The sequence below is a fragment of the Salarias fasciatus genome, chromosome 22 (genome assembly GCF_902148845.1).
Source record: "Salarias fasciatus chromosome 22, fSalaFa1.1, whole genome shotgun sequence".
Classification (NCBI taxonomy): Eukaryota; Metazoa; Chordata; class Actinopteri; order Blenniiformes; family Blenniidae; genus Salarias; species Salarias fasciatus.
The window spans coordinates 24176492-24293228 of NC_043765.1; the positions used below are offsets into that span (position 1 = coordinate 24176492).

General features: G+C 44.9%; 4 protein-coding genes across 6 annotated transcripts in view; 3 read left to right on the forward strand and 1 right to left on the reverse strand.

Moving 5' to 3' along the window:
- Nucleotides 1-1114, forward strand: part of parp10 (poly(ADP-ribose) polymerase family member 10) — an 8535-nt gene extending 7421 nt beyond the window's left edge. Inside the window, exons 9-11 of the mRNA XM_030121203.1 lie at nucleotides 100-233; nucleotides 325-499; nucleotides 585-1114. Coding sequence (XP_029977063.1) covers nucleotides 100-233; nucleotides 325-499; nucleotides 585-880 — 605 coding nt within the window. The 3' untranslated portion in view covers nucleotides 881-1114. The remainder of the gene's footprint in view (nucleotides 1-99; nucleotides 234-324; nucleotides 500-584) is intronic.
- Nucleotides 1115-10170: 9056 nt separating this feature from the next.
- cpsf1 (cleavage and polyadenylation specific factor 1) lies at nucleotides 10171-21134 on the forward strand. Of its 3 annotated transcripts, none has more exons than XM_030120840.1 (37): nucleotides 10171-10307; nucleotides 11161-11321; nucleotides 11398-11425; nucleotides 11510-11643; nucleotides 12310-12390; nucleotides 12603-12754; nucleotides 12846-12992; nucleotides 13086-13225; nucleotides 13522-13632; nucleotides 13718-13811; nucleotides 13907-13994; nucleotides 14137-14274; nucleotides 14345-14396; nucleotides 14485-14558; nucleotides 14652-14726; nucleotides 15683-15763; nucleotides 16008-16103; nucleotides 16184-16438; nucleotides 16817-16958; nucleotides 17028-17206; nucleotides 17280-17419; nucleotides 17500-17680; nucleotides 17763-17969; nucleotides 18043-18132; nucleotides 18197-18343; nucleotides 18424-18576; nucleotides 18767-18883; nucleotides 18959-19049; nucleotides 19131-19215; nucleotides 19371-19512; nucleotides 19594-19746; nucleotides 19847-20023; nucleotides 20115-20181; nucleotides 20259-20462; nucleotides 20558-20687; nucleotides 20789-20927; nucleotides 21008-21055. In XM_030120840.1, exons 2-37 carry the CDS (start codon nucleotides 11178-11180, stop codon nucleotides 21053-21055), a joined length of 4482 nt encoding a protein of 1493 aa, XP_029976700.1. In that variant the 5' UTR covers nucleotides 10171-10307; nucleotides 11161-11177. The 3 variants fall into 3 exon arrangements, with proteins under 3 accessions (XP_029976700.1, XP_029976701.1, XP_029976699.1); XM_030120841.1 differs by lacking the exon at nucleotides 10171-10307 and adding an exon at nucleotides 10483-10501; XM_030120839.1 differs by lacking the exon at nucleotides 10171-10307 and having other exon boundaries at nucleotides 11178-11321; nucleotides 21008-21134.
- Nucleotides 21135-21483: 349 nt separating this feature from the next.
- On the reverse strand, nucleotides 21484-26819 carry adck5 (aarF domain containing kinase 5). The gene is made up of 15 exons (XM_030082177.1): nucleotides 26685-26819; nucleotides 26192-26289; nucleotides 25942-26091; nucleotides 24854-24929; nucleotides 24312-24512; nucleotides 24088-24228; nucleotides 23896-24009; nucleotides 23649-23780; nucleotides 23470-23553; nucleotides 23299-23380; nucleotides 23123-23201; nucleotides 22948-23039; nucleotides 22623-22875; nucleotides 22389-22505; nucleotides 21484-22316 (listed from the first exon to the last, which is right to left on the reverse strand). The coding sequence occupies exons 1-15, from the start codon at nucleotides 26706-26708 to the stop codon at nucleotides 22214-22216; spliced, it is 1746 nt and encodes a 581-aa protein (XP_029938037.1). The 5' UTR covers nucleotides 26709-26819; the 3' UTR covers nucleotides 21484-22213.
- A 1504-nt stretch (nucleotides 26820-28323) lies between these two features.
- ctdp1 (CTD (carboxy-terminal domain, RNA polymerase II, polypeptide A) phosphatase, subunit 1) lies at nucleotides 28324-92214 on the forward strand. The gene is made up of 13 exons (XM_030121110.1): nucleotides 28324-28812; nucleotides 30307-30390; nucleotides 31924-32017; nucleotides 32751-32879; nucleotides 33086-33236; nucleotides 34995-35085; nucleotides 36217-36383; nucleotides 40290-41309; nucleotides 43189-43330; nucleotides 43425-43631; nucleotides 46952-47105; nucleotides 61115-61320; nucleotides 91721-92214. The coding sequence occupies exons 1-13, from the start codon at nucleotides 28409-28411 to the stop codon at nucleotides 91896-91898; spliced, it is 3027 nt and encodes a 1008-aa protein (XP_029976970.1). The 5' UTR covers nucleotides 28324-28408; the 3' UTR covers nucleotides 91899-92214.
- Nucleotides 92215-116737: the final 24523 nt, after the last annotated feature.

The window sequence follows — 116737 nt, forward strand, 5'->3', positions numbered from 1 at the left end:
ATTGAAACCTCAACGATAACAAACCAGAATGGATCTGTCAGATTTTTATCATAGCTTTCTGTCTCATTTTCAAACCAAAACCGACTCCTGGGTCCACAGAAGAAGAGTACTCTCTGCTGTCAGACCTGCCCGAAGCGAGCAAAGTGGACGTGGACTCCGATGAGTTTCAGGACGTGGTGAAGGAATTCTACAAGACCATCCACGAATTCCACAGCAAAATTCGAATCATACAGGTAAAAAGAGAGGAAGATCATTGTTCCTTAAAAACACTGGCCTCCTATGCATGTCAGCTCACAATACGCTGGGTGTGTGTATTGTCCTCAGGTGGAGAAGATCCAGAACCGCCTGCTGTACAATCAGTACAAGCTGAAAAAGGCCAGCATATCACAGCGCGCCACCTACCCGGAGATCGAGCGGACTCTTTACCACGGCACGAGTGAGACCAGCGTGAAGGAAATTTGCATTCATGGCTTCAACAGAAGCTTCTGTGGAAAGAACGGTACGTTCATTTTAACCATATATAAAGAAAAGAAGAGTTAAAGTATCTCCAACTGTGAATTCACATTGTCCTCTCTGTCTCGCAGCCACCGTCTACGGTCAGGGCGTCTACTTCGCCGTCAACTCGTCGCTGTCCGTGCAGGATACGTACTCTCCCCCCAACGCCGACGGGTACAAGTACGTGTTCGTGTGCAAGGTTCTGACGGGAGACTACACCAAAGGCTGCAGCTCCATGAAGACGACCCCCCTGAAGGAGACGGGCGACATCCCGCTGCGGTACGACAGCGTGACCGACAACATCAGCAAGCCGTCCATGTTCGTCATCTTCAACGACACGCAGGCCTTTCCCGAGTACGTCATCACGTGCCAGAAGATCCGCTGACGGGCTCCTTATCGGACATGCTTTAGTTGTTCACCAGAGAACATTTTGCCTTAAATAGAAAAGTATGTTTGTTTGTTTGAGGGCTGCGGTTTTTTTGTTTTGTCGACGTGTTCCTCATTTGAGTTGAGGAAAAAAATCATGTTTTTCCTGTTGGGGCAAAATACAGCTTCGTTTTAAGATAAAAATTTTGTCTTCATAGATTTAATAAAGCTTTCCAGGGCTCCAGTGTGTCGACAGCAGTTTCACCTCGTGTCCAAAATGATCTTCGGGATGATTTTTGGTTTGGATTTGCATGTTTTCCCTCGTGTGTGTCTTTCTTTGGACACTCCAGTTCCACCAAAAATCTAGAAAGATGCCTTTGAGGTTATTGGGTAAATCTAAATGACCTGGGTTTTCAAGTGAAAATGGAAAACTTTTGTTGTGTTTTTGGAATCTGTTTACGCGACAGCGGTGCTCAGAGTGACTGAAAGCGTACGAAGTGTTGGAAAACACTCCGATTTCATCTCCGTGGAAAAAAACAAGGGAAAAAAATCCAATTTTGTGAAAGCACTCCAGTTCTGATTCCATAGAAATGCAGGCGAGCGCACTTTTTCTGAAATGCTGCTGATGCTCATTCGCACCTCTGCCCTTGTAAACATCTATTATCCACATGCTCAAACAGATGGACATAAACTAACAGCACCCACTAGTGGCCCGGCATGCTCACTACATCGCTTTCAGCATTTCTAAAGTCATTTTCAAAACGTCTGCTTTCACGTCTGTGAAGGTTTTTGCTTCAGATCATTCTCTCACATGCGTTAACCCAAATCAGATTCTCGGGAATGGTGTTGCTGACGTTTGTTTTGACTTTAGCTTTGTCTTGACCATTTATGTCTTCTTTTTAAATCTTTTCTGGAACAAAAGAGTAATGAGACCCATGTTTCATAAAAATCTTTGTCCACCATCAAATCGATTTTCTTTTATTCCCACTACATACATATGTACTTTTCTCTTTATCGGAAATATGAAGTCTTGCACGTCCAACAGATTAACTGTGGATTTCCACAACAGAACCCACTTAATCCAGCTTCACAGTACTGACAAGCAATCGTATGATGAATTTTGAATTTTCTCTTTAGTCCTTTACAATGAATGTCTGAACGTAGTCCGATAAGGTTCATTAGGCCTTTTTTTGTATTCATGGTTTGGATTCATATACACAGGCCAGAGGTTATTTTGCCACATGTCAAGGTAGGCAAAATAACTTCTGGCCTGTGTATATGAATCCAAACCATGAATGTCTGCATGTGTTCATTGAATTTATGCACCTCTTTTGCTTGTTTTTTTTTTTGTTCCGACCCTGTGATTGTAAATCTTTGGGGATTTGTTTATTAATGTCGCAGCTTGTACAGCCTGTAGCCTTTTGTTATTAATGTTTTTTTTTTTTAATTTTGGTTTGATTAAAAAAACTATAAAGGTCATCCACTTTTATGTTGTCGGCCTAATAATTTTCAGAAAAAAAATAATGTGACCCAACTATTTTGCTCAGAGATGGATGAATGGATGAATGTGGACTCCAGCGACCGGGCCGTGGACCAATACCGGTCCGTGGGTGTTTTGGTACTAGGCTGCAAAAAGAGAGCAAAATATTATATTTTGAATTTATGTCTGTTAGCATTGAATTTTATTTTGAAGAACCCTTCAAATTAAAGCTATATACATTTTACACACTAATTGGATTTCAACATCACACACATTTCTGTACATGGAAATAAAGCCTTCCTACTTTCTCTTTAATGAGCATCTGCCCTTGTGAGCATGTGTTTGCATCCAAAAAATGCAAAAAGAGCAAAAAGTCATTTAGATTTGTGAAAAAAAATTAATATTTATCTTAAATTTATTGACCCATCCATGGAACCACAAACTTAGAAAAGAAAATTTACTACAGGACCCCCTCGGAAAGGGGGCCAAGGCAGACCACCAGTGTTGACCTCTGGAGGTCAGCCACAGGGGTGACCACTGCGCCACTGGGCCCCCGTCAGCGAAGCAGTGAGGTGGACCGCCGTCTCTTCCAACGCCGTTGACCTCTTTGGCATAACTGTGTGGTAAACCCTCACCGCTGCCGACGCTCCGACCACCCGGGGCAGCTGTGCGGTGAACGTTCACCGCCACAGACGTCGCCATCGTGATCAACCTCGGTGCAGCCGTGTGGCTCATTCTCGCCGCTGCAGTCCGCTGGTCAGCTGCTGGTCAGCTGCTGGTCAGCCTGTCCTTCCTGAACGGCAGCACCACCAGCCTGGTGCCGCAAACCAGCATGACGGCGCAGCGGTTCTCCGGGTCCACCCGCACGACAGGGATGTGCACATCCCGGACAAATCCGTCCTGAAAACAGGGAAACAGCTGCTCGTTGACTGTCCATCAAACAGAGAGCTTTGGCGCTGTTTACACGGCGTTTTCCACTTACACGACTGAAGGCGCAACTTTTGGAAAAAGCTCCAATGCAGTGGAAAACGGGAAAACTAAAGTTTGCGTTTCATTGCAAAAACAACCAACAGGTGGAGTAGCATAGGGAGTAGACACGTCCTGACCAGCTCCTCCATATAGTTTGTTAAAATAAGTTTGCAAACTACTCTCTCGCTCTCAAAAGCCCAGCCTTGGTTAATAAGAGCCTCGGGATGACAGGGAAAGGCAGATCTCGCCAGGAGCGGGCTGAGAGGGGCCGCCAGATGAGGAATACTGACAAAGCTCTGATGCTAACCCATTACCACATAATGGCGGTGAAGACCCGGAGGAGGAGGAACTGTCCCTCACCTCCGTGATGAGACTGACTGAATCCTCCCAAAAGGAGTCCCGAGCTTCCATCGGTACTTTCCAGTCCACGCTTGATTCATACGCCTCTCGCCTCACGGATGTTGAATCGTCATTCCAAGATATTGATGGCAGGGTCGCTGAGCTGGAGGCGAAATATGAGGCGCTGAGCAAAAGCAACGCGATGCTGGTGTCTGAGGCCGAGGACTTGGAGTCCAGAAGCAGGCGATCCAACCTGAGGGTCCTGGGAGTCCCCGAAAACACCGAGGGACCTCAGCCAACCTCTTTCATGTCAATCTTTTTTTCTGAGCTACTGGGCATGGATAACTCCGGACCTCTCCTGTTGCTGGATATAGCCCACCGCTCACTGGGCCCCAAGCCCGAACCAGGAGCCCCGACACGCCCGATGATTGTTAAAGTCCATCACTTCCAGGTTAAACAACGGATCCTCCTGCTTGCGAGAGAGAAAGCTCCGCTGATGTACCGCGGACAGCAAGTGCACATCTTCACCGTCGCTAAACGGAGAGCTGCATTCAGGAGCATTCAGCAGAAGCTCCGAGGTCAGATACAGCCTCCTGTTTCCCGTGCGTTTGCAGCTCACATTCAATGGCGAGAAGCATATATTCAACACCCCAGGCACCGCAGAAAATTTTTACTTTGCTTAAAATGTTATCCCACTCGTTTAGTTCTGGCCATCTCCCGAATACCATGATGGATACCAATATTTCGTTGATTTTGAAGAAGGGTAGACCGTCAGAGGACTGTTCCTCATACAGACCAATTGCTTTGCAATTTTGATGTAGATAGGAAACTTATCGCAAAAATTCTAGCAAGAAGTTTAGAGCAGATCCTCCCAGATCTCATTTCTATGGATCAGTCTGGTTTTATACAAGGACATAATTCCTGCAGCAATATTAGAAGACTGTTGAATATCATTCAATTCAGCACTAATTTGGAAACCAAAGCTGTCGTAGTCTCCCTTGATGCCGAGAAGGCTTTCGACAGAGTTGAATGGCCATATTTACTGAACGTCCTCTAAATTTAATCTAGGAGACGACTTCATCAAATGGATCTCTCTATTATATGATTCCTCTCTTGCATCCGTGATTTCGAATGGTTGGAAATCCCCTTCATTTCCAGCTGTGCGTGGCACACACCAGGGGTGTCCGATCTCCCCTTTTTTGTCCACGCTCGCTATTGAGCCCCTGGCAGAGGTAATAAGAAATGATCCTCAGGTAGCTGGCATCATTATAGGTCCCCAGAAACACACTATTTCTCTCTACGTGGATGACGTTCTGCTTTTTTTAAGATCCTCTGTTATCAGAATTGTTGCAATTATTGGAATCTTCAGACAGTTTTTGGGCTACAAGATTAATTATTCAAAGTCAGAAGCTATGGCCCTAACTCTCCACACCTCCTGGTCTTCCTTTAGTACAGCCCCCTTTCGATGATCACCTTCTGGGTTCAGTTATCTTGTCATATACATAACTCCCTCCCTCTCAGATCTTTACAAGGCCAATTTTGTATCTTTAATCCATAAAATTAAGGAGGACCTGGTTCGCTGGTCCAGTCTTCCATTATCTCTTATAGGCAGGGTAAACCTTTTTAAGATGAATGTATTGCCCCATCTGCTTTATGTGTTCCAAATGGTTCCAGCTCTTCTGACCAGAAAGTCTTTCTCTGTCCTAAATAGCTCATTATCGTCCTTTTTGTGGAGGAACAAACGTTACAGGCTAAAACTACAAAAGCTGCAACTTCACTTAGGAGAAGGAGGGCTATCTCTGCCAAATATTAATATTAAGGCCTCCTGCTATTTCATAAAATCTGGCATCCATTTTTGAGTTACATTGGTGTAGAGAGTGCACAGACTCTACAGATGGGCCTCTATGGACTTATCTGGACTGATATCCCCAAAGGGAACAATACTTAAGTTGTAAATCAACCAAACTTTTGTATCTGTAATACCTGGATATCTGTTTATATGCTGATGTACAATGCTCAGCTTTTAATATTGTACGTTTTTGTTTTGCTTTCACCGTGTGGGACTGCTTTTGTTTATTTGTTTGTTTGTACAATTTGAAAATGAAAAAAAAAAAAAAAAAACAAACAAACAAAGAAACAACCAACAGCGCCTACTAGTGGTCCGGCTCTGTGTAGTATTTGTCAAGATTTTTCTTCTTGGATTGATGAAGTGGGGCTGAATGGTTACATTGTGGTTAGTACTCTCCCCATCACCATGAGAAGGTCATGGGTTCAAGCCCTGGCTGGGACCTTTCTGCCTTCAGTGTGTCCTGTGATGGACTGGAGACCATCACAGGACAACCAACTTTTTTTTTTTTTCACGACAACCTCAATTATCACATTTTCTATGCTTGAATGATCTCAGGTGAATGTGGAATGAGTAAAAAGTCAAAATAAAAAAAGGTTTTTTTTCGGATGTGTCTCTTAAACAACCTTTAAACAAAGACAACAAAACATCTCCGTATATATTGTTGACTCTTTTATTTTTCATTTTGCTCAATCTTTTCTTACTCTTTCTTCTTTTCTTTTGTTTTTTTTTCCTTCTGGTGGCTTCAAAGAGGCTTCTCCATGCCTCGTAGTTTTGCTGAGTGACTCTTTCTGTTGCAGCTGGTGAAGCGAGCTTTTATCCAGCCCTTTTGTCCAGCCCTTTCTGTTCAGAAACCTTTTGAGTTTTTATCCTGCTGAGAGACTTGTGTTTTTGCACCCCCCGCTGAGAGTTTTGAGTTTTTGGATCCCCTGACAGACTTGACTTTTTGTTTCCTTTCCTGCCTGTCTCTGACCCGTCCTTCCTGCTAAGAGCGCAGCACCTGTTCCTGCATCCGTCTGTTCCCCGTCTGCTCCTGAGTCTGTCTAATTGTCGACTTACTTCTACTGATCTTCCTCCTCCTCCTCTTTCTGCTTCCTCCTCCTCCTGCGCCTTTTTTTGCGCTGTTCTTCTCCTCCTGCTTCTCCTCTTTCTACTGGCAAGCTCTGTTCTTCTCCTCCTGCTTCTCCTCCTTCTACTGGCAAGCTCTGCTTCAGCTTGAAAATGTCATCTTTGTACTGTGTTTCTTTGAGATCCCAGTCCATCTGCCTGTTTCGGAGTTCCTCTTTTGCACTTTCATAGAGGCTCTGTAAATTCTTTCTCAGGAGCTCTTCTTTTCTAAGACTGTGACATTGTCTGAATGTCGACAGCAGCTTTCTTTTCAGCGTGGCCACCTCAACGTTCAGACTGGCATTTAGCTCATTTGTGGAATCTATCTCTGTTTGCAGTTTTACAGTCTCTGTCTTCAGTTGGCCTTCTTTCTGGTTCCAGCTGGAGCGCAGGTTTAGGAGTTCCTCCTGACAGCTTTGGTGAAGGCGTTCCAGTTCCTCTTTCAGAGCTTTGTGCTTCTGCTGAGCTTCTGTCAGACTTTCATTTTCTCTGTCTCTTACCTGCAGCTCCTCCTTCAGTAGAGACACCTCGTCTGTCAGGTTGCCGCTTTGCGCATTCAGATGCACTATTTCTTCTTCTTGCTTAGAAATTTGAACTTTGTAGTGTAATTCCTGTTCATCCCAACTTACCTGCTTGTTTTTGAGCTCCTCCTTACATGTTTCATAAAGCCCTTCAAATTTCACTCTCAGGGCCTTCTCCAGCTCCGGAGCTTCTTGCAGACGCTGGTTTTCTCCTTCTGCCGTCTTTAGCTCCTCCTTCAGCTGGGCCACCTCACTGTTCAGACTGCTGTTCTGCTCATTGGCAGAATCTCTCTCCATTTCCAGCAGTAGAATTTGGCTTGTAAATTCAAGTTTTCTGTCTTCCCAGCTGGACTGCAGGCACTGGAGTTCCTCCACAGAGCTTTGATGCAGTCCTTCAAACTTCTCCTTCAGGTTCCTTTCCTTCTCCAGAGCGTCTTGCAGACTTTCATTTTTCACTCTCAGGGCCTTCTCCAGCTCCCGAGCTTTCTGCAGAAGCTGTTTCTCTCCTTCTGCCGTCTTTAGCTCCTCCTTCAGCTGGGCCACCTCACTGTTCAGACAGCTGTTCTGCTCATTGGCAGAATCTCTCTCCATTTCCAGCAGTAGAATTTGGCTTGTAAATTCAAGTTTTCTGTCTTCCCAGCTGGACTGCAGGCACTGGAGTTCCTCCACAGAGCTTTGATGCAGTCCTTCAAACTTCTCCTTCAGGTTCCTTTCCTTCTCCAGAGCTTCTTGCAGACTTTCATTTTTCTTTTCCGTTGTCTGTAGCTCTTTCTTCAGCCGGAATACCTCTCTCATCAGACTGGCGTTTTGTTCAGTCAGACCCGACATTTGATCAAGTCTTTGGACTCTGTTTTTCAGGGCCATTTCACCAATCAGCTTGTCGTTAAGCGCAGTAGCAGCGTCTCTCTCCTCTCGTAGTTTGAGGATAGTTGCTTGCAATTTCTCCCCTCGTAGTTTGAGGATTGCTGCTTGAAATTCTGACTTGATCAGGTCAAAGTTGGGCTGTTGTTGGTGGAGTTCATCCTCACAACCCTGATGCCTTCTTTCACAGCGCTCTTTCTGGGTCTCTCTTTCCAGTAGCTGGAGTTTGGTATCTTGTAAATTGTCCTGCAGTTGCAGGCCCTCCTTTGTTTGCACACATTGTGTTCCACGGCAGTCTGCCTGAGTTTCAAATGCAGCCATCATTTCCATTCCAATGTCGTCAGCCAAAACCTTGAATTCTGGATTAAAGTCAATCGGTTAAAAGCTCTGCTCAGCAAAGTTAAATCAGTCCGGGTGTTTGTCTGAAGTAATTCAGAATCAAATCAAGCCAAACCAACTCGTCTCACGAACTAAACCTCTAACCGCCTGCTCTCTGTCAGTGAATTAAGATCTGAAAGGACAAGCAGCTGCAGAGAAACCTGATGACATCATCATGCTTTATGATGTCATCAGGTTCTCTCTGAGGCTGCGTGTGGGTTGCCTAGGAGACACACCTAACAACCTAACATGTTCATTGTATTTTATTGGGTGACTTTTTACTCATTAAACCATAGTTCCACATTCACCTGAGATCATTCCAGCATACAAAACCCTGTGTGTTTACATGGGACTGTGTATAAATCTGAATAAAGCCGAATTCTGTCACGGTGCGTGGGACAGAGAATCATTCGCAGAAAGCAACCAGACGCAGGGATCGAGTTAAAGTTTATTTTACAGACGCTGACTGAATTAGTCCGAGAGTCGAGTCTGAGAGTCGAATCGAGTCTGAGAGTCGAATCGAGTCTGAGAGTCGAATCAAGTCCGATGGACTGTAGGCGAGCGGCGGAGGGTCGGAGTGACAAATTCCACTCTAAAATGACCATGTAAACATCAGAAAACTTTATTCAGAATTAAATTCAATTCTGTATAGACCGGCAGGTTTATTTTCCTTTGGAAGTGGAATTATATGCTAATTAGACTGTGCAATGCCTTCACACGAAACTCCACACTGTATCTCCACTATTCTCAAGAACGCCATCACCAAAGCTGCCGATGTCTTACGCCAGAAGATGAGGAAGAGATGTCCTGTCTCTTAAAAACCGATGAGAGTTTGCTGATTATTCTGCGCATGCTCCGCCGTGATGACGCGTTTTCCAAGACGGTGGCTTGCAAATCACGTTTTGGAAATGATTTATTTAACGGCAGTTTTAGAAGAATTGGATATAATGAAACAAGTGGATCGAGGGACGCTTAAAAACGCAGACATTCTCAAAGCTTTAGCATCAAAGTTAATCGAGAAGTAAAGACGAAATAACGATGTTTCCTTCCGGAAGATGTCAGTACGTCACGGCCACCCTGTCCCATCAGAACGCTTCGCAGACCCCGGCGTGAGAGGGGATTTAATCCCTGGTTTTTCCCATGACAACATAAAGCTCATTAATATGATTCAAAATTACTTAACTCAGAACAAAACTAATCGCGAATTGAAAACACCATGTCACCACTGTGATAATTTGGGTTTTCATGAAAAAAATGGTCCTGTTATGGTTCCAGTCCATCACAGGAAACTCAAGAACACACACACTGAACACAGAAAAGCGACGGCCTGGACTTGAACCCATGACCTTCTCATTGTGAGGTGAGAGGGTCCCCACAACTTTATCATTCAGCCAAGAGGATAACTCTTTGCAAATGCTACATATAGAATAGAACATAATATCAATATAATATAATATTTTTTACAAATAAAAATGTGTACAACATATCAATAAATGCACAATGAAAGGTTGAAACTGAGACTGTGATGCATATTTTGTTCAAAAATGCTATTCTTGTCTTAGCTTTTCTTATTAATGGAATTCATATGCAGATCCTTCTGGAAAACAATCATATGAATTATTTCCTCTTGCTTCAAATGAAATAAAAGAGTTTAACACTGGATAATATTTGTAATCTATTCACTGCTCTCTTGAGCAAAACTGCCCGTCTCCAGCAACCTGTTGGATATGTAATTCCACTCCTTACCTGAAGGAGCAGTGTTAATATGAAGAAGGAGACGCTGGTGCTGAGTAGAAGAAGACTATCAGCACAAACCACAACATAGCGAGAATTTAGCTTAGCTGCCAGCAACACTAAAGTTAATTTCTCAGACAGCATGACGCCGTTGAGGTGAACATAGCGAGATAAAACACAGCTACATACTCAGATAGGCTCCCGGACGTGGGTACGTGGACAGGTTTGATTCATTCTTCATTGGAGTCGCGTGCCGTGCTGCAGCCGCTAGCGTGTGCTAAGCTAACAGTCTAGCCCGGCTTCACCGTGCTAGCTGTTAGCAATTAGCTCTCATCCTCTCGCATCTATAGTAACATTCATTTCTGTTAATATATTCTGATAAGCGTGATGCTATCCTCAACTGAGGTAAATTATCAACACATTGTAGTTGAATTACAGCTGTTCGTAGCCCACAGGAGAATTCATGCAAAGGTTGTAAAGTAATTTTTAATGTAGAAACGTCGTTGCTATCAAACTGGCCTCACAGCCAGTCAGAATGTGTTTGTAATGATGTACATAATACAACAGCTGTGTGTGAAGATTTTTGGACATTTCACTGTATTTTACGTCAGAAGTTTTCATTAAAATGGACTTTTCGTGGAGATTGTAGTCATTTTCAGTTGGATTTGTTTCTGTCGTATCTATAACAGAGGTGTCAAACATAATTTACTTCAGGGGCCACATAAACCTCTAGTTCACCTTGAGTGAGCAGGGGCCGGTAAATAAAATTGTCATAATAATATCATTTAACATTAAACTTAAACTATTTGTTGTTTTTGTGGTGCATAGTATATGTGATGAAAACATCTGTCTTTTCACAGAGCCATAATATTGCTGCTTAAAATTACACCAGTCTCAGCATGAAGACAATATTTCTGATGCAGGAAAACTTCTCATGTATTGTTATAGTTTTGTTTGGTGATTTGATGATCCAGTTTTGGCCCGTGGGTCACCCTTAATGCCCTTGATAGTGACACCTTTAACACATGCTGCATTTCAGAGAACTTGCGTTTTCTTCCCCTCAGGAAGCTTCCCCGCCGCGATGTACGCCGTGTACCGACAGGCCCACACTCCCACCGCAGTGGAGTTCTCTGTCTACTGCAACTTCATCTCCAGCAAGGAGAAGAACCTGGTGGTGGCGGGAACGTCTCAGCTCTTCGTCTACAGGATCATCCACGATGTGGAGGTGAGCGCCGTTTTCTCCCTGAACCCGGCAGAGGAGGGTTTCTGTGAAGCGTCTGACGTGTGTGTTGTTGTTTCAGAGCACGTCAAAGGCGGACAAGTCATCCGGTGTGTTGTCTCTTCTTACATTAACAAACTGTTTTTGTGTTGTTGGAATAAGCTGTGTCTTACTGAGATGACTTTATCGTGCAGACTCCAAAGCCCGGAAAGAGAAGCTGGAGCAGGTGGCGTCCTTCTCCCTGTTTGGAAACGTCATGTCCATGGCCAGCGTGCAGCTCGTGGGAGCCAGCAGGGATGCACTGCTGCTCAGCTTTAAGGACGCAAAGGTAGGAACAGAACCATCTCAGTTTATGGTATAACACTGAAAAGACGATGTAAAAGTTTACTCTGAATTCAAATAAAGGTTGTAGTAATGAAGATTTGCATTTAAAGATTATAAAGCTGGTTATTGTACTAGAGATAGACTTGGATTGAAAAATGATTCATCCAGGAACCCTTTCATTAAAAGCTTAAAAAACTGAACCCATGAGAAGTGACAGCATGATGAAGCATATTAAAAAAAACGGCAAGTGATCATATGAACTAGTAATGCGTTCACTGTCTGACTTCTTATAAATGAGGAAAACATCAGAGACATGACTTGATCCTCTGGTGAGATTATTGTGCAGTCTGGAGAAAGGCTGTCGTCTGCCAGCAAAAAAATTGAGTAACAGTATTTGTGATAGAAAGTAATTTCATGAGACAGCAGCAAGAAGGAAAAAAATTCTCCTGACTTGCAATTTCCATCCGTTTCTGTCGTATCAGCTAAGAGTGAAACCAGTAACTGAAAGGTTTTTATCTGCAAATCTCCTCAAATATCCCCAAGATCTCATTTCCAAGTCTGAAGCTGTGAATTTGGATTCATGTAGATCATAGACTGCCTGAACTGAATGTTTCCCGTCATGTGAAGGTCTGTTCTGGAGTTTGTTGATGTGTGTTTCTTGTGTGTCCAGCTGTCCGTGGTGGAGTACGACCCCGGCACCCACGACCTGAAGACGCTGTCCCTTCATTACTTCGAGGAGCCCGAGCTCAGAGTAAGAGAAACGCATCAGCTTTTAAAAATGTGCAGAAGATCTGTCGTTAGCATGCCGGACCACTGCTGGTTGGTTGTTTTTGCAATGAAACGCAAACTTTAGTTTTCCCCCTTTTCCACTGCTTCGGAACTTTTTCCAAAAGTTCCATGCAAACGGCGCCTAAGCTCTCTGTGTGAGCGCTGGTTAACGAGCGGCTGTTTCCGTGTTTTCAGGACGGATTCGTGCAGAACGTGCACATCCCCATCGTGCGGGTGGACCCGGAGAACCGCTGCGCCGTCATGCTGGTCTACGGCACCAAGCTGGTGGTGCTGCCCTTCAGGAAGGACACGCTGACCGATGAGCAGGAGGGCGGCGTTGGAGAAGGGTACGGAGCCAGATCCCGAGTCTTCAGCTTCCATTCGAGCCTGGATTGAACATCTCGTCATCCTCCTCCTCCTCCTCCTCCTCCTCCACAGGCCCAAGTCCAGCTTCCTGCCCAGCTACATCATCGACGTCCGCGAGCTGGACGAGAAGCTGCTGAACATCATCGACATGAAGTTCCTGCACGGCTACTATGAGCCCACACTGCTCATCCTGTTCGAGCCCAACCAGACGTGGCCGGGGTCAGCGCCTCCACATCTCCCTTCCTGAGCTTTCCCTTCGTTCAGTCTGGGTTTTTTTTTTTTTCCTCAAGCCTCCTGGACCCTCTCTTGCAGGCGTGTAGCCGTTCGTCAGGACACCTGCAGCATCGTGGCCATCTCCCTCAACATCATGCAGAAGGTCCACCCCGTCATCTGGTCCCTCAGCAACCTGCCCTTCGACTGCACGCAGGTCATGGCTGTTCCCAAACCCATCGGTGAGCATCGGATAGAGAAGAGTCTCCTCGCCGTCAGTCAGCTCTCCATTCTGTCTTCTGAGACAACCTCATCCAGCTAAAACCCCGTTTCCAAAACAACACTTCAAATGAAAACTCTTGGTTTTTTTGCATTTTCGATTAACAAAAGTTTCACATTTGCAAGACAACATTTTGAAAATGTCCTTTTACACAGAAACGTGGAAAAAGATGTGGTTAATCAGTGGTCTACCTTGCTTTGTCGTGGAAACGGACCCTCAAAACATCATGCGTTTTCACTGGGATCGCTGTGCCTCCAGGTGGCGTCGTGGTGTTCGCAGTCAACTCCCTGCTATACCTGAACCAGAGCGTCCCGCCGTACGGCGTCTCCCTCAACTCGCAGACCACCGGGACCACGGCCTTCCCCCTGCGTGAGTCCCCCGATGCCCCGCCGCCCCTCCGTCTTTTACCACCCGTCTTACTTCTCCCTCCCCCACTCCATCATTCGTAACACAGGCGTCCAGGACGAGGTGAAGATCACCCTCGACTGCTCGCAGTCCGACTTCATCGCCTACGACAAGATGGTGATCTCCCTGAAAGGAGGAGAGATGTGAGTCGACCTTCCTTCATCGGAGGGTTCGAGCCAACATGGCCGCTCCCGGTGGGTAACCAGCCTGTTGTGTGTCGTCCCCCCCCCCCCTGCAGCTACGTGCTGACCCTGATCACGGACGGCATGAGGAGCGTGCGAGCGTTTCACTTCGACAAGGCGGCCGCCAGCGTCCTGACCACCTGCGTAAGTCCCGCCCGTTTCCATGGCGACGGCAGGAGACGTCAGACCGGCTGATGAGTAGCAAACCGATGATCAGAATATCCTTCAGATGGTTCCTAAAGGGTTTTAACCCTGACTGATCTTCCTCCCTTCCTCCTCCTCTCAGATGGTGACCATGGAGCCTGGTTACCTCTTCCTGGGCTCCCGCCTGGGAAACTCTCTGCTCCTCAAGTACACGGAGAAGCCTCAGGAGACGCAGGCGGATGAAGACAAAGACAAGCAGGAGAAGGAGAAAGACAAGCAGGTGAGCTCCGACTCCTGGACGTCCTGCTATTTCCTGATTCAGCCTTTAAAAGTTTCCTGCTTCCTTCCAGGAGGAGCCGCCCAACAAGAAGAAGAGAGTGGAAACGTCCAGCAACTGGACCGGTACGTTCACTCCGATACCCTGTGCGTGTGGCTGTGTATGTTTGTGTGTGTGTTTTGCTCCTCACGGCTCGCTTCTACTCTTTTCAAGACGAGGTGGACGAGATCGAGGTGTACGGGAGCGAGGCCCAGTCAGGCACTCAGCTGGCCACCTACTCCTTCGAGGTAAAAGTCGGCTGTTCTGTACAGTTGACGCACGTGTCTGCGTGGATGTTCTTCTCCTCTTCGGGTTCTCCAGTGTTTCCTGTTATGTTTCAGGTGTGTGACAGCGTGCTGAACATCGGACCGTGTGCCAACGCCTCCATGGGCGAACCGGCCTTCCTGTCCGAGGAGGTACCCAACATTACAGCGGGTCGTTGGAGTTCACGAGAATCTGAGAGAATGAACTTTTTCCAACCGTCCAAGTTTTCACAATCTCACCACTTAATTCGTGGGGAAATAAAGGGAAATTATTTGGATTTGGAGAAAAAAATAATAGACTATTTCTGCATTTTAATGATTAATTGATATTTTAAAATTCTTTTTTATTCAATATTGAAGCAATCCAATTGTGAAAATTGATCATTTTTTATTAAACCTTTCAGCACTTTTAAGTTGATTTGCTTGGGAAGGAATTTTAATGTTAAAAACCTTTACGTATTTTAGAATACATTCTCTATTAAACAAAAATTCTGCAGCATTTTCATACTTTTTTTTTGCTTAAATACTCTGATTATTTGTAAAAATAAATTTTGGGGGATTTTGCAGCATTTTAGAGGATTTATCAGTTGTGGCTGTGGAGTATGATTCATATTTTTCACCTAATTTTTATAGAACAATTATAATTTTTCTGTGTCAAAAATCCAAATCTTTCATATTTTTAAAGACCTTTTTTCATCAAACTTTTTAAAACATTCAGTAGATATTTACTTTTGAGGGAAAATAATTCATGAATTAAAATTTTTGCTTGAATTTTGCAGTATTTGAGGATTTGGGCTGCGGTGCGCAGAATAAGTTTTACAAGAATTTGAATTCATTTTTTGTGGAATACAGTCATAATCATTCATATTTTGAATTACTGCCTCCTCGAAGTGAGTCATCTGATCACTCACTGTGATATTTTGTGACAAAAATACTTTTGTTAATGAGCTTTGAAGCTTTCCGACGAGCTGTTGGGAATCCAAAACATCAAAAGCCACATTTTATTTAAGTTTATTTTTCAAGTTATCCAGACCCGATCGGTGATATTGTTGTGCTCTGAAGTGTGAAACATGGTGTGTGTGTGTGTGTGTGTGTTTGTGGTGGTTCAGTTTCAGAGCAGCCCGGAGCCGGACCTGGAGGTGGTGGTGTGTTCGGGCTACGGGAAGAACGGCGCTCTGTCCGTGCTGCAGGTGAAATCTTTTACCGTCTTTGAACGCACCGTCCCGACAGCCTGCGGTGGCGAGGGCCGTCTGCCGCAGGGTCCGGAGACGGTGCCACAGTGAAGTCTGGGTCTACCATGGGCTGCCTCAGAGGTCCACGGAGTGGTCTGTAAACACCCCAGACACAGATCCTCGAACACATCTGGCCGGTCCCGTTGTGTGTGTTTTTGTTTTGCTTCTGTTTGCGCCGCGTTTCATCTCCGTTCGTTCTCAGAGGAGCATCCGACCGCAAGTCGTCACCACGTTCGAGCTGCCGGGCTGCCACGACATGTGGACCGTCATCTCGGCAGAAGTCAAGGAAGACAAAAAGGTATCCGCTCTTTCAGTCCGTCAAGTCAATACATTAACCGTTCAAGTTCTCGTGGTGAGATCAGCGTTCGGTTTCTGCAGGCCGCCAAGGGAGAGCAGTCCGAGGACGGGGGAGACGCCGAGACCGGAGAGGACGGAGATGAGGCCGACAAGGAGAAGGACAAGGACAAGGAGGAGGAGACGGAGAAGGAGAAGAAAGACAAGGAGGAGGCGGAGGAGGAAGAGAGGGGGGAGGAGGAGGAGGAGAAGAAGACGAAGGAGAAGGCGGAGCCTCCCCTGGAGGACGACGCCAAGAAGCACGGCTTCCTCATTCTGAGCCGAGAGGATTCCACCATGGTGAACACTCCGGAAACACAGTCGCTCCTCCGCTGTCCCGATCAGCGGACGCTTTTAATCCAGACCTTCAGAATGAAACCGAAACGGTTCCACGTCAACATTTCAAGTGAAATCACATTTTTGTGAAATGAAAAAAACATATTAAACTCTATGAAAATATATCCCCATCAAATTAAACCATCTGAAAAAAATATATATATTGACAACTGCCCATAATGTAACAGTCTCTTAACATCATGCAGTCCTCCATATTGCCAAGCACTTCACTGCAGCCAGACCGCTTCCATTCTGATTTCCTTTCATCAAGTTTTGACCCCAAACTGTTGAGTTTTTTTCTATACTTCCTGGTCTCAGCTCCTTTTCTCGATGTTTTTCTAGATCCTGCAGACGGGCCAGGAGATCATGGAGTTGGACACCAGCGGTTTCGCCACTCAGGGACCCACGGTGTTCGCTGGGAACATCGGAGACAACAAGTACATCATCCAGGTCTCGCCCATGGGCCTGCGACTCCTGGAAGGAGGTGAGACTCGAACTTCTTTTAAACTGCTGCTGTCGCGAGTGGAAGGTCTGAATGAAAGTCTCCTTCCAGTGAAGCAGCTCCACTTCATCCCCGTGGACCTGGGATCCCCCATAGTGCACTGCTCCGTAGCCGACCCTTACGTGGTCATCATGACCGCGGAGGGCGTGGTCACCATGTTTGCGCTGAAGACCGACTCGTACATGGGGAAGACGCACCGCCTGGCTCTGCAGAAGCCCCAGATTCCCACGGTGAGTCCCGCCCGATGAGACGAGTCGCCGTTAGCTCCTGAACATCGCAGTGTTTGACTCGGACGTTCCGCAGCAATCCCGTGTGATCACGCTGTGCGCGTACCGAGACGTTAGCGGGATGTTCACCACCGAGAACAAAGTCAGCTGCTCCGTGAGAGAGGACGCCGTCATCCGGAGCCACTCCGAGGCCGAGACCATCATCCAGGACCTCAGGTTAGTGCTGGGTCCCCCCTCCGTCGCTCCGTTAAGTCTTTCTTCCTCTTTTCCGATCTGTGACTGAATGTTGCACGCAGCAACACGGTGGATGACGAGGAGGAGATGCTGTACGGAGACTCCAACGCCGGCACGGCGGCCTCGCGAGAGGAGATGAACCGCGGCTCGGCGGCGGCGGCGCTCTTCGGCGGTGAGGGAGGCGGGGCCAAAGCGGAACCCAGCCACTGGTGCATGATCATCAGGGAGAACGGCGTCATGGAGGTACCGTTAGAACAGGAAGCCCGCGGGGGTTTTCACCTTAAAGTACCTTCTGAAAAAGAGTGTCGTCCTCGGTTTCCCGCAGATCTACCAGCTGCCCGACTGGCGCTTGGTGTTCCTGGTGAAGAACTTCCCGGTGGGCCAGCGGGTGCTGGTGGACAGCTCCTCGGGACAGTCCGCCGCTCAGGGGGAGGCCAAGAAGGAAGAGGTGACTCGTCAAGGAGAGATGCCGCTGGTCAAGGAAGTGTCTCTGGTCTCTCTGGGGAACAACCACAGCCGGCCGTACCTACTGGTCAGTTCGGACTCTTGAGTCCCGATGGTTCTCGCTGAGATCAAGCCTCCCTGAACGTGCTTTTCTTTCCCAGGTGCACGTGGAGCAGGAGCTCCTGATTTACGAGGCGTTCCCCTACGACCAGCAGCAGCCACAGAACAACCTGAAAGTCCGATTTAAAAAGGTACGATCTGATGATCCGACGGCTTCTGGAGCCGTCCGCCTCATCCGCTTGCGTTCCGCTTCAGGTGCCTCACAACATCAACTTCCGAGAGAAGAAGTCCAAGTTGAAGAAGGACAAGAGGGCGGAGAGCGGCGCCTCGGAGGAGAACCCCACAACCAAGAGCCGCATCGCCCGCTTCAGATACTTCGAGGACATCTCCGGATACTCGGGGGTAAAACCTGAGTCCCCGTCGCTGTGAAACCTGCTCCGACGCTTTGAGTCTCCCTGACCTGAGTGCGTTCTGGTCCCCAGGTGTTCATCTGCGGCCCGTCGCCCCACTGGATGCTGGTCACCTCCCGGGGAGCCATGAGGCTTCACCCCATGACCATCGACGGCTCCATCGAGTCCTTCTCCCCCTTCCACAACATCAACTGCCCCAAAGGGTTCCTCTACTTCAACAAGCAGGTGCAGCAAAGGCTCAGATCAGCTCCAACTCTCCGCAGGCCTTGAAACCAAATTCAGCTGAGCTGTTTTTCCACTGTGTTGGGTTTATTTTAGCTTTATTAGCTGTTGAAGCCGAGACGACCCATAATGCTGTTTCATACTGAAGAACAGTTCCTGAACTCTTCCTCTGTTCTCGGCGTTTCTGCCTCAGGGTGAGTTGAGGATCAGCGTCCTGCCCACCTACCTCTCCTACGACGCGCCGTGGCCCGTCAGGAAGATCCCGCTGAGGTGCACCGTGCACTACGTCACCTACCACGTAGAATCCAAGGCAAGGTCTCACCCCCCCCCCCCCCCCCCAGTCCACGAGAGCGACTGAAGGGTGACCCTCTCCCTCCTCTCTCAGGTGTACGCCATCTGCACCAGTGTGAAGGAGCTGTGCACGCGGATTCCCAGGATGACCGGGGAGGAGAAGGAGTTTGAAACCATCGAGAGAGGTCAGAGGTCAACCCCGTGATGCGTTCGCTGAGTTTATTCCCCCTGTTTTCTGTTATTTTTTAACTTGCCTCTCCCCGCAGACGATCGTTACATCAACCCTCAGCAGGAGAAGTTCTCCATCCAGCTCATCTCTCCTGTGAGCTGGGAGGCCATCCCCAACGCCCGGTAACACACACACACACACACACACACACGTAGGATTAACATTCTATGCAGACTCATTGGCGGCCATGTTGGATGAGGACCCGCCTCTCCTGTTTTTCGCACTCTTCCTTTCTGAACTCTTCCGCGTGCGCTCGGTGTGGCGCTCCCCCCGTCAGGATCGACCTGGAGGAGTGGGAGCACGTGACCTGCATGAAAACGGTGGCGCTCAGGAGCCAGGAGACGGTGTCCGGCCTGAAGGGCTACGTGGCCGCCGGCACCTGCCTGATGCAGGGCGAGGAGGTCACCTGCAGGGGGCGGGTAAGAGGGCGGGGCTGCCACGTGAGAGGGTGGGGGCCTTCTCCGTCACCTCCGGCGCTCACGCTTCCTCCTTGCGCTCAGATCGTGATCCTGGACGTGATCGAGGTGGTGCCGGAGCCCGGACAGCCCCTCACCAAGAACAAGTTCAAAGTCCTGTACGAGAAGGAGCAGAAAGGCCCCGTGACGGCGCTGTGCCACTGCAACGGATACCTGGTGTCTGCCATCGGACAGAAGGTCAATACACACACACACACACACACACGCGGGCGTCAGCTTGCCGACTGTCTCGTTCTGAGCGTCTTCCCTCCGTCCTTCCCGCCGCCGCCGCCTGCAGATCTTCCTCTGGGTGCTGAAGGACAACGACCTGACGGGCATGGCCTTCATCGACACGCAGCTCTACATCCACCAGATGTTCAGCATCAAGAACTTCATCCTGGCGGCCGACCTGATGAAGAGCATCTCGCTGCTGCGCTACCAGGAGGAGAGCAAGACGCTGTCTCTGGTCAGCAGGGTGAGGACAGCAGAAGAAGACGAGACGCTGGGATTCACTCTGGCCTGGAGTTTCTCGTCTCCCAGGCTGAGATTTAACTCTGTTTCCGCAGGACGCCAAGCCGCTAGAGGTTTACAGCATCGAGTTCATGGTGGACAACAACCAGCTGGGATTCTTAGGTACCGACTGTCACAGATCTCTCCTCGGAACAGACTCACAGATTCAGGTTCTCATCAGTCCATCTCCTCCTCCTCAGTGTCGGACCGAGACAAGAACCTCTACGTCTACATGTATCTCCCCGAGGCCAAGGAGAGCTTCGGGGGGATGCGGCTGCTGCGGCGGGCCGACTTCAACGTGGGGGCCAACATCAACACCTTCTGGAGGATGCCGTGCAGAGGAGCGCTGGACAGCGGCAGCAAGAAGGCCCTGACCTGGGACAACAAGCACATCACCTGGTTCGGTGAGACGCCGCCGCTTTGCACAGACGTTGGAGTGGAAAAGATTTACTTTTTCTTTTTTTGTTCAAATCAAATGTTCTGAATGTGGTTTCCGTAGCGACCCTGGACGGCGGGATGGGCCTCCTCCTGCCCATGCAGGAGAAGACGTACCGCCGCCTGCTGATGCTGCAGAACGCCCTCACCACCATGCTGCCTCACCACGCCGGACTCAACCCCAAAGCCTTCAGGTGAGGCTCCGCCCACGCACACACACACACACACACACACACACACACACACACACACCCGACACTGCGCCCAGTCTCACACCTCCGACGTTTGGCTCCAGGATGCTGCACAGCGACCGGCGCAGCCTGCAGAACGCCGTGAGGAACATCCTGGACGGAGAGCTGCTCAACAAGTACCTGTACCTGAGCACCATGGAGCGCAGCGAGCTGGCCAAGAAGATCGGGACCACTCAGGACATCGTGAGTCCACGTCCCACACACCGCCACACCCCCCTGCAGTGGCTCCGCCTCCTCTAACCCCGTCCCGCCTCCCTCCGCAGATCCTGGACGACCTGCTGGACATCGACCGGGTAACGGCTCACTTCTGAGCTCCAACATTCCCTCCAAAGAAATAGATTCCCCACTTTGTTTTCTTAGCTCGTTTTCTATAAAAGCTGTAAAACACGACGACGTCTGCGTGAGTCTGGATTTGTTCAGGTGGAGAAGATTTTATGGTCGTCTCTCACTTCTTTCTTCTTCCCGGTTTGAGATCAATCAGACGTGTTAGTCCAGGGGTCTGCAACCTTTTCGGCCTAAAGCTACACTGACACGAACTCATGAACCACACACACTCGTGCAGAAAAAAATGATGTTAAAAAGATGCGCAGTGACCCCCGTTTCCATGCAGACCTAATGCTTTGAAGAAGTCTCACCGGCTGTGGTAAATTTTCACTATCAGGTGGAAACGCTGTCGGGCGAATGAGGCTTAAAACATGTAAAATGTGAATAAAAACCAGACACACCGATTGCAGTTCATTTAACGGTCACATTTAATTTAAAACAGGACAAAACGGCAACAATGAAATCCCCATTTGAACAATGTGGACCATTAGTGGTTTTTGTTCTTTGAAGAAGCCTCGCCGTGCAGCATTATGTAATCAAATTCATTTAGACAGTTTGGAATAACTTGTCAATATGCAGGTGATGTTCTTATATATACATATACATATATATATTTTTAACTTCCATGACATTGTCTCTCACAGGGCTTGTTTTACATACAATTCTTTGCATTTTCATGCTAAAACATGAAGATTGTATGATTAAATGCACATTTATAATCTGGTTTCATTTCCTCGAGGATAAAAATTATTTGGCTGGTTAGGATTTGGACATGAGCTAAAAACAGAGCAACATAGTGCTCGTCCAATGAGGGAGTTTTAATTCTCACTCATTATTATAAAAACATGAACGGCAACATTTATTATATAATGCACCAAATTATATTAAATTATATTTTCTTAAAAAACTAAGTTCAACACCCACGTTTAGTAATAACTGGCAATATGTAAGAAGTTGTTACTAAAGTGTGGTGTTATTACACCATGAGGTGGACTTTCTTACATTACTACATATTGCGGGGCGACAAGCCTTCACACCCAAAAACTAAAAACCTGAAAGGAAACGGCCCTTCAAATCTCGCATGTCTTTCTGGAAAGTCTGTTTGACCCGGTCCGCTGCTGGACCGCGTCCCGATTCCTCGGCCGCTATCTGAGGTACTCGTAGAGGTCTGCGTCCAGAGACAGGAGGCCCAGGTAGCCGAGCAGCCGCAGGCAGGCCCGGGTCAGACTCATCACGGCCATCTCCGACCTGGAGGGGTCAAAAGGGGAGTCAGGTTTTTCTCCCTCCGTCTCGGGATGTCGATGTGTGACGTTGGCTCACCTCAGAGCCACTTCGAACTTGAGGCTCTCCCAGGCGGTTCTCCCCCAGCGGAACACCCAGAACCGGGGCAGGAGGCCCGCCTTCTCCGCCTGGATCTTCCCCCAGCCGCGCACCGCGCTGCACAAACCGAGAAACCTCATGAAAAAGTATTCTCTAGCCGTGCCGAATCAATCTGGAAATCACAATTCACTTGATCTGCTGGGTAGGATTGCCGCGGCTCTCCCCACCTCTCACCTCTTGGCCATGACGAAGTATCGGTCCACCGGCGCCCCCAGCGTGATGTTGATGCTCCGCACCGTGTTGATGTTCCTGAAGACCAGCAGCATGGGCCGCGGCATGGACTTGATGACGCGCATGATGCTGTCGAAGCGCTCCACCGCCATCTGCCGCATGTACTTGGTCTCCTCGCGGCTCAGGATGTTGGACAGGCCCAGCCGCCGCATGTCGATGGGCCGCTGCAGCAGCATCTCGCAGAACAGGAAGTACTCTGCGGGCGGGGAGATCCGGCTCAAACTCCCCGTCCCGTCTCGGGTCGGGACTGACTCTGGAGTGCGGTTACCTTTGACCCCGAGAGAGCGGGAGTGCTTCTTCATGCCCGCGTCGTCCCTCAGGACGATGGACCTCCAGAGTTTGCAGAGCGCCTCCCGGTCGCTGCGAGTCAAAGGTCAGTCAGGATTCATTCGTTCTTCCTTTGAGATTTGTTTCTAACCGAATGGACCCGTCGCGGCTCTTACTGCTGGCTGAGGTATTCGTACAAGCCGTGGTCCAACAGCACCAGCTCTGCCTTGTTATCAGGACCTCGTCTGACCAGGACTGTCAACAGACAAGAGACAAGCATGCGATGGCATTTTGTGGTCTTTCTCTTTTTTGGACACACTTCCAACCGGACGCATCGAAGACAAACACGTACCGTTTCCAGGATGAGGATCAGCGTGAATAAAACCCGTGTAAAATATCTGTTCGGCGAACGTCCGGATCAGCTTATCTGCGGTCTGAAGAACAAATGTCTGAGGTGAGCTTCTCATTCCACGAGCCGCTCTGATTTAAACGTGACGCTCGGGCTCAGAGTGTCTCGACTCACGTCTTTCAGACTGAGTCCTTGCCGTTTTATTTCCTCCACGTTGTTGATTTTGCAGCCGTTGCAGAACTCCGCTGTCAGAACTCTCTTTTAGAGACCCGAAAGGAAAAAAAAAAAAAATACAATGAAGTCAACGGGACGTTAGGACTGAAGGGCTGTTTGTTTTTGCGGACGGCGCTCACTTTGCTAGTGTGTTTCCAGAACACTTTTGGTACGACGACGAATTTGAAGTTCTTCAGCTCCTCTGCACACCTCTCCGAGTTCCTGGCCTCGTTCTCGAAGTCCAGCTCCTGAGCCAACGTGCCTTTAAGATCCTGGAGGATCACAATAAAAGGAGGCAAAAGTTTCAGCGTCACACTTCACGTCAAAACTCGGAGCACAAATACAGACATGGAAACAGGACGACGACTGTTTTTTGCGCTTGCTGACCTGAAGGACCCATCGGAATCCAAAACTGGGGTGCATGAACTTAATAATGTCCAGCAGGATCTCCAATGTTTTGACGTCGCCGTCGAAGCGATCCCTGAGGTCGATGTACTGCACCTGCGGTGAGCCAGAGGATCTCAGGAGACGGTTTCAAATAAACGGGCAGCGTCCGACTGGCTGGAAGGCGGCGCCCACCTTCACTGCCACGGGAGTCCCGTCGAACAGCTCCGCCTTGTGGACCTGCGCCAGGCTGGCGGCGGCGATGGGCTCGTAGTCGAATGTTTTGAAAAGCTGCTCTGGGGTTTTCTCAAAGTCTTCCTGGAAGAGAGCGTCGACCTGTTCCGGACACGAGGGGGGGCAAACACAGATTTCCAGCCGGGCTCCGAGGGGCCGAGGCGTGTTTGTGCGGCGCTCCTCACCTCCCTGTACCTCCTGTTCAAGGCTCTGTCCTCCAGCACCTGCAGGGTGTGGATGTACTCGGGGGGCAGCAGGTGGTTAAAGGAGCACAGGCCTTGGCCGAGTTTGATGTACAGGCCTCCGTTCCTGATGGCGCCCTCCACCATGAGCTCCGCCGCCCTCTGGTGGCAGGCGGAGAGCTTCCCGCAGTAGGATGGGCTGCTCTGGCAGGGGAGGGGGAGGAAGAGGAGGAGGACACAGGTGAGATTTCATGTTCCCTCACTTTTATTTGCACTCGTTTGTTCCCCTGCACTTGTTCTGTGTTCCCTCTCTGTTTCCTCACATTCCCACACCCAACTTGTGTGTTCTCCTGCACTGTCTTCGTCGCACGCTTAACATCAATTGCTGGCATCCCACCCGTCTGGTTCGAAGATTTAACACAAACTGTTTTGTACTCTGTTAACTCACAGACGACTTGTGGTCAGAAGCTTTCGCCGTAAACAAAGCGAACCGCAGCCCGGCTCTGTCGTGCAGGAGCGTGACGCGGAGATCAGGTTGAACTAACCTCGTCCAGACCGCGGACAGACACGTTGGTGGTCCACCAGTAATCCAGAGAGATGAGGATTCCCACAGAGAGGGACCTGAGGGGGACAGAAGGGTCACTCAGTGGGACGGCCAAAGGTCGGAAGTCCAGGAGCAGGGAATAAGGCCCGGGGCAGGTTCATTTGTAAAAGAGGGTAATTTTCAGGTGAAAGAATTACAACTCATCAGCCTACTACTTTTGCCCAACTACTTTTTCCTGCTGAAGCCTGAACCTGCTTCACCTCACACTCCTGCAGGAGGAAGATGGCTATCAGTGTCTCTTTGCAACAAGCGGCGCCCAGACCTTGAGCTTCTCTTTCCCGTTCAGAACGTCCAGTGCAGAGCTGGGAGGCGGCGCCGGGATCAGTCAAAGCAGGAAGGCCTGCGCGTTCCCTCCATGTTTTCAGGTCTCCTGCATGTCGGCTTTTTGTGGCTAACGGCATCTCACAGAGAGTGGACGACAACAACGCAGTAGCTACGCTGTGTTGCCTCAGAAGTCATGTTTAATTAGTCATTCCTGAATGAAGACTGATCCTCTGATGGGCCTCTTAAGGTCTGCAGGCCGTATGTTTGACACCACTGGGCTACAGCCAATTTTTACCTCTGCTTTTTCTGGTTTTAGTCCACATAAAAGATATAAAAGAAGGCCTGGAAACTAAAGTTGGCATGCCAAGGTGTGATGGAGATCAGAGTGAACTCGATTTTGTTTAGATATGAAAGTAAAAAAAACAACAAAAGAGTCGACTTGGTTCAGGACTCAAAGAAGGATTCTGGATAAAAGAATATTTCACTTAAGGAAATCAAGGAAATTCAGGAGTTGGTTTCCATCAGTAACTTCCAGAACAACACTGCCTCTAGACAACAAGCTACATCTGAAGTCAGTTCTGCTTCTTTGAGTGAAGCAGAAACATGTGATAAAGCAGCGCCGCCCGCCAGAATGAACAAACGCCATTAACCTGCAGTGGATGAGGTGTTCCCACTGTGTCACTGTGTCAACACAGTGGGAACACACAACACAGTAATCGTTATGTTAATCTGTCAGTGAACAAACAGGACTGACTTCCCTCTAACCTGCAGAAGCGACCGAATCCCTCCAGCACGATCCTCATCTTCCTCCTCTCCCGGGCGTCCGACACGGCGTACCGGACGCCCGCCGCCACGGGGACGCCCACAGAGAGGCCAACCAGTGTCTTCCACAGCAGACCTCTGCGTTTCCCATCTCTGGAGGACAGAGCAACACAGGCGAAGGAGAAGAGGGGTGGGGGTTATAATCTAATGTGGAGGCTGATCTGTGAGCGTGGTCCAGGTTCTGGTCGGTCACCTGAGCGAGCTGAAGGGTCTGGTGGTCTGCAGGGTCCAAACAGGGTGGGGGGACCTTGACCTCCTCAGCAGGGCCAGGTGACGGTTGCATAATCTGAGCTGGAGACAAAAAATAATCAGATGAGAAAGTATGACACAGTGTTTGGGGTGTTGTCCGGATCAAGGTCAACAGCATCAGCCCGGTGGGACTTTGTTTTTCCACCTTTATCTCCTCCACAGAGTGATTTATTGATGGCAGGAGGGATCAGGGACGTGAGCACATTAAAATCAAACACACCCCAGAATCATTCAGCACTACAAAACAACCAAAAACACTTGGAATCATCACTTCAAGGGTTCAAATCCCGACATGTCATCATTCTGCAGACTTTAAAACTCTGACAGGAAAACGGCTTTAGCCCCTTTAACTCCTGAGCGTCGCGGCTAGCAGCTAACTGTTTAGCTAGCCCCCCTCTCTCTCTGTCGTAAAGTAGGGATGAAGTAGTTTTATTCACCGCTCTGAGCGTCTCTCCCGTCATGTTCAGCCGCAGCTTTCCCAGCAGCTCCGCTCTCAAGGAGCTCTTCACCTCCTCACGGCGACTTTTGCTCCTCCGAGGCTCATTCCGACACCAGTCGGCAGCCTGTCAATCATCTGACCCGACGCAGCGCCGAGGGTCGCCAAGCCCCGCCCACCTACTTCCGGTTTACCTTACGAGCGCTTCGGAATAAAGGTTTATTTTTGTAATAACAAAATAATAAACTAAAGTTTAGAAATTAAAAAAAAAATTAATTAATGCTTCGATTTCTTTTTTTTTCAAACTTTTAATGCTCAAAAACTAAGATTTTCTAAGTTACACATTTCCCTTTATTCTATTAATTTTAATATTATTCTCAAAATGAAAAAGTGCATTTAACATGTCTGGTATGTGTGGATACCATTATGAAAGTCATGCTGTTGGAAAAGTTCAGACAGAAACTGTAGGATTCTGCCATATCTTAAGTTATTACATATAATACTATAATGTTGGACTATATATAATACTATATTTTTAAGCCAATTCAAGCAGTTTAACGTTATTATCACCAGTTTGATTAGTTTTGATCATTTAGTTGATTTTCCAAATTTTAATTAGATAGGATTCTCACACTCAGGACTCGGACTCGGACTCTTATAAGCAGAACTCTGGCCTGACAGACTCAGACCTTAAGATTCAGGGCTTAAAGACTCAGACCTTACAGATCCCGGACTCTGGGATGCAGACCCAGACTAGCCTGGCATACCAGACTGTCTCTCCATGATCAGAGATAAATGTGGAAACAGTCTGGGACCGTGCGGTTTGAATCTGAATTCTGTCCGGCAAACTTCTCCGGGCCAATCATAGCCCACGAGAGGCGGGAGTTAGCAATGGGTCACATTATACCTCCCACAAAACAATCATGATGGCGGCCGCAACACAGCTAAGTTTTACTACGGCTCTGTCTGAAGTTATGAACGAACTGAATGTGTCGCTGAAACCACAGCAAGAATCTGCTCTGAAGACTTTTCTTTTTAAAGGCCAAATTCCGCCAGACGCGAAAGTGCCGCGTTGCGTCCCAGAAGTGCTAGCGCGCCACGGCACTTGTGATTCGCTTCAGGTCTACTTTCTGCGCTGCCGCTTCTAAACTTCAGGAACAAGACCGGAGCGGCGCTGCGCTTTCGCGTCCGGTGGAATTTGGGGGTACCCTCCCCACTGGTAGATTTTTACGAAAAAAACAGCAAGAATCGTTCACCGAAGAGTTGTCACAACTACATGCCATGATCCCATGTTTTGGACTACAAAACGACTACAACGGAGCGCTGCGTACGTCGCATTGTGTTTGCGTCACAGCCTTGTTTCTTGGATTGGTTCTCTCTCCGCTCAATAGTCCCGCCTCTCGTTGCCAGTTTGAAATGCTGCCCCAGTGGTGCGGTGCCAGACTGTCTTTATATGTGTGTAACACATAAATAAAGTCAGTCTGGCAGGCCAGGCTGGACTCAGACTGGTCCCGAACCACCCTCCTCCGGCCTGGTGGTCCCTCGCTTCCTCCGGGGCTCTTACTCTGAAGTGGGCCACTCGACGCCAGTCCGCGGCTCCGCCGGAAGCCGCGCTCCCCAGCTCGCACCACCTTCCTGTTTACGGGCGGGAAGAGCGAACGGAGCGTACCGAGGACCGAGGCTGCAGCTCCGCGGTGACTCTCCTGCTCTCTTTCAGGGGCTTTCATGACACACGGCCCGGGGGCCAGCGGGGACCAGTCTGACAACCAGCGGGGTGTTGCTGAGCGGCGTGCGGGGCAGATGGAGGATCCTCCCGCAGGATCCGGCGGGGGCTGCGGTGCAACAGCAGCGGGAGCAGCGGGAGACGCAGCGGGGGCAGCCGGGGAGGGCCCCTCCGTGCAGGTGTCGGAGGTCCGCTGGCCCAGCGGGGCTCAGCCGCTGCGGCTGCTGGAGTGGAGGGTGAAGCCCGGCTCTCTGGTGAACGTGGACTCGGTGCTGGCGCTCTGCGCCCCGGTGGCTCCGGACAGGGCTCCGGAGGCTGCCCGGCTGCCGGAGAAGAAGCTCAAATCGGACCGCTCCGGAGTGGTGAAGGAGCTCTGCTGCCAGCCCGGCCAGGTCATCCCTCCCGGGTGAGTCTCACTCCTCTGCGCGGGTTCCTGCGCCTCTCGGGCAGCGTGTTCAACTCCGGCGCTCCGGTGCGTCAGCTAGCCGTGGAGCTAACGCGGCTAAGCTAACCTTAGCTTGTCTGTTAGCCACCATGCTACCCGAACTGTCATAATAATACAACTTCCGGTCAGATACGACGACTAAAAACGTGTTTTGGCCGCAACCAGTTTAAAAATAGAAACAAATGGAGTGTATTTAATGTTTTTAGATGTGTGTCATGCAAATTGCGGAGCTATTTTGTTTGATAAAGCGCAGACATCAAAACAGAAGCAGGCATTGTTTTTATTTTGAAGTTCAGCACTTTCTGCGTTATTGACAGGTTGGAGAAAGGCTTAAAAGCTCACGACGTTAAAAAACACTGCTATTATTTTGAGTTTATGTCACACATTAGTGACCTTTATAAGAATATACACTAATATATCTAATATCTTGTACCTTTTGAGACCAAAAACATCCAAATTTCTTGTTTATTGACAGTAACACGTGAATAAAAATGACCAAGTTTCCACGTTTTATATTTTGCTGCTGATAAAACAGTGTTTTTTTCAGCAGTTCACGGAGTAGTTTCCCACACTCTTCTGGATCCAACTATCCTGCAATAGGTTATTGTAATTTTGACTTAGTTGTATTATGTTTTGTTAGTTTAAGCCTGAGAAGAGGATGCAACATTTGAAATCAGAAATCGGTTAAATAGGCATGCATCTTGAATATTTTTGCATTTGATGCAATCTCAAATAATAAAATAGTCTGTCACGTCCATCCGCATTAAACAGAAAATTTCTCCAACCTGCACTTCTTTAGGAACTCTCTCTTGGTCTCTCTGATCGCTCGCAGTTCACTTTGTCGACCAGTTTTTGTCTGCAGACTGTTAGACACCTTGTCTCTTTCTGTAATCTACATTTTTTTAAACTCAAAAATCCCAGAGGAAGCTTTTTAGATTCTGTTGTTAAAACATCACCTTGACTGATAAGAGAAATAGTTGGAACTGTTGTTTTATTACAATGTTAGAAGTGGTTTTTATCCCCTGAGAAGTTGGTTTTGTTTAATTCGTCTGATTATTTTTGTTGGAAATTGGGAAACAATGAGAGAAATGACTGATTATTTGTATAAACTCAGTGATGTGAAAACACCACGGCTGTCAACATGATGCACGTTACAGACGGTAGTGCAGGTCTTTAACTTCTCTTAACTTTGGTGTAATTACATTAAAAAGTTTGTGTACAGCTCTGAAATAGGTGTTTTTCTCTTGTTTCCACCTCTTTCTGAAAAGAGAAAGAAGAGGGGAAAAAAAGTTAATGTTATCAGAATCACAATAAGAGACAATAAATGGATTTATCCTAAAGGATTTCCTTTTGCAGAGGAAGGTACCTTGTAAGCAGAGTGCTTTTGTTGTTGTTGTTTTTTTAATAAATCTGCAGATTTGTGCGTTTCCACTCATATTTCTGTTCTTTTTCCAGCGGTTTGATCGCCCGAGTGGAAGGATGCAGCCACCCCATCGTGATGAAGGGTCTGTGTGCGGAGTGCGGACAGGATCTCACCCAGTGAGTCGCTTCTGGCACCAAACTTCATCAACTTCATTCAGTCAAGGCCTCGTGTTTTTAAAATACTTCCAATGGGGGGAACTTATTGAAAATGTTCTGTCTCCGTGGAAACGGGACAATTTTTTCAAAAACATTCTGACTCCATCTCTGTATGAACAGTGTAAAGCACAACTTTTCTTCAATGTGTCGACTTGTCTGTGTAAAATGGCTTTTTCCAAATGATGTCGCGAAAATGTGAATGAAAATGGAAAAAATTATTAGTTTTCACATCAAAATGAAAGTAGAGTAAATGGGACAATTATTCTACTAAATCACAAATATTTGGAGGGGAATTTATTTGAAGTAAAATGAAATATAAATGCCGATGTGGGAAAGCATTTATAATCAATTAGGGATTTTCTGCAAAAACATTTTATTTTTTTAAAGAGCGAGTATCATACAAAACTTTCTCTTTTCTATTTGTTTTTTACTAAATTCAAAAGATTTTGCCCCCCAAAATATTACATTTTACACACATGACTCCGTTTTCAACAGCTGAATTACAAGGATGCATCAAAAGCAGCTTTCACATAAGATGAGATGTTCTCTTGACTTTAAGATTTCTCTCTTTGAGTCATACTTGATCTTTTTATTGATATTTAGTCACATGTTTTAAAGACATTTCATCTGAATATCAGTTATTTTATAACCATAAACTGCAAGTTTTGAGTCCTTGAACGCCTCTGTTGACTTTTAAACGGTAAAAAAAAACAAAACAAAAGATAAATCAGTTTTTCTCCTCATTTAAAGTGACTTTTAATCCTCTCATGTTGCTTTTTCCCACAGAATTGGCTTGATCTAATTAAAATTCTGGATTCTGTGGGATTGTACCCTTAATAATTTAACTGAAGGTGTTTCATCTTGTGCTGAATGAATGGAATTGTTCATGATTTCATGAGTTTCAAAGAAAAGTGGATTTAAAAAAAGTGTGTTTCCATCTCTGAAAACAAGGTGGAGGAATCAGTTCCCTATGTGGCCACCAGGGTGCAGCAGAGATCGCAGAGATACTTTAAACTGCATTTTCCTCACTTTAACTGCACATAATATAGTGTTTTAGCCACTGATATTTTGATATGCATGAATATGTTTGGCAATATGTAAAAGAAGGAAAAAATTAAAAAGTTACATGTTTACATTTCTAAAAAGAAAAATATATACGGTCATTGGGTCAGATCATTAATCTGTGCCAATATGGTTTATCTTCTTTCTTTTTACATGTTTAAACTAATTATTTGTAATTTAATCCATTAGAAAATGTATTATGAGCAGGTGACATTGACTGTTTGGCTCTTCATGGTCTGTTTTTCTGCCTCCGAGCTCCATGCAAACATCCTTCCTGCTCATCAGAGTTTGCATGGGGAAGCTTTGCATTATCTTCAAGGACCTGAGAGGCCCAACACCCAAACCTACACACCTACACACCTACACACGCACACATGCACACGACGGCCACTCATTTTTCTCTGTCTTCTCTTCAAATCAAATCCTTCTCAGGCTGCAGAGCTCCAACGGGAAGCAGCAGAGTCCCATCTCCACGGCAACCGTCTCCATGGTGCACAGCGTCCCCGAGTTGATGGTCAGCTCCGAGGTGAGAGGGTGTGTGAGTGTGTGTGCGCGCGCGCATGATCGTGCTAGTGAGACAAAGTGTGTGTGAGCGAGTGAGACAGAGTGTGTGTGTGTGTGTGTGTGTGTGTGTGTGTGTGTGTGTGTGTGTGTGTGTGTGTGTGTGTGTGTGTGTGCGTGCGAATGCGTGCGTGTGTGCGTGCGTGCGTGTGTGAGCTGAGGAGACAGAATGTGTTATAATCTAAAGAACAGACGAGTCCAGAGAGGCAGGTAGCGTTAGCATCAGTCAGCTAGCCTGTCGTAGTGAGCTGTCATTTATTTTCATAACTGATGTGAATTTCAGTGAAACTACGTTTTCTTTTAATTCATTTGATTCATCTGTATCGTGTTCCATCATTCCCTCGTTAGCCACTGTTCTCCTGATGAAACGATTAAAGCTAGTGAACAACACCGCCACCTAGTGGCCAAGTAGGAACCAAACCCAGTAGAGCTGGATGCTGCTACTTCCCTTTAGAGGAAGAACTTCTTCATGTCTGCCTGTAATTTCAAATCTGGACCCAACAACATGACGTGGCGTTCCTCAGGGTTTGAACCTGGACCCACTTCTGTTTCAAATCTTGGTGCTAAATCTGGTTAAAACTTTTTTTTTTTTGTTTTTTTTTTGTTTTTTTTTTGTGAGATCATGGGGTTCTGGTGGTACTTGTTGGCTTTCTGGCTCCCAGAGGTTTTTCTTCATGCTGCGCTCACTCTGTCCTCAGCAAGCGGAGCAGCTGGGCCGGGAAGACCAGCAGAGGCTGCACCGCAACAAGAAGCTGGTCCTCATGGTGGACCTGGACCAGACGTTGATCCACACCACGGAGCAGCACTGCCAGCGCATGTCCAACAAGGTGATGCTCCTCACGGCGCCACAACTCGGCTTCAGGATCAGTTCTATCATCAGTAATATCCTGGAAGAGTCCAGCTGTGACCACAAGGTGTCACTGTATGACAATAGAAAACTGCAACAATATCTCAAAAAAAGAATAAATGATAAATATTTTTCGGAGTTTTTTTCTGGATCTTTATTTTCCTTTCTTTCTTTTCGACCCTTCAGGGAATCTTCCACTTCCAGCTAGGCCGAGGGGAGCCGATGCTCCACACGAGGCTCCGCCCACACTGCAAGGAGTTCCTGGAGAAGATCGCCAAACTGTACGAGCTGCACGTCTTCACCTTCGGCAGCCGCCTCTACGCTCACACCATCGCAGGTAACGGACACCCGGTAGGGGAAAAAAATAACTAAAACCACAAGAAATGGGGGAAAAACTGCTAAAACAGCTTTAAAAGAAAACCCTAAAATAGTGAGAATTTCTAAAAAAACAAAAAAACAAAACACAAAACTGGTTAAAAATGGTGGAATTCATTAATAAATTTCAAAATTGTCTGAAAAATACTGATTAGGAGATTGAAAACTTGAAAATTTGTTTAAATAAACAGCTGAAATTTCTTAAGTTGTAACTGAAGTTTTATAAATATAACAAAAGACAGTTATATGGAAACCTAAAAACATAAAGTGCAAGCAACAAAATACAATCAAAGCAGAAACAGAGTCTCAGATTAGGTTAAAAACCACAAAGCTCTTGTGACCTCAGTTTTTTTTTTGTAGGTTTTTCTTTTTTTCTTCATTTTAAGTCTCAATGCTGATTCTCACTTCCTCGCTGTTGCACGTTCCGCCTGCGTCCACTAGAGGGAAGCGTCTGCTCAGCGTCGGCTCCCAGCCTCCTCCGGCTTCAATCCTCACGCCTCAATTTCGTGTTCCTGTGTGAAACTTTGGCCTGACCCCCTCCCCCTCCGAAGCCCCCTCCACCTCCACATGTTGTTCCTTGCTTGTTCGGTTTTTAGTATTCATGCTGCCATCTCTCACAGAGGTGTGTGTGTGTGTTTGTGTGTGTGTATGCCCCGCTCCACGCCTGCTCCGCTGCCACATGATGAATGTTTAATGCTTTTTCAATTGGATTTCACTGCTGACCCTGGTGAGGAGGGAGGGGAGGAGAGGAGGGGGGGCTAAGACTGTCATCAGAATTTAAAAAGAGGAATAAAGATGAATCGAAGCAGCCAATACTGGAATAATTCAATTCGAACTGATATTGTAGTGAGAGATTCAATCTGTTATATAGATGTTGCATCAAAACATCCTTTACATTCAGATGAAATGTAAATCCATAGAAATTGGCTTTTTTTAATTTCTGAGTTAATTATCTCGTAATAACTAGAAATGGTTCGATGAAAAAAATGAAAAATTGGCTCATTATTTTCTGAAAACACATGAATATGGTTTTAAGTAGATTTTTGTAACTTGAATAGGTGAAGTGGATGATTCAGTCATCATAGGATGCATGTTAATATCTATGATTTTGACATTTTGTTATTATCTGTTTGCTTTAACCATGTGTTTACGTGATGTTTTTAGATTAAAAACTGAAGACTTTTGTCACTTTTTCGTTGTCGACAGCTTTTTGATAGCGACTCAAAAATGTGGAAGGTTTAGGGAAAATGGTCCAGCTCATGGAAACGGAGGGAAAAAGCAACTTTTTGAAAATGCTCCAACTCAGTCTCCATGGAAACGAGGGAAAAACGAACTTTTGAAAATGCCTTCTTCTCTGTTTTTTTTTTTTTTTCAATGCCAAAGCGATGCTTTTTTACATGAAACAATGACGTTTAAGCCACACCTAAATATTATCCACATTCATTTAATGACTATTTAGCAGTAATTTTCACCTGATAATTGATGTTTATTATTTATCCACACTGGATTTGTTCTCTGGATTTTCACCATTATGTAACAAGATCTCATATCACTGCATTTAAAGTGACTAAAACTGTGATGTTGTTCTGTTTTGATTAGAAAGCTATAGAAAGTTCTTTGACTGAATTAGAAAAGATTCATAAAACATGCAGAAAAAGCCTTGGAAGCTGAATTAAATCTCAAATATGCATCTTTCTCTCTCTTTTTTTTCCCCTTTTAGGCTTTCTGGATCCTGAAAAGAAGCTTTTCTCCCACAGAATCCTGTCCCGAGACGAATGCATCGATCCGTCCTCCAAGACGGGGAATCTGAGGTAGGAAGCTGAAGGAGGGGCCGATGACTTTTTAAATCAGTGGATCCATCAGTTGATCTGACCGCATGGTGCGTTCGAGTGTCCTGGGACATTGGGACTTTGTGGTGTTCTCAGTGCGGTAATGATTGAAGATATGTTCTTCCTTTGGAACCACATGCGGCTCTTCAGCTCCTCTGTAGCGGCTCCCTGTGGCGTCCAGAAGAGGTTTTTCTAAAAGAACATTTATCATTTTTAACTTGTTTACATTCCAGACCAACTTTTAAAAAAAAAAAAAGTCTAATCTGCCAAATAACAGCTTAGTAAGATAAACCGGCCGGAGTAGCACAAACGGATAAAAGCAGTAAAAATCATTAAAACTACTTAAAGAAATAATACAGGAAAAATGGTCAAATTACAGTGATTAGATTTGCGAGTACAGCGTTTTAGTCTGGAAAGTTAAAAAAAAAAAAAAAAAACCAGAAAAATAAGAAAAAGAAAAATGGCTCGGACGGGAAATGAATAATGGGAATATAATAAAAAAAACTGTTAAAGAGGCTAAAATAGTCAATACATAAAAAATGGGTAAAGCAGAGAAATCCTTTAAAAACTCTATATATGGCCACAAAAGTAGAAAAGCTAATAAAACGTATCAGTTATATCCAGATCAACAAGACTTCAGGGATTCAGCCTCGGTTTTAGTGTGTAGAGTAGTTTGGTGGGAAAACCTGGAAGAGGCTCGTTTGCTCATAAAGTTTGCAGACTCCTGATTTACATTGTTTCTTTTTTGGTGACAGTTTCAGTCACTCGGTCATTATCATCTTTATACTTACTGGGAAGAAGAGCTACATTAATGCCGTTCTGTCATTAGCATGGCAGCGAGTTCCAGCATCACAAAATCCTCTTTCTTCACCTCCGTCTCATCGCGTCATGTCAAATTTGCATCGGGACACTGAAAATTCCCAGTTTACCGACATCCAGATGTATTTTTCCCTCTTTGATAAGAGGGAAAGTTACTGCTTCAGTGACTCAGAGACACAAAGGTTCAGTTTGCTGCACGAATCCATGAGAAGTCAGGCCGGCGCCGACTCACCCGTCCGTGCAAGACGGCGCCGCAGACAGACGGGCGTGATTGACGTCTGGTTCCGCCGGCAGGAACCTCTTCCCCTGCGGCGACTCGATGGTGTGCATCATCGACGACCGGGAGGACGTGTGGAAGTTCGCTCCCAACCTCATCACTGTGAAGAAGTACATCTACTTCCAGGGCACCGGGGACATCAACGCTCCGCCTGGCTCCCGGGAAGCTCAGATGGCCAAGAAAGGTACGGTCCGCCCAACGTGCACGCGCACGCGCGCACGCTGGGGGTTGGCATGAATTTAGACGCTTGTGTTTACTCTTAGTTTTTACTTGAATTGATAACAGCCTGATATTTTCAGCAGAACCAGCATTCATCAAATCCAGAATCTCATCATGCGGAAATCGTGCACTTTTCTCGGAGTTACATAACATCTACAATAATTTTATTAACCAAATTCTTCGCTTTAGTTGCCATTAGTTTGATCGTTTTCAGGGAATAAACTTTGACAGCGTAACTTTTAATCGGGTGAAATCAGTCCCAGCCCGGCAGGTGGCTCCGGAGAAATTAATGACATTTTATTTCTGCTCATTCTTTTCACTGAAAAGAAACCAGACGTTCCCCTCATGGATTCCTGTCACACTGACTCACCATGAGAAATCAAACACACTGACTGAAGTGTTGTCTGAATTATCAGATGTGTTGTAAGGTTAGTCTTTTTGTTTTCCAGTCATTTCAGTGAATTTGTGAGGATGGCGGTCAGGACGCAGCCATTCCGGTATGAGGTTCGATTCCAGTGCCAAGCACGGCCTTCACGTATCGCTCGCTCCGTATTTTCATAGCAAAAATAGAAAAGAAAAAAAAATTCCAAGCTATGTAGAGCCAGATAGCTCCGCTCCAGAGCGTCTGTTGCAGGACCCCCACCCTCCACCCTCCCCTTCCATTCACACCCACTCTCAGGCTGTCACATCAATTATCTGACGGCTCCTGCTCGGACTGATCCTGTGTTCCAGAGGCATCCGGGCTCGGCGGCGCCTCACACGGGGTTCAGCAGTTCACAGACTGCACAGAGACTCCGTTATGTAAGTCCGACAGAAGCTTCCTCTGCAGTCGGAGCAGGTGGAGGTGGAGGTGGGGGGGGGGCTCGCAGCGGCTTTGTTACTCTTAACAACTCCTCGCCGATTTTAATGCCGCGTGTCAAATTAAAGCCCGAAGCACATTCGCTTTAATGGAGACACAATTGCTTCTTTTCAAGTTGGTGTTAACCAAAGCAGCGCTCCCACAGTTTTACAGTCAAGTAGTTTAATTCCACATTTATCTAGATAAAGTCCACCCGCCTTCACCTTTAGCGTGTGCAGTATTTTAGTGAATCAGCAGTTTCCTTTCCAGCAGCTGATCTGTTTTAACGTGTCGGTTTGAAGATAGATTGTGAAATAAGGAGATTTCAGCAGAATTGTTGAAGCAGAAACAAAGGAGCCACTTTCCTCATAAAAACCAGACACTGAGTGGGCCTATACGCAGTAGGAAAAACACAGTTTAAAGAACTTTGAATGTGTAAATTGTACTATTGTGTGTCTGCGTTCTTGTCTGTGTTACAGAACTACAGCACCACCTACTGGCCTGGCATGAAAAGTACAGCGCGTTTCTGTCATTTCCATTTGTGGTAGTGATAATGGTTCTCGAAAAGTTGTCAATCGAAATGTCTTTTCCAGTGGAGTAATGTGTGGAGATTATGTTAGAAAGTGGTATTTACTACTGGTGCTTACAGATGCCGACTCGGACAACTCATCCCAGCTGACCGTGTCAACATTTCACAACTTTTGGAGCCAGTAGGAACTTGTTTCACTGAGAAGTGTCCAAATACATGAGTGAATATGCTTTGCTTGTTGACAAAAACAAACCAGCCTTGTGCCTGTTGAGCCACCTAGCTTATTTGATTAGCGAACGGCGTTGATAGTGTTCAGTGTTCGTCAGGTAGGCTAGCTTCAGGATGCTCTTCGCTGCTGGCGTTATACTGTATTGATCTTACGCAAGAGACGTTGCCTTACCTTGGAACAAATGTTGACATAGCGTTGAGTTTGCTGCGTGTTGTGCCTCACGGCTTCATCCACCTGGAGACATTTATTTGGGTTTTTTTTTTTCCTGGGAGATGGACTGAAGTAAACCCTGTTGCTTACCCTTTTGTTATCTCTCGGTCGTTTCGCAATTTGTTCTTCATAAATTACTTAAATAGCCTTGAAAACAACAAAAATGTGGCCAGCTTTAATGGTTCTCCTCAGGCTTTTATGCCAAGAATGTCCAAGTCTGTTTTCTGGACAGTTGGTAGTTGAATTCTTTTGGTTTGTGTGCATTCGGGGTCGTGGCAGAGCACAAGCTCAAATATATCCCATCATCTCTGGGATGTTTGACTGGCGTTCCCTTCAGGCTTAACAAGAATGTTGCTGGTAGACATTAAAACTGTCCTTTAAAGGGGGCGTATTCCGTGTTTTTTAGCCCTTTAGTATCAATCTACAGCACACTCAAGCAACAGCTTTGCCCAAAGTTGGATGGTGAAAGCTGCATGTGTCAAAAGCAACTTAAATCAAATGTTCCTCTGCATCAGGCCGCCTCAAACCACTGGAAATGGGTCCCTGTCTCTTTAAGAAGCTCCTCAGAGCGTCCATCTCCATGCGCATTCTCCGAGAGTGGAGGGGGGCGGGGGAGCGCGAGCTGTGCAGGAGGAGCTGTGCAGACTACGTCAGAGCTGGGGCGGAGCAGTGCATTATGGGCGGAGCTGTGCAGCACCGAGCGTTTCAGCGCTCAACATGGCTGCCGGGGGGAGATTCAGGGGTTGCTCAAATATGTGTGAATGGCTCAGGAAACAACTCCGTGTGTCTTTTTAATGGGGAAATGACACTATAGCATTATACAAAGCTCAAAAAGGTGGATTTTGCATAATGCCCCTCCTTTAATTTACCTGTGTTTCTTAAACGCTCTCTGTAAGTAAAAACACACCTGATCAGCCTCTCGTCCTGCTTAGGTTTAATACAATTTACTTATCTCTTCCCCCTGAACTCCCACTTGTCGGTTTTCTGTTGATATTAAATGAGATAAGATGCACTGGATAAGACACACGACTCGGTGTGACCTGGTTTGAGAAGAGTGACGTTGATGAGCTGAAATGTGACGTTTCCTGCTCGCTTATCAGCCACACAGTGAGGCTAAATAGTTCTGCTCTAGTTTAGAGTTTGGCACACACAGTTTAATTTGCTGCATTCGGATGTCTCGAGGCCAGCTCCTGCATAACCCTGCCTCCTCAGATTATTTCACTGAAGTCTCTCGTCCTGCTGGAAGTACAGAACCATCATCGAACAAACGTGGATGTATCTTATTAAGAGTTTAGATTCTTGCGTATTTTCATTCAAATAAGGGGATTTTTTAAAAACTTTTTCAACATCCGTGCAGTTGACTGTCAAATTCTGTATCGCTGACATCTTGTCGTTTTTATTCTATTTTATTTGAAGCTCAAACTGAGTACTTCTCGCTGGTGTGACTCGGCAAACCCCGAGCAATCTGATTTGCCTCTGAGGAAGATGCATCTCTCGCAACAATTTGCCAACAGGGGCATCCAGAAGAAGCTCTTCCTGTGATAAAATCTGGGTTATTCCCCTGTGTACTGGTGCAAAATGTTGGAAAGGTTATGACTGAGCGGTTCATAATTGCCCGGTTCGACCTTCCGGAATGCATTAATCTGAAGCACTTGCTGAAACTGGCAATAACCACCTAATGAGGTTAGATGATTCCAAATGATGCATGTACTCTGAAAGAGATTTTCAAAATGAAGTGTGAAACAAGTGGCAAACGCACGAGGATAGACGCTCCTGTCAGAGTGTGGCTCGATTTTGAGTGGCAGTTGTTGGAATTGGATCATGAAAGTCATATGGGATGGATACAGAACTGTGACTCCAGTGAAAATGTAAACCAGTATTTTTTTTTTACAATTATCGGTGATTGACTAATGGAGAAAGCTACCGCCCAGTATACATTGGTAGCCATTGTGTTTTTAGTGCCTCCAAACACTGTTTCCTTTACAAATGCAACCCAAATTTTGTGTCTCTTGAAATCATTTGTCGTGTAAATGGTCGACAGCTTGACTCTCGTGTCTTTCTCCAGGGGGGAGTCCCTCAAGTCGACTGACAGAAAGTCCGGAACACGTAGGAACGCCTGGTGCCGATGAGCAAAACAACGGCCTCAGGAAAAAGTTGAAGGACCAGAATGTTTCTGGAAAGGAAGAACCCACAACACCTCAACCCTCTCAGGAAGTACCGTCCCACGATCGGACTCACCCCGCTGCGGTTGCGGATCACGAGTCGGGACAAGGCTCTCAGACGGAGGTGGACTCCGGGGTGGGCTCGATGGAAACTCAGGTGAATAGTGAGACTAATGTTGCGGAGGAGGAGAGCAACAGGACACGAGAGGTACAGAAAGATACCAGGTCGTCACGGATCCACGCCTCCAATAATCTAGACTTTGACCTTTCCAGTGACAGCGACAATGACTCCGTGGTAGGAAAGCCTCCCTCGTCAGACAGCGACAGTGACAGCAGGTCGGGTCAGGCGAAGCAGTCTGGGAAGGACGGGGTCACTCAGGAACCCGCTGACCCCAGCAAGGAAAGCGAAGGAGACGGCAAAATCCGCTCTGAAGCCGAGCCTTCAGGAGTGGTTCTCCCCGACCCCGAGCTGGGTAACGGCTGCTCCGATAAGAGGGAGCCCGAAACGGAGTCCCAGAACAGCGAGCAGTCGGGCGTCACCACGGGCGAGGAGCTGCTGGATCAGAGTATGGAAGACGAAGAGGACGAGGAGGACGAACCCGACCACGACCAGGACGATCACCTGATCTACTTGGAGGAGGTGCTGGAAAGGATCCACGCCGAGTACTACGCCCGCTACGAGTCCTTCTTGAAGAAGCAGGCCTCGGAAACGCCGGACATCCGCAGGATCGTCCCCGAGCTGAAGGGAAAGACACTGGAGAGCACGATAATCGTGTTCAGTGGCCTGTACCCAACGAACTACCCCATGGAAAGCACCCGGGAGTACTACCACGCCAAAGCTCTGGGCGCCAAGATCGGCAAGAACCTGCTTCTGAGTCCCCAGGACCCCAACCGGACAACGCACCTGATCGCAGCCAGGGCTGGTAGGTAGACACAAACCCACGCTGTTAAAGTTTTGTGAAAGTCGTGTGCTCGGACCATTTATAATTGATGGATTTCATCATGAGCTAATGATGCAAGAATTCACAAAGGCTCACGCTAGTCTCGTTTAAATGTCAGTGAACGCTGTCTTCACTCTTAATGTGCCTCAGAACTTTGTAATTCTGTCCTGTTGTGTGCTGTGGTTCTGTTCCAGCTGTGATGCTGCAGACGCTGAGGCAGGATGTGTACGTTTTCTCAACATATGCTGACTTCCTTGCACTGTCAAGTTACGCCCCTGGTTAACTGGGGATTTAGTGTGTGTGTCCATGTGTTCGTTTTATGATGGACTGATGTGCAACCTGCCATTTTTCCATTTTTAGCCGGGCTCAGTTCCAGCTGCTTGCTCGTGTCCAAAATATTTATTTGTATGCATTATGTCCACAAATTACGGTTAGCCGAGGATGAGGAAACGAACTACTGACTCCAGTTTTGATTAACCGCTTACGCAGTGCTTTCAAGTGAATACAGAAAACTTACTTTGTGTTTTCAAGTTTGTATTACAGAAACAAAACACCGACGAGCAGTGACCCAGTGTGGTAAATGCATCGTTTTCAGCGATTCTGTCATTTCCATGTAAACCGACATCGTTCTCGAAACATTGTCATGTAAACGTGGAAACCTAAAAACGTCCTAAGACCCTCTTCACTCAAGAATAATCAGCTAAACAGTTTTGTTTCTTTATTAGCAGCAAGATACTGACATCTAATGCAGATTTCCTTGCTAAATACAGTAGGTGGTGGTTTATTTTGTCAAATAGCCGGTGGGATCAAACCGTAGCGATGCAGAGAAATACATATTACCTTTTCAAAGATTCACACCTCGGCTGCCACCGGCCCGACAAACCATCTGAAAACAAACACAGGAAGTAGCGCCGTTGCCGTGGGAGCGAGCCGGTCCCGCTGAGAGCAGCACTTGGCAATCACTCGCCCTGCGAACCACCACGAGAGAGAGAGAGATATCAGCCAGAGATGGAATCAGGGCAACATTCACAGCATGTCACTCAGTCTGGAAAGAACCGCCAAACATGTCTCCTGTGCTGTCTGAATGGCAAACAGGTAATGGATCGTTCAGTTGTGCCTGTATTTACAATGTAAATAAATGAATTAATTAAATTAATCCGAGTTATATAAACATAGACTGTATTTCCAAAAAAATAAATAAATAAAAAAAGTCTAGCCTGCTTATTATTCAAAGACGTTTCCCCTCAAGCTATATATAAATTTGACTCCCCTGTTTCCTAAGATAATGCACACTTCAATTTAAGGAAAATACTTATTTGGAGACCTTAAAGTCTCCCTTAAAAGAGTCTAATCCACTCCTAAATTCAAACTACAATGGAATAATCACATCTTACTGTGTTTTATTATTCTAATTTGTCCGTGGCGAACTGTATGTTTTGCACCAGTACGGCTGGAAAAGTTCCCAAACGCAGAAAGTTGTCGGGTCAGAACGGAGAAAATGAGATTCTTAGTCATGCATGTCGAGGGCCACCCCGGGTTAATGAGTTTCCCTCGCTCAAAGACGCCGGCGATGTTTCTCCCTCTGACTTGAGTCGTGCTGTTCGAGCAGAGACTCTTTGATCTGCTGACTGTTCCAGACGCAACAAAAACCCGAAGCTTATTGGCAGACGGCTGAAAGTGACGATACGGCGACGGCCCGAGACAGATCGTCCTCGTTATCCTTGCTAATAGTATCGAACGGGGTGATTGTGTTCCGCCTGAATGAAAAGCCGAGTCGTCGATCGACGGGGACGCTCGGTGTTTCCTGAAAGCCGTTCTGATCCAGACTTGATCTTTTGACTCTGTCGTCCGGGTCGCTCAGGCACCGAGAAGGTCCGGCAAGCTCAAGGCTGCAAGCACCTCCATGTGGTCAACCCCGACTGGCTGTGGAGCTGCCTGGAGCGCTGGGAGCGGGTGGAGGAGGAGCTGTACCCCCTGAAGGAGGATTTCTCCAAGACGCCCAGGTGAGCCAGGATCCAATCGCCCGGTAGCTGTATCTGTATCGGTATCGGTATCGGTGCGTTCTCGGTTTTTATACCCCTGTTCCTTGCTTCGTAGGAGCAACAGTCCAGCAGCTCTTCCCGACCATAAAGAGTCGCTGCAGAAGCACATATTCCACCCGGCTCCCATCCACCCGAGGCCCCCGGCGCCAGAGGTGCGGACCTACGACCCCGTGACGGGGAAGCTGATCCGGAGAGGTCCTCAGACGCCGCGGACCCCGCCGTTCTCCCTCCTCTCCGATCCCAGGGAGCAGTCGTCTCTCAGGTACTCCCATTTAGCCGGATTGATGGACTCAAAGTCTGGCTCGCTATCAAGAGGTGAAACAGTCACAGGTCGGGTCATAAACAACCGAAGCACGCCCAGGAAAAAATCCTCCGCTGGACGGATTGGGCATTATCTTCCAGCTTCACGTGGAGCCAGGAGAGAGAAATCCAATTCTGGGGCTTGTCAATACTCCATGTTTCATGTTTACAGCGCCTCAGGGATATTTATGTCATCTGGCATCAGCAGAGCGCTCATGAATGAATAACTGATTATGAGTCAGCTCACTGAGTCCATTAAAGAGACGCAGCCTTCCGACGGTACATGTCTGCGCGCCGTATGTACCGCCCGCCATAAATGCATCGCTTCCACTCAGTTTGCGCTCGACGACATCCCGGTTGTGACGATGGCTCACGCTTATCTCTGCATGAGAGCTCCGCGTCAAAAGACGCCTCAGTGCAGAGAAAACCCTGCTGTCCTCTGTCAACATGTCGTCCAAGTCCGACCGAACTGCAGGACGCTGTTTTCCCGGAATGTCTGGAAAATTGACCAATCATGGTGGTCCAGCTGGAACGCTGTCAAACCAAGACGTTAACAACAACGACACAGCTGTTTCTATTTATTGATAATTGTCTAAATTATTGTGTGTTCACCTGTTGTCATCCAACTTTACAGTTTTTTTTTTTTTTTGCTGAACATCAAAAACTAGTGTGTTAGTAAAATCATCAGCTATAAATCATTATAAGTAAAAAAAAAGTTGTTTTATTTTGAACTTTACGCTTAAATAGTGAAAGTTTATCACAATGTATCAAAACAGCTTGAAATGTGCCTTTTGATCTGGAAAATTAATCTTTTATCGCATCTCAACGGTCCTACATTGTTTTTTTTTCAGTTTACATAATCAGTTTATTTTATTGTATTTCAAGAGCGCTCATCCCAATATTACCAGACACAAGTCTCTTTCTAGCGTTAATCTTTGTTAAATTATCGCTTTGTATTCATTCATTGTTAAAATACACATTATGTGAAATAAAACAAATATTTATCAGGATAAAACGGCAAACGTTTGATGTTACATCAAGACTTATGACCGTTTTGAAACGTATCTTAATATTTAGTGAGTACATACTAAACGTTAAACGTTTAAAGTAAAATCAATAAAATGTCACATAGCTTCATTCTATAACATGAAACACCAACACATCGCATTTTAGTGTAATTATATAATTTACACCTCAAAAATATTCCATCTATCTACAATAATAAAATTCATATTTAAATAACTTTTAGCACTTTTTATGGTAAACAATAGTTATTGTCTAATTATTCTGAACGTTCCAAAAAGTTTGAGACATGTTTTCACAATATTTCTTCTCATTTTACTTTACAATAAACTAAAATCAAATAGCTGAAGAGTCGCGTGAAATCGGAGTCGATAAAATCCTTTACAGTAACTCAGCCGTGAAGAAAAGTGCAATAATTACTGGTATATGTTCCGGTGAAGTGGATAAAATTCAAACTAACCTTAGATCAAAATTCAGTTGTCGTGTCTCAAAAATATCTGAAATACAGGTTTCATACCCATAACTATCGTCACCATGGAGACCATAGATCCAGAAGCCTGTTTTCCTTCGCTGTTTATATTTGACGTTATCCATTAATGCAACACCTGAAATCCCTCCAAAGCTTCATGCTCTGAAATGTGATTTCAAAGCATGAAGCTTCATAAAAAAAAAATAAGAAGGAACTGGGGATTAAAAAGTTAGAGGCAAGTTATTGATATTCCTGCGACGCCAGGCGACTCGTAAAAGGTCTCAAATGTATGGATTGGACCTCGGGGCCTCATTTCTATCTGAGCTGTCTGTAAACTGAACGGAGCAGCTGCCTGGACGGACGCTGCGCTCTGCAGATTCCCCCCAGAGGAGACATGAGGCAGAGGGAACGTAAAAAAAAAAAAAAACCCACCCCGGGTTTTATCCTGCGGATTGATGGCGTCCAATGGGCCAAGACGCAAGGCCGTGACCTTTATGGCGTTCATTTTTCTGTCCCGGGAAGGTTACCTGGAGACCTCGCTCTTCCTGGGAGTCACCTCGCCGGGCTTCTGTCGCTCAGGGATGCTAACGACGTGGCGAGACGCCGCCGTGTGTTTTTCTACCCGCCGACAGGAAGCCGACCGCCTGTCAAAAACACTTTTAACTCCGAGTAGCCCAAAAACACAAGCTCAAGACGGATCCGGCGACGCGCAGCGATTAGTCCCAGCCGGAAAATTGGCCCATTTCACCCACAGATTAGAGTTTTCCTCAGACTTGGATAAAGTTTGGTGGAAGCATCAAAGGAGATCTGTTCAATTAATCTCCGCCAAGAGGAAGCAGCTTTTTGGATTTACTACTGAGAGAACATGAACTTCCCATTGCTCCACTCTGAACCTGCACACTTATTTCTATCAACAGTGTCAAACCTGTTGTTTCCCTCTGTTGGATTTATGTGTCTGGAAAAAAAAAACCACTGATAACAGTCTAGAAACCAGAAGAAGACGGACACAGTGCATCTGATTGTTCTAAAAACTGAATAAAAATCTGTTTGAAGCAGCAGTGAGGTGAAGAAATACAAAGAGGAACAATTGGTTTTGAGGATTAAAAGGATGATGAATAGAGAGATTTTAGCTGAAATTTCAGAATCAAGGTGAAAAATTCGAAAAATAATGTTTTAAGAGTTGAGTATTGGTGTAGAATTGGAGAGAAAAGTGTTGAAGTCCAGAATAAAACCTGTAAGTCAACCATAAAATCTGAAAGTTGAGTATGAAGCCGAAAATATAAAAATAAAGCTAACTATCATGAATAAAGTGGAAAAGTGGAGCGTAAAGCAAAGAAGTCAAGGATCGTCAGAATACAGTTTATGAAATCTATTAAATAATATCTAGAATAAAGTAACATCAACTCCAAGAATAAAGTCTAAAGGTCAAGCATGAAGTGTATAATCCACGAATAAAATCTAAAACATCGGGCGATAAGGCATATGATCCAAGAATACGTTGCAAGTCTAAATTCAGAGAATAACTCATAAAATCCAACAGCAACACATAAAGGTCAGAAGTGGGGCCTGAAATTAAAGTAAAATATTATTTTAAACACGAGAATGAAGTGAAAATGTAGGAAACAGGGTCGATCATGAAGCTTAAAATCCAAGAATCATCAGTTTATCCGCAGCAGAATCAAGAAAATGTAGTAAATATGGAGATGAGGGAATAAAGGTGGAATCTTGACAGCACCAGTGCTCTGATGGGTGTCTGACGGCTCGTCTCTCCTCCGCCCGCCGCCTCTCAGGGGGGCGTCTCCGGCCCAGCAGGACGAGGCCTCGGGATCCGGGCCGGACGACGAGCAGCCCGGGCCGTCCCGCCGGAAGCGGCAGCCCAGCATGTCGGAGACGATGCCGCTGTACACGCTGTGCAAGGAGGACCTGGAGAGCATGGACAAGGAGGTGAGGAGCCGCTCCACAGCTCCACAGCGCCATCTGCTCTTTGCTGTGACTAACTTCACCGCGTTATTATGATTTTTTTTTTTTTGTCGTTAAAACCTTTCATTACTGTAGCTTTATAAAGTCGCTCTCTTTATGCAACTCTTTCATCCTGGGAGTGATCTATAGGCTCTCATGAGAAAAAGAGACTTTGAGTGAAGGAGCCGAGCGTCGTTCAGATTAGTCAAGCTGTTCAGAGACAATCTAACTCCTGGCTGAGGTTTGCAGAGCGGCCTCAGTGGTTATTAACTCAGTGTGAGTTCTCAGATTAAGTAACGTTGTAGCTGCAGGCAGCAGTTCTGTCTGAGAGAGAAAATTAGAAAAAAAAACCTCCCGTTTATGTGCTTGATGAAGATGCAGGGTTGTTCTGAACCTCGGCGGCCGATTCAGCCACATTAAAAGCCGCCGACGCAGCGAAAGTAATGTTCACGTCTCCTCTGGCGAGTTTCATTGTTGTGCCGTTTGAGAAACTTGGAGACTCGTCAGAGTTTCTGTGAAACCCGAAGCCCGGTTCTCGACTTGTCAAATGTTCGATTCCCCTGCTGTTTGAAAGACGCTTTCATAGAGAAGGTCGTCATTCTTCTTGATGTGGAGAGAACTACATTGAGTGCGAGTGAAGTGTTTCCTATTCAAGGACCAATAAAAGCATCCTCGGAGGTACGATTGTTCCTGACCCGACTCAATTTACCCTTCGTTCGCTGTGGCGGAAGCAGGACAAAAAGAATATTTCCAAGAATCTCCTCAGCGACTGGGCTGGTTGGACGTGAGGACGACGGAAGCAGGAAATGGAAATGCTGTTTCTATTATTAATCATCGAATGCCACACGGCGTCGGCTCTCCTGAAAGGATTGTGTGTGCGAGTCTTTGTGGCTGTGCTGAAGAAAAGCTTTTGTCTGTGACCAGTCCAGAGCGATATTTAGTATTTTGAAAAGAGAAATTGTCATCATTCTCTGAATGAATAACGAAAATAAATAGCTTGAATTCTCCGGTGGTCACATAGAACTGAAGAGTTTCTTTCTTTTTTATTTATTTTTTTTGTGATAATGGACCTTGAATGGATTTGTTTCCACTTGCATCGCAACGTCCTGCAGCCGCCGCTGCTTTCAGGGCGTGCCAAACGATGAACAAGTTGAGAAGTGCTGCTACTAAATGTGCTAATTATTCATCATCCGTGACCTCCTGCAGAAACGAGACTCCGCTTGCTCGCCGTCGCCCCGCTCACCAGGACTGCTGTGTGCATCCACGGCCCTTCATTCATCCTCTCTCATCCTCATTTCTCTTTTGATTTTTGTGCGTGCGGTAATGCGCCGCTCTGTTTTTTTTCGTAATCGCTAACGTTTTGGAAAGTGTTGTCATGGCAGCTTGGACCGGGCATTAATTCTGAATCTTAATTAAAGGCCAGAATCCTGCTGCTGGAGCTGCAGACTGATGAGGAATGAAGTTGCTTAATGAAGTGTTGAAGTACTCAAACTGGGCATTGTTCCCGAAACAGCAGCTCGCGTTTATTGTGCAAATGTGACATTTAGAATTCTTTAGCATTAAGCCGACAGAATTTCATCTGTAAGCCCCGGTGATCCTTTTTTTTTTTTTTTTATAGACACACAAAGGCCAGTGCTGCTTCGGAGAACACACATTTGTTTTATTTTAAATGAGCAGAAACAAGGAGTGTTATATCTTAAATGATCAGGACTGTCAAACACATTTCAGTTGAAGGGTCACATTCAGCTCAATTTCATCTTCAGGGGGGTTTATGTATGTACATGTCCACAAAAACTAAACACACACTACCGGAAACGACAATCTCAAGACAGTGGTGTTTTACTCAGTGTTTAAAATTTGCTTATTGGTTTGGTGGACCAGATTGGAGCCTCTTGAGAGCCAGTTTACACACAAAAGCCTTTTATTTGACATGACTGTTTTAGATTCACTGTATTTTAACCAATAAAGGCAATTGGCAAGCCTCAGAAGTCCAGTATACTGTACTAGCTACCATTTCTTTTTTTGTTTGAGGCAAAAACAAACCCAAGAGGTTTTTGAAGTCCTCATATTTTCTGTAGCCCCCAAAAATGGGCGGGGCCAAGGGTCACAAAAAGATGATCACAGCTGAGGCAGGCGTGAAAAATTATGGCCTTATAGCTCTTCAGGTAGAGTACCTGTCGCCACGCCAAGCCCAAAACACAATGCCGATAGTCTGCAGGTCACTGGTAGACGATTGACAGATACTTCTTCACAAAGTCAATGCGAATTGGCATTTCGATTCAAGAGGGAGCTGATGAAGCGACTTGAAACCTAAAAGTCTTCCAGACTGTTGGCAGAAGCTAAAGAAAACTAACTGAAAAGCAGTTCATTTATAAAGAAAAAGCCTGGAAGCGTGAAAAGCCAAATCAAGGAAATTTACAAGCTAAAGAACCTTTTTGTTCCAGACGAATGCAAGAGTCGCAAGAGTACCTCAAAATCTTCAAACTGTCCAGTACAAAACTCACCAAGTAAATATTCAAGAAATTAACCAAAATTGACCTCTGGAGGTCTGATTCTTAAAGTATGGTAATCAATCAAACTAATGTACTCGGCAGAAATACACATTCAGGGCTTCCAGAAAAGGTATCTGTACAGTCCGACACGTAGAGACCAGCCTCCTTCAAACACAACCTCGCTTCAACGTCTTTTGGACTGACAGAAAAAACAAAAAAAGTGAAGACATTGACTGGACGGACGGTCTTTTGTAGACACACTACATCTGAAATGTCATCCTCTTTGGGCCACATTAGCTAAAGGCCAGTCGGTGACATTCTTAAACACTGGAGATCTTCAGGGGCTCGGGGGCTGGGGGGGGGAGCAGCCCTAATTGGCCGGTGCCAGGCACACAGGTGGACAGCCTCGCATTTTAAATGTCACCAGTGGTTACACGGTGCCACGTGTCGGTTTACCTGGAGTAACACGTGCGAGCCGCTGAGCGACGGCGATGTACGGACCGGGCGACCTTTGCTTCAAAGTGTTGTTCCCTTGATCTTTGTTGACCGGGCGATCGTGTCTCCTCGCTTTCATCCAGGAGTTTCACAGCATTCAGCTAAAGACAGAATGCGTATGCGCTAATGCTAAGCTAGCTAACGGAACAGACGTTTTCGTGGCATCCATGCAGGGTGTATTTTAGCTCTTAGGCTTTAAAAGCTAGCAAGTTGAAAAGAGAGTCCTTAAAATAGTTTTTTTGTATCCATTGAAGTAATTAATATAGACTTGATCGAATTTTACCGAATAGAACTTTTTCAAAATGCTCCACTTCCGTCTCTGTGGGAATGGGAAGAAAACGACCACCACGACCGACTGATAATAACACTGTTAGATGATTAATTAGTTGGCAACCAAGCGTGAGGTGAGCGAGGTCTTTGGTATTGACGAATATGCCAAATAATCTGCAGCCTCTTTCAGTTCTGCGGACCACCTTTCAGCTTTACAACCCATATCGTTTGTTTTATTTCCCTCTGGACCTGCTGGAAAGCTGGGGGTTAAAAAAAATATATTGAATTTACAATCATCAGATGGTTATAAAAGATAGCGCTCAACGAATGTTAATTAACCTACATGCATGTTGGATAATTGAGGAGAAAACCGTTTCACATTTGCCTGAACGGCTTCATCATGCAGCCTATTATGTGTTGATATGTGACGACTTTATCAAAACCCTGAAACCCTTTAAAGGAGCTGATGAAATGTTAATGCAACAGATAAGGACGCGCCTGTTTCTCCTGTTCCGATTATACACTCTTTACGTCCATTTTAAACACACTCTTTAGGAATTGTTGGTGTTTTTCCAGTCAAGTAAGAGTGCTGCTCCACATAAAATGGGAATAAACTGCTGGGATTTGGCTACGTGAGCGAGCGACCTACAGGGGGATCACCGTACGGTCGGGCGGGGGGGGTTTAGACTGGGGTCGTCGCCGTCCTGACTGGTGTGACGCCGCCGGGACCCTCAAGGGGGCTCGGCTCATTAAGCCCGGGATCACAGGAGATCTCGCGGTCATCAGTCACTCTGATTCCCCGAACCCCCCTCCCTGCCTGCAGCTATCGATCTCTTACATCCTCGCTGAGATGAAAATCTCTGGGAATCACCGGGATGGACGAGTTTCTGCGTGAGTCGGCAGAATATGGAGTGTGATCCGGGGCCTTTTACTCTTTATTGTGATCTTTAAAGAGCTGGCACGCCATCAGTGTTTGTTGTTGTTCAGGAACAGATCTGTTTGATTCTCACCAGTGTTATTGACTGGTCTCTTAACAACGCAGCTCTCAGGCACGACTTGTACCCCGCCAAGGCCGACGTGTGCCAGAAAGGCGGTACATGGTGTCTTCCAGTCTTTATTGCGTTGTGGCGCCAGAACGAGGGCTGCAGTTCCAGGTTTATGGAAGAACGAAGGAGTCCAAGCCGAGACTTCTCACTCCGTTTGTTAAAGCACCGTTGAAATTTGACTCGGCCAACGATTTAACGATCCCATTTAATGTCTTGTCTTTGCAATAAATGGCAAAGTTGACGTGGATTCCAGCACAATGGTTCTTTTCAGCCGAGGTGAGCGATACTCAACTTGTTCGAGACACTAATGAGTCCGACTCTCATTCTCTAAGAAAAATGGCGTCTTTTCGAATGGTCGCCTTCTAGATGCTTTTTAGTTTGTTTTTTTTTTTAATTGAATCATGTTTAAATGTGATTGATCGCAATGAATGAACTTGTTCTTTAGCTCAGTCTGTCGATATGTATGTTAGTAGTAATTGTGAAAAAATAAACTTGTCAATTTATTGGTACTCTATGAGTACAGACAAACAGATGGGTTTTTCAGGAAGACTCTGAAGGTGTTGATGTTGCTGTCGCAAGCATTCACAAGAGACTGACCCGAAGCAGAAGCGAGAAGAGGTTATAGGTGGTGTGAAGGAGAGGAGACGACATTTGTATTTGGAGGATCTGGAGGAAGGGGCTGGTGTGGACATGAGAGCAGCTTTTCCTGAGGAGTCGAGCAACAGAACATATTGAAGTTTTTTCAGGGTTTTGAAGGTTCAAACTGCAGGGGCTGCTTCTCAAATTGTCACTTGTCGCCTTGAACAAGGCCTGAATCAAGGAATGGGCAATGACAGTGCTTTGGAGGTGAGAGAAAGTTGATGGATAAGGAGTTCAAAACTGAGATCGGTGTTGAGGACTATCCAAAGACCCTGTTCAGACGGCGTTTGAAGTGGAAACGGGAAACTTTCATAGCGTTTTGGTGTTCGTCTGGACAGCAGTGAAGAAGCCACTGAAAGTGCACCTTTATGAAAACGGCTGACAAGGTCGAACTTTTTAAAACCACTCCTTTTCCATGGAAATGGAGAAAAATGCATCTTTTCTGAAGTGCTGCTACAGCATCGTTTTCAAAATGCTCCCATGTAAACACTAAACTTCGCTGAAATGAAACCTGAAACTTCATTTCTGTGTCATAGGTCAAAGTAGACATGTTGGAGCTTCAAATGATGAGCGTGAAGTTTACAAGAGACTTGTAGGACTAATAAATAGTAAATCTGATTTGTCACAGTGTAGCCTGAGGAAGTGAGCCGCTGTTTCCATTGTTTGATATTCTGCTGTGCGAACTTGACAGCGTGGAGACGGTGTTGGTGGAGATGTACAGGTGAATGTTGTCGTCATAACAGTGAAAATTAAAGTTGTGGCAGAGGGAACGAGAGAGAAGGTAGATGATGAAAAGTAGAGGACCAAGCAAAGAGCCTTGAGGGACCCCACTGGCATTGCTAGTTCTTGTTTTGTTAAAAAAAAAAAAAAAAAAAAACAGGAAAAGAAAGAAAGAAAGAAAAAACACTGAAAAACTAAACCATTTTAGCTTCCTAATTAAATTTTTATTGGATTTTCTTTCTTTTGTAGATTGTGCAAAATCACACCGAAAAGTTATTCAAAGTTTTAAAAATAATACGTGTTGTAAATTAATGTGACAGCACAACAATATTCATGTTAGGTGAAACCAACGCTTTTAATTATGTGCTTTTATGTATGAATCTTGGTAACATTAAGCATTAAATGGACTTTATCAAACATACAGTGGATGTTTGGTTTCAATGTTCATTAGTTATTCTGAAAAGAAGTGAAACGGCTGCAGAAGCTCTGATAATGCACAATGCCTGCAGTGCTGTTCAAAAATATATCATTATTTTCTTTCATTTGATTTCTCTTTTTTAACACATTCCCACATTAAAAAGAATCCAAGACATGATGAAACTGGAAAAAAAAAATTAATAAAATAATGATTCTTATGTTGAATTGTTTTGGACATATTTTCTCAGAGTAAACTGCTTTGTATGTATTCTGGGAGAGAGAAAAAAAAATCTTCAGCTTTGATCAATTCAAGTATTTTATAGAAGTGAAAGTGCATAATAAACTAAAATAAATAAATGATGATGAAAATAAGAACAACATCAATTAAAAGCCTGATTAAAAAGGTGTGTTTTTAACCTTCTTAAAAAAAAATCAGCAGCCTCTGCGGTGCTGAGGTTCTCCGGCAGGCTGTTCCACAGGCGGGGGCCGTAGTGGCTAAACTCCGCCTCACCATGGATCTCGGTTCTGGCTTTTGGAACGCACAATAAGCTGCTGCCGGAGGACCTCGAGGCCTGCGAGGGTCGATATGGTGAAAACAGATCAGCTGAATAAGAAGGAGTGAGAACGTTAAGACATTTAAAAACTAATACGAGAACTTCAAAGTCCTGAATATAGTAAAGACATCTGTCTTTCATTAAATTATGCAGCATGTCTTGATATGTTCTCATGTTGTCGTACTGCAGAACAGTCTTGGGCCTGACTGGGCTTCGCCCCCTTAAATTCCTTAAATTGTCTGGTCTTGTTCTTGACTTGGTCTCAGATGAGGTGGTCTGGCGACAATACTAATGTGTCCATCAGTGACTGCTTTAATGTGTATAGTATCGACTAAGTAATTCCCAGGTCTCCAATGTGTTTTACTGCGTTGTTGCAGATTCAGCAGCGCAGCAGCAGCAGTGACTGTACATTTCTTTTAAAGTGTTTTCACTTGGGCTGGTGTTCACTGCTGCCATGGAAAAAGCAGCAATAAGATATCAGACCCAAACAAAGCTGTGAGGTCGATTAAACACCACACTATCTGTCTCGTCATAATGTGAAAGCCTCTGCTTTGGCTTTCATTTGTTCCCCTTCCTTTGCGATGCTCCCTTTTGGTCCAACTTTGGGAAGGAAAATAACTTTAAAGCGACATCCATTTCATTTGGAATAATTTGTTCGAGTATTTTCTGAACCAGCAGATTGAGAAAAGTACACCATTGGCGTCTGAGCTCAGTGAAGTCTGAAGTCCCTGAATGAGCCCTCTGAAGTCGTATTTTCTATGCGGCCTTACGTAACTCTCCTCGACTAACCTCGGCTGCAGCGTGCCACTGCTTTCTCCTCGGCTGCGGTGGAAAGAAATAAAACCTCAAAAGGCTGCTGCGTTCCCAACGTCTGAACGCTTCCGCTTCCCCTCAAGAGCAGGCGGCGCAGTGAAGAAGTCAATCTGTGTTCGGATTGTTCCCGTCCGGACGTCCTGAACTCCGTCATCGGGTTTTTCCTTCCGATGCAGCCTCAAACTAACGGAGAGGTGAAAGCTCCCTCAACTTGCCCAGTTTACTTTTTGTGGCTTGATTTGCAAATAAGTGTTGGGTCTTTGCACCAACTTCTTCAATGCATTCCACTCCATTCAGTTCCGTTCCTGAGATGAGGCTTTCATCCTGCAAAAGCCCATTTTCTCATCTGCACCTGCAGTAAATGACCGTTCAACAATCAGCCGCCTGCCCTCCTACCGCACTCCGACTGCCTTTCACAGATGAAGTCAGTAATTTCGGTCGAGTATAAAGCTGATATAATCCCCCTCCGTCAGTGGGACTTTTGCAATGTAGATTCCGCCCCGTGCAGTTCTCCTCATTGTACAATGAGCTAGAAATCACCCGGGACAATAAGTGCTGATTGAGTTTGTGGAAAAGCATCGAGCTCCTGCTGTGGGTCTCCGGGAATACTTCAGGCAGGTTTTTTTTGTGGCGTCTCCTCACAGTCACAGTCGTTTTCTCCATTACAGTCAGACTTCAAGCCGACCTGAGCTCTTTGAAAAACTTGCACATTTCATAAACTTCTTTTCCTGCATCGTTCCAGGTGAAGCTCGGCGAAGAACTGACAGTTAAGCAGAAGCTCGTTTGGCATCTATTACCTTGAATTACTGAAAGTTCACTCAAAAACTACATGAAAACTAAGATTTACCAACCTTATTTTTTTGGTTCAGCCTCTGAAACATTGTCTTTACTGTAACTACGAATACAAGACTGAAACCATCTCATCTCCTCACATTTTTTGGTCCTAATCAACAGCAGTAGTCTAAGGTCCCAGTTACTTGACGTTTCAAGCGAAATGCATCGTTTTGCATCTTGTCGTTAGCATGTTGGGTAATAAATGATCTATGTTATTTGTTAATAATAATAATAATAATAATAATGAATTTTTGTTTATCATGCACTTTACATTTGTAAAACAAATCTCAAAGTGCTACAGTGGAGTTTAAAAACAACAATGACAATTAAAAGTAACAGATACAGGCTAAATCAATAAAACACTCATACTTTTACACGTCATAAAATACAACAGGGAACAAGTAAAATCATTCAAAAGCTTTCATAAACAAAAACGTTTTCAAGCGAGATTTAAAGGTGCTGTAGGTAGGATTTTGCTAGTCAATGCTTATTTTTCTGTGTTGTCTTCGGATTAAATGTTAGAGTATCCATTGATAATCCTTTAGGAGTGCAGCATAATTGCACTACCGCGAGGGCGCAGCGTTTCCATCTGTCTCTGTTCTGAGCTGAAAAGGAATCTCGACAGTTCCAGGTATCTTTGACCAATCAGAAGAGCCCCTGAAGCTCTAACCGTGACTGGTCGAGGGGCGTTCGTCACACGTTCTTGTGGGAGGGGCTTAACTTGTGTAAGGGCGTGATGTCAGAGAAAACAGGACAGGATTGGCTGTGCTGGGTTTCAAATCACCATCTCAGATGATTCAAACCTGAGGTAAACCTAAGCAAGATGGCGGAGATGCCGAATCCTGCCTACAGCACCTTTAAATGAGTCCACCGACTGTGGTGCCCTCAGGTGGGCAGGCAGGGCATTCCACAGTCGAGGTGCTGCAGCCTGAAAAGCCCTGTCCCCCATTGAGCACAGCTTGGTTTTGGGGACCTTCAGCAAATTGATGTCGTTTTTTGGATGAGATCTCAGATAAATGCACATTGAGAATAATACACAATAAACATTAAGAATGGAGAGTATACTGCTGTTCTGATGGACAGATGACAAATTGAATTGTTATTCTGAGTGACAACCAGGTCCCGGGCGAATATGGACAGGCGTCCTGACACTGATCAGCTGGTACGATCTCCACAGTCTGGCTTTAAAATCAAAACGCAACAACAAAATCTACCAAAAAATAATTTTCGGAACAACGCTTGCTTGTGTTTGTGAAGGAGTTTTTGATTCTCTGGGTTGATCTCTGCTCGAGTCCTGCTCGGAGAGCCGAGATCGTCCAGGGGTCGAGCTGACCCGTCCTCTGACCAGTGGAGCAGTCAGCATGGAGCTTGTGAGACGATTACAAGGAAACAACCTGATCATGTTGGCAGAACCAGTACAGTACAGATGCAGTTAAAATGTCCAGTTTTACTTATGATTGCTTCACGTCGATGCCTGCAAAAAAAAAAAAAAAGCTGCTTCTTAAATATAATTTCATTCTTAACACGTGGCAGTAATTGCACTGTGGAGAGTCCAACCTGACAAGCTGTGAAAGATACCAGTGCCGGGTAAGACGTTATAGCAGGGATTTAATCAAAGGCCCTTGTAATAGCCACTAATTTTCTTTAAGTTGCCTTCGACTCCGCTGAAACTCGTCGCCGCAGGCAGCGGCCATTCTCGGCTCTCACAGCTACAGGTACTCCTAATTGCCGGCTTTCATTTAGAAGTAATTGACTGTCGAGTGCTTTTGCGGCACATGAATCTCAGAACGTACGGGTGCCACCCCAGGCTGGGTTTGAGATTGAAGCCTCGGTATCCGCAGTTTCGAATGGGAAATTTCACCAGCTGGGGATTGCGGCGAGCCTGTAATCGTCTTTTTATGTCCTGGTTCTCATCAGCCTCGTGATACACTGATAAACAACACGTTTACGCGACCTCTCACAGACGAACGCGCATCTCCAAACAACACATGCAAGAAGAGGTTTATGATTAATTGGGAGCCAAGTGATGTTTTTCGTTGTCAAAATCGTGGTTGTCAAAAACAAAAAAAAAAACTGAACAGCTCTAAATAAAAAAGAGGTTCTTTTAATGAAGGATGATAGGGTTTAGACTCTTGGAATGACAATTCTTCCAATTAGGAATGAAAATGGAGGTCCAAGGTGGGACAAGCCGCGAATCGGCATGATGTGCCCGAACACATCCGATTCTCCACGGCGGTGAAAGAGCCGAACGGATCCAGGACGTCTCTACGAGGTGCCTTGTTGTGCTGCTCATTACTAAACCGTCCTCGGTGATCGCTTTAAGTTTCTGGACAAATCAGACGTGACGACCGCCTGGGAAGACCGCCGGAGAGAGGCGATCCCCTCATTTCCCCTTTTTTCATCATATGGCAGCCAACACACCAGGTATTGGACGAAAGATGACGGACCCATAAAGCCACGGATGACCCGATGCTGGTCTTTCAAATCCCCCCTTGCACGCCGAAATGCATATTTATCTGGTGGCGATAGCAAACCCCCAGTTCTGATCCGGTGAAAACACAGTCATTGGAGGCTAATGCTAGTAGCCATATCTATAGCCTTATATCTATGATTGAAGCTCCTGCTGCGTGACGTAATTTCGCGCTGCGCATCTGTTTCAGATCAATAATGGAAGCAGTATAAATGAGGGTCTGTTCAACATGGTCAATGATCCAAATTCCCATGATGCCAGTTACGTCAGAGAAGGTCGAAGTTCAATATCGACCTTTTTTTTCCTCCCTCATTTTCATCGGTTTTGATGCCTTTTGTCCAGCGTGTGTGTTTGAATTGTCCTTCCTCTCCTTATCCAGGATTCATAATTGGAGTACACGTTTTCTTTTGATTAATCAAGGATAAGATCTCACAACTTTTCTTATAAAACCCTCGTGCTCCCGAACGTCTTATTACGTTACGTTACGTTACGTTACGTTACGTTACGTTACGTTACGTATACATGATTGATGAAACGGTTAGTTCTCTGTGATATTCAAATTGTGCACGGACGCCCTTGTACTTGTGTTTCATCCTTGTTTTTCCTCAGATTTTTCACATCACCCTCCAACATAACCGCGACAGTAAACCACGGGGTGGTTTTCAAGTCATAAATCTCTCGCAGCTTCCTGTTTTCTCGTGTGAGCACAGTCGTTTAGTAACTGAAGCGTTTATCCAAATATAGATTCAGCTCCCTGGAATCAGACCGGTATCATCCTGCCTGTAAAGCAGCTTTGAGGGGGGAGCCTTGCTGTGCTTTGAGAAGTTTCACGGTGGGCCCTTTTTGCTCGGCCTTTGATAACAGGCTGGGAAGACGGGGTGGCGTGGGATATCCTCCTCGCCGTGTGTGGGGATTGTTACCACCATCTCATTTCTCGCCGAGGCGGTGGGACCTCTTCCTGACACAGGGAACTAAATTGGTTTTTAAAGGCCGGCGATCATCAGAAGTAAACACTGACTCGGCGCTGCAGAGTGCAGTGCATGAGGTTTGATGGCAGTGGATAACGTGCAGGAAGTGACCGAGTCTGGTTTAGTCCAGAGTCTCCACCTGTGAGTCCGGTTCTGCAGGTTTCTTCCTATTAGAAAAGGCTTTATTTCCCCTCCTTTCTACAGTCGCTCGTGTGGAATTGTAGGATTTTTCTCTGTTGGAGTGCCTTGAGATGATTGTATTGTGTTTGACGCCGTATCAATAAGACTGAATTGAATTGCAGACGTGGGCCGGAGGCGCTTCTCGCCCACTACCGTGATTCAAACCTGGGTCCCCCACAATAGAACGAATAAATAAACCTGCTTTATTTGTTCATTCCTACAAGAAATATACAGTGAAATCTGTCCGATGCGTTGGAGCCATATTAACTCACTTCTCTACCCTCATGGCTGCCGCTGCCCATCTCACCATATGGTGTTGCTCGAAAAATCATTTCTCTCCATTTTTGAATCACGGCACTCTAATCCGATGCTCTGTCGCTAACATATCTGGCCAAATTAATTTAGAAAGCCCACCTGAGCACTTCCTGTCCCTTTTTATTAGCCCAGTTTTGGTGGTTGTAAAATTAATGAATCCATGAAAAGTGAGAAGCAGCGAGCAGGCCAGCGGTCCCAGCAGAGTGATTCAGGTTACAGCACAGCCATGTATAGAGATGGAGTTCAACGGAGCGCCGGTTCTGCGGTTTGTTTTGCAGAGCGTTTCCAGCGACTGCCTTTCCGTGCAGATGTCGGGCCAAATTAAATCAGAATGACTGTCTCGTCAGTCAGAATCGAACGCGCCTCCATCTGCTTAGCTGCTCATTTATTACGGACGTAAAACTGCTAATTTGGATTTAATTTAGTGAAGAAAATTCATCTCAGGCCAGATTTTTTTTTTTTTTTTTTTTTTTTGTACAAATATCTGTTGAGCACTCTTCCAATTTCCCGTCTCTGTCTGCAGTCTGAAAGTCTTCCTCGCTCCTCTTTGTTCAACTCTGTTCATATTTTAATTGCACTGACAGCCAAACAGAACTCCTGAAGCCTCGGCAGCTGTCAGAACCAAGGCCTAACAGACTGTTAGTGTTTTCGCTCGGGGAAGACAGTGATGGGGAGAAGAGAGACGACAATCTGAGCTTTTGATCTGGAAACAAAGAGGGGTGCTTTGTGTGCAGGTGCGCTCTTAGATTGACAACAAATGAAATCCAGTTAACTGTTTTGTTGGTGCGTTGCTTGATGGTTAGCTGGAACCCCTGTTTGATTCCGGAGACGCCTGACATGCGGGGAGTTTTCCCTCCTCTCTTTGCAGTCGGGCTTCACCTCGGGCGGCCTCACCTCCGGCTCTCACCAAGACACTCGATGGTTGTCCAAATAACCGACAACGCGGGTCTAATGAGCCTGGCCTGATGCCAGTAATGATCCCATCTCTCGCCCCAAGAGTCCTGAGCCCTGCATTAATCCCAGTTTTCCTCGAGCTTTGTGCTCCTAATGAGTCAATGCGCAGAAGGCTGCACGTTTCTTCTGGCTATATTCATTTCCATTGATCCCCAAGCTGTCAATTGGCTTACCTTTTTTTTCTAAATGGTCGGTGAGCATTAGCATTATAAATTGTGTGCCGCTAAAAGACTGTAGATTAATGAGCTGACTGTTCCTGCCTCCGCTGTCTGGCAGCATTTTTCCATTGGAACGATTGTCTTTGTTGTGTTTGGCCGAGCTCGGCTTCCTCGTCAGAAAAAAAATCTGATTTGATGCTTTTGTTGTCTCAATTCAAATTTGATTCCATCTGTCCAGGGCTGATAAGGAAAAACAAGCCTTGTTAATCATCGTCTACTAAAACAGCCTCGGATGCAACCTTTTGGCAGGCGCTTTGGATTTTCTCAGCATCTCAGCTAAGCCTTCAAATCCTCAGCTTGAGTTTACTTCATTAAACACAGCTGAATTGATCCGATGGTTAAAGTTCAAAGACAAAGGTCCCTCTTCGCTATTAGATGTTATCCAACTGAAAAAACCATTTTCGCGTGGATTGCTGGATAGAATTTGTGCTCCTGACCCCGGGTAATGTCGAACCTTTCAAGTCTCCAATTGAAGAGGAGGGTCTTTTTACCGTCTTCCTCGCCCCAGCAAGAGGACTGATAAAAGGAGTACAACCCTTTTCCAGATGTAGTTTGGATTAACGTCCGTTCAGCGTTTCCATGCAAAGTCACATCTCTGCTTTTCTTTAGGTGGACGACATCTTGGGCGAGGAGAGCGACAACGAGAGCGAGGGTCGAGGGAAGGAGAAGCCCGGCACCGAGGAGATGGAGGAAGAGGAGCAGCGGCAGCAGAGAGGAGGCAAAGGCCGGGGAAAGCTGGGTCCTCAGGCGGCGAGCCCGGAGGAGAGGCCTCACCCGGCGTCCAGCCAGTCCGGCGTGGCTCAGAACGTCTCACGGTGAGGACCACGGCCTCCGCTTTCACCTCAACTCTCTGATACATGGCATACATCAAGGCACTCATCGTCTGAAGCCTTTCCGAGCGTCTGTTTCTGTCGCTGTTGATCCTCATCTCTGAATGAACTTACATTTCATTCGGCTCAGAGTCCCGCCGAGGGTCCGCGCGAACGTTCGATGTGTTTTCAGGTGCTTGTTACTCCGGCGACTATTATCATAACACATCACTGCGCCGAAGCCAGACGGCCTGGTCGGTCGCCATGGAGACTAATTCCAAACAGACAGCAGGCACTGGGAGAGTTTCTGAACATATGAGAGTCTTCTTATTGGTGAAAGAACAGACCGAGCTGTCAGACCGCGAGGATTCGCTCCCTCGCACCACAAATCGTTTCTGCCGTCTCTGGTGCGCTCGGAGTGCGGATTATGAATTAATTACATGATAGATGTAACGCGTTCGGCGGGGTTTACAGGATACCCGAGGCTGCCGAGGAGTCGTCCTTTCATGTATGTGGCAGTGGAATAAGGCAGAAACCTCTTGATGTCAAGCATGTTGACACAGTGCATGGCATGAGTGGAAATATGTTAATATATACGTACTGCTGAATATTTATTTGTTTGTTGAGCACCTTTAGCCAAAAAAGGATCCACACTGATTCCCTGTGGCATAAAAAAAAAAAACTGGATTACCATTGAAAACGAGTGACGGGTCTGTGGAGTTACCACCGTATCCTCCATGTCCACCTTCCACGCCAGCATCAGTTACCTGTAATTTGACACCAGCCTCCTCGTCTTCTCAGCTGATGCTGTGCCTGGGTCTTACCACTTTCTTACAGTTCTTTTAAAATATAATGAATTGATGCATGGATTACATGATGAACATGTTGAAAACATTCAGGCATTTGCAGTAGAACTGTATCAGTTTCCATAAACATGCCTGCTTTAAACGATATTTTTTAAGATGGCTTTTAAAGGTGTCCATTGAGTGAATATTCGGTATGTTAGGTGGAAAGATAAAGCTGAGCCGCATAGCAATGAAATCATATATTCAATGCATGGAAAATCTGGCCAACAGGGAGGAGATAGATAATGAAGAGTATGGGGCTCAGGACGGAGCCCTGAGGGACACCGCAGGAGGTGGCTGAGCTGTAAAAGATGAACTAAAGAGTTGTGGCTCCAACCGGTTAAGAGGTGTGTTAGATAGACCACCAGTGCTTGTCTGTGGAGGAAGATGGAGTGATAGATCATGATATTCTCTGGACTAGTTTTATCTTCTGCAGTCCATGAAGAGAACCGTAATTGAAACAATTAGTAGATGTTTTTCTTCAACAAAAAAACTAAAATTCTTTTTCAATTGTATTTCATGTAAAGAGGTTTGTTATGCTATATTTGATAGAAAACAAAAAAAAAAAAACTTTTTCAAGTTGCACAGTAGAGTTTAGTTGAGCTCTGCTTGCACTGTTAGGGTTAAGCTAACAGGCTAACCAGTGAGTTATCCAGGTGGTTAGCATCTCTATCACGGTGTCAAACTTTAGGCCCGTGGGCCAAAAGTGGCCTGCATAGGTTCCAATCTGGCCTGTGAAACCACCAAGAAAATGGCCAAACTTTCAAAGAAAACTTTTTTCTTTTCTTCTTTTTAAACTAAATTCTTAAGGGTAGTAGACACAACACAGCACTGAGAGGCGAGCTGAGGTATCGTAACGCTCAAAACCACGTTCTCAACAAGCATAATGCAACAGTTAGAGCAGTTTCTTTGACATACCGCAACAGAGATTTGCATTAAAAACTTGATTTTGTGTTAAAATCGTGGCCTTTTTTTGTAGTAACTATTTAGTTTTGTGAAAATACAGATATTTCCAGCATGTATACTCTATGCCATAACAAAGGAAAACTTCACATTTTCAATTTAAAGGTAATGATGATACAGTTTTGACTGGTCCTGCACACTCAAGGTGAAATTGGGCTAAAAAGCCTTCAACACTCCTGGTCTAGAATCTCAAAGAATCACAAAATCCCACCCATCCATACACTGAACATCCAAACTGTATCGATTAGTTAAGCCTGATCTCAACATACAGCATCTTCCCAAATAGAATGAATTTAAGATCTGAGCGTAACGACTGTTGGATCTCCTGGTAATTCCCAGGTACGACTCTACTGCCACCGAACGCACACAGTGCCATTGCCATTTTAAATTCTGATCCTTCAAAGAAAAGCCCTCCAGCCAGATGACCTTGCTTCTTAACTCCCCTGAAAGCACTCGTCTTTCACTCTGGGGTCGATTTAAAGACCAACACCAGGAACAAGAGGCGCTCCGTCAGTAAGAGCTTTTTTATTTGTGGGCAACCTTGAAAGTCAAACGGCGAATTTCAGCCCAGCGAAAATATGTTTAAATAGGAGTAATGTGTTTAATTTTTTTTACTAGTGAGTGAAGAAAACAAAACAAAGCAAGAGATTCCTGGCAGAAGTTTGAACAAGTTGTATTTCTCCATTTTACAGCTGCTTGTTGAGAAAACGTTCACAGTAACTGGCCGATTGGTCGAATGCCATCTGCATCACTGTGATAAGAAATGTGTCAGAACTCTAATGGAGGCGACACTTTTCACTCCGAGATGAACTAAGTCACTCGGGTTTCCTCTTTACTCGTTCTCACCAGGTTTGATTATCTCTCCTTTATGTAAAAGCCAGAATTTCCGCTCTCGTCTCTGAAAAGGATAAATCTCAGTTATTGGCTGATTTTGTGTTGTTGTTTCTTTTTTCCCCCTTTTCAGCTTTATGCATTTTAAGTATGATCTCGAGACGCTGGTGTTGAAACACTAAGAACTTAACTGAATTTTCATGAAGTTGCACAACAACCCAGATTCTCTATGCAAATTTCTCATTAGTTAATGCCGCGTGAAAAACAAAATGTAAGTCAGACTTTTCACGAATCGTGGATCTTCTCTCTCTTTTCTCCTTTTGAGAACTTTTTTCCACCATTTGTAGAGACATAATCATTCAAATCTCAATGAATACCATCTTTGACTTTTCTCTATGCTTACTTTCCAAGAACTCTACATCCCCAGAAATGACTGAACAGCTGATAAAGACGACAAAGGAAAAAAAATGAGTACAGATTGTGAGCTGATATGATGGGAGATGGTTTTGAAAACCTTTTTCTTTCAATAGTTGAGAGAAAAGCTGAAGAAAAATGAAGGAAACCGTTGGATTAAACAAGAATAAACAGCACTTCCAAACTGAGGAGGCACCATTATTTGTATCTATCCGTAACCGGGATGAGAGAGAGTTTCCATCTACCAATTGGGACAAATCCATCTGAATAACATCCAACTGGGAATTTACCAATGGAAGGTTGTTACAAGCATTTGTCACAAATGTAGTAACTGATTCCCTTCTTGATCAATATCACCCTTAAAAGCAGCCAGACGTGGATAACCTGGTTTAACCACTTGGCATTCAATAAAAATCATTTCTTTTCTTTTGTTCGAACTCTTTATTTTCAAGAACACATTTTTAACATTTATATAGAACAAAAGGAAATAAAGAACAAAACCAAAAGGAGCATTAGAAATTCATAGTTATGTAGTCACAAGGGGGCAGCGTCCTCTTCCTTTGCAGCAAACAATATCCTTTTTTTCCCCCATTTTTCACAACGGTCAGTTCTATTTCTTATGGGAAAAAGTCATTTTTTGTCATTATAAGAAGTCCTTAAACTATATCCATCCATCGTTTTAGGCCAGGCGGTTCAACTTTGTGCCAGTTTTTTGTGATGGCCTCTTTACATGCGATGAGCAGTTTTACCCAAATACCAGTCGTTCCAGCAAATTCTCTGTCCATTACTTCACCCAGATATAGGAGTCTGACATCCTCGGGGTCATCACAGCCTAAGATTTGAAAAGCAGTGTCATTTCGTCCTTCTGTTTTGCCTTTTCTGGATGAAGATAGTTTTGACAGATGAAGACATTTTTAGAATTTTATCTATTTTATATGGGTTTTCTTGTGGGCAGATACTTTGAGGTTGTTTGAATTCACTCAGTTTTGAGGCGACTTTGTCAACAAGTCTCTTTCTGGCTTCATCGATTCGCCGAAATGGACCCAAGTGTAATGAAATCATCCATTTGTATGTGAAGTGAGAAGTGGACATCTTCAAACAAAGCATATAAAACACATCGATACACTCGTCCTCTCAAGATATTTATGGTTTCTCATCGTCTTCGTCCTTTTACAGAAGAGATCTCTTCTTGTTTTTGGTTGCATTTCATGACTGGAATCCCCAGTGAGTTTCTTCTGGTGGTTGTTTAACTCTGCAGTAAATAAATTCACCGAGGTTCCACTATGAAATTGATCGAATCATCGGTTTACGTGCTCCTGTATTCATCTCTAAGTGTCCCCTCCACCCTCGCTTCCGGAAGCCCATCTAATGATGCATTAGCAACTCTCGCAGCCAAAGGATTCTTGTAGCCTCATTTCTTTGTGCGCATTCAAAGCCTCTTCAGCTGTAAAGTGCACACGACAATGTCGAGTAAGATCTCTTTGTCTGCCATTCAGACCAGGGACATGTTCCATGTGCTCAATGCCCAAGAAGCTCAAGTACCTTTAGTGTTCTTGGTGAATCATTGCTACGGTTATATGATCTTTTTAGATTTATGTTCTTTCTTCTAAAACTCGCAAGTTGGACCAGATAAAGCGATCCGCGGCTCCTCGGCAGGCCGGATACTCTCACCTCAGCCTTTCACGTAACGGAACTAATATTAGACTCTTCTTCACTCTTGGGTTTTTGTCTCTCGAAGTCAGAGTTCAGCCTCACTGCCTGGACAGTCAGAGCTCGAAATGGAAGAACTCTCCCGCCTGTCTCCGTGGCTGTCTGGACACGCCGGTCCGCCCGTCCGTCCGTCACCTGGCCCGACACCTTAGGCCGCTCGCTAATGAGCAAATCCTGAAATACTCCTTCCACAGTGTTGTTTACCCGCTATTGAGAACCCACGGACGTCCGCCCCGGGTCCGTGCGGCGATGCAGAGCAGCGGCATGTGATTAACCAGGCTGCAGACACGGGAGGAAGACGTCAGTCTCACTATGAAAAACACTCAAAGTTTCACCCTGTCGCTCTCAATGGTCATCTGAAAAGTTTTGATGAAAACTCAACTCAGAATAGGACCCAAACATTTCAATAAAAAAACATTCAGGGATTTGAAAACTTCTAAATCTATTTTCAGCCCCTCAAAAAACCCTTTTCAAAGCATTATTGAATGTCGAGGACACGAGTCTCAGAGTGACCATCGGGAGCGTCGTGTCGCTATATGTTTGACATATTGAACACGGTTCCCGAGACTTATTCTGCGACGCTCTCCTCCGTCTGCCAGGCGGCGTTAACTTAATTCTCCTGTCTGAGAGAGAGGAACGAGTCGGACCGCGCTGCTGCCCGGCCGCTCGTCGCAGACGGCTCAACATTTCTGGCGGGAGTCGTACGGCGGCTTCCTGATTTAGACTCGACCGCTCCGCTCCATTGGGAGACGGCCGAATAGTCGCCGTTCTGTCAGAATCCGTTGCCTGGCTTCAGCGCTTTTTTTTTTTTTTTTTTTTTCTTCTTCTTTTTTTTCATACATTCTGTACAAAGTAGGGATGCATCAGTTGCTAAGATACGGCGGTGGTGTTTTGTTCTCTTCATCATTCAGGATGTGCTCCCGTCTTTCTTTTCTTCTTTCCATCTGAAGCGAAAACAACGCCGCTGCTCCGCTCGCCGCCTCGTTCGACGGGCCGACGCCAAAACTCTCAACTTCAGGCAACTGGGAAAACCGTCCCTTCCTGTTTTGCTTCCCCCTCTCTCGGTTGAGATGTTCCCCGCTGAGCCAGTTTAGAACGATCTGTTTTTGAAGAGATGAAGAAATACGGTGTGTCTCGAGAGAAAACAGGCTGTTTGAGGTTAAATTAATGAACTCAGTCTGACAAAGGTGATTCCTTTCTGCACATTTTGACTTTCACCTTGTGTTTAATGCAGAGTTTAAAAAGACCAGGTTGAAGTGATAACTATATGTATAACAAGATTGGAGCATTTTAGTCTTTCATTAAGTCATTGCACAACAATAAGAGGTAATAAACTGGAGCGTTGTGACTGCAGGATGAGATCAAACACCATTGTTTTAAGCAGAAGTTGGGGGGAAAAAGTCCCTTGTCAATGTCAAAATCAATTATTATTCTATACACACCAGCCAAGCTCATGAAATCCACCCCACGGTGTCTGCTGTCACATTTTTCCAATCACTGGCGAAGAGATCAGAGTTTTACTGGCCCCTCGGGCGGATACGATACTCCGGCGAAAGAAAAATAACGCATTTTTCTCGTAATTCCGTAAATGATTCAGTCAATTTCAAAAACTGCCTCTGAGATCAGGGTTTTTTTCTTAATTAATTACATAAATATGTAAAATATATAGTTATGTATTGAATCTGTTAATGAGTGGGGCGTCATTTTGTCTTAAAAAAAGTGAACAGACGAACCAGACTCCGTCTTTCTGTTCGCTGCTTTAAATTTTTATATTTTCTCCATATGAGGAAATATATTTCCAATCGGTGCTGTAAATGAAGCATTCTTGTCATTGTTTTCCCACTAGATGGTATTGAAGTATAGAGAAATTCTCTAAAATGGGAAAATAAATAACCACAAATAAATGTTTTGGACATTTTGTCAACATTGGAGGTCACACTTGTTGATACTGGTCCCAGTTTTCAGATTTCAATATATAATATTTTAACTTGATGCAGTCGCACCAACAACAGAAAAAGATGTTGGCCTAAATGTTGTGATTGTTGTTCACCATGGAGTGATTGTGCCTGAAAGACCTGGAAATCGGATTCCCCGGACTCAGGGAAACGAGTGCTTCTGGGATTTGTGTTTTGTTCTGTGAAGCCTGGCTGCTAATGTGCTTCCAGCCTCAAACGCCTCCATTACCGTCTCCTTTAATTAAGTGCGCGATGAAAGGAAGCGTTTACTCACCTTGATCAATCCAAATCGGCCTTGAACCAGCTTTACCCCGACTGTCTTAACTCGCCGTGTCCGTATCGACTTTCTGTGCGTTTCCGGCGAGGTTTTATCGAGAAGCGGGAGCTGCGGCGAGCCGCCGTGTTCGAGCCCTCCCGCGGACCTGTGTCCCGGTCATTAGCTGCCGGTCGGGATGGAGGTGAATGATTTATGGAGAGTGGCGGCACTTAGGGCTCCGACGGATCTGAGATTTCAGGCTGGAGGCTGCACATTAAAGGTGGATGAGCTTTCCTCTCACGTTTGAGTCCCAGGAAACAAAACAGAAAACTTCTGCGCTAACCTCTGAGCTCAACACCGGCCCCATGTGGCTGCAGGCGGTATTACAACGTTCAGGCTTATCTGTGAGCCTCCAGGAGACGGGTAATCCATACAGAGCGAGCGCCGATCACTGGTGGAATACTTCAGAATGCTCATGAGGTTGCCGGTACGACTCTCAGAAACCTCGCATTAGCGCGCGTTAAGGTCCTCTCCGGGCCCAGCGGATGTGAAACGGCTCTCTAATGTTCCTCGCGGCTTTGTTCAGACGCAGCAGGACATTTACGTAACGAGCCGAAGTGCTCGGGCGCGGAGGGAGAAGAGACGCCGCTTCGCGCGATAACGTTAATGCAGCGCCGCGCATCACTTTCACCATTTCCTGTTTGTGAATAGTCGATCCTGCAGCCTATTTTTCATTTTCTGTTCCTCGTCTCGGCGTGAACAACTGTTGAGTGATGAGGCGTTAAGATGAGATGCATTCGCCTAACGCGCCGCCTGCATCTCCATTTATTTATTTATTTATTTATTTATTTATTTATTTATTTATTTATTTATTTATCTATCCCTCATGACTGCAGTTGGCGAGGTTCACGTGTCTTTACTTTCCTCCCTTTCTGGTCACACACGAAGACAATGACTCCGAGTCGATTAACGTGATTTTGTGCTTAAGAGATTATGTTTAAGGCAGTGAATTAATCATGGTGCTCTTCTCATCTGTAGAAGATGTGCTTTTTTTCCTCCTCTTTTCTCCTGTTTTACTTTGCGCTGCTCCCGCCTTTGTTTAATCTGACGACAATGAGCGCAAACGCAAATGCATTTTCATGCCACATGATTAAAATATTTGTCAGTAAGCGAAGTCCTGCACCAATGTTTTATTCATATGCTTTCATTTTCGTGGAAACATAGTTTAATAAGATATTCTGGTGTCGTTATTTTACTTTCCTTCATCAAAGGCATTTAGTGGTAATTTATTTGTGGCTCCTTTAGGACAATTGAAGTATGTTAATCTGCTTGTTTTCCCCTCATATTTTAAATGGCAGTGGGATTCTAATCTATTTAATCAGGAGCTTTGTAATTAATTAATCAAATTTTAATTGCGTCAGCCTGTGAGTGTCCTCTGATACTTTCTACACTGGAGTTTAATGATGATCATCAAATTGTCCAGAACTGAAAGGAACCTTCGCAGGTTGAAACTTTTATCTTTAACTCTGACAGTGAAACGCGAGAAAAACACAACTTTTCTGAAATGCTGCGACTTGGCATGCGCCTCACAGCAAGGGTACACACATAGTTATGCTCTTGTGCAACGAGGAATCATTCATAACAATGAACACTTGTACATTTACTTCGCCGTCTGGATGACACATTTCATTTCTTACCAACAACCGAAAGGCTGTTTAAAAAAAATACAGTGTTGTCGGCATACGCTGAAGGTTTAATGACATAGAAGTGGTATCCACATATGGAAGCTACATTGTTTTCATTTAAAGTAGAGCATGATGGTATCATGGCTTGGAGAGCTTTCGAAAACTTTCGCCAAAATTTGTTGAATATTCACACACTTTTTTGCAATTGCACTTCAGAATACTTTGGATCGATTAAACAACATGAATTATTATATCTTGAAGGCATTAAATGTCATATAAAGCTTTATCTTCAGCGTCTGAGTATCAGTCCGAGGCCAATGAACAATTGATAATTATTGGATGACATGGAAAGTTTGGTACCTTCAGCCAAACTTCATCTGTGGAGATGTCATTGTTTTTTTTAAGTTTTGGGAGAAGATTTTGTGAAGCCAGTTTTGGGGATTTTTGGGAACAGTTCTGGATCAGTTTTGATTAATTCCTGCCTGTTCCACTTCTGGCTGGGCACTGAGTCCACGTGGTTCCTCCTGAGCTGAATTCATCTCGTCTCTCCTTCCTCTGTCGCTGCAGTTGGACCCGTTCTGTTATCAACGTCGCCTCACTTTTAATTTCCTGTCTGTCGGGGTGACAGGCGTTCATTCAGGTGGCCCGTCCCCGCTCGCCCCTGCTCCCATTATCCGCGCTCTGTATTTACTTTCCAGCCAAAATGAAAGTGTGAGCATGTTATTACAGCGCGGCCTCGACCGAGGCAGGCGGCCTGGAAAGTTTTCCACTGAGGTTATCAGACAGAAGAAATGAAAACGGTGTTTTGTTGGAGAACTTTTAAACCCCGGTGTCTGCGTTGGAGCCTACCTTTTGTTTCTGTCTGAACAGCATCGCTGGTTCCTCTGGTTCGGTAAAGCCCCTCTGTGCTGGTTTCGGCCGTCTCTGGCTGAGGCGAGATGAGAGACAGGCGATGCATCCGGCTCTTACGTAACTGCTCATGGAAGCTGCTTGAAGTTGAATATCAGTCTCCAGAGTAGCTGGAAGGAGAGAAATACTTTCAGCTCGCTTAAATTAAAGATAAAATGCGGTCAGTTTGGATGTTTTGTACCGCTTTTATTCCCTCCATCGGCGTTAAAGACTGTAGGGATGGTCATGGCTTTGGAAACTGGATGTAACATTCAAGGTATCTTGCAACGATTTCAAGTGAAAACGGAAAACTTTCTGAAAACGGCTCCAAAGCTGCAACTTCTTGACAATGCTAAACATTGTCTTCTGAACCGATGAGATGTTGTACAGGAAAACCTCTCTGAGTGTAGCGAACCTCCAAATGAAGACTCCCCGAAGAGAGCGCAGCGATTAAACGGCGTCGTCTCGTCAATCAAAGGCCGGATGTGCGGCGTAGCGTGGAGCCGTGTCTTCCTTCTGGCTGCGCCGGCACTGGAGCTGCCTTCTGCCACGCCGTTAATCACCGCTGAACCTCGGAGCGTCCTAACGCCCCGGACCAACAAGTCGAAGCTCATTTTTCTTCCCCGCCTTGCTCACTCTTCCCCTCTTCCAATGGAAACTTTTGAATTAAACTCCACCGATGCTGATGAAACTCTGCTTTACCAACCACCTGGGAAAAGCTCACGTTGGAGCAGCTTATTCATTCAAAGTTGTTGAAGGAAGCCTAGCAGGGTAATCTGCTCGTAGATCCCCTCTGAGACCCCGTCTATGAATAGCCAGATGTTCGGAAGGGCCTATTCCTGTCGATTACTCCACCCTCAGATCATTAAGATCACCGTGACGCAGCTCCAGGCTCTTCAGCACGCCTTTTATGAGGGCTACTGGTAATGAAGCGAGCTTTCTGCTCTCTGCTGCAGCCGCCGTCTGTCGCTGGATCTTCCGCCACAGATTCCCTTCATCAGGTTAACTTGGAATAAAATATTCCCACAAATCTTTTACAGTGTTGTGGAAAACATCAGTCTTGTTATGTTGAGTTAGTGAGCTGTGGTTTTGAAAAAGCCGCAAACGTTTGATTTCTTCAATATTGTCGTTGATGTGGTGGAAGCGTCATGCTGCTGCAGTTTAGTTTTAGGTGATGGTGAATTTCTGCTGATAATACAATTGATGAATATCAGTGAAATAAGGTCACTTTAAATGTTATACAGCTGATGGGGCTACTTAAAAGCAAAAAAAAAAAATAAATAAATAAAGGCTCTACAATGCAATAAATTGTTTTTTGTTGTAAATTTATCATGATCACATTGTATGTAACATCAACCTGCACAATATACAGCAATTTTGTCATCATTGCAATAGTACCATATGCAATTTCTCACAAATTTATCATTATGAACCTACACAATATTTCATGGATTTGTCAACTTCAGCATCTTCAAAATATTGTAAATTTATCATTACCGTAAAATGAATATATTGCTCATACATTACCATGACATCAAAATGCACAATATATGAAATGTGTAATGACAATATCAGGATGCACAAATTCACAACATCGCCATGATCAGAATACACAGTGTATCTTGATTTTTTTTTCGTTATTGTGATTCGTACATGCACAATTTATTGCACATTTATCATCGAGATATTGGTGCGCAGTGTTCACAAATATGTTTCTATTAACATGTAGAAAATATCATGAATTTTACTTGATTGCAGTATCAACATGCAGTGTAAGTGACATTATGATAATGGTGACTATGGGATGCACTATGTTCACAAATGTATCATAATCATGATTCACAATGTGTCAAAGGAGTTATCATTATCACAATATTTACATGTACAATGTATAAAATGTTCATTTTTATCGTGATTCCACATGTAAAATATAACATTTCATTATTGCAAAATGGGAATGCACAATATGTATTTTTTAAAGAGTTACTCTTGTGAAAGGATAATTGCAGAAACTTGAAAAAAAAAATATGAATAATGTATATACATAATACATGATATATTATTTACCAATACACAATACCTGAGGAGTCTCTACCACATATGCAATACTTGCCTTGATAGGTCTTAATTTCTTTTCTGGATGATTCATTGAGCAAGGTGGCGAGCGCTGTGTATTTATTCATTTGCGATTGACACTTTGTCAGAATATCATGTTCAGAATGATCTGAAAGGAGCCCACACTCGTCACGCCACATTGCAGGATTAGCGTAGCCGCCACTCGAGCGACAAGCTGTTTGTGTTCCCAGGTTTTGTTTTGGTTCAAAAACACAGCTTGTCTCAATCAAGTCAACAGAAAACCTTCTTCAACTTTATCTTTACTTACTTAATTTTTGATTTGGGGTTTTCATGTGAGAATATTAATTTAAAGACGCCGAACAAGAGGAGTCCTCTTTTTGTTCATGAGATAATGTTACAACCACAAATTTATACGGTTTATTTTTCCGTAACAGCTACAGACAGTATGAAGACTCTCAGTGGGAAATAAATGTCCTAAGATGACTAATTGATCATGAATGCTAATGGATAGGTTAGCTCTTTAGCTCGCTAGCATTAGCAATACGTAGCTTAGGAGAATTATGGAATTGGTTTGTAAGAGTTTCAGAAGTTTCAGATAAGTTTGGGTTTTTATATTTATTTTTTTTGTACGACCAAGATGAAATGATAAGCCTTATTATTTTGCTTTTTATAATATGAGCGTTATTAGGCTAACTCCTAGAAATATTTTTGCAAAATTAGCTTTCGCCACATTCGCAACTAATATTTCCACATCTTTGAGACACGAGTTCAGCTATTGGTTCTCAGCCTCACTTTTTGAATTAAGTCTTGATCAAATTGAAGCCTTTTTTCAGGTGAAAAGCACTTTTTATTTTATAAAACTGTGACATTTACACTCTGAAAACGATGCCCTTTCACATGGAAACTACAGAAACGCTCAGAAGCGATGGAGATAGCTTCCCTGAGTTGGAGCATTTCCAAAGTTTTCCATTTTCACTTGGAAAACATTGTGTAAATGGAGCCTTAATTTCATCTTTTTCACATCCCCCAGCTCAGTATATCCACAGCGTTGAAGGAAACTCTTTGGAGAGGAAGGTTTTAAAGACTAATGTGACACAGTTAGCTGCAGCTGCCTGCCTTGCATATTCCCTCACTTTGTGGGCCGTAAACGAACGTTCGCTCCTTTCCTGCCGTCAATATTAATATTTCATCGCATGCTTTCTGCTTCAGCAACATGAAAGAAAAGTTAGCTTTTTGTTTTATTTTGCAGATAGCACAGTTTCTGAGAGGTCGCGGAGTGCGAGCCGCCGGAGCTTTCTGCCCGTGCAGGTGGAGTCGGAGGTACCGTGTTGTTTTGTGGAACAACAGGCGCCCTGGGAAATCCTCCACATAATGGTTACCGTGTTCGCCCCTCTTTCTCCCTGACGCAGCAGTAAAAGCCGAGCTGCGTTTACGAAATGGGCTCCGCCATCACGGGCCGCCGCCGGTGAACCCCGGGGACGGGAGTTGTACTCGGCCTCGGGGAGCCTGATCGGATTTCTGCCCCGGTGCTGTACGTGGCGTTTTGTGCTGCCGTAGCACAACTTGTGATACGCAAGGTGTGGATAAATTATTCAAGCATCACTCTTAACCTGAAGGAGAACCTTATGCATTCTTAAGCAGTCATGAGATTTCTGGCATCCTGTCACGCTCTCAGGGGTGCGGAACACTTTTTTTTTTGTTATTTCACATAATAGTTTCAAAGCATCCATACCTAGAATGGTCAGTATGCAATCAAAAAACATCTTGGTTTCCAAGATTCACCCCTGGGACGTTTCATAAACAGCTCACTATGTTGATGTTCACAAAATGTGGCGTTTCGGTTGTTTTATTCCAGCCACATTTCACTTTTTCTTCTACTCCATTCCAGTGTTTTTCCCTAAATGAACCCTTCCCCCCCACAAACACATACAGATGTGTTTAGAAAAGCTGTGTATGTCAGGAATACTTTCACACACGTCCTGTAAAAGCATCATTTTATCTTTAAAAACTGTCAAAAAAATGATCCAGTCTGTGCAGCACTCGCGCTTCTTTTCCTCAATGTTGAAATAAACCCAAAATCTCCGTGACAAAAGAATGGATAATCATCGCCGCGTGAAACTGAAGCTATTGTTTTGGGGTTTTTTTCCCCAGAGAAAACGAGTTGGCACAAATCTGTTCAAACTTTACTTTTGAGTATTTGTCAGAAATTTGCATCGCCGCCAGTGGGCACAGCCGCTGCTCAAAACATTTGCTTCCACTCGTTTAGCATTTCCATTCATTTCACTCCTGTTGTGCTAAATCCCTCATTGTTTTTTTTTTGTTTGTTTTTTTTTCTTTTAAACAAGCCTGAAAGCTTGAAAGAAGACCACCTCGGCAGTCTGGCACAATGCACTTCAAACACATCAGGCTGCCGATCGATTGGAATCTGCCTCCAAGCCACTCTGAAAGGCTGTAACAGGTGTTTCAACTGCCTCTTTCTTTCCAGCTTATTTTGGAGTGAGCTGCACAATTTCCTTCTGCTTTTATGATTTTTTTTTTTCCAGCTATTTGAGAGTTCCACTTGTTAGAAATGTTCCAGCACTCAATATTTTTTTTGGAAGTCTTTGAACATTAAGTCAGGTGTCTGGGAATCAGTACTGGTGCTCAACGGGACTAAATTTCAGTACTTTAATGTGTGTTTATGTGGTAATAAATGATTTGCTGACGGATGCTAGCATGCTAACGCTGCTGAGTTCAGGATTTGTAGCCGTAGATCTGACGCTGTTTACTCCTCAGCCTTGAGAAAAATCTTGTTCTTAACCAGGAGCTTCCTAAGATGAGACGTTTTCCTGCCACAGTGAGTGTAATCTGCATTTTATTTTGAAAAGTGGAGTAGCACTTTCAAGAGCTTTCTTGTCACGTTTGTTTCGTTGACATGCTAGCTTCTGATTATTACGCTCTTGTGCCTGCAATGCTGCGTTCAAGTCCGGCATGGAAAATCCCCTATTCCTTCACTCCCTCACAGTCACAAGGATGTGTTCAGGTACCGGAACATGATGCCGTTTAATTTTACCTGAATCGGTACTTGGAAGCTATGACGAATTGGATACCCACCTCTAATGTTACATGAAACATGATTATATGTAGCGGCGGTTCGCAGCACCAAGCATTTGTAATTTACCACCTGCCTTGGTATATTTGGAAAAAAAAAGTGATGTTCTTTAATTGAGTTTCAGCCACGCCGTTCCCCACGCTGCCGCTCGGCTCAGCCACATTCCACATCAACCTACGGATTTATCACGACGGAGCAGAAATGAGATGGAGAGAAAGCTACTCTGCGAGTTTTCTAAAAGGAGTTCATATGTCTTCGCAAATGGTGTAATTCAGGACGGCGCGGGGCCTATTACCGGCTGCGTGATGCAGCACACCTTGATGAATGGGCGCCGCATGGAGAAAGTCATTTATTCTCTTCTGTATCTAACTTAGAATAACCATCTCCCCCCCCGCTCCCGGTGCCGCGTCCCGGCCTCCATTTGTCACCGCGCTCACGCTGGCCGGCGTCGTTACCGAAAAATCTGGGGAAGAGTTTTGCATCCAGCAGCAGGAACAGCCTGTTGTTCTTGGCATCCCAGATTCATTAGAGCGAAATTGCCTGTTACATCGAGACGCTTGTAAAAGAGAGTCGAGAAAGTCACAGAAGTCGCGGAAACGAATGGATTTTCTGCATTTTGCGCGTTAAGCCACTGGAGGAAGAATGACGAGTCGGTCGATAAATCTTGTCTGAGTTTGTTTTTTTCTCGCAGGATGAAGTGGGAAGTAGCATAAAGTCCTTTTTATTTGTTGAACTTGTTTCAGCAGAAGTAACAGATGCGCGTTCCGCGGACGTCATCCGACGGCGCTTTTGTTCTTTCGTTTTGATGAAGAGCACATTTCCCTCCGGGCGGGGAAGGAGGCGCTCCTCCTGTCCGTTCTCTGGCGGTCGGAGACACGGGCCACCTCGCCGGGGCCTTCCAGCCGGGATGATGAAACTCTCCCGGCTGATTGCGGCTCAGCCCCGTCTGGCCGTTTCATTACGGGAGCCGCCGAACCCATTTTCCCCCCGTCAGAAACAGATGACTCTTTGAAAGAGAGGCGGGGGGGAAAGAAAAGTTGAGCTGCGTTTTCGGATATCTTCGCCGCTGACGTCAATAAGCTGGATGCGTCTGCCAACCCGGCCAGCCTGTGATGCTCTATGCAAAAGAACCGCAGGGAGACGACAGGCAGGAGATCTGACGGCCTCAACCGGACACGGATCTTTCTTGTTTTCCTGTTTTGGAAACGGTTTTATGTTTCACTCGGGAGGATTTCTGGATGTCTACACTTTGAAAAAACAAACTCCTCTCATGAGAACTGCAGAAAAGTGAAGGAGGAGACTTATCAAGTTTATCTCAACTAACTTTTGACGGGAGAGCCTGACAGACGGTCCAGTGGGTCACATTAGACTCACCTGACGACGTACGAGCTCTCAGACGAGTATCGATTTCAATTGCATTATGGGGAAATGCTAAATCTGTCACTGCCAAAATGGCCAATACCCCCCTCAATCTGACGGTCAGTGGGATGAAAAGGTTCTTGTGTCTGTTTGTGAAGCAGGTTTCTGTGGAGACGGAGTTGAATCAGTTTCAAAAAGTTCCACTTTGGGAGCTGTTTTCGTGTCGTTGTTGTGTGAATGATGGACACCTAAAGCTAGGAACGAACCCATACGAACATTTTGACCGATATCCGATCATAATATTGTGGTTATGGCCGATATGTACCGATATTGGTGAATAAACAAGTTTCTATGATGAGTTTGTAGACTGAAAACCATGAAAGTATTGAATGTGAAAATTACATTTCTTTTCTAAACACTTCAAAATACAAAATACAAAACACATACAATCCAATGAGTGCTCTCTTGTGTATTGTTAATGGGAGTCACTGTAATGACAGCTGTGTGTGTTGCTGCTGTTCGGACAACTCTATGGCTGACGCCGACTCGTCGCGACCCCAGGGAGTTTCAGGGACCGGCCACCAGGCCTCGCTCGCCGGAGCAAACGATGCACTGGGTCCATTTAGCTTTCTGTTTTACACAACATCAAAAGCAGAAGTGAGCGCTGAGTATATAGTAGTGAAAAGAAACAAAGCCTCCAGGCAGAGAGATTCGCCTCAAAGCGTTTTCGAAATCGAATCACTGATATCGTTTCATCCCTACTTTTTTTATTATTATTATTTTCAGCTAAAACAGGCAGTAAACTCACAGTTTCCACTTTATTTCACAAAAGTTTTTTCCCTCCGGGCTGTGGCTTCTCCTTCTTTTGAGGCTGCTGTTCACAGCGCCCCCCTCAGTTCTGGAGGGAACACGCCTGTCGGGGTCAACTGAAGGAGGCAGCAAGAAAGTATGGATACCACAGGATCTCTGCTCAGTCCCGCTTTAGTTTAGAGCTTTAGTATGGATTTAGTATGGAGGTATTGATATTTTTGACAACCGTAAATCAGTCTGCTGTGGATATTGGACCAGTTTTACTTATTGCACCAATACCGATAATCGACACCAATACATCTTCCATCCCTACCCGAAACGCAACGAGAGTTGTTAAACGGCGTCTGAACAGGATTTAAGCCTCCACTCTGTTTATTTGGAGGCTGAAGTCTTGAAGTCAGCACTGAGTGGTAAACACCCCTGCTTTGTTTGTGAGCACCGTCCCGCTGACTGTCGGCGACGCCTGTTTGTTTGCAGTGAACTTTGCCGCCCACCACCGCTCGCATCCCTCTAATTAAATAAGTGCTGCTTTCACGCTGTGCAACTTTTTAAGCAGACCCGCCGCACCCGACACTCGGCGGCTCATCAACGTTCTGACTCCTTCTCATTTAGCTGCGCCCCGTCAGGCGAGCGGTACTTAAAAATTAAGGCGAAATGAGGTCTCCTCATTCCCACTGCGAAAGTCGTGGTTTGAGAAATTGGCTGTGGGAAGCGAGTTTCTTGCCGGAGAAGTGAGACACAGCCCGACGTTCTCGTTGTTTACAGCAGCCTTGACTTGTTAAAACACCACAGCTTTGCTTAGTAATGACACGGTTATGTAACATGAATTTTTCTCTTTCTCTTTTTTTACGTTCCCCTTCCTCGCTGCACCTCTGTAAGCAAATATTTACACCCATCTTTTACGATCGAATCACCTCAGTCACCTTTTGGATTTGAATCGCGTTAAAATCCTGAAGCCTGATCCTCGATCCTCTCTCGGAGGCTCGCCGGAATCCGCCGCTCCTTCGTTCGGCGTGAGCTCTGACCCAGATGAAAGGCAGAAGTAAAAAAAATACGTGTTGGCGTGCGGCGAATTCGACTGGCTGGTCTTCCCCGGCTCTGTTCTCCCACCCCGGCGCCTCTGCCTCTGCCTCGCTCCTCCCTCCACCCCGGGGCTGCAGCTCCAGCGGGGAGCCGGCGGTCTCCTCTGGCGCTCTGCCCTCGCACCGCAGGATTAGCAGAAAAGCCCCTGCATATGGACTCTCGAATGTCTTCTTCTTCTTCTGCTGCTGCTGCCTTTAAATCATTCAGTGTGAAATCTCGATCCCTTCGCACGGCCCTTATGTAATTATCCCCGGTCTTAATTATTCCTGGATATTGTCCTCTGAAGACAGCCATCTGTCTTTAGGTTCTGTGCAGATCGAGTCCTCGCTACGTCGTGACACACGAGCGAAAGATGCAGCTATTAAAGGTCAGCTGTTCCTCGAGCGGTGACTCCACCGGTCCTCTTCACGCCACATGCAGATAAACCGACTCCGACCCAAATGCATCTTTTCCTCGCCTCCTCTGCCTGCATGCGCTTTGGCTTCAACACGGAGACTAATCGTTAGTAGTTAGTCAGCTCCGATGGCACCGAATGTCCGTATTCTCAGTGTTTGCTCACACAAGTTGATTCAGTTTTTCTTTTTCTTTTTTTCTTGCGCTAGTTTTCTTCTCGGGCTTATATGCAGGCTTAGCGGTATCGTAATAATACTCATCAACTGCTAAGTCAGGGAAAGCCAGTTTCATCTCTGTCCTTTCCAACAAAATTTCATAGACCTAAGCTGTCCAAAATCCGTTTTACCACCAAAACTATTGAGAATTCCAGGAGGTACTTTAAAGGAACTAAATGGAATTTTGTTTAATACGCATGTATTTGATATTTAAAACTTCAGTTAAACCAAGGCATCCTGTGGTGCTTAAAACCAAAACTTTCTGTCCTTTTGTGAATTATCTTGAAAATGTTATTTATGGCCGCGTCCACCTCATCTGAATTTAACAATTCCAGCTATAAAAGGTGTCTGATAAAGTCAAACATTAATCCACCAGTCCGTCCGTTGATTTATTCTGCTCTTTTAATCCAATTAAAGTTTGAGGGGGTTGCTCATTGACTCCACTCGTCGCCCCTTAAAAACACGATAATGGAATTACTCAGTCCTGGTTATTGGTCAGATGTGGATAAGATAATCAATCCTGACCTCACAAAGGAAATATGTGTCATGGCCCACTTCAGGAAAGGTCCATCATAAGCCAGACTGGTAGGGTAAGTGCCATAATAACCTTTAAATTTAAAATGTAACTTCTTTCTTTGAAATTTTGACAGTTTGCTTGGCTAGATTGGGCCATTTTTGGTCCACACGTCTTATCTTTGAACCAAATTCTGTAACGTGAGCGTGAATTCACAGAATTACAGTTTAGCTGTTTCAGTCGGCGTCCGGCAGGAAGACCCCCGTCAGCACCGTCACACATTAAGAAACGGGTATTAAACAGAGACCAATGCGAGGCTCGTTCCACCCGAGCAGCCGCCGTCTGGAGCCGCTCGCTCCCGATTTTCCAAGGGGCGAGATGATGAGGACGTAAAGCAGAAGATAAGACTCTTATCTCCGTGTGGGTATTGTAAGTTAGACTCAGCAAGCTTTTCCAATTAGGACGCCTGCACCCGGGGGCCCTGTTCCGGGTAATTGTTTTTAAAGATCGCCGATGCCCCTGGAAGACTGGCCGGACCAGCGCTGCATCGCTCCGGCGCAGACGATCCTGTTTTACGTCTCCCGGGGGTTGTTTACCTCCGTCCCATAGACGGCCAGTTTTCTGTCCCTGTAAAGACTGTAAAGCTTCCGTATCTGTCCGCTGCCGCCGCAGGGCTCGCCGGCACTCGCGGCAGATTAATTGAACCGTCTGCAGTTACAGCTTGACGGCCTAATTCAATCCGCCGTGCTGCTTCAGACTGTTTCGCCGCGTCGCCCAGTTTCGTCTTTCCTCTTTTTCCTCACGTTTACCGGCGCTGCTTTCGTGAGATCCGTCAGGTACAAACTCCATTAGGCGGCCAGCCTCCAACAATCCTTCTCCGTCCCACTGTGCCGGCTGCAGTCTGCAGTCGCACAAAGTGCCGCTCGCGAGGCGAGGGAGAATTTTGTCGGAGTCGTGGAAAGGTCAGCTGTCAGATTAGTTGAGGAGGTATTGTGTTGTGCGCGCATTGTTCCCCCGAGACACCATTGTAAAGGCATGTTGGATGCTGAACGGTATAAGCCTGTAACTAAATGAATGTCTGTCTGTGTGTAGCTATCAAAGCGTAGAGATGTTCCCCCCGTATCCTGACCGACAAGCAGGAAGATTAAATTATTGTTATTATTGTGACATATCGGACAATCAGTAATCTCGTACAGGGTTGCAGACAACGGGCGCCACGAGAAAACCAGACTAGTGGCGGTGAAGCGGTGTGTGGGAAGGATGTTTCTGAATATACACACAGTTCCCGCATCCAGCGATCCAGTAATCAGGTCGTCCACACATCATGAATCATCACAAATCAGTGTATTGGAGATGCAGAAGGACCTAAACGGTTGTAACGTCTGACGTCTCAGTCCATCCACAGATACATCCTTCTTCTGTTCAGGGCCAGATTCCAATCCTGACCTCTAAAAAAAAAAAAAATTGCACTTGTGGCAACAGCCAGGTAATGGCTTCGTCTAAGTTAGGGCACGGAGAGATCCCAGGAAGTCACTCTGGAAAGGGGTGGACCTCGGACGGCTCTGCAGGAGACGCAGAAACACAACAGAAGCTGCAGCTTGATGCCACAGTTTTGATGACTGCAGAAACCTAAAACATAACTTCAACAGTTCTCAGTGTCTTTGTAAAAAAAAAAAGACTCATTTTATAAAGAACTAAAACACGAAAAAGACACAACGGGAACACAAAAGTCAACGAGGGAGTGAGCGAGCAGCCGTTTGAGTGGACCTGATTACTGAAGGACTGTTCTTGTTGATGAAAGGCTCTGATGGGAAAGTTTGACGCAAAGCTTTTCGTTCGGATGTGAAACTACTACAGTTCTCTTCAACAGTTCCACATAGGCAACGACAGGACGGAAACACTGAGTTTGAGCAGGGACAGACCTGCAGAGCCAGGCTCAGAGGAAGAGATGACACGGAGCAACAGACAGCCTTTATGTTATTAATGAATTAAAAGGAATTCAGGAGCAGAGGAATCAGATATTTGCGGCATTTTCATATCAGCAGATGCATTGAAGTCCGTCCATACCCAGATTCTCCGCGCATAATTCCCGCTAATTGCCGAGTGATAAAAGCAGCCCGCTGCACTCCGCGGTTATTATCACCAAGGTGCCCTTTAGCAAGGCTCTTGCTCTCCAAATGTTCCAGTGCAGCTGCCTAATAAACACTGCAGCAAATAACAAGCGGGACTTTTCCTGGGCGAGCTTGATCAGCTCGGTTCTTATTATTTAGAATGATGTGTGCGTGTCTGAGCCCGGGTCCTGTGTTTGAGAAGCCCCGCTCTAATTTGCGATGATTGTCGGCCTCGGAACAAAAACACAGCTGCGGTCTTTATCATTTCCCATGTCTTTCCTGTGACACTACGTTGCCCTGACAGCTCCCGGAGACATTTCTCACCTGAAACACTTAGCGACAGCCCATTAGCATAGCTGATGGTATCGGCGCTGCGCCGCGTCGCCGGGCCGTGAGTCACAGACCTGTCAGGCTCTTTAATACCGGCTGCCAATCACTCCTCCGGCGCATTCTTCTGAGCGGGTGCAGCACATCCCGACGTCCGTCGCCGGAGCCAACGGGGGAGGTTTTATCTCCTCGCATCCGAACAGGGGAACTGAACAGCTGAGTGCAGGAGAGTTAAGATAAGAGCAGGACTCAGGTAAAAACTGGAAAACGTTCATTGTGTTTTCCAAAATGTAAACACATTTTTCTGAAATGAACGTGCAAAATTGATGCGTTTTTAGCAAAAGTCAAACTTGATCTTTTCGCTCATCCCGAGGTTACAGCGGTCCCGGCGCTCCACATGTTTTACGCAGCCTGACAGAGTCCATGAGAAGACCATAATTGCTGACTCAGGCTTTTTCCGTCACAATATGGGAGATTTATGCACAAAGGAAAAGCAAAACTGAAGTGATATGACCCAGTTCTGTTCCTGCACGCTGGCAGAGCATGCCGGAGTGTTTTTTCTCCTCTTCTTTTGGATTAATCTCACATGAAGCAAAGAGATGCATCTCGGGGGAACGCGGCCCTGTTAATAGCTATTGTTCATCATGAGCTGTTTACACATGCACGAGCTGTTTCCTTCTCAAACAAGCACATGGAGACAAAGTGTGGTGCATGTGAGTCCATATTAAGACTTTTAGGGGGTTTTTTTGCATGGCCATACAGTTTTCCTTTACGTTGAAGTCAGGTTATGGCTGACATTATGTCATTAACTTCCTCATGCGCAGAGGAATCGTCAGGCTTGGATTGGGTATCATTTGTTTTTAGGTCAGGAAGCATCCAACGATGGACCCAGAAGTTGTTCCTGGCTTTAGTTTCTGAACGACTCCAAGAGCCTGGTGAGGAGTCTGTAGATCCGCTTTTCTAAAAGTTGCTAGAAAATGAACTTGAAATTCCTTTTAGACGCCTGATTTCAGTCACTTCTACTAAAAAACTAGCTCTTGGTGTAATCCACCCAGATTGAGTTCCGATCTCTTCACTCTGTACGTGTTGAAAGACGTCTAAATGTTTGAAGTGTTTTCAGTAAAGCAATCAAGAGGCAACAAAAATATCAAATATTTCTGACCCTGAATGTAAATCGAGTCCAGCTCCACTCTGTGATCAGAGCTGATGGACTGCGGTCTTTAATTAGGGCCCGATATGTAGAGTGAGGCGTCCACTGTGTTTTTCAGTCGACAGCTGCCAACAGCGGAGGTGTAAAAGCCAGAGTACCTCATTAGGAGCCACCTCCGCACACGGGGGGCAATTAGGGCGCCGGGGTGGAAATGCTTAGAGCTCAGAAACTGCTCTCCGCCCACTCCGCCGATGGCCCACGAGAGCACCGGCGTTGGGAATGTGGGAGTATCAAAAGTCGCCGTGATTTTTGGAGCCGCCGTATATATATTTTTCTTCAAATCTTTAGACGCTAACGCCGGATAACCATTCCTACCCCAGCCGCAGTGTCGAGACCTGCTTCCTTTTGATTAACCTCAGTAATGGAAGCCTTACAGGATCCGAGCTTTTAGTGTTTCCCCCCCTTTTCAGCCTTTCTGACTTCAAGTTTTAAATGAGGAGGCTTGAAATTCTGTTTCCAGTGGAATTTTCCATTTTAAATAGAAGTCAAGCTTCACTCAGACCACATTCCTATTGGAGATGCAGAGCAGCAAAGCAGTGGATTTGATTGACACATGCGGGACGTTTCATCCTCTTTTCCATCTCCCAACATAAATATCACGCCAGCTTTTAATCATATGTATATCCTTCACCGCCATCTAAGTTTTATTTGCCTCTGGAAAAGTTTCCCAGAGCCTGAACTGAAAAACTTGGCTGGGAGGCATAAGTTAATCAACAGAAAGCTTCCATGAGGCGGAACTGTCAAGTTAAAAGAGGCGTCATGGTTCCTCTTGCTGGTGAATTATATGTGACCCGAGGAGCGAGAATTAAAGATCTTTACATTCACTTTTACTGTAGAACTGTTCAGTTGATGCTTCATGGACTGTTATGCAGGAGTCGACTTCATCTAAGATACTTTTATAAAAGGCGTATGTCTTTATTGGAGGTCCACTTTCTCCCAATTGGTAGTTTTTCTAGTACATATTTAGAAGTTGTAATATTCTCCAGTGTTCCCCTCAGCTACCGTCTTGTGTTATTAGTACCAGAAGTCCTAATCACAGTGAGTCAGAACTTCTTCTTGTTTGTCAGCAGACATCCTCTTCTTGGTCCGGCTGAATGTCGTTTTATCAGAATTATTTATGAAGTAGATCTGGTCTTCGGGAGGTCATGGACTTAGATCAGCACATCTTTGTCATTCCAGCCTTCAGTTGTTCTCAAAGTCAGTAATCAGATGGTATTCGTGTTGAGCTGAGAGTTCTTGATCTCCGTGTTTGGATTTCAGCTGGCACTGCAACTTCAGCTTATGGCCTTTTGAAACTTTATTTCTCAACTTCTTCCCAGCATCACGATTTTGGTCCACATTTCGACCCTGTTCCTTGTTTTTGTCTGTTTTTAACAGACACTGTTGTCTATTCATTAACGCCTCTTAACAAATCCATCTGACTTCTACCCACACACACATTTCACATTTATTCTCGAAACCTCTGCCAAATAAAGATTAAGTAACTTAATCTGTGTCTGTCCAAACGACTGCTGAGCACGAGTCCACTGACACAAAACGCTGTAAATCCATCCGAGCCTTGGAACGCCTTCCAATTTCTCAGTCAAATACGCCGGGCGCCGTCGTTGAGGCCTTGCTCTCGTGTCACCTGTTATTGTGAGGAGGCTTTAATATCTGAGAGATATGAGCGATATAGCAGGGGCGTAAGGGATGTTTGCATAACTCAGAGCATCGAGACAGAAAACCGACGGCAGAAAGTCATTTCAAATATTTTATGAGCTGGGACGCCCCGACCTGATTAAAAACGCTCAACAATGTTGAGACTCGTGCGAAGTCTCCGTCAGTGAGAAGTTCTTTGTCCTTCCTCGAGGACGAGCGAAGGATTTATGTTCTTCTTTCTCTTCACTGTCAGGAAGATCAGACCTTTAGGTGTCCCTTTTATGGGATCGCCTTCCAGCCTGTCAAACAGAAAGGCGGCAAAGTCCAAGTCCGTGCTGAGCTTTTTGGCAGCGCTCCTTCGGCCCTGTCAGGCAGAGAAAAGAAAGCAGTCATTTGAAAGAACACCTCAAGGTTTTAATCTGATTCTGCTCCCAGTGGCCGAGCCGTAGATGGCGCCGACATTAGTGTCACCAGGATATAAATGGCTCCGGCTTCAACTCACGCCGCGTCACACTTCTCGTCGCTTCGAGACGAAACCACAGGCCATCTTTCTTTCATCAACTCTGAGCGAACTTTAACACAACTTGGAAAGGCATTAACTATGGATTCCAGCTTGCTGTTTGATTTTGTCGCCTTCTTTGAGCTTTTATGTCCCGACAGAAATCAGGTCTTCAACCACACAAAGTTTTGCGTGCCGTTTCCATGGAGACGAAGTTTTAGTGTTTTCAAAAGGTTACTCTTTCAGCAACTTTTTTTTTTTTTTTTAACAAAAGGATTAAAGTATTGAAAAATGTTTTGAAAGTGTCACTGACACGTATAAAAATTCTCAGACGTCTGGCCAAAAACTGGAATATTTAAACATTCCATCCATTAAATTCAGTTAAAGTCTTGAAGGTTGGTAGAATATTAAAGACGGCTCTATAATCCCTTTATGAGCACTTATGGCACAGAAACGTGTCTTAAATTACTTAAACCTGACACATTTTATGTTTTTTACGAGCATTGTTCTGGTTATATTACCCTCTGGCTTGTTGTTGGGATTTATTCTCAGAATATAAAAGGAGGAAATTCCAATAAAAACCGCCTTGACTGATGCCAGCAAGTCTTTTAGTTGCTACTGGGAACCACAAGGTTAGTAAAAAGGTTTCGTCAGTAAATATGACGCGTTTTCTGCTTTGAATTCTGCTGTCGTTACCGTTAAATGACGGGTTTCTAATCTCTCCAGTCTGTCGGCAGTCATATCCCGCTTCCCGTACGCTCACTGTCTGCTTTAATTGATTCTGACAGTCGTGTTTATCCAGAGACTTCCACCGGCGCTTTTAATTCAACATAAAGTCATGAAATCCCTTACAGCGCTCAGCCAATCAATACGCGCCTCACAGGGTTGCGGCTGCCTCCCGACATGAGGAGCGACTTTTGCTTAATAGACCGGCGTCGTGTAGGAAGGAAGGTTATCGTCTGAGTTTCTGCCGCTGACCGGTGGTTTCTGTGCAGAACGCTGAGAGAGCCACTCTGGGAACGGAGGTCAAATGTGAGCAGAATCTCAGTCACTGAGTCTGTAAAAAGGAATTCAAGAATGTGTAGAAGTCGAATGTTTGCCGTGTTTAAAGGCATCCTGATGAATTTTCGGCCAAAAAAAAAACAAACAAAAAAAACCTGAAATGCAACTTTGACATTAAATTGTTTTAATCTTGCATCAAAGCGTCCATTTAAGTTCCATTTGCACAGTTTTTCAAATGAAAACACATCATGTGCATGGCGGCGTTTTGAAAACGAGGTAGTTAGCATCGTGTCGTTGGCCGGGAGTTGGCGCTGTTGTTTGTTTTTGTACTAAAACTACACACATGCATACTGAGAAAAATACTTTATCGACATCAAGACTAGAGAATTCATACACAACAAAAAACTGGAGTTTTCCTGCTTCCAGAGTCGAAGCGTTTTCGAAAAGTTGTGGCTCTGAACACTGTTGTCTTAGACACGAACACCCAAAAGGCCATGAAAGTTTGCTGTGATGTTGAGTCAAGACATTTAAAAGCAGAAGCTTTATAACAGATTGTGATCTCGATATATCTTCCCCTTCCTGATTCCTGTGTTCCTGCTCGTCGTTGCACCTCAAAACATTTCTCATTTCTTAGCTGCTTGACTTTGAAGCACGGCTCACGATAACACTGAGCGCCGCTTCTTATCGGCCTGCAGCGATGTGTGTGCCATATGTGCGTGTGATCAAAGACGGACTGCAGAGCATCCATCTAAATGACGGGAGATTGCGGCTGAGTGTTGTCCGTCCGTTCTGTCTTCTTCAAAGCCGTCACTCATCGTGAGGATCCGTGACTTGGACTCATCAGACAGAAGCTGCCACTGTGGCTAGCGGTGACAGATATGGATGGAGACCAGCTGACGGGCGTGGAGCCGCTGATTCTTGTCTCGATTTGAGCGTCTGCACTCAAAACCAATCCTCTCTGAAGAAACTCAGTCGATTTGGCCCCGACACAAAGAGTTTGCTCTTTCATTACCTCCATCTTGTGTCTTCGAAACTCTGTTCCCTCCTCTTGTCCGTCCTGGATGGTTGGTGCGTCTCGGGTGGAGTTCGTACCCTCAGACTCGTATAAGAACTGTGTTCTTCGTCAGCCGTGCCCTTCCCGTGGCGTCTTTCCCAAGGTGTAGCACCTCTTGAGCGCCGCCTCCTTCCTCCCGAGACGACGTATCGTCAGGATTGAAATGAAAATGCGTCTCCGCGCAGCGCGGATGCATCATTCCCGTCTCGTATTTGTCATTTGGCGTCTCTCCTGTATCCCTAATGATGTGCTGAGGCGGGTGTTGCTGCAGGCTGTTTGTTCGCCATCATTCACTCTGCAGTCGGTCCTCCTTGGAACCTTTGATATAACCGGAGGCTCGCGGTACACGGGCGGAACGACTCGGATCCCGGCAGTATTTCACCTCTTACACACTCATAACGGCTTTTCCTGGCATCATTTTGAGACAGAGTTCAGGCAGTTGCAGGAGTTTCGTCTTTAAAACAATCTGGAAGGAGCTTAAAATGTGAGACGGCGCCCAAGAAGACTTGATTTGGTCGTGCCCGCCTCGCCCGAATGAGACCATTTTAGCAGAAGCATAAATAGCAACGCTTCCTGTCTGTGATCACTGGCCGACAGCCGCTTGATTTGAAGTGCTCCCTCAGCTCTCCACGTCTCACCAAGATTTTTGCACAGTGGCGTAACTGCTGTCTGGACAGGGAAAAAAAAAAAAAAAGCAGAAACAAATCGGAACTTCTTACCTAAGTACATCATTAGTAACTTTCTCCTCGAACCTTGACGGCAGATCGGCCTTCTGAAATCCGTCGGCCCGACGAGCGACTGTGTAACGAGAGGGAGATTTAAATGAAAGGTGTGTGTGTGAAAAAGATCCAAATGCTTAAGTTCCGTCGAAAACACCTTCCAGAAAATTCAGAGGAAGCTTTCAATTACCAGGCAAACCTGCTCCCAGCTGCCTTATCTTTTATTTTGTCTCTTAAACGGGGCTCTCTTTCGTCTCAACCTTTGGCGACCGGTTCAGCTCTCCACCTCTAAAGCTGAGTAGCTGAAGATAAACGTGTCAAGCGTCTGAAGATGCCGCCGGTTTGGTTGTCTTTCCTGGGTTCTTCTCCACCGGGATCAGTTCGGGAGTTGAGAGACGATGCGTTTTTCACGTCAACCCATAAACTTTTCCTGCGATCCAATCAAAGATTCCACTGTTGATTGAAGAAAATGTCAGTTTCGTTGTCAACCTTCAGCGCTAACTGGATTTCCCTTCGAAGCCCATTGCGGAGCCGACATGAAAGAACGCGCCGATTCTTTCCGCAGGCGGTTCGATTCCTAGTGAAGGATTTAGATTGGATGTAATGATGCCGAGCGGAGAGCAATGGGGGGCCTATTCCCTCTCCACAGACAGCGCCATCCGCCCCCCTGCTGTCTCCGACACTTGGAAATGAGGAGAGCGGTGCCGTGTGAGTGTGGGAATACTATTTTGGTGTGTGTGTGTGTGTGTGTGTATATATAGAAAGAGGCTCAGGTAGCTTCAGAGATCGCCTCCTCTTCGTCACGTCTCCCTCAAACACGCAATAATTAATTCCCTCCGCTCCCGTTGCCCTCAGCCCGGCGAGACTCGGACCTCTGCCCCTGCAAATTAAACGTCTCGGAGCTTCTACGCGTCGGGACACTCGTCCCCGCCAGAGAGCGGTCCGCGGGGGGTCCGCCGTAACCGTCACGTCGCGCGGCTCTCGCTCCGATGCCGGCGGACGGCTGACCTTTAATGAACACGCCGCCGCGACAGGTCAGCCCGGCGGCGTTGACAGCGGCGCCGTCTAATGAGGCGGGGCCCTCTCGGTGGATCCCATGTCAACCCCCCCCCCCCCAACTAAGCTCATTAGCATGGCGCTAATAAGCCGGGGTGGAGTGGAAGGCGGCGGCGCTTGTTTACAGTCAAATCAGGGAATTCTTCTGCCAAACAGGAATGTGTGCCGTCCTTTTCTCTCTCTCTGCTGCCCGAATGCTTCGTCTGCTGCGTCTTTTCGTCTGTACCGTGTCGAGCATCGGAGGCAGGACGACAAACGGCAACCAACTAGACGGTCGTCAAGTACGAACAGCTGGAACCAAAATGTTTTACCAGCTCCTGATTTCTGGGATCGTTACAATAACAGCCTTTTAAATAAAATCTTACGATGTCTGCTACTCTCAAGAAATTAGTTTAAGAAAATAATTTTTCCTGGGAATTCTTATAGTTTTCTTGTTGGTGGTTTGATGAACCAGGATGGAGCCTCTGGCGGGCCAGATTTGGCCCACGTGCTTTATATTTGACACCGGTTTAGACTTATCTTATTTATTACTAGGTGAAAACATTTTTCTTGTGATTTCGGTCTTTTTAACAATGGCTGGATGCTTGTTGCGAGTGTCACGTCTCTTTTCTTCCCCCTTTGTTCTCCTGAAAAGTCTTTAGCTGCAGCTCGTCATCCCTTCTTTTATTCTTTCTGTCATCTTTCTTTTTTGTTTTCCTTTTCCCCCCGTTTCGTTCTACATAAAAACAACTGCTCCTCTTTTGATTTCTTGCCTTCGTTATCCGGCCGCATCAAATCTGGAGAGCTCACGTTCCGCCGCTGGCAGAACATCAAGAAGAATTAGTTCAAAAAAACAGTCAACAAACGCTTCCATGTCCCGGCAGCCCCCGGCGGGCTCCACCACTCTGTTGGCTTCATTTACATAAACTCACAAGCTCATTTACGAGGCTTGTTTGAAAATGGTAACTTCCAATGTGAGTGTAAATGATAAATGAAAACGATGGTTATCCAATCAGGTTCAAGCTCTGATTGGTCCTGTTTTTGTTTGTTTTTTTATTTGTTTTTTTGTTTTCCCTTTTGGTTTGGTCCCTGAGCGATGCTCATCCTAAACATTCGATCTATTATAAAGCTTTAGGTTAACGTGACTATGTGGAAGATGGTGGAAGCTGGTGTCAAATGACACCCTTTTTACTGTATGTTCAATGCTTTTGAGGAAAAAAAGAGCCTTTTTTTAACACTACCCGATGAGAAAACGCCGTTTTTCTAAACTCGGGAACTGATACAAGTAGTTTATTAACAAGTTGAAAGCTTCGACTAAATTTCCAGCTTGCTAACTAGCTCAGTTAGATAATTAGCTAAATTTATTTCATGGTCACCTTTGTCCAGCAGTAGCTAGAAGATTAGGAGGCTGGTGTCAAATTACTGGAAATTAATGGGTTTACTGTTGTTGAATAAGAAAGTGCCTGGAAAGCTGGATGAATATGATTTATTAGCATTTTTAACTGTAGAATTAAAGCTGACAAAAGCTCAATTCCTGGGAATTTGTCTCCTTAAGTTGCCGAACAAGAAACGAACTTTGTTTAAAGTCGATCGTTTATTTTTTATTTGTTCGCTTCAAAAGGATTCAACAATTTTTGGAAAACATTTGATAACTCTGAGGACAAAATGTCGCAGTGGCTCAAACGTTCAGTTCTTCTGACTGATTTCCTGTATTCATGTTCAGGGGCTACAAGCGGAAACACGACGAAGCCAAGGAGGACGAGGACGCCGCCGGCAAACGGGAAGCCGACGACTCGGCCGACGAGTCGTCCAAAGACTCCAACGAGGAGGAGGAGGGCAGCAGCTCGGAGGCCGACGAGATGGCGGCCGCGCTGGAGGCGGAGCTTAACGACTTCATGTGATGAGCAGGGGAGGGGGGGGGGGTTTCGGGAATTGACTAAACCGAACCCCCGGCGGAACCGCCAACGCTACGAGTGGTACTAAAAGAAGTTATTTTTCTGCTTGGGTGTGTGATTAGGATCCATGAGCCATGAACGCCGGCGCTGAACGGACAGAGAGGCGATGAATGTCCTGTACAGAAACCAGACTGCGCTGTGTAAATACGGCCAAGACCTTTTGTAGCTTTTCTGGCAAGGAACCCTTTGATGTTAACATTTTATTGTAAGATAACAAGCTATATATATATATATATATATATATATATATATATATATATATTAAAAAAAGAACGTGAAATTTGATACATTTTGTTTTTCTATTCCGATTTTTATATTGGTTTAAAAAAAAAACAAAAAAAAAACAAGGAGCCAAATCCTAATGTGTAAAATTTTGCTGATTATAAATGCCAAAGAGTTTGGAAAAGGTTTGCCGGAACGTGCAGCTAAATAATTGACTCCTGACTTCCACTTTTGTTTGGTTTTGGGTTGTTTCTTTTGTTGTTGTTGTTGTTGTTGTTGTTTTTTGGCGATTGTCACCGATTTCTTTTGGAGTGTTTCCTTCTTTCTCGTAGTGTTTGTACATTTGATAACAAGGTAGACCGTGCAGCTCTTTCTCTAAACTCACGACCTCCTGGTGCATCGTGAACCCACTTCCCGTTTGCACGCCGTTTCACCCCGGCGTCGTGCTTCACTCTGATCGTAAAATCACTTCTTCTTTTTCTTTCTTTGTTTTTTTTTTTTTTTTTTTTTTTTTAGATCTCTCGTACACTGGAGCTAATCCGTTAGCCAGCGCAGCTGTCCTCAGTTCCCACTCCTGTCTTAGACAGTCACTCAGCATCCACTACAGCTAGAAACCAGGTTTTCAAAAGCGTGGCATGAGAATCGCCTTCTTAAAATGTTGAGGAGAAATCATGTTTTCAAGATTAAATAACATTTTTTTATGACTGGATTTGTTGTAAATGAAGTGAAAACTGATAGAAATGATCAAATATTGCAGCGGATTAGATTTCATCAATGTTTCTATGGTGACCGTAAAAAAAAAAAAAAAAGTTAGAATATTCACAAATGGAGACTTTTCAAGATTTGTGTGTTTTGAGGACATTTTAAGAGTTTTGTTCCATTTAAATTAATAAAAGGTCATTATTTCTGGAAATTGCTCCCACCTTAAATAAGTTCTGTTATTTTTAGTCGTCAGAGTCAAACTAACGGAATGGCGGATTAAACAGAGCAGCTTTTTATACAAATATTTAAATATATCTCCATTGTTTGAAATGAAGCTAATCCCTTTCACAGTATAGGATTTAACTCATTCTGGAGAAACTTGAACTCTGTACAAAGCTTGAACTAGTCGAAAAGGTTTTTTGCCAAATGTCTTTGTACATCAGTAATGCTAACATGAACATTCATGCTAATGTTATCTCCAATGCTATTGATAATGATAACGCCAACGCCCTTGATCACTTTATTGACATTCTTTAAGTAGATTAACCATATCCAATATGAATAATGAAAATCAGGCTTGGGTATGTTCTTATATTAAAAAAAGAATAAACTTTCCAGATGAGAAGATTTGACAAAACCTCGCCAAAAAACAAAACTAAACTAAAATTTGTCATTTTACTGTCCTTAACTTCTCGGCTGTCTCTGTTCATAAAACTCAAATTTTGAAAAATTCACCTGAAATTTTCCATCAAAGCTCTTCATCCGTTCCCATTTGGGTCAAATTTCCTGAAGAGTTGATCATTTCAGAACTGGACGTGTGTTGATTGTGTTCAGTTTTCCGCCCGGACGCCCGTTGCTTTCCAGCCACAGGAAGTGAGAGAGAGAGAGAGAGAGAGAGAGAAAAGCTCACAGCTTCTGGCAGAAAGCAGCACTCACCAGCATCCCGTCCCCTCGGAGACAGACGGCCGATTTCGGTGAAAGTACTTCCGTGACTTGGCGAACCATCTTGAGTTTCACCCGGAGTCCGCAGATCTTCCTGGTTGGTCCATTAAGGAGCAGTTCGTCGTAATCAGGGCTGATTTCTCTTCACGTCTCCGTTACTTCACCACCGTGAGAAACTTTCCTGCAGTGACAGCCTCCTCTTTTGTCTTAGTTTTGGTTTCATTGTGTTTCAATCAAGCAACTGATGTGTAAAGTATTTGTAAAGTCTATTTCCTACTTGACCCAGAGAGACAGAATACTTTCAGTAAATAAAGATGTTTCTAAGTAAGATGGATCCATTTGGGTTTTTATGTTCATTTGTTTCTTGTTTTTTCTGTGTGTCACCAATCATTTGTGGCTCTGCAACCTTTATGAACAATGGAACAGTTCTGTAGTCACATATTAAGCTAATTATCGAAACCAAGGACAAAAAATACCTTAAAACAAGGTTGCATCTGCAAAGTTCCCGGGACTTTAATTTAGGTATATTTTAATTAATTTTTAGCTGTTGTGGAAATTATTGAAGATTTTTCATGCTTAAGCTATTTTATACATCTTGATATTTTAGATGTTTGTCATTAATAGTCGCAGTATTTTTTTTAATACATAGAGCAGTTTTAGCTGCACTATTTATTTTTTATTTTTTGTAATTTTTCTTTATTTTTTATTTCTTTTTAGTCTGATTTCTATTGTTCTCTTTCTTTTTTCTGTTTTTCTTATTTCATTTTCCCTTTTACATTAGCTTTCTTATTCCCCTTTTCTTTCTTTTTGATTTTCATGACTGTCCTTTATTTTTTTCTATTTTATAATTTTTTTTTGCCTTTTTTCTCTTTCCCTATTTTTCTGTCTTTTCCAATTTGATCTCATTCGTTATTTTTTTTTTGAATTTTTTTCCTTCTTTTTCATATTTTTCCTCTTTCTGGATTTTTTTCCTTTTGTTTTATTCTTGTTTTTTTTTGTCTTTTCCTCAAATCTACAGCTGTTTCAGCCGTTTTCTTTACAGTCTGGAGATTAGACCCGTTTCAAAAATAATTGTGGAATGCAAATATTAAAAAAGAAAAAGCAATAACGATGTTAACTTCCATTCATTGATGTGGAAGCTTCATGGAGCCGCTACAGAGGAGCTGAGGAGCCACAGGTTGAACTCCCCTCTTCTTTCAGGTCCGGTACATTTTAAACTATGAATTCTGTCGTATTAGCTGCGTGTCCTCCTCACTTCACATTTGTGTCACTGATCGTTGAAATCATTACTTTGACTGTGTCTCCTTCACCAAATCGTTTGATTCCACAACTCTGATTCACTTCAGTCGGAACGAGCAGCGAAAGCGGTCACGTCTTCACCGAACACCGCGGAGCGTTCAGCCGTGGCTCTCCTGTTTGTTGACTGTTTCGGCCATAATTGTAAAGAGGCTGATATGATATCTGCTCGTCCGCCCGCAGCCACTCAGTCGCGCTGCAGATGACGTCCATTAAGCCTGCCGCTGCCTCGTCCTTGCCGGGTTTTAAACAGCAGGGCCGTAATGCGCGCGACGCTCCTCGACTCTGGCCGCCCGGTTAATGGGCTCGGTGTCGTCGGCGTACCCGATCCATTAGGCTCCGGTTGATACATCTGCGGCAAATTTCGTCGCAACGTGCAAAGTACTTCTTTTTTTTCCCCCTTTTAATGTTCCACAGAACCAAACAACAAAAGCAGACTCATCGTGGCGGTTCACATGCAGCGTGCGGTTTTCACCGACTGTTGAGAGCTGAGCGTTTTATTTTTAACTCTGTCATCTCGTCGTCAGGCCCGCCTTAACCTAATAGTCGGCCATGGGGCTGAGAGGTTTTGTAGGCCGTACTCCATCGTCCCAATCTACATCACAAAATGCATCAGTTTCTTTCACGACATACAAGTGTTAAGCTGCGTTCACACCACCAAGTGCTTTCCTCGATTTTGCGTCAAAAGACAATTGAAAACAAATGGGAACGCGCGTTCGAGCCGCGATGAGACGCGACGCGTCGGGGCGTTGACGCAACGCGGCGCAATTTTGCGACGCGTCGTGATTTTGCGTCCGACGCTGAAGTTGGGAAATCTGAACTTTGACGCGACGCGATTTTGCGGCAAACCAATTAGAGAGCGTCTCCATGGTGACGTAGGTCAGGGAGCGGGGACCGGTGAAAGCAACACTCATCCTGGCGCAGCTCCTGGAGCAAATAATGAAACTCGCCAAACTCTGACCGTCTGTGGATAATATCGTGCTCCAGGCAAGGCGTCCTGTCTGCCAACGGCGTCGTTGTCTGGCTTTATTAAAGGGGCTGTATCATGCAAAATTCACTTTTTGTATGTTTTAACCTTGTTATATAGTTATCTACTCACCTAAAACACCCCCAAAGCGTTTTTTTTCCTTCGTGCCTGTGCGTTTGAGCTTTCCTCCTTGTTGTGCTGCTCAGAGAGGCAGCCCCTCCCGCACCCGTGAAAACGCTTTGTTTCCCACGTTCACGTCACACGGTGAAGATGGCTCCCCTGAGCCCCCCTCCCGCAGGCCCTCGGCAATCAGCGTTGCCGCTTTTTCTGACTCTGATTACGGAGATAAACTTTAACCATCGTCTGAAAGCAACAGTCAAGCAAGAGCAAGAGTCTGAAGGGTCTGAAGGGTCTGCGCTTGGTGAGTTTCTCACCGGAAAAGACGTTTTCACGTGTCTTTGCGTGTAAAGAAGCTAGAGCTAAAGAGCTAAAACTAGCCAGTGTATTTGTTTTGAAGCGCTGATTGGTTGAAGTACGCTGTCAGTCAAAGTCCACAGGGGGAGAGGCGGGATTTCAGTGAAACAGAGCGTTTTCTCATCCGGGTTTCAGAATTAGCCCCAGAAAATCTTTTATTTCACACAAAATGACTTTTCCTTAGCGCCAAAAATAAACTATTACCATGTTAATGCCATTTCTAGGGCTTGGACTAGCTAAAAAAAACATGATACAGCCCCTTTAAGCAAAAAAAAGCCAAGCCACCCGCTCAACAGGGTTAGCCATGGTGCTAAGCTAACACAGGAAATACGGCCGGCCGGCTGGCTTCCCACCAGACGAGACGCGTTTGACGCGTTCGGTGTTGTTCAGCATCGGACCTCAGAATTGACACGCATTCAGCTTCTCGAGTTGACGCGTTTTTTGACGCAAAATCGCGTTCGGTGTGAACGCAGCATAAGTTTTCCTTCTTTAGCCAGAAAACACCAGCATACTTTTATTAAAGGTTGTACAGAGGATTTTCCATGGAGAGAGAAATCCAGTGACAGTTAGTCCTTTTTGAAATGCTGCGCATGCGTGACCCACACCCCCTCCTCCCCTGCTCTCTACGGAGGAACACCTCCTCCTTACGCAGAAAGTTCGTGGTGTGCGAGCTGAGTAGCATGTAGCATATAGCAACTTAGCATCATAGCGCTAACACATAGCTCCCAACGTGTCCTTTTGAACAACACAAAGCACAGCGAATATGAGTAAAATCCTGCACTTGCACCAAATCCTGTCCCTGAGCCGCCCCTGCTCTCGGTGGATCAGAGGAGGACGGGGAGGTTTGTGTGGAGCTGCAGGACTGGAGCAGACGCTCGGAGCTCACAGCTGGTCTGTGTGTGGCTGCAGCATACAGGCGTAAACAAACCCCCCCTCCTCCTCTCACTCTCTGGACTTTTTCATACAAGTCTTGTTTTAAGATTAAAACATAGGCCTACATTGTTTGTGGCAATTGTCTCAAGTCTACAGGTGAAAAGGTAAACTGATCTGAAACTGAAACTGTTGATCACAGCAGCAGAGCCTGGCATTGGGGGAGCGGGGTGGAGCACGTGAGGGGGGGCAAAAAGGGCGTAGGAGCATGACAGTTACGCTACAAATGTAGAGAGGTTGATTGACACGTTAGAAAACCAATAGATAACGAGGCTACCTTGTTATTGATTGGCTAAAGTAATGTTGGTTTTACAACCTCCAGAGTTGATTAATTTTTATTTTTTGATTATGATAAAAACAAGGCTGCTACAGCTTAGTAACGCCATTTTTTTTTTAGCTTTAATTCATTTTTGTTAGTAATAAAGATCTTCTATACAACCTTTAATTAACTTACAGGAACACAAAAGGCACTTTGTATAACAACAATAAATAAGAACTTATGTTGATTAAGTAAAACCAAGACCGGTGAAAGTTTGAAAATCAACACTATCAGAACAAAATGAGCTTTTCTGGCCTACATACATACCACAGACACGCATATACACTCAGCTCCATGGATAGTGAAAACAGACTGATGTCTAAACATTCAGTCATTCTAATTCAAACAATTAGCAGCTGTCCACAACAACTGAAAACCTGCAGAGGCTAGCAATAAGCAGAGCACTGTCCTTTTAGAAGCGCTTTCGTCTGGTCTTCTTTGCAGAGAATGCTTTGATTATGTCCTTGAAATCCAAATCATGAAGGATGTCGTGCTCAATGGACCAGTGTTCATTTTGACATGAATTTTTCATTTAATCATGTCTTAGTCATTCACCAAGACTTGATTTGGTTAAATTCACATTTTAGTTTTTTAGTTTTGTTTCATTTTATTTAAAGGACCTCTATCATGCAAAATCCACTTTTTTAAGGTTTTTAGCATGCCCCAAAGTTAAATTCCCTTAAAAACCACCCCCAAAAGGTTATTTGCCTTTATCCACGCATGTCTGAGTAATCTCTTTCAGTCTGCTGCTCTCTACAGCAGCCCCTCCCTTCGGGTAGAAAACAGCTCGTTTGAAATTCTTCAAACCTAAGTACGTCACAAAGTTGAACTCCTCCCCACCACTCTTCTCCCACCCCACCCCCGCCAGACAACACGCCCACTCTCCTCTGACCTGCACTCAGCTGATTCGCATCTTCAACTGAGGAGCCCTCCCCCTCCCGCAGGCCCTCGGCAATCAGCGTTGCCACTTTTTGTATCTCCGATTTTGGATATAAACTTTAACCATCGTCTGAAAGCAACAATCAAGAGTCTGAAGGGTCTGCGCTTGGTGAGTTTCTAAGAGGAAAAGATGTTTTCGCGTGTCTTTGTGTGTAGAGAAGCTAGAGCTAAAGAGCTAAAGCTAACCCTTAGAGACGCTATCATAGCGTTGATTGGTTGAAGTACGCTGTCAGTCAAAGTCCACAGGGACAGAGGCGAGATTTTCAGTGAAACTGAGCGTTTTCTCTTCCGGGTTTCAGAATTAACCTCCGAAAATCCTTTATTTAACACAAAATGACTTTTCCTTAGTGCCAAAAATAAACTATTACCATGTTAATGCCAATAATAGGGTTTGGACGAGCTAAAAAAGCATGATACAGGCCCTTTAAAATTTAGCTGGACTCGACTTGACTCGACTCGATACTGAATGACGAGTTGTCATTTAGTATGGAGTCTTCAGGTGAGATCTGATGACAAAGGACATAACAGGACGGATGGAAATGAGCATGTGCCAACCAACCGGCCGCTTTTAAAAGCCAACGGCAATAAACAGACGGCCGTCGACTCGGGGATCAATCTGCATAACGACGCCGGACGGTGTCGGCCTGATTTGAATATGAAATCAATTCCCAGCTTCACCGAGGAGCAGATGGTTCTCAAACCTACTGTCGCCCAGATGTGAAGCCAAGCGCATTTGGTATTCCGGTTCTCGACGCCTCGGCCGGATCAGTCCCGGCGTCTGGTTCGAGATGTGACCTTTGATTCTGCCGCATCGACGAGGTTTTATGAGCCAACAGAGATTTTTATGAACGTCGGTGGAGCGAATGGCAGCTGCGGCATCCTGGGAGGAAATACTGGGACATCTGGGTGGTAACCGATGACAACCGCTCAGCATCTGACGCAGGAGCAGTTCAACCTTTCCCTGTAAGAGCACCTCGAAATGACTGTTATTTGGTGCTATAGACATAAAATCAAATTGAGATAGTCCCTGAAAGTGTCCCAAAGAAAAGCTGCGAACCGCCACACGAATCTCTGATTCAGGTCTCTGTTTCCACCTGCGGTGTCTTCAGGCGGCGGATTCAGAAGAACAGTTTGAAGATCTGGAAGAGAGAAATAGGAAGGTTCCCTGCTCGTTCTGCTTGAATGCCCCATGATGTTTCCACTCATTACTGTTATTACCGGCGGTTTATTCTGGAACCAACATGCAAATTTTTCCGTCAAGTGTTGTTAAACAACCGCAAGTCGAAGAGGGAGCAATGAGATGGTTAAATAACTATCATTACCATGTTAGCTGCATCAGCCGGTGGGACAAGTTGAGGTTCTGTCCTCAGAATCTGAAGGAAGTCTCCCAGTTTGGGCGTCACGGGAAGGAGGCTTATTGAGAAACGTGGATTCTCTTGTTCTTACGTTCAAATTTTCTTTAGTTTTCTCCAAACTTGTTGTTTGGTTTGTTGTTACGGTGACTGTCAACTAGAAAACTGCCAAGTCTATCTACTGTGCATGTGTAGTCAACAGCACCCACTAGTGGCCGAACATGAAGACGACACCGTTTCTGTGCAAACGCAAAACTTTTCTGAAACAGAAACACTGAAAGCAGTATTGTTTCACTTGAAACTGGACAAAATCTGACCGAAGATGTGGCCGATGTTGAACCCTCTGGTTTGTCTGCGGGGGTGAAACAAGGTGAAGGTAAATAAATAACTCCAGGCTCAGATCAAAGGCGTTTTTTTTTCCCAGCCTGTCACATTTGGATTAGCATAGTGCAGACGTGGAGCAGCTGTTGGTTTACAGGAAGTGGGGCAGTAGGGGAAGGAGGGTGTGCGGCTCCAGCGGAGTGACTTAAAACCATTGATTAATCAGAATTCACTGAAGAGATGCCGTCACATTACTTCTGCCAATAAATTACACGCGCTCTCCTGTACAGGTGGTCTCATCACATTATTCACAGGATGGTTGGTTCAACTTCCAAGCCTCTCCATTAATATTATGACTGAAAATATCCAGCGCGGCACATATGTTTGGATGTAATCCTTCAAGACCGGCGGTAGAAACAGATCCACAAGCGTGATAATCAATCACCCTCGCTGTAAGTTTGCAAGATAGATAGCTTCACGGGCTCCGAGCTGCGTAATGAAACATGATAAATCAAGTCGGACGTGATTCGACCGCTCGAGGGCGAGTTCAAAATAAGACATACGTCCCTGTTCAAAGTCTCCTGAAGTCACAGCCGTGAGTGACTGAAGCCCGGTGATAACAACAGGGACAGTAGACCTTTAAATCAGCTTTAATAAGCCGAAGAAATAAATGAGGGGCACTTTTTCTTTTTTTCAAATGTGTAAATTTACTGCTAAATGATGATAATTAGGTCCAGTCAAAACGATGGACTCGTTTCTTCTGAATGATGATAACAGACTGAAAAATCTTAATATTCGTCTGTTTGCTGATTTAATTTTAAACAAAATGCAGAAAAGAAATTCTTCAGTTTCGAATATGATTTGTTTTCATGAGGCCTAATCTCTCGGTTCAGATTTGACCGAAACACAACAATGATTTTCACTAGTGCCACCTGCTGGACAGTCTTTGTATTACATCTGGGTGAAACATGGTACTGCAAGTCATAAAAATAATATAAATAGTAAATTGGCTCAAATTCCTGTTACTTCCAAACTCACACTGTGAAGCATCTGAAACAAGGCTGCCCTGATAAAAAAAAAAAAAAACAACAACAACAAAAAAAAAACCTCATGTATGTTCAGGATCAATATGCAAACAGTGAAAGATCAAACACAGTATAGTCATGGGCATGTTTACTAATATAACTGCACTTTTGAAGACATGAACATCACACAATTTGATTCAGTGTTTTCACAAATCATATTTTACATCATAATATCAATATGCTTCAGCCTGAAGCAGGATCTCCGGCCTCCAGCCATGAGCACATGGCAGACTGACCGACCAAGCCAAGCATGATTTAAGAACCACGGCAGGAACGGTTCTTCACTGCTCCAGAGCGACTCTTCCTCCAGAGACCATGGAACGTGGTAACTATCTGGGCTTCAGCATAGACAGGTTTTGCCAAGCGTAGAACTGTTTGCTTTCATGATGTGTGGATTTGATTGAGATTATTTTCCGGTTTTGATGAACTGAGGATAAGTTAACAGTCTGTAAGCTAATGATCACTTCGCTTCACCGAACTCCGAGTTTGCAAGTTAATCTTGATGCTGAACTGTAAAGCTTCAGCCTCCAGCATCACACCAAGACATCACGTGGTTAATCCAACATCTTCCACCTGGTCTGAGGTGATGGACAACACAGATCATGTAGGCGAGTTTTGAATTGGCTTTTACAAAGTTGCACTTGAGACAGGATACAGGAATCACCCCCTCTCAGGTTCTCTTTTGTTACCGAGCACATGTGGCAAGCACATCCCGCTGAGCCGCCATTTTAAGTGTAGTCTTTGGTTGGAAACTATTTGATCTGTAGTTCCATCCTCCAGTCCTCCATTCATCTCAGCTCTCTCACACACACACACACACACGCACACACGCACACATGCGCACACGCACATTCATACAAACACGACTTGTATAGACACCTAGATAGGATTGTGTGTTTGTTTTTGCTTTATTGTTAATAAATATAATTTTTGGAATCATTTGTGTCGTTAATGTTTCACAGGTATGAATGGAATGTCGATCTCTTCTGTCCAAGAACTCCAGAATCCTTCAGGTTTTACTGTTAAAATTTGGTAATTGTTTATAATATAATTATTAATCCAAATTCCAAGTTAATATTTTAACCAAGTTTATGAGACTGATTACAATGAATTTGACATGTGAATGTGAAAATGTGAATGTAGGCTCCACAAAACTATGGCTGCCTTCATCGTACACATTGTTTATTTTGGTGGAAGACCTCACATAGATAAATGGTTCATGACGTTTGGCCTGAATAGGTTGGAGTTTGTGGTTGAACCAAGCACACAAGACACCACGAAAACTTACGCTTTGATTCGTAACATTACGGAATGTGGATACCATAAAAAATGCAAGCAAGTGCAGAATGCATGTAACACATACCGGGAGAATTTATGAGGCAGTTGTAAATTTATTTTTATTCATTTTTATTAAGCCTTTATTTATACAGGTGGGCCCCGTTAAGACTCAGTCTCATTTTCAAGAGGGACCTGTTGGTAGCGGAACAAATGGTACAAATCAACAAAAGTAAAATCCCTAAAAACGAACAACATAAAGCATCAGAATGGTGCAGGTCTTTATCTGGATACTCAGGCCTTCAGATTGTTTTCCCACCAATCTGCTGGATGTAGCTTTGGGCAGCTTTCCAGCCCAGAGCTTCGTACAGTATTTTGCCAAAGCAGGCGCTGGTAGACCTTCCATGTACTGTCACGACATTACACCATCCAGTGTAATGAGCCGGTGTTTGTTATGTGATGTTGATCGGAGCCTAACGTGGTGTAGCGTCAGCAGTCTCTGTGGTCTCTACTGTTTTATCAACCCTTTTGCAAGAACGCACCGTTTGGTCATCAAGGAAGCGACGTGCATCTGACACCACGCTAGAGCAAAGAGTTAGATAGAACTTGATTTGTTTTAGTTCAAGAACAATGGATTGGTCCCACTGCAAATTCTTTAACTGGGAGATTCTTTAAACCTCAATTAAACAACAAAACTAATGGTCAGTACAAACAAATGTATTCCAAACTTTGTCACAAATGATCACAAATAGTTCTTTGAACTCTGAAATGACTTATGCTAATGCTAATTTTTGCAAATAGCGTACGATTTAATTGCAATATCACCTTATGGAGTTCCACAGGGCTCTATCCTAGGACCTATACTCTTCACATTATACAAGCTTCCTGCAGGGAAAAACACTCCATGAACTTCCATTGTTATGCAGATGATGCACAAATCTATTTATCTATCGAAGCAGATGATACTGATCAAACTAGAAGTCTGTCTTAAAAGTCTGGAAGAGCTTAACGTTCTGGTTCTGAACTCAGAAGTAATTATAGTTTTCATCGAAACACGTCGAAGGCTTGCTATAAAAAAAAATCTCAGATATGTAGAAGTCTTCATGAAAGCACTAAAGAGTTTCCTAAAGAACACAAAGTGTATCAAACGAACCGGTTTTAAAATGAAGCATCAATAAATGGAGGGAAAAGATTTTGAAATATTGAGCTACTTTAATGTATTTCATGGCTCAGAAGAGAACAAGACGTTTTTCCAAACAATATTTACACGCAGTGTATAATTTAGTAGTTTTGAGAATAAAGAGCGTCTATGCAGACCGTCTAAACAACCTTCAGTTGGATGTTTCCAAGTTTTCCATTTTGCATGAATAAAATAACTCAGAAACACGCTGGAGGCTTTTTTGAACTTAGATCCATGCATTTTGGTTGTGAAAAGAGAAACTCCATGCATCTTTTATACCGTTGTGTATCAAAGCCTCGGAAAACAGGAGCCGATCGGTGCAACCAGCTCACTGAGCAGCTTTTAGAAAACAAAAGGACTTTAGAAGACTTGTTTTATGGAAATGAGCTGAAGATTAAAGTCTCTCTGATCACAGGGTTCACTATCTCCAAGTGTTGTATTAGTTGTACCGAGAAATTGACCCTTAAATCGTAACTATTGAACATTTCTGAGTCCAGATGAAATGTCCCTCGTGACGTTCTCCAGCTCTCGTCAGAGAACGGTTCTCCTGACCCGAGCCATTAGTGGCCGAGAATATTAATCAAAATCTCACACCTCAGCTAATTTCCGTTGGTCCAGAAATACGGCGCTCACTAATGCCCGCGGTGTTTCAGCTCATTGTCATACATGGTGTTTGATTTCTCCGGCTTCTTTTAGATTATATAGATTATTCTGTGTAATTATGTTCCTTGAGGTCTGCATAAGAAGGATTTTCAATGCACCATCGGCTCTTCGCATAAATACTGAGCTCCGAGCAGAGCAGCAGTATTCATCTGGGTATGTCAATTTGTCCAGTAATGAGCTTTTTTTTTTCCTTTTTTTTTTCTTTCCCACCAAACATGTTGAACATCCTCATAATTAGATACATTTTCTAGCAATTTTTAATGCAATTAGGCTTTTTACCAAGGTTTTTCAAGTGGAACTGGACTGGAAACAGTTTGATTTTCTTCAACCAGTTTCCAGATTTGTGCTTTGCTTTGTTTTTGTTTGTTTGTTTTTAAGACAGACAAGATGGTTGATGGCAGATGAACTGATGTGAAGGTATTAAAAGATGCCTGCCTTCTGATGCATTCTCGTCTGGTCTTATTGGACAGAACAGCGCAGAGTTCACATGTGGTGTTTGTGTTTGGAACACGGCGAGGTTCCCTCTAAATATCAAGAGCAAAGAGCAATCCGACGGAAAACCCCAAACCAAGCAATCAGGTAAATATCAGAAATGTCCAGCGGGACCAAATCAAGTCTTTGGCAAAAGAAAGAACGACTTAGCTCTGCAATGCTGAAAGACCCAGAAGACGACTGAAAGCAAATATTGCAGGTAATGACAGAACAATCCTTAAACACCATGAAAGTCAAAGTCAAGAGCGAAGAGAAGAGTTTTGGGCTTGTCAGTAGAGCGAGTCATAAAAACAAGATGCTCAGATTACAGTTTATAGTAATCTGGAAAAAGCAGCAGTCAAAGACTTATTTTCTTCTTTTTTAGTGCATAAAAGAGAATGAAACGCTCTGACACGAGTCCAGTTCGATGCTGAAGACGGAACTGAAGGGAAAAGGCCTCAATAGCCGTCTGGAACTGAAGACAGCTGCAGTATTAGAGAGTATTGATTATTATGGAAAGTCATCAGAATGAGAAAGTGAAGTTTTCTTTGGGCTAGAGGCTGAAAAGTGACCATTTCTTCAAAGAGTACTTTTAAATTTTCCAAATCTGGTCCAATTATGGGCCAGTCTTCAGCCAACTGATGATATAAAAACATGACTGAATGGTACTTCTTGTTGGTGCCAGGATGGATTTATAAATGTCAGAGGTGTTATCTCTGGCAGCAGGATGGGACGGCGTTCACCAGAGGTGGATGACTGACTCCCTTGACGATTGTTTTATTGTCACCGGTGTTGGAGATTCAGCTCCGGGATCACAGCCCGTCTTTTTAACCAGCGTCTCCCTGATGACCTTTAGATCCAGGATTCGTTTCGGGAAGATCAGCAGGATTGTGGGTCTCGCTAATCGAAGCCCCATTGTTACCACCGGTTATAAAAAAGATGTGTTTTATAATCCTGCTCAACAGTAAAAGGGAGCAGCCAACGTTCAGTCCTTCTGGGTTCGTCCTCCTTCATGACAGAAACATCGTTAACATTTGATTATCTGCCTAATATTTAATGAGTCAGGTCCTGCAGGCTGAGATCGACGGAGATATTGATAATAATGACTTCATACAGCAGCTGGGATATCGGTGCTGATAACTAGTGCTGGGAATCGATCATCCACGCCTTCAGTGATGGTTCAGGTCGATTTGTTTTTCTACAACACCAAAAAACAACTCAGTCATCTGAAGATACTGTCAGAGAAAAACCATTAATAAGAAACCAAAGAGAGAGCCAGCAGGACCAGACTGAGAGGAGGAGACGTTCTACTGTTCTGGTTCCGGATTGGGTCTGGGGATTGGAGGAGAGAACAGGAATGTGGGACGGGTTTCAAACCCTGAATAGAAGGAGAACTTTATATTTTATTCATTGTATTCTCACCAGGAGCAATCGCAGGTACACAGCCAGAGCTGCCTGTCCTCGCTGCTCTTTGATTAAAAAAAAAAGAACCCAAACTTAAAAATCATACATGTCTGTGCTGCTTTGATTTGCAGCCCTCATAAAGCCTGTGGCCCCGGGGCCTCGGCGGGAGCCACCCCCTGCCCTCTTATATCACAGCCAGGACGGAAAAGCGTGCAGATCGGGATTAGCTCATCAAAAAGTGACTTTGCAGCAGCGAACGCCGGACTTTTCTCCTTTATTGCCGCTCCTGCGATTTCGGTCATGCCTGGTGCTCAGCCCTTATTGCCTCAACCTCTGCTGCTGTTATTGGTTTGCTGTAAAAGAGCTTTTTATGACTCCTAAATGCAATCGCAATGAACCGTACGGCTTCATTCTGCATAGCTTGGTATCAATTACGCTGATTAAAGCATCCTGTTTTATGTGCATGAGGGTTTTTTTTTTTTTTTTACTTTCGTTGTTACATATAAACACATCAGACTTCCAGTTAGAAGAAGAAATTCCTTTTGTTTGAGGACATTATGCTACCATATCAGAAATGTCAGATCCACAATCAGTCATGTCAACCTCAGTTTCAAGTTGTGGAGGACTTTGATGAAATGTCAGTGAGATGACCGGTACCTCAACTTTCTTTCCAGCGCCCGTGGAAAACCCAGAAACTGACGTTTTAAATGGGAGCAGGAGAAGGAAAAAGTCAAGAAATGACTTAAGATAAGTGCAAAATGGGACTGGAACACCTTTAAAAGTCTTGATACCTTCTTAAAACCAACCATGCCAACAGCAAATTTAAGTTCTACTAATGCTCGCTAGGAAGCCAGAGGATTTCACCCTGTAGCCATGCACGGCGTTTATAGTGAAAACACATCGTTTTTGCATTTTAGCTTCAGAAAAGTTTAGCATTTACACAGCAACATTTTGAAAGCAACGTCTGTTTGGACTGAAACAGCAGAAACGCTGCAAACTATGTACATTTATGTAGAGATCAATTAAAATGTCATCTAACCGGGGGAATAAGAGGGGAGAATTTTCCAATCCAAGCCTGCCAAACATCATGGGGAAAGGTCAAGATGGACTATTGGAGATTTAAACTGGAAACCAAGAACACGGCTGTACAATTCACTAGCAACACCTCCAAACAACTTCCAAACATGACATTTGTGTTAGAAGTGAGAATACGCGATGCCCAGCGTCACACGGTTCACTTTCCGGAGATCATAAACACTCAGATCAACGCCGCTAACTTATTCTGGTGCATCAAATCAATGTAAGTGAACAAGACCTTCAGTCTGGCAGGTAAAGACATTTACAGACTTGCAGAAGTGGAAACATGAATCATTTGAATGCACTGTGAAGCAGACGCTAAATTGAATTGCTTTGCTTTGCACCGCACTCCGTCTCCCGCGGCTCTGACCTGCTTTCAGTGTCGACTCGTGGCAACGAGCAGCGGAAGAGACGGCGTGGAGATGGATGGCGGTACGACAGGCGGGGGGGGGGGAATATATACAAACCCAAATATCAGCGTGTGACAAGACGGACGTCTCCCCGACACCCACGACCCCCTCGGTTTATGAGACGGCTCCTGGCAGCAGGAACAGACGAGGCGTCCTCCGAACAGGGGGATGGTTCCGGGAGGCAGCGGCGCTCCGCCGACACCGCGACAGCCTCAGAGGAGGGAAAGAGGAAACCATCACGCCTTCATGTGACTGTCAGACTTTGCCAGAAATTGGAATAGAAATCATTATTTCAATGTTCCTGCTGGCCTGCTGTCAGCAGTCAGTGTTGATTATCCTGAAGACACACGAGACTCTTCACTGGCTTCTGAAGGAGACAATAAATCATCATTTTCTGTTTACACAGAGTCCGCTCTGTCCGACGTGATCGCCGGCTCTGCGTTTACACCCACTCAGAGGACAACGTTTTGAAAACACCTGCCAAGGCAGAGATTCTCAAAAACAGTCTGCCTAATTTTCCACGGAAACAGGAGGCAACGCAACGTTTCCAAAACCCCAGAGTGGCATGACTCCCAATCCATAGATGCATTTCGCCCTGTTTCCGTGGAGACAGGGTCATCGTGTTTTCACAAAGGGTCCACCTTGGGAGCAACGTTTTAATAAAGTCGCATTTTTAGTGTCATGTAAAAAACGCGACTGAAGTTTTCTGTTTTCGCTTTTAAACGTTGTTTTCGGGGCGTTTTGTCCAGGCAGAGTTTGAGACGTTCTCTTCTTCCAGGAAGACGAGGAGACCAGGAGGCTGATGAAAGGAGTGGGGTCACAGTGAAGTGTGACTGCAGCAGCTACTTCTGTTCAGATGCCTTCATTTCTCTGTTTTATCATCTGATTACCTGATATTCAATCTCCTCAGAGAAGTAAACATCGTCAGCTAATGGAGTGAAATGATTTACCTTTGCCTCCAAAGAAAAATCATCTTGTCTGAAGTGTTTTATTCAGTTTTTTTCTCAAGAAAACTCAGTAATCTGCCTCACTTTGCTGTGACATGTTGACACTTATTCGGACTCCCACAATGCAACAAAAGATTTCCATTTTCACTCAGAAACTTTGCGTAAACAGTCCCCCAGCGCCTTGCTCAAGGACATTCAGACACTGAATCAAACCTGCAGATCTCACGTGCATCAAACATCGGCTGCAGACTTGCCTTTGTGTTCCGGTTGTTGTGTGGCTGAGTGAATGGACTTCATCTTGGTCTATATTAGTAAAAAAACTTTTTGTTAAACAGCTAAATGCTTTAAAGAAGAAGAGATCTCGCCGTACTGTAATGCGGCAGCTTCTCCCCTCTCTTCCTTTTTTCTCTCTTCAGCGTTGCTCTGCAGAAGCACTTGTGAGCCTGTTGGAGTCAATAAAGGAGAGAAAGACTCTCTGATGGGATGTGATACCGTGAAGGAAGCTCACCGAGAGGTTCTGTATTATTTACTGCCTCCGACAGCCTTATCTCCACCGCAGCTCCGGATAAAAACTTACCCCGGTGAGATTACTGCAAAACTCATCTAACTTCTATCGCCTTCCAGTCCCGGACTCTCCAACACCTGAGGTCTAGACTATTGAAAAATATACCCTGAAGGTCTTTTTTTTTTTGCAGTAAAGAGTTCTGAAATATGAAATCAAAGCCAGTCGGAGCAAACAGACCATCTGCCTCCGCAGCCAGAAAAGCTTCCGCTTCCCAAATGGTTTTCATGGCCTCCAAATAAGATAACGCTTTAGTCTGTTCATTGTGCCGAGGCAGGGGATTAAAGAGGCATTAATCCAGGATTTTGGTCACTTAGGGATAGCCGGCTCCAAATCAAATTCAAACAATATGCTTTGTCACTTTTTTTGAAGCTGACAATGCAAATGTTCAAATGTGTGGGAGTCTGTGGTGGGAGAGTCTTCAAGATATCGAGGTTTTCAGGTCAGCCTCCGTCTCTACCAGAACACGTTGGTTTGTTGCTGTTTTGACATGAAGAATTCAGAAAATTCAAGTGAATGAGAGGGCTTGTTAAGGGACGCCACATGTGAGCCAGGTGATCATGTAGTTAAAGTGCAATTTATGAGAGAAGTGCTGTTAAATTCAAGTGAAAAGCACACACCGTCCAGAGGCAGGGCAAAAAAAAACCCCAAAAAAACCTGCTTTTGATGAAGTCCACAATGCTTTGCACACGTATGCTCATCTAGGTAACACTTCGATAAAAAATAGCTTGTAGCTGGCCGCTACAGTGAGCCAGTCAAAGTTTGCAGAGCAGTTTTCCCACATCGAACAGGTCTGCAGGACCTCCTTCTTTCACCTGCGTAATATTTCTAAAATTAGGAACATATTGACTCAAAGCTACGCTGAGAAATGAATCCATGCATTTGTTCCCTCCAGATTCGACTATTGTAATTCCCTGTTATCAGAGGGCCCCAACAACGGCGTAAAAAGTCTTCAGCTGATTCAAAATGTTGCAGAAGAGATCAATATTAGATTCTCTTCAATGGCTTCCTGTTAAATCTAGAATAGAATTTAAAATCCTTTTCTTAACCTATAAAGCTCTGAACAACCAGGCCCCATCAGATCTTAACGAGATGTCTGCTATGCCTGCTCATGTGGAACTGTTGGGTTTTCTCTGTAAAAGTGTCTAGAAATGACTGAGTTGTATTTGGCACTCTATAAATAAAGCTGAATTGAATTCCAGCATCATCGACAGTCTCTGTGCCAAATTGATAATTCTGACTGGAAAATCAACGCCTTCAACGAGTTTCTTGCAGAACTTGCAGAGTGAAGGACTGTGTAGAGGCGACACACTGCACTAAACATACTATCGACGCAGTATATGAGCTTTATTACACCAGCGTGAAAATACTGATGGACATTCTACCGAAGCATTAAAGTGTGTTTAACTTATTGCAACATACATTTAGAACATTAGAGTCCTCTGGTTTAAAGCTAGGGTTGGCGATTTGAATGAGATACATTTTTTTAAATACTGGTTAAAATGATCTTTATGACCCGATGGGAAGCAATTCATAGCGTGTTCTTAAAGTAGTTTGGAAAATATCCGCTATCTACAGCAGGAGTAAAACGGGAAAAACAGCAACCAATCGTCTTGACGGGACACCTTTTTTTAAACCAATCAAATCCCTTCGCCGTTCGACCTGCCCCCTGCGCGTACATGCCAATGGCGTGCACTGACCCTGATTCAGTGCGCGCGTAGAAGGACGGAGCGTCGTTGCAGAATGGCGGAGAAGAATGTTTGGGGCTTTACTTACCGGTGAGTGCGCCATAACTTGGAGTAGTCCAAATAAAGAAAAACGAAGAAACGAAGCGCTGAGGACAGGTTACGCCAGGGACGCTCTGGACGCGGAAGCGCTGCGTGCACTGCGCGCACGTCTCTGCGTCTCCGCTCCCAACGGAGCTCCTCCAATGGGGTGGGAGCAAGGCGGAGCCTTAGGGAGATGCTACATTCGTGCTACATGCTAGTTTTCCAAGATCGCCGACCCTAGCTTTAATAGGGAATGCTTTTGTGATGAATCCTCACCTGAAAAGTAACTAAACTGACTGAATGATGTTCTAAGTTAACACTGTCTTCACCACTTATCCAGCTGTTATTTATTCACTCTAACTATGGCACATTTTCTTACTGCACACCGATATCTAATCCGTGTGTTTGCACCATCAATGGTGGACAAAGCTTTTGATGTTTGGTCAAAGAGATGAATCGGTGCTACATCTGGCTTCTACGGGTTTCTCTTGTGCAGCTACTAAAAGAACATGAATCCCCACAAGTCCCATTTCTTCATCACGCAGAGGTTTTGTGGTCTGTAGTTCTGCTCACTTTCCATTACATTCTCCTGAAACTCTGCTCAAAACTAAATTCCTTCATCTTTCGTTATTCTTATTTCATTGCTGTAAAGTTTATTGATTCCACATAAGCTCCCCGGGCTTCTTTCCTCTCTTCCAGACGTTTATTTCTTGTAAATCTGTATTATATTATTTCTTGCAAATAAATAAATGAGATAAACAGAACACAGCTCAGCACCTTTCTATCGCTGCAGCTTTCTGTCCACGAGTCTGAAAACCTTGTGAACCCGCCTCCTGTGACATTTAAGCTGAGGTCTAAAAAAAAAAAAAAAAGACAAAGTGCTCACAGTGAAATGCATTTATGTCCTATTCAGCACAGACGCGTCTTTTTTCCCCCTCCTTCTTTCAGCCAAAGTGACCATTATGGCTCATTATCTGATAATGATTGCTGAGCGTTGAGGAGTTGGACCTTTGAAAGCTGCTGCAGGATGAAGACTACATCTTGTCAGGGGAAGTGGAATGCAGCGGCTTTTGCCGGTGCTGTGGAAATAAATTCCATTTTCATTTGACATTTGTCTGCTCCCACTCTCTCCCAACACACACACACTCAATATGATCTTTTTGCTGGCTAATATCAGCATTAGCCCCTGTAACAAGTTGTCCCGTTGTGGTCTTCTACAGGACAACATAGAGCCACAGTGTTTTTTTTTTCCTTTGTGTTTGATAAAGTCGATCTGCATGCCTCTTTGTGTGATCAGCAATACCAATCACAAAAAAGAAAAGAAAAAACCCTGAATGGTTAATGCACAATAACTGGATGTGTATGAATGATGTCTAAATGAGGCCTGATGGCCACTGATGGGTGAAGTAATATTGATTCTCTTACAAGCAGACAAATTGGACAATTTCAAGGCTTTGAATTATTTTGGCAAAGCACAGCTGTGGTTAATGGATCAGAGCATCTGTAGATACAGAATAACGAGTCTGTAGTTTTCAGGATCAATCAAACATGGTCCAAGAAAGAGGAATGTTGAAGCGGTGACAGAATGCCCAGCCACTGATGAACAATCATGGCGGTCTGAGTCTGTCCATGGCTGAAAGTACGAACACCATGAGAGCAACAGAACTGGACCACGGACCGATGGTAGAAGGTAATCTGGCCTGTCGAATCACATTTACAAATCACTTTTTATGGCATGTTGATGACTCAGGTGAACACATGGCACCGGGAGGAGGGCGAGCTGACAGTAGCATTCTGATGATTTGGACAATTTCTCTTTAAACCGGATACCGTGTGTTATTTTTATACTGGTTCCAGAAGTGCATATGTGTTGCTGCAGATTGAAGCGAAAGTGTAGAAAATGATTGCACAGTAATAAGGCCTAAGCAGAAAAGAACATGGCTGTGTGGGTATGTCGTGATGGCTGTAAGTGTATTGAACGATTTATAAGGCACATAATTGCACTAATAGTAATTGGACTCACATAATTTGAATGTGGGTTGGCTATAGTAAGTAAGTGCTTGTGGTGTCACTTCCTGTTTTACCTAGTAGCAGTGTGTAGCTACAGCTAAATGTGTGCCGCAGTTCATAGATTGCTGTCCAGCTTGTTCCGTCTTCCTGTCGTCACCAAAGACTCTTAATTATTTCACCACTCCTGCCTTAAGTCCACCACCATTGTCCCTATTCCAAAGAAAACTTCCGTAACCTGTCTTGATGACTGCTGCCTTTTCGCCCTGACCTCGTTAGTCATAAGGGGCTTTGAGAGGGTCATCCTGCTCCACATCAGACACACCATAGCATCACTGTCAGGACAAGAAGACACACGTCAAAAACCATCATCCAGAACACTGGTGTGCAAACAGAACTGTGTGCTCAGCCCTGCCCTGTTCACTCTCTTCACTGCACATCACCACCATCCACCCCATTAACACTGTGGTGATTTTTGTCGACAGCACCACTCCAGTTGGATTTGTCGATAATAACAAGGAGGCTCACTTCAGAGAGGAGGTACAACACCTGACTGGATGGTGTCCAGAGAACAGCCTGCTTCTGAAAGCCACCAAAACCAAGGAGGCCATTGTGGAGCTCAGGAGAACTGTGGAGCGCATTTTCTGTCAGAGCATCGCCGTTTGGCACGCCAGCTGCCCAGCAGAGAACAAAGGCTGTGCAGAGGATCATGGGAGCTAAGCCTTCTAACCCGGATGCTGTGTCTGCCGGACGCCTGCAGAGCCACCAGAGTCTCCACTGACAGAACTTACCGGAGACACCACCCATTTGTTGGGGCAGGGGGGATATATCACAGCAGCGCTGGTACATCCTTCCACAGAGCACTATGCTTGCGCAGATCTGTGTGTATCAAAATGTTATTTTAACGGATTGAAAAGAAAACACGTCTTTTAAAATGTTTTATAACCATTCGGATTTACTTCACGTGCTAATACGCCGTCCCCTGGACCACTGGAAGGAGTATTTTGTCCACTTTCATCAGACTGGCTCTGTTTCCTATTGACCTCCAGCAATTGAGCTAAGCTAACTACGATGCTAACAGCTGGGATCCAGCCACTGGACGCAGAGACACAAAAAAGGTATTTATGAGCTTGTCTAACTTTGTCAATGATAGGGAAAGGGCGTGGGTCAAAAATCTTCGGAGTATTCCTTTAAGAGGCCTAAACCAAGTCAAGGCCAAGACCAGAGCAAATCAAGATCAAGTCATGACCAACACTGTAAAGAGTCCGAGACCCAAAAGTCCTTGAGAATATGATCTGGAGTTCTACAACACGGCTTCTCCCACCTCCAATGTTTAGAAGAAGAGCCTACAAGAGACATTTGTTTGTTTGTTTTTTTTGCATTGGTTTTAAATAGCGCTGTATTGGACACTTAAGAAAAAAAAAAAAGAGAGACATTTGTTACGGATCAAAATACACATCCTGAACCCCTTTCAAACATTGCATCGACAAGTCAGGAGTCTCCTAAATGAGGGCCCTGCAGCCTTTCACTGCAGAAGAAACATGTTGAAAACCGAAGTGCAGCTCTTCATCGGGGTGCATGAAAGGAAATGAAAACAAGAAGAGGATGGAAACCAAAAAAAAATGAGACACTGGTGAGAGAATGTGTTCCATTAAAAAGTCGTTATCCTCTCGATGTAATTTAGCCAAATGAAAGGAGACACTCAACTGAAGGCTGCTAACTGGCATTTGCACCCAAATGAAACACAATTCAGAACCTGTGAGCACTTGTGAGAGCTTGTAGTAAAAAAAAAAAAAAAGAAAGAAAAAAGATTCAATTACCTCTAATGATTTTGAAACACTAAAATGCTTCATTAAAAGGAGAAAAACAACTTCTGACTTTAATGGAACATCTGATTAGATCTATCTGATCGATATGATAAATAACAGAAAATGTGGAATGATTTTAATATGGTTTTAGAATGACTTCATTTTTATAGTCAAGAAAAGCAAGGCATTTGTGTACTTTATACCGAGTTCATGGGTTTTCTGAATTGAGGGGGAAAAAAACTGCTCATGATGTTGATATTCGTGTTATGTTTCACTCTACTATTGAAATGAAGGATTTATTTATTGAATCAGGTTTGCGGTGGGGAGGGGGTGGATATGGGGTCGGGTTAGGGTGGGGGGGCACCCTGCTGCCCCCTTGCCTCAGGGCCTCAGAGTGTTGGGAAACACTCTGTCCATTACAATGAGCATTAAGCTAATTCTGCAACAGCTTTTCAATGAGAATCTGGTGAAACCAGAAGCTGACGACTCCGAGCATCATTATCCATAACGTAGACTTTCAGTCCATCCTTGTTGCCTGCTGCTCATATTTATTTTCACACATAATACTGTAAGAACAGTCAAAAGCCTAATTTATACTCAAAACCCAAAGGATAGGCAAATATGCACGGTATTGGAGAGGTGTTGTTAGATTTAAGAGTGAACAGCACACACCGTACAGAGACCGGGTGAAAAATTAAGTTTTTTCTGTGTCATTGGCAACATTATGGACAACACCGTCCAGGAAGCTAGCTCACAGCTGGCCGCTAAAGTCTGCTAGCTTGCACCTGAAGCTTACAATTGCAGGGTCACTGACAAACTGTGCCAAATTTCTCATTTTTACCAGAAAATAAATACTACAGAGCTTCATGCTGTTTCGTGAAAGATTTTTCTAGCTCCCCTTGGGTTACGGTGGTGATGCCGCACGGTTCCTGGACTTTATCACCTTGAATGTTTTGTCGGTAGATACGGAGTTTGGGAAACAGGTTACAGAAGAATTTGAAGCTCCTTGGTTCCTCTGGGGGAGTTCAGGATCCTTCTGAAGGGTTTGGCTACAGTGTAGACAGAACACGTGAAGGGAGGAAAACTAAGAATTTGCTCAAAAGCAGATAGATACAAACACATTTCAGCAGTGGTGTCCAGCAGCTGTTCGTTTTACATTAATTTTGTCCATAATTTGTCATTTTTTCACAAACTAAGTCAGGTTGATTACCTCTGTCTCCAGCTGATAGAGTGTCTGCGGATGTCTTTTTAATAAAGCTACTTCACATTCCCCATTGACTCCGTTAGAAGAAACTCCTTTTTGTTTGTTTTGTTCCTAGTATTTGGATGCAGAGGAGAGGACTTTATATGTATTAACGATTTCCTCACAGCATTGATCATATCAGCCTTTGCTGTTAAAGCTTTTGATTTAACCTCTCTGGGGGGACATTGATTCATTTTCTCTGTGGAATTGCCTCTTTTTCAAGGGCACAGCCGCTGAGAGGCCGTACGCAGCCCTGATGCAAGGCGTAAATTATTAAATAAGCTAATTCCAGGTTCGGCCCTGTGATTATGACCTGCTGCCATAATGAGATGCTCCACCTTATGCAAGATCTGGTCCTGATCTCGAGGTCGGGAGAAAGAGCTTCAATATTAATGGCGCAGTCTGTTTATGTGCACATTC

Bases quoted from the DNA above. Each gene is read 5' to 3' on its own strand.
- cpsf1 (XM_030120840.1), top strand. From the start codon at position 11,178: ATGTACGCCGTGTACCGACAGGCCCACACTCCCACCGCAGTGGAGTTC. The intron at 14,727-15,682 runs GTACCCAACATT...GTGGTGGTTCAG, and splicing joins CGGCCTTCCTGTCCGAGGAG to TTTCAGAGCAGCCCGGAGCC. The intron at 17,970-18,042 runs GTCAGTTCGGAC...TTTCTTTCCCAG, and splicing joins ACAGCCGGCCGTACCTACTG to GTGCACGTGGAGCAGGAGCT.
- adck5 (XM_030082177.1), bottom strand. From the start codon at position 26,708: ATGACGGGAGAGACGCTCAGAGCG. The intron at 26,092-26,191 runs GTGACCGACCAG...TCTGTCCTCCAG, and splicing joins AGACCCTTCAGCTCGCTCAG to AGATGGGAAACGCAGAGGTC. The intron at 22,317-22,388 runs GTGAGCCAACGT...TGACCCCTCCAG, and splicing joins AAGTTCGAAGTGGCTCTGAG to GTCGGAGATGGCCGTGATGA.
- ctdp1 (XM_030121110.1), top strand. From the start codon at position 28,409: ATGACACACGGCCCGGGGGCCAGCGGGGACCAGTCTGACAACCAGCGG. The intron at 28,813-30,306 runs GTGAGTCTCACT...TTCTTTTTCCAG, and splicing joins GGCCAGGTCATCCCTCCCGG to CGGTTTGATCGCCCGAGTGG. The intron at 32,880-33,085 runs GTGATGCTCCTC...TCGACCCTTCAG, and splicing joins GCCAGCGCATGTCCAACAAG to GGAATCTTCCACTTCCAGCT.